At 38.9% G+C, this 144,179-nt stretch overlaps 3 protein-coding genes across 5 annotated transcripts; 2 read left to right on the forward strand and 1 right to left on the reverse strand.

Annotated features, from left to right (window-relative positions):
- The first annotated feature begins 14,724 nt into the window (after positions 1 to 14,724).
- LOC127583055 (protachykinin-1-like) lies at positions 14,725 to 26,471 on the forward strand. Its single transcript, XM_052038776.1, has 6 exons — positions 14,725 to 14,821; positions 14,972 to 15,129; positions 16,476 to 16,578; positions 18,654 to 18,686; positions 23,819 to 23,872; positions 25,572 to 26,471. Exons 2-6 carry the CDS (start codon positions 15,010 to 15,012, stop codon positions 25,622 to 25,624), a joined length of 363 nt encoding a protein of 120 aa, XP_051894736.1. The 5' UTR covers positions 14,725 to 14,821; positions 14,972 to 15,009; the 3' UTR covers positions 25,625 to 26,471.
- A 16,688-nt stretch (positions 26,472 to 43,159) lies between these two features.
- Positions 43,160 to 101,571, reverse strand: kat7b (K(lysine) acetyltransferase 7b). 3 transcript variants are annotated; one of them, XM_052038760.1, is made up of 16 exons: positions 101,413 to 101,561; positions 89,851 to 89,914; positions 81,858 to 82,005; positions 76,241 to 76,417; positions 70,694 to 70,933; positions 68,063 to 68,145; positions 66,671 to 66,760; positions 64,249 to 64,347; positions 61,082 to 61,192; positions 59,723 to 59,914; positions 57,160 to 57,249; positions 55,497 to 55,637; positions 50,631 to 50,724; positions 49,057 to 49,203; positions 46,863 to 46,969; positions 43,160 to 44,906 (listed from the first exon to the last, which is right to left on the reverse strand). In XM_052038760.1, the coding sequence occupies exons 2-16, from the start codon at positions 89,872 to 89,874 to the stop codon at positions 44,805 to 44,807; spliced, it is 1,845 nt and encodes a 614-aa protein (XP_051894720.1). In that variant the 5' UTR covers positions 89,875 to 89,914; positions 101,413 to 101,561; the 3' UTR covers positions 43,160 to 44,804. The 3 variants fall into 3 exon arrangements, with proteins under 3 accessions (XP_051894720.1, XP_051894722.1, XP_051894723.1); XM_052038762.1 differs by lacking the exon at positions 101,413 to 101,561 and adding an exon at positions 100,775 to 100,957; XM_052038763.1 differs by lacking the exon at positions 89,851 to 89,914 and having other exon boundaries at positions 101,413 to 101,571.
- Positions 101,572 to 120,229: 18,658 nt separating this feature from the next.
- Positions 120,230 to 127,851, forward strand: LOC127582833 (glycoprotein-N-acetylgalactosamine 3-beta-galactosyltransferase 1-like). The gene is made up of 2 exons (XM_052038399.1): positions 120,230 to 120,880; positions 127,663 to 127,851. Exons 1-2 carry the CDS (start codon positions 120,272 to 120,274, stop codon positions 127,849 to 127,851), a joined length of 798 nt encoding a protein of 265 aa, XP_051894359.1. The 5' UTR covers positions 120,230 to 120,271.
- Positions 127,852 to 144,179: the final 16,328 nt, after the last annotated feature.

Consider the following 144,179-nt stretch of genomic DNA (forward strand, 5'->3'; position numbering starts at 1 on the left):
AGAGATAAAGGACTTTTGATGCAGGAATAAATGAGAAGGAAGAAGAGAGAAGGGATGGAGAAAGGAGAGAAGAGATATAGGACAGAGAGAAAAATCAGTGAAGATAAGATATCTGTATTAGTCACATGTACATCGAAACACACAGTGAAATATGTCTTTTTGCATAGAGTGTTCTGGGGGCAGCCCGCAAGTGTCACCACACTTCCAGTGCCAACATAGCATGCCTACAACTTCCTAATCCGTACATCTTTGGAATGTGGGAGGAAACTGGAGAACCCAGAGGAAACCCATGCAGAAACGGGGAGAACGTCCAAATTCCTTACAGACAGTGGCCAGAATTGAACCCAGGTCGCTGGCGCTGTAAAGCACTATGCTAACCGTTACACCACCATGCCTATATATTGTCTTTCTGAATGAAACGCAACCCAGTCCAAAGTATGAAGCACCACTGAATTGCTTCCAAAATACATGAAACATTGCAACGAATTTGGGCTCAACAATTTCACACATGCATCGATTTTGAAATGACCAAATTGGTTTATTGATGATGGTTGACCAACAAATATTGTGCAAAACATTATGAAGAATTTACCTGGGATCTTTTATGTCCCCTTGAGTGAAATGGCAAGACCTCAGCTTAACTCTCATCCGAGTGCCAGTAGCTCCAACAGTCCGGCAGTCCCTAGGTATTGCACTTTAATGTCAGTTTGGTTTGTATTCAAGGCACTGGAATGGATTTGATGTGAGCACAAAAGCCACAAAATCAACTGTGATAAAGTATCATTAATTACATTTCTCTGAGCAACAACTTAACATTCAAAGAGCACCACTAAACTGAGCTGTCTTTTCTAATCTAACCATTGCCATTTTTGACATTTTCTTCTCAATGCTTGTCAAAGTTGAGAGAGTTTGATCAAATCAGGCACCAGACCAGTAATTACCTCTCATATTGTAAAACAGCAGCTAACTTTTGATAATCAAGCACTGATCTTTTGTACTTCAGCCCTAATTGTTTTTCTCCATTTATTTGCTTGTTTTTAATTTCTGGAACTTTCATGAGAAGATGCAAGTAAGGTAATTTTTCAAATTAAGGACTTTAAAACATACATATACAGGGTACGTAGTCTATGCACATTGTCCCTCTTTATAAAAAATCCAATTGAAATTAAATACTAGAGCACAATAGCTGTTCCCTTAGCACAGCAGCGCATTGATGCACAGCTCCATCCTATTATCAGTTAATAGATCTTGGATGATGTCTTTATATCTCCAAATATATCTAAAAATCAACTTCCATTATCTCCCTTCTATTACAGTTTACTGCAGGACAAACTTATGCACAAGGTGCTACCTCATTTACCTACCAACACCAGTCACACACTCCCTAATATTAATCAATTCCTTTTCATAGATTCCTCACAGTTGGCTTAAATGCGCTTGTCTTCATTCCTGTGGCTGACATATTATTTTATTTCATGTCAAAGACAAGAGACTGGACGTTCTCCATTATCAGACACTTTTACTTAATTAGCAGGTGGGTGAAGAGACTATGGAATCTTAAAACATGGAAAAAGGACATTCAGCCCATGCTGGTTATAGGAAAAGACCAATTCAATTCATCCCACTGACCTACTATTTCCCCAGAGCTCTGTAAATTATTTTGTTTTCACAGGAATATCCAATTACCTTTTGAAAGTTACTGTTGAACCTAATCCCATCACTATTTCAGGCAGTGCACTTAACACAGTATATAAATAAAATCCCATCTCTTTTTGTTCTGAAGGCAATTACCTTAAATTTTCTACACTGCCAGCAAAAGTCATTTCTCATTACTTACTCAAGCAAGGCCATTCATAATTTTGACCGTTCTTCTCATTCTTCCTCTTAGCCTTCTCTGCTCTGAGAGAAACAACCCCTTCTTCCCCTCTCTTTCCACTTAATCGTCTTCTGTGGTACCCTCATGTTCTACACACTCTCCTCAGTCATGAGGGATAAAGAAGCTTGAACTAGGAATTAGAATGTACCACAGTGAAGTTGTCACATTAGGCAATCAGTCCAAAAATCACTGTAAGTTACCTCCATAGATACAGCACTCAGGGAAATCTGCACCATGGTCAGATTATACAGGTTCATTCTGGGACTCAACAAATTGTCAACTTAATAATTTCTTTAAGTTATAAAATGTTGCACAACATTTTCATGACTTCATAAGGCAACAAAATATACCCACAATGCTTAAACAGAATTTCAGGAAATCCTCTACCTCACTGACAATCAACACAGGCACACCTCAAGGATGCGTGCTTAGCCCACTGATCTACTCTCTCTACATTCATGACTGTGTAGCTAAGCACAGCTCAAACACCATCTATAAGTTCGCTGATGACACCACTGTTGTTGGTAGAATCTCAGATGGCAACGAGGAGGCGTACATGAGTGAGATAGGTCGGCTGGCTGAGTGGTGTCGCAACAACAATCTCAACGTCAGCAAGACCAAGGAATTGATCGTGGACTTCAGGAAGGGAAAGTTGGGAGAACACACACCAGTCCTCTTTGAGGGGTCAGTGGTGGAAAGGGTGAGTAACTTCAAGTTCCTGGGTGTCAACATCTCAGAGGATCTATCCTGGGCCCAACACATTAATGCAATCACGAAGAAGGCACGCAAGCAGCTCTACTTCGTTAGGAGTTTGAGGAGATTTGGTATGTCCTCAAAGATTCTTACAAATTTCTATTGATGTACGATGGAGAACATTCTGATTGGTTCCATCATGGCCTGGTATGGAGGCTCCAATGCACAGGATTGCAAGAGGCTGCAGGGGATTAGAGACTCAGCCAGTTCCATCATGGGCACAACATTTGCCACCATCAAACAGGTCTACAGCGAAACAGGTCTACAGCGGATGCCATCTCCCTGGCCCTACACTCAGCTCCGGAGCATCTGGACAGTAAAGATACGTTAGACTATTGCTTATTGACTACGGCTCTGCCTTCAATACAATAACTCCAAGCAAGCTTGTCACCAAACTCCAAGACCTAGGACTCAACATCTCCCTCTGTAACTGGATCCTTGACTTTCTAACAAACAAACCGCAATCAGTGAGGATAGGCAGCAATACCTCCAGCACGATTATTCTCAACACTGGTGCCCCACAAGGCTGTGTCCTCAGCCCTCTACTCTATTCCCTATACACTCATGACTGTGTGGCCAGATTCTGCTCTAGCTCCATCTGCAAGTTTGCACATGACACCACCGTTGTAGGCAATATCTCAAACAGCGATGAGTCGGAGTACAGGAAGGAGATAGAGAGCTTAGTGGAATGGTGTCATGACAACAACCTTTCCCTCAATGTCAACAAAACTAAGGAGCTGGTCATTGACTTCAGGAAAGGGGGCAGTGTACATGCACCTGTCTACATCAATGGTGCTGAGGTCGAGAGGGTTGACAGCTTCTGGGAGTGAACATCATCAACAGCCTGTCCTGGTCAAATCACGTAGATGCCATGGCCAAGAAAGCTCACCAGTGCCTCTACTTCCTCAGGAGGCTAAGAAATTTGGTTTGTCCCCTTTGACTCTCACCAACTTTTACCGATGCACCATAGACAGCATCCTATCTGGATGTATCACGGCTTGGTACAGCAACTGCTCTGCCCAAGACCACGAGAAGCTGCAGAGAGTTGTGGAAACAGCCCAGCGCATCATGGACACCAGCCTCCCCTCCTTGACCTCTGTCTTTACCTTTCGTTGTCTTGGTGTAGCAACCAGCATAATCAAAGACCCCACCCACCCGGGACATTCTCTCTTCTCTTCTCTTCCATTGGGTAGAAGATACAGGAGCCTAAGGGCATGTACCACTAGACTTAAAGACAGCTTCTGCCCCACTGTGATAAGACTATTGAACGGTTCCCTTATACAATGAGATGGACTATGAATTCACGATCTACCTTGCTGTGACCTTGCACCTTATTGCACTGCACTTTCTCTGTAGCTGTGACACTTTACTCTGTACTGTTATTGTTTTTACCTGTACTACCTCAATGCACTCTGTACTAACTCAATGTAACTGCACTGTGTAATGAATTGACCTGTACAATTGGTTTGTAAGACAAGCTTTTCACCGTACCTCAGTACAAGTGACAATAATAAACCAATACCAAAACCAATACCAATCAAGGACATCTTCAAGAGATGGTGCAGCATTAAAATGAGGCCTTTTTTACATCCTTGGGGGGAATCTTATTTTAAATCTCACAGCAAGAAAAATGTATTCATTCAGGGCTTAATTACATTGTTGTTTAAAGGGACACAAGAGACTGCAGATGCTGGAATCTGGAGCAAAAAAACAATCTTTTAGAGGAACTCAGCTGGTCGAGCAGCATCTGTGGGGACAGAGGGATAGTTGACGGTTCAGGTCGTCACCCTACATCAGTTCCTCCAATGGCTTGTTTTTTGTTTTATTTGGGAGCTGATTGTACATAAATTAGTTGCTGCGCTATGAAAGTGGGAACACTTTAAAAGTACTTCATTAGCTAAAAATCATCTTGAAATCACAAAATACACTATAAAACTAAAGTCTTTCTTTCTTGGTTTCAACCACAAATATGTCCAGTAATGTCCAGAAGGATAGAAATTCCTTACCTGACAGGTAACTAATCTCACCAAAGTTTGCAAGAGGATTACGACAGTTGTTCTGCCTCAACTCTGGGGACATGAGAAATCCACTATAATGTCTACTCATTGCTATTCATATTTTATCAACCTGCCAGGATAGCCAGTCGACAGACAGGATAGGGTTTAGCTATAATGCATTCCATGGATAATATGCCGTTAATGTAAACTTATACAATAAAGCACAAACATCTGTGTAAAGCTACAAAAAGCTGCTTGACATCTACAGGACTTTCGCCCAGCACATTTTTACATTGAGGAGAAATAGAGATGATTCCATTTAGGATTCAAGAAAGGCAAACCTTGCTTTTTTTCCACTGAGACTAAAGGAGGAACGGGGATTTGGAATCCATGAACACAATTTATTGAAAGCTCGTGCATAGCCACAAAAGGTTATCTAAATAGTTAATAGAAAGCTGGCCTTTATCTCAACAGGTTAGAACTCAAAATTGAGAAGTTGTCCTTCAGTTGTTCAGAACTTTGATCAACTCTCAGCCGACACACTGTATTCAATTTTGGGCATCACACAACAGAAAATATGTAATGGCCTTGGGGCAAAGATTCAGGGGAATACCAGAGATTAGGAAGTTAAATTATTACTGGAATTGTTTCTCCCAGAGAAGAATAGTGGTGTTGGGGAGCGAGGAATCTAATTGAGGTAGCTAATATTGCATGGAATAGGGAGACTATTGTCACTGGCAGGAGAATCTGGAATAAGCATAACGGCAAGTAGTCAGTATGATCTCGTTGCAGCATTCACTTCTCAAAGTTAGAAGTTAGTTAGGGATATCACAGTGTACAACCCTTAGCTTCCCTCCTTCTTTGTATTGCTTTTCATGATTTATCATGAATCAATAACACATGCACAATAAACTAATACAATGCAGAAAAATCATTCTCATTTTTGACAGTATTTTAAAATTCTTCTGCCATGCCCATGTGAGTTCTCCCCAATTCTTGAAACCTTGCACCTATTGTAAAAGGGAATAAAGCTTAACTTGAAGCAGATTTAACTTGCAGTGGGGTGCAACGAGCATTATTATTTGGAATTATCAAAGTCTTGCATCTACTCTAAATAACATTTTAACCTTCAAAGATTTGGAGGTCGTTTGCTCTTGGAACCTTAATTCCATTTGACAACTGATCCTTATGTCAAACCAGCCATTTCCAGTGTGATGCCTTTTACAAACTGTCCAAAACACCCAAAGCTGGTTTACTTCTGAAGTATCGTCGTGGTTGCAATGAACTGCAGTAAATAAGAAATGTGCCAGCTCATTTGTGCACAAATCAGCTTCCACAAATAGCAGTGTGAGAATGACCAGATAATTTAGAGCTATTAATTGAAAAGATAAACATTAGCCAATGCATGAAGAACTAACTCCCCTCCTCTTTGAAATAGTGCCATAAGAATCTTTAAATTCCAGTCAAGATGTCCAGACAGGGCCTCAGTTTAACATCTTATATGAAAACCCTTCCTAGGGCGCAGCAGTCCTTCAGTACCACACTGGATTGTCGGCCCAAACTGTTGTGCTCAAGCCTTTGGGACTGGGCTTGAACCTGCCATATTCCGACTCAAAGACAACAGCACTGACAAATGAGCTATAAGTTACTGCCTGGTGGCTCAAGCTGATAACTAATGTAACTGAGTGATAGTTTGTGGGTTTATTGATGAAAAGTGGCTCATGTGGTCAATTTTGGAGAAATCACATTTCTACCCCTTGATACAATTCTAGATTTGATTTATGGTGCCTTCCTCAAAGAATATTTTTGCCCAGATACATTAGCCAGGATACACACAACAGTAAAAAAAAGCTTGTCGGTGAATCTGTTCATGACTCAAACACCAGAAGAAATTAGTTCAAGCTCTGCTATTACATAACTATTTCATATATTTATAAAATATTTTTTCAGTATTCATTAATAAATGTCCTGTTCCACACAGTTTTATTGTGTGCGGACTCTTGGTGTGGATATTGTTTGAGGGAGAGCACTGTTTAGAATCCAGGTAGTTCCCTTATCAAGGCATGTAATGAAGCTACATAATCTATAACATTACTGCATAACTTTCCACAATGTTTAGTTCAAAAGCACACAGCAAAAGCAAATCGCATTACAAATATATTTTGATAGCAAAACTAGATTGCTTTTAGAAAGAATTACTTTCCAAAACATTATAAAAGCCCCATGTGTTTCTGTTTCTAATATCATTAAATCTAATTTCATTGCCTTCATCTCTTTTGTTTGTCCTTTTTCCTAACACTTGGTTCTAATTTAAAATAAACTGGGCTACATTGACCAAAGTCCAATCTTGCAAATCATATTAAATGATCCCTTTCATTGGAAATACTACCAGACTGATTTCCTTGATAGAAGTTGTGGTTGGAGATCATTCATTACCTGACCAACAGAAAGGTTCCAGGTGGGAGCTATCAACCAAATTATCCAGATATGGCCTAATTATTACCTCATTACTTTAAAAAAAGAGAAACATCAGCTAAATAATCGTATTGATTAATATTAATGCAATCACAACAATGAATGTGAAAACTCTTCCATCAGAAAGAATTGTCGGTCACATAAATACTGTACAATATACTATTCCTTTCATTCTGGCTCCCTAAAAAAAATACATTCTGCTGGATACAACCATGTCCTGTCATATTAGGTAACATTCCTTGTTTTTAAACATAATGGATCCATTAAACATTAAAATTTATCTTGTTTTGTTCTAACATTGTTTCCAGATCATTATTTCAGGGAATTCATTTGTGGATACTAATTGTCAGTGAAAGTAATACGTTATCATTTTACATTTTAAAACTGAGGTTGAATCTAGCCCATCCAGTATAAAATCTTCACTATTTTCTGCAAGAGTCCCACAGGAAATAAGTCTAAATAGATTAATATATTAGATTGAGTGATGAATCATTATTATATACTGTACACTTGTACAGAAGTGCTCACCAGACTTAAAGGGGTCAATGGAAGATCAGTATGCAATTAAGAAATTCACGTCGGTAGACCAGGACAGACTCTGCAATGGTGCGGTTATGACACATAGGTGGAGAAATCACTAAGTGTCCTCAATTTTACTGAGTGAAAAAAATTGCAAATAATAAATCATATCATAGAGTAGTGTGTTGTTGTTGAATGTGGAATGGTGTATATTGAACTGACGATGAATAATATGGGACCTTACAATGCAATATAGTTTGAAACCTCACTTACATTAGTTTTTTTCTGGCATCTTTCATCATTCACAGCCCCACTATTTCTTGACAATTTTCAGACCACTTAAGGTTAATTTAGATAATATCAGAAAATTATAACATTATATGCACCAAGACATTAATTTCAGTACATTTCCGGGTAATATTTTTATATAGACTCCTCTTGTTTACTGGGTGTTCTCATGTTTTTGATATCTTTTCACCCATTAATATTTTCACTAGAGCAGTTCTCCTCAAGACATTTGTTATCAACTCACTAAATCTGGATTTCTGCCCAGGCTACCAACAACTTCTTACCAGTTTTGTGAGAGAGAAGCATTTAAGAAACAGTTCCATAAGATTCTAAAAGCAGCCTTACTGTAACTTTAACTTTGCAATGATGGTATGTGATAGAAATGAAAATAATTCATTGACATGTGCTAGATTAGGGTTTCCCAGTGCTGTTTCTTTATCCAACATTTGATACCAGTACATACATTATAAGCAGAAGTGTCTCAGCAATGGACAGTGCCAGAGAGACACAAACATTAGAGAAAAGGAATGTACTGTCTTCAGAGATTATGAATGCAAATAATAGCTGGAGCTTTCAAGAATGAGATAGACATATTTTTGTTAAGTATGTCTTTCAAAGGATATGAAGCTCCACCAGTTATATCGAGCTGAGGTACACATCATCAATTATTCAACTGAATGGTAGAGCAGGCATAAGGGGGTGATGTTGTTCTGATGTATGAGAACATAACACTCAATGTGTACAGGCACAGGAATCGTCTACACTGACACTGATCCACCAATAGAGAGGGTTAGTGATTTCAAAGTGTGTAGGTTACCCAAAGGTAATGTCAACTAATGCAACAAGTGCTCTGGAGCTGGCACAAAATGATCATCCCACATGAAACTGTTGAATTCCATATGAATCAGTTCACTCTGCTGAACCTTTGAGGCTGAGTTTCCCCAATACTAACACCAAGCTGATATCAATGCCATGGATGATTTTGCTTCATTTCCAATGGAGCTGAAAATTAATTAGTTTACATATTTATTTCATAATATAGAGTAGCAAATAAAAGATTGTTAAAACACTGTAAAACAGAATTTCATTTGGAGATTTACTAACAAAGGACAGTCTTTCCAGTGCATCTAAGGAAACAGACATTGGTAGCAGCCTCTGGGCTCTGCACAGATCACACGTTGCAGCATTTCTCTTTACGAAAGACAAAGAAAAAGCAGAGGGAGTGACATCTTATTTGGGAATGAATATGCCAATGATGTTTAGTTCAGGAGAGGTAGTGATACCGAAGGTTAAAAATAGATGAAGATATCAGGTAATTTCATTGCATTGAAGGAATTATGATAACAGTTTACTTTTGCATCATCTAGACATATAATGAATGCAAGAAGGTAACTTTAGGAAGGAAAGGTTCATACCTAATGGACAAACTGTAACAACTGATCATTTAATTTACATCTTTGTTCCATAACTAGACTAATAAACTTTTAGTGAATCTCATTTATTAAAATTTCCAAAGTGGAATTATAGTATTGGGCATCAGTTACAATTTTTGACGTAGCTTTTCCCATCTTTAGACCTACATATATAGATAGGGCACTTGAAATACTCTGATATTATCTGCTGCTGTTCATGAGAGTTTCCCGAAGTATTATCTTCACATTTAAATGATGTATCTGTTTGCAACTAGGTTCTTCTGCTCTATGCCACGAGTCACAGTGACGGGAATAGAGAACAGGAACAATCAGCAAGCATTTTTGTGCCTGGAACATTTAAGAATATTTTACGAAGAGGCTCTTTGCCTTCGTTCACCTTCTAGCATCCAGACCATTTTTCTCTCCAGTAATACAATCATAACATACAAAAAAGGTGAAGCCTGAGTTTCATCCTTTAGGAAGTTTATTTCCTTCCAACCTGCTGAGTGCACACGTCTGCAGAAACAGGCAGCGCAGAAACAGGCAGCGCAAAAGCAGAGATCGACCAAAATGGCACTTACTAAAGATCAAAACAGCTACACAATTGGCCCTCGTGTGACTCCTGCTGGCCTGGAGGAGAGCAACTATCAATTATGTACATTTAGTTATGTATATTACCACATTTCCTCCTCCCTGCACGCCAAGCTAATTCAACATTACTTAACAAAATCTTTAGATCATTTTTCTAGTACAGGTCTGACCTCCAACCAGTACATTATCTTTTGCTGTCCACATCAGACACAGTCTTCACAGGCAAGGCGTTCAGGTGTCCAGGTGACACTTAGCCCTGGATTCCTTCAGCATTCATCTCTGACACCAGAAGTTGACCGGGAGCATTTGTGCTTCCATTGTCTTTCCCGGCTTTGAAAACAAAGGATATTCATATGTTCTCCAGGTCAAATCCCAGCTTTGACTCATGGGGAAACCATTTGAGGCACTGTCATCATTCTGTGGAACAAGGATATCAGGGGTTTGTGGTCTGTGTAAGTGGTGAAGTGACAGCCATATACATCCTTTTGAAACCACTGCACTCCAAACAAAATGGGTAAGCCTCCTTTATCTGTGGATATAAACCCTGTTGGTTTTTCCGAACCATTTTCAATCCAGTATAGCACCAGCACTGCATGGGGTGCATCACAAGATAAAATTAACTCTCTGCCTATTGAGCAAAACTGACACATCAACAAACTGCAGAAACTCTTTGGAAAGCATAAAAGCTTCTTCTTAAGCTTCAGCTCACCTCCACTTCAGCATTGGTGCAATGAAGCTAACAGCATTGCCGGACTTTGGAAATAAATTATGATAATAATTCAACAATCCCAGAAATTTTCTTCAGCTCAGTTACATTTTCTGTGGCAGCTGCCATGATAATAACTTTTACCTTCTCTTGAGCTGGGTTTAGTCCTTTAACATCCATGTAGCATCTCAAATATTGTACTTCATTCACCAAGGAAGTACACTCTTTAGATGTAGTCCTGCCTTTTTCATTCCACTCACCACTTCTTCCAGATGCCACATCTCTCAAGGCTGCTGTAAGCATCCAAGTAAGCAGTGACCATGGAAATATGCTGCAGCAGCCCTTCCATAGACCTTTGAAGGAGAGCAGGTGCAGACAAAACTCTGAGGGGATAGCCAGTTATATGTGAACAAGCCCTTGTGAGTATTAACAGTCATAGACTTCTTATATAGATCTGCTAACGTTATTTGTTGGCATGCAAGACTACCAATTGATAATGTTAGTGTATCAACCTCAGAAGTCTGTTGGAAAACTGCTGCCTTCCAGACAACACTGTAAATAAGTCCATTCCAGGAACTGGATACTGCTCCCAGATGAGACTCAATTAACAGTCAGCTTGTAATCTCCGCAATTTCATTTTCCATGTTTCATATTTCCTTACAACATAGGAGGTCACTTCAGCCCACCATGTCAATGTCAGCTCTCAGTGCAATCCCATTCCCTACTAATTTTCCCTGTAACCTATTCTCCCTATACGCCTTACAATTGCTCCCAGATTCTACCACTTACCTACATACCAGGAACAAGTTATAATGGAATTAACCTGCCAATCTGCAAGTCTTTAGGGATGTTAGAGGAAACTGGAGCTTAAATTCAGGTATAATGTTCTCTGACCACTCAGCTACATATTCAGTCTGGTTCATCACTGTAACACTGCAAGTCTAACATTTCTGTCATTCATTTTCAAGACAACAATCAGTGGTTCCACTTTTGATCAGTCAGCCCCTTTTTCATTTAAAAGTTGCAAACACGTCCTCTGTATTACAGTCTTCATTTACTTCCTTTATCTGGTGAGAATGATGGAGACTTCTGAAATGTTGAGTGCACTCCTTTGATTTCTTACTTTCATTTTGTTTGCTCAACATTACTTACTGCTAATTCCTGCAAGTTTTGATGATGTGTTTCTATTTAAACCACAATGTGACACATGTCTTGCCTAAACCATAATTCAGACAGCATATGTTTCCCTCCTCAGTGGTAAAAGAAATGTTTTAACTTTTTAAAATGACATATGGTTTGCTTCAGAGCAGTGTATGTTACCACTTGTCCATCTCACACACTATTACATGAAACAGCCACTTGTAAGTCCTGAATGTTTTTTATTTGCATATTTCACTACTTGGGCAGTTTTCAGTGTGTTATCAAAGCTTAGGATCACTTCTGATAACCATCACCTCCAAATTCAGTTCTCATTAATTCCACACACTGACTTGTCCATTAACACTTGCCATGATTACAGTAACTTCCTCGATTCAGCAACGTTCTCAGTTACTGTTTCATTGGGTTTTCTTAATCATAAATCAGACTTAAACCTTTATATCATGTTGCGTGACTTCTGGTTAAAGTGATTCTTCATCAAATCCAAATTTTTTATTTTGTTTAATTACCTGGTTTCTCCAGGCTCCTCCCTGCATTCATTCTTTGCAAAAAAGAATTTCTCTTTGTTTCCACCTGAGTTTGGGAACAATTTTCCTCATCATCAAAATCTTATATCTCCTTCAGCTATAAGTAGGTGCTCCCACCACACTAATTAGGATTGACCTCTGTTTATTTCCATTGTAGGTGTCATTTGCAGTAAATAAATGCAACAGCATCATAATATTCCACCCCTGTTTGAGACTCAAATGCTGTAACAAGCCTATCCTTGTCATCATTTTCCTTTACTTTTTTTTAAAAGGCAGCCAGCTATCAGGCTTTCTTTCTCTTCCCAAGTTTTTTTTTGTAGCAAAGAATTTCTTTTTGTTTCTACCTGAGTTTGGGAACAATTCTCCTCATCACCAATACTTTATATCTTGATGCACAAAAAAAGTGAAGACTGAGATTCATCTATTAGAAAGTTAATTTATTTTTTTCCAGTCTTGGTTCCAAGCACATGTCTGCAAGCTCAGGCCTTGCAGTGATCAACCAAAATGGTGTCTGTCAATGATTAAAACAATAATACAAGTTAAGCCCCCAAAAATACCTTGACCCCAGCTGGTTTGGAAGAGAACAAGTATCAAGTATATGCATTCAGTTATAAATGTGTTGCTACAAAAATTACAAATACGTAAAAAACAAGCTGCTGGAGGAACTCAACGGGTCAGGTAGCATCTGTGGAGGCAAAGGGATAGTTGAAATTTCTGGTTGAGACCCTGAATCAGGAAACGTTGGTTTAATGCTTCCCGACCTCCCTTCGCTCGTCACTCTCCTCCATAAAAATCTCCTTCCTTTAGAAATCACAGATGTCAAACTTCTGAGTTAGTTGGTTTGAGATCAGAGTTGCTAACTCTGAGTTCAGCCAAGTGCCCATGTAAGACACATCAGCAGCATAATTTAACCTACACGGAGCTCCACAAACTAAGATTCCACCAGATCCATCAACTCACCCCTGTATCCCAAATTACTGGTCCCATTAAAATCAGCTTCATTCATTCATACTAATCAATATTGTCAGTCCCACCACTTTACCCTGAAATCCATTTTATCAGCTCTACCATTTCTCCCCATATCCAAATCAGGACTAACAGTCCCACAAACTCGCCCTGCAATCTATATTTACAGCTCCATCAATTTTCCCTTTTCCGTCCAAATAGAAATCAAGATTTTGATCACTGATCCAAATCAAGATTCCCAGATTATTAACTCAGTCCCACATCCAAAATCGAAACAATGCTGGAAATCTAAAATAAAGCAGAATTACTGGATATACTCAACAGGTCATTCCGCATCTGTGGAGAGAGAAGCAGAGTGCACAAGTCGACAACCCACATTCATATCAAATTAATCAAATCCGGCTGCTTTAACTGAAGAAGTTCCGCCAGCTCACATCCCCAAGCCAGTGAATCAGTTTCCCTCCCAGTAACTTCACTCCGTAATTTTGATAATGAGTCCTTTCTCAGAAGGAAAAAGAACACTCTACATGGTGAGTGAAGGAAAATCTGAAATTTTGGGTATGCATTTCTAAATTTCAGTTAAAGGATCACACCTCCAAAACAAAGCGAATACTAGCCGCATTATTCCATCGGGTTTTCTGATCTGGGATATTCCTCAAAACTGCTGGCCACACAACTTTGCATCTTTTATACTTGTGGTTTTACACACACTCGCTTGTGGGTGGGAAGTGAGTTGTGAACAATGACATATGTTTGTGGGGGGAGATGAAGGGGAAATGGTGGAACGTTTCGTCCCACCGCATGAATAACATTTCTGAAATGGATAAGGGGAAAGCAGCCTTGCCTGGGATAGACGCGCTGGGCCGAACAGCCTGCTTCTTTGCTGTACAACTATCGGGCTCTCGCCAACGAGAAATGTGACCAACACTTATGAGGAAAAGAAAGTTCTTGTTATTGACTCCCTATAAACATTTAAAACTGTAATGGAATTAGAATAGCATAAATTAGAACACGCACTAAGTGCTGAATAACTCAGCAGGTCAGGCAGCATCTATGGTGGGAAATAAACAGTTTCGGGTCGAGACCAGTTAGTTTCGCCGTTTAGATGTTTGATCTGTATCATTAAACTGATCCCTAGTGATATAGCTACAAAAACCTGAGGTGTTTTGTTTTGCTCTGTGTGTAGGAAAGAGTCGGGTTGAGAGTGGGATCCCGGGAGGGTGAGAGGACAAGTCTCCGCTGCAAACAGGCCTCGTGTTCTTAATCCCACCATTCTGTATCTTTGCCAATTCCCCTTTACGCAATGTCTCCATTAATACTGATGTTCTCATGGGACAAGTACAGGTTGTCAGGAGAGAGCGCCGAGTCTCCTAGTTCTCCCCTCCTCCCCCGATAAATTTGATTGCGAAACGACAGGTTGGTGATTCATTTGCTTTCGATAACGGAAAGGAGGGTCTTAGTCATACGGATCACGTTGAGGTTTCCTATAAATGAGTCCTGGGCGCACCGAAGCGTCAGGAAGAAGCCAAAGAGACCGGTGAAACTGACCAGAGGTTGGGAAACTTTTAGTTCTGTGTGATGGGAAGGGCTCTGTCTCTCTCTACCTCTCTCTCTCTCTCTCTCTCTCACTGTGAATTTCTTTTCATTTAAAAGCAAATTGATACCGTCGGTTGAGTTACGTTGTTTCCCTCCTCTACAAATAGGAACTCGGATCTCAAGACCTGCCAGTTCACCCTGGAGAATGGAAAGCGTAAAAGCCATCCTTGTGCTGATCGTGGTGTTTGCACAGGCTTACTGCGACGAGGAGCCGTCGTTGGCCGCGGACGGGGGCTCCTGGAACCTCGACAGCGAGAACTGGCAGGTAACCGGCACCCGTTCACCTCCGACAACGCGCTTAAGGCGCTGTTCTGGTCCGCACCACGCAACTTCCCGACCCCATCGGCGGAACAGTTTGAGAAAGGGGGATGGGGGTTGAGGGGAGGGATGGAATCTGGAAGACCGTAAGGAAAAGTTGCAATTGTAGGGAGAAGGGGAGGCAGGAATGGAGTGGATGATGGACCGGGACCAGCAAGGGCCGGTGAGAAGTTTGTTGGGGCTTGAAAATATGTGAAGAGTAAATCGTGTTCAGTGTGAATTGACTTCAGACTTCATTATGAAGTACAGACTTGCCTCGATAAGCGCATTTCCTTCTCCAGAGATCTGACTTCGGGGTGATCTCCTCGAGTTTTCTTGGACAGTGCTCACTCTGAAGAGAAATTCCAGCAGATATTCCCCGCTGTTGGTTTTGTACACATTCCCCCCACGCTGCACAGCCCACAGCTCTCCAGACTTGGAACCCGACCCGTGCTAAAGGTTCTCTCCCGGACCTACATTTCTCCCCACCACCCCATCTTCATCTCACCCTTTCTCCTCGCTTTTTGGTTGTTCCAGTGTTTATCATTTGAGCTCAGCAGCGAGCCACTGGGTCGCCTGTTGGTGCCTGATTCCACCTTCATTCTCCAGTATCGCAGTCCCGCTCTGGGACCCAAGCGTTTCCCCGTTCACAAGGCGAAAGCTAGGTCCAGTCTCCGCAATGGCAGCTTCACGTCGACCCCAGGGCTGGGATCAGCGAGTTGTGTGGAAAGCGCAGTGCTTCGGACGGAGGGTACTGCGCACTCGTGATCCCAGATGAATGGAGAAGTAACTTCTTCTACCAAACCCTGATTACACCAGACACCGAGCTTGAGAGATGTTGTTGCAGACAGTATAAGGATCGTTTCCAACAGCTGGTGGCCGTGGCGTTACCGCCGGGTTTGAGATCAGGGTTGTCCCACCGTCCTGCCCCACACCGGCGGGGTCAGAATTCCTTGCGCTTTTCATTGATAGTACTCCACTCATTCTTACCGCGTTAGGAATAAATAACCATCAATTCAATATATATAAAGATAAATTGTGAATCTTGAATCAACTAAGTTGTACTTAATTCAACAATTCCCCATTGACTCACTAAGACAAGGAAACTATTTGATTCCACGCTTTATAACGTGATTCGCATGTCTGGTACCTGATACCTGATCTCCCGGCCCTACAATTGTCAACCCATTATTTTTGGCCTCATGTCACCTTTCAAGCATTTACTGCTCCGCTCTGCTCAAATATATGCCGAGAATGTGCTTGATTTAAAACATTAGGGAAAGAAATAACATGCGCTCTTTGTCCTACCTTCAGGATAATTTACCAGAAGACAACAACCTTATCCAACAGTTTGCGCGCCTGGTAAAAAGAGCAAAATTTGATAAATTCTATGGCTTAATGGGGAAACGTTCTTCTGGTAAGAGACTCTATCTGACGTTGTTTATGTTTCCGTCCTTTGGTAAGGAGCTTCATCTATTGTAGAGGGTCCTTATAATTTGTTAATTGACTGCACTTGCCATTGTGAATGTCCCCGAGCTTCGGTTATCCACCATTGACTGTGAGTGCTCCTGTGCTTTCATTAATGATTGTGTTTGCCATTCTTCTGAAAGGCGGTATATCTGCCACATTCTGCACCCACTAAGACCTTTTGCTAACATTGTTCCCATGTTGTACAAGGTCTGAGAAGGTGTGCTTAATATGTCTCATGGTCTGTCTCCATCCCAGTGTCAGAATTGTATCTCTGATCTTTGTTTCGCGGTAAGAGACCATAGAACTGGTTTTCAAAATTGGTGGAATCTTTATAACCTCCATCTTTTGGAATATAAGATTGTGAAGAGTCTATTCCTGGGCCCTACCTCTAAAGACTGAGTGTTATCTTACTCTTGTTACACAAAGGATTGTTGTATTTTTATTCCTTTTAATTCAACTTTCTGACCAACATAAATTATTGCAAAATAATCAAGATAAAATGACTGTAACATTAACTTAATCCTTGCTGAAATTTGGTTGACTTTTTACAGAGCTTCAGCATTTAGTTTAAAAATTTACCACTGTATATTAGCTGACTCCTTCAGTCTTTGACTCTGCTGTTATAGTCAATGATTGTAACTGTTTTTATGTGCTTCAATCTTTCTTGATTAGCACTGTAATATTTTATATACTGTCAGATGTAAATAATTTTCAAACTAAATTTCCAAGATTGACATTAATCTTTCCAATCTTACACTGTTAAAGTGACAGCAATGAATTTACGTTTCTGCTTGAGTGGCTGCCATTAGCATTTAATATAGATTTAATCTCTCACAAAAGTACTCGCTGTTTATCTTTTCCTTTCCACTCACTTAAGTTTGAAGATTGCTCACATCAGTAGGATGCTTTTGATTTATTTCACTCTCATATTTTCTACTCCTATGCTGCACAAAGTACAGGAAAATGTTTATGAAAGTTGTTTCAGGTGATCAGGGTGGTTCTGATAACCTACATAAATGGTGGCAATTATTCACCATGTTGTGGAGGATCTAGCAAGGCATTCACCCACACCTACAGCCTCACCCACACCTACACCCACACCCACACCCACACACCCCCACACACAATATAGAGCTCAACTTTTAAAAAAACACAAACTGATTTAACATCATCTGAAATATATTCATTCTATGCTGCTTTGAACAGTTTGCTATTTTTGTTATAGATGTCTTTCAAATCAATCTGAGCAATATTAAGAAAAAAAAACAGGAAGTTCTCAACCAGTCGGATATATCTATGGTGAAAAAAACAACTGGTTATTTTTTCAGATTGATGACTTTTTGCCAGAACTGTTCTGTTGAAAAGTCATCGACCTGAAATATTAACTCTCTTTTCTAGTTAAATATATTCAAAAAGGATACCACATTCAGATCAATTCCTGCTTGATTCTCTTATGTTAAAATAAAATTAATAACTTTAAATTGGAGAAATGATCATTGCACAAAAGGAAATCAAAGTAAAGATTTTCTGTGTTCATCCCACTCAAAAAGATATCACTTTTTGGGTTCAAACGTGTATGTATTCTTATTTGCAAAGCCTAAGAGATTAATAGGAGAAAGAATGGATAAAACTAGGCAAAACTCTACAAACCCTTGAATTCACAATCAGGTTTGCTAAGGTTACACTTGGCCCAGGAATGTCTCCGGTTTAGCTTCCTTGTCTGTTTTTTCTGAAAAGTGTTTGCGGATCTCACTGTAAGATGCACCTGTGGGTGACTGACCAAAGTATGATTATACTTGGCTTTGATTCCCTCCACTGTTGAATATCCTACTGGCACTTATTGTTCTTTCTCCTGTCTAAACCCACAGATCAATTACGAGAAAGCTACTGGTACCTTTGAAACCATGTTAATGTGTTACTATCTTTAACAGAGAGGGAAATAAAGTTATGAGATAGTCTACAACAATTAAGATTGATAGTCATTCAGATTTTTTTGTATGTAATGCACATTTCTTTTTACAGGCCCAACACAAGCTGGTATCGTTGGACGTAAAAGTAAGTCCATTGTTGAGGTATATGTTCTTTCGTCAAATTAGTCAGAAGGAATTAATTAATTACTTAATTAGTCAAGGAATGCATTTAAGTAAGAAAGAAAAAAGAACACAGGAAAGATCCTTGGAGATATCCAGAGTGAATGGAATGGAGAAGGGAAGCCATTGATTGAAGTGTCTTGGTGCAATCAGAGAGCTAAGAGTGGAACTGAGCAAGGACTGTCCCACTGAGAAGGATAATGGGTGAGATGTGTTAAAGGTCACAGATGGATTCAGGAATACAAGGTGGAATTATGCACCACAGTCACATTTGCTAAGAAGAGTGTCCATAGCTCTGATTGGTCTATTTCAGCTCTCTGGGGAGACTCAAGCAAAGATTTACGAAAAAAGATAGGCCTGGAACTCAGGAGGTAACAAAATGACCAAAAAGTTTGAAGGGGAAAGAGAGGCTGGAGCAATGTGCTTGTTTGGTCAGGATGGGATCAATAATGACAATTTTGAAAGGATTATAGACTGCAGTTGGAGAGAGGGAACCATTCGTAATTTCAACATACTAACCAATATTTAATAAAGCTTAAATAATATCAGTTTGATTTTATAATGTACGATGACATTACCACTTCGGAAAAGCAATAACATTACTTCAGTACATATTGTTGGCAAAATAAATACTTCTACAGTTTGTACCCAGTTGAAATAAAGCCCAGCCAATTGTAATGCAAAGTTTCTTCAGTGCTGGCCTGATGAAATGCTGCAGGTTTTTCAATGAAATAGCCTTCCTCATAGTCGTACCGCACAGAAATGGGTCCTTCAGCCCATCACGTGCATGCTGACCTTTTTGCCCATCTATACAAATCCCATTTGTCTCCACTATATCTGTATCCATCGATGCCTTGCCTATTTAAGTGTCTCTAAATGTCTCTTAAACATCATGATTGTATCTGACTCCACCACCTCCTCTGGCAGTGAGTTCCAGATATCAACCACTCTCTGTGTAAAAGATCCTGCTTTTTAATCATCTAACTCCCCAAACTTACTTTGCAGGACCTCATGCCTCTTTCTATCTATGTCATTAGTACCGAAATGTACAATGATCTCTGACTGCTCTCCCTCTCCCTTCAGAATGTTCTGTACCCAATCCGAAATAGGCCTGACCCTGGCACGAGGGAAGCCACATACCGATTTGGAGTCTCACTCTTGGCCATAGAAGTGCCTGTCTCTTCGTCTCAGTAACAAATCCCCTTCCAAGGCTACTTTGGACACTACTTCCATCACTGTTCTATCAAACCTCTGTATAAAACTGAAATCTCTTAAGCCTCTCCCCATATTTCTTAAGTGATGATTTTAATTTCTTCCATTTAATTCTTTCCGTCTAGAATCACTGACCAGTGAAGGAGTTTTGTCCTAGTCATCTCATCAAAGCCTTCATAATATCTTTGCAGCTCTCTTATTCTACACTCTCATGAGTAAAGCTGCACATCCCTCATGTTACCTTAGAAGACTTCGCTGCATGGCCTTCCCACTCATTCATAAACTAGGATACCTAATGCAAGGAAGGATATTCTCTATGCAGACTTACCAGTGGCTTAAACATTACCGCTGCTTGTGTGCTCTGTTTTATTTTGATTAAACAGGGAAGTGGGGAGAATGTGTCAGAAATTCAGTTTTGGTTAAAAGTATCGGTTGACTGATGCACTCCTCTCCCAATTTTTGTTCCAGTTAAACTGTTGCTAAGTCATCCCAGGATTCCATGCATTTTCTTTTAGCAATTTTAACAACACTTCTTTCTACTTTAAAATCTTCGCTTATCTGTATTTTATATACAGATCAGCCAAAATACATGCTTTTACTTAACATTCGAGATGGTTGTTGAGGAAATATTCTGAATATAAATTCTGTGCAATATTCTTACTTATTGTAATTGTTATTAACTCACCTAGCAATTTTATTTTTTTATCAAGTCAACCTGCAGTTGTCTCAACTTTTAGAGTCAGTTTACGTCATTTCCACTCTCCAGCTGCAGCCTAAAGCTGGTTAGAACATAGAACACAGAACAGTACAGCACAGTACAGGCCCTTCAGCCCACGATGTTGTGCCAACCTATATAAACCTTATCCCCATTCAATCTACCCCCCTTTCTACCTCAACTCCCAATAGCTAAGGATTTCATTGGAGTAGTGATGCTAATAGGTCTCAAAGATCAAGTCTCAGACAGCCAGGGTGGTCACACCAGGGTTATCTCAATGGTCTGTTAAGGAAGACCCTTAAAAGTGACTGCATTGCTTGTGCATTAGAAAAGAATGAAGCAAATAGATTGGATCCCAATTACAGATGATTAAACATATTAAAATTCATAGCTGATGAAGACGAGAATAAACTATTTGACATGCGCTAATAGAGCAAACCATAAGGGATTAAAAAGGAGAGTGAGTTCTATATGGAATGATGGTTCTGCTAAGCTGAATGATATCCTCTCATTGCATGTAGTCTCAACTGTGGGTCAATATGAGCAACTGTTCAAGGTCTGTGGACATGTCTTTTGGAGATTGGTGCATAGCACTGCATATTGAAGTTATAATGTGATGTGCATGGGAATGTCAAGGCATGGCTCCACATCTCTGGCTCTATCTGGTGAGTTCCTGGTTTTAAAGAGGAAACACCAGTGCTCCCAGTTTGGTCTCAAATATTTTAGAATACTTGAATATGGAACAGTGTTGGGAGAAATATGTTGCTAGTTTGTGTTTTCATCTGTGAAACCAAAGTTGGTTCGCACAATGAATTGTAAGGACAGTAGTTAATTGGTATTGGTTTATAATTGTCACATGTACTGAGATACAGTGAAAAACTTTTGTTTGTGTGCCGTCCAGGCAGATTGTGCCATACATATGTACACAGGTTCTAAGAAGAAAACAGAATGCAGAATATAGTGTAGCAGCTACAGAGAAAGTGCAGTGCAGGTAAAAACAAAGAAAGTGCAAGGGCCATGATGAGGTAGACTGGGAGATCAAGAATTCAAATTTTAACATTTTTTCATATCTAAGGCCTATGATAAATAACAATCCATGGTTTGGCATTAATTAGTAATAACATTTAGGGAAAGCTGTAGGAATTCCAGATGGAACAATGCTGGATATCAGGCTGGATACTCAGGTTTGGATAAGGTGTTGTAAAAGGACACTGCAAACTCCATTTTGCATCTACATATGCTTCATGATGTTGACACTAGATGCTTAAAGTGGGAATGCATCAGTGATTAAGAATACGAAAGAAACCCACAAGCATCTGAACCTGGCATTCAGTGACTGATGCTATTGTCATTTCACTTACATGCATCACTTGTGCATGCATCTGGAATTTACTGCTGCAAAAGAATATTTTATAAATGATATAAATTTATAAAGACTGTTTTCAAATAGAAAATGTGTTAAGCAAATTTTAGCATTTAACAAAACATTTGTTTAAATTATCCTGTTTCAATTTCCATTAAACTTGAAAAGATTTTGTATTGAGAAATGTGAATTTTTGAGGTACAAATGTAGTGTATTAACTGGCATATACTGTATATAAAATACAACAATCAGTGACGATTAAGCAGTGTGAACTTCCTTTATGGTGTATTTCTCTTACTGTTGCCAACAGCCCTGTTTTTTTGAGTACTGTAGTCAGATACATGGCACAGCACAGCACTAACAACTTGTTTAATACATTTCTGGCATGTGGACACCATTGCAATACCAGTGTTTATTGTCCTTCCCGGATTAATCCAGACTAAGGAGTTAGTTCAGAGTCTACCATATTGGTGGGTCTGAGTCACATATCAGCCGGAGATGCAGGAATGGCAGATTTCCTTCCCTGAAAGATGGAAGCAGATGGATATTTTATATGTCTCCTGTAGTTTGTGTTTGTGGTTGCTTTGTTTAAATTCTAGATTTTTAAAATTTAGTTAATGGGATTTAAATCCCCTTCGTACCTTGGAGGGTTATAAACTTTTGTCTGTGGATCAGTGGTCCAGAAATCTAGCCTAGTAACTTAACCACTCTGCTACCTAAAGAGCTGTTTTAACCTTTCATTATGGAGGTAGCAGTCTCAGGGCAACAATTTAAATCCTGTTTCTCATGGCAGCAAGTAATGCCATTTCCCTATACATTTGTTTCTCAGGCATTAGGAAACATTCCAAGTTTGAAAATAATCATATGAGTCACACTTGGAATTGTCTTTCTGTTGCTACAAATGTTGTGGAATTCCCCCTTGTACTGTTTGCAACTGGAGCCAGTCCTGCAACAGATCATCTTCTACCTGGAGCAATCCAGTAATATAAAAACACCTTTAATTGCCTTCCCTTTTTAATATTAGTGGAGAGAAAATTTGTGCTAAAAGCATAGGGGTTTTATTGCATACAAGCAATCATAGTATAATTACATTTCAGCCAAACCTTTAGTGTTCTGAAAATAAGTAGCTATCAATCTTACATTGCTAATGCATGACGTACATCGTTTGATTGCTAATCTCTTCACTTTTTCCCCCCAAGGACCTACTGTGCATTTACTTTCACATTGAAATATTTATTAGCTCTGTTTTTGTGAACAGAATGCAGTAAACAACAAAGACACATTCACTGTAAAGAACTCTCCTCAATGCTAAATGCCTGTAAGTTATGTATTTTAGATTGTAAATCAGGTTTTACAGCAATGCAATGCCTATTTGGAAGAATAAATTCCATCATGGGCATCAGAACATGCCTTTCAAGGGGTTTGCAAAAGTTTATAAACAGGTGTGGGTGAGGTTCCAAAGAAAAAAACATCAAAGCAACAAAAATGGAATGAATGTTGCAACCCAGATTTTCTACCAGTAGTACAGAATTGAAGGTTATCTTGAATATTTCACAGGAAATGAGTGGGTCAGAAACTCCAGCAGAGCTGCAGTGGGGGCTACTTCTCCGAAATTGGGAGAAGAAGCATGGCTGAGACAAAGCACTCCTCAGCATTAGTAATCCTAACGTCAACGAACTGAAGAAGAAAGTAACATGTAATGGTTGACTCTTTCACTAGGTGTGCTATGCTAATTAAAAGGCAATGAGGAGATGCTGATGTGTCTTTAATTTCCATTTTTGATCATTTTCCCTATTTTTAAATGTAGGACAAAAGGGAGAGATGTTTGTTGGACTTATGGGACGTCGGTCTTCAAGTGCTGGTATGTCACTCACTCTCTGAATTTGTTGTGCTCCTTCTACCTCCCCTCTCTTGGTGTTGGTACACAGCTCAAATCAACTTGAATTTATCATCTTCAGTCAAATCCAGTTCCTGCAGATTTTTAACTTCAGAGGTAGTCTGATAAATTAATTTAAGCATTTGCATTTACATGAATTATAGCACTTTAATCAGAATTTTGGCTCATTTTTGTGGTCCATTAAAAGAGCAGTGCACATAAAGCATTTTTTACATTGAAGGTCAGTAGAAAATTTACCATGTACAGGTAAAGAACAGGCCAGTCAGACAGTGTCTTCTCTACAGTATGGTCCCACTACATGCCTGAACTTGATAACAATAAGTCTAGCTCACTACTCCTGGCAACCAGTTGTATTAATCAATTTCTTTATCCTTCAAACTCTTTGAATAGGATTGACAATGGCACCTTAATGTTACCTTCCTTTTATGTTGCAGATAGCACTGACTAAATTGCGACAATCCATAAGACCATAAGATATAGGAGCAGAATAAGGCCATTTGGCCCATCAAGTCTGTTCCACCATTCAATCATAGCTGTTTTTTGTCTTTTTTCAACCCCATTCTGCCACCTTCTCCCTGTATCCCTTAACCCCCTTAACAATCAAGAATCTATCAATCTCTGTCTTAAATACACCCATTGACTTGGCCTCCACAGCCCTCCATGGCAACAAATTCCACAGATTCACCACTCTCTGGTGAAGAAATTCTTCTTCAACTTAGTTCTAAAGGGATGTCCCTTTATTCTGAGGCTGTGCCGTCAGATCCTAGACTCCCCTGCTAATAGAAACGTCCTCTCCATGTCCACTCTATCAAGGCCTTTTAATATTCAGTAAGTTTCAACGAGATCCCCCCTCATCTTTCTGAACTCCATTGAGTACAGGCCCAGAGCCATCAACCGCTCCTCATACATTAATCCAAACAACAAAAATTCTTAGAATTGACAACATAGGAGAATTAATAAAGTTTGCTTTTATTCTGGTTCAATCTGCTTTATTGGAATCATGGCAAAACACTAAGTTGAGAAGCAAACACTTATGAAAAGAGTTAGTTACAACAGAAGAGGAAGCAAGCAGTCTGGGTAGAGCACCTGATACACCGACAGAGTCTCAGAGAAGCTTTCCATATTGCACCAGAATGGTGCACCTGCATTTATCACAACAAATATTCCTAAGCCCCTCTGATAGGTACTGTTACTCATTGCCACATAGGCTGATGCCAGTTCAGAACTAGGTTCTCCAAACCCATTTCGGAAAATGGATTCTTCTCTCCATCAACATGGTCAGGATTTGAAACTGCAGAGGTGAAAGGCCAGCATGTAAGTCATTATTGCTGGCTTGTAGAGAAGAGCAATGGAGATTTCATCCAATTTAATGGCCACCTCAATTCTAGCTAACTTATCTAAGTAAAATTAACTTAGATTGGCTGCAAATGTCCATGACATGCCCTACCAGCAAGAGGAAATATAACAGCTGTTGTCATGAGGTAGGCGTAGAAGAAATGCTAAGGAATAAAAAAGGGTTTGGAAATGAAAATGATATTTTATTTCTGAGAGAGACTTGCAATTGAAGGATATGACTGAAGATGATATACTAGCAAATCTGCTGAAACACCAGAAGATCTGGTGATACAATGTTAATGCAAGGAAACTTTCTGCTGTTTTTCAGAGACACCATCTGAGTGGGAAAAAACTCAGCACCATGGAAGAAGGCGCAAATAATATAGTGCAAATGCAAAACTACAGGAATGCCCTCTATACCATGCCATCAGGAAGGGCATCGTTTTTGGCTAAAAAGCCAGTAACTCAAAATTTGTGTTTAAGTTTCTCGGAATTTACCAACCATCAAGGCTGATGCAAAACCTCCACTTAAACAATTCTCCTTGTGTAATTTGTCAAAGTTGTTAGGTATTTTAGTATCCTTATGTGAATCTTTTCAGTTAAAGTTCACAAAGACGCAGGAACCCAAATCAAACCATAATTATGATTCTCAGTAATATATAATGCCTCAGATATTGCACAGGGTCTGCGTCCTATAGAATTGGACAACAAATGTACTTACTAATATATTTTTGAAACTTGAATTCAAAAAAATGCTGATGATCTGAAGTCATAATAGTGGGTTGGAAGTGGATCCGGCTCTGTGGTATAAGTGTACTGTTAATTTCATGGTTTTAATTCAGTTAGATTTAAAGTTAAAATTCTTAACATTAGGACTCATATTTAAATGCCATTTGTTTAAAACAGAGCTTTGACAATAGTTACACATTTATCAATAGTCAGCTGTAGTAAGAAAGAATAAAAGTTCAAGTAACATTAATGTAAAATAGTTTTTTTACAATCACTTTTAAAAACCCATAGATCAAATAGGTACATAGTGTGTACTTATCAAGATCCAGACATGTGAGGTTTGGTATTCATTCAATTGGCTATTATTAAGTTAAACAGCAAACAAAAGAATGCATTGAGTCAACAGTTTTATGATCTGTGATGTACCAACATTTTTACTTGTAGGAAACAGCAGCAGCAGTCCACATTACCAACAAAAATATTTATTTTCCGTGTCTGATTTAAACTGATGATTCATTATATGTCTGTTCTATTGGATCAATAAAATATGCATCTTGTAAAGTGTAAAGCTGGTTTATTCTAATCTCTTCCTAATGTAACATCATCAGTGGGATTTATGCAGTCAACAGCACTGTGGTGTGTATGACTGAGAATCGAGAGCATTGTTTAGAAGCAAACCTCGACACATTCCTAGGGTTTTCCTCCCAAAGATGCCGCTGTGCCCACACTTTTCTAATAGCCCAGTGAATGAATATAATGAGTGGCTGAGGTGCACTGACCAAGTTATAAACCCTCTGTTGATTCAATGGATTTCAGCTAATGCTTAAGATGAGATTTCCTTTGAAAATCACTGGATAAGGGATGAAGGAGTAGAGTAGATTGCTGTCCATGAGTGTCCTGGGTGAGTGTGCATTGGCTTGACTAATTTCAAATATCCTACTGAGAATTACCCACAAGGCTAACAAATGAGTAACTGGGCCAGTCACTGGTAGATGGCCAACGGCCACAGGGTCAGGAGTCAATTACTTCAGAACGGGAGGGGGAAAATGGGGAAGAAGAAATCTTGATGCTGGACACAATAGAGCCAACAAATTGTCATGTTGCTTCTTAATAAATAGTTACTTTTTATAGAAACAGAAAACAAAGAATTCAAGAAATGGAAAATATTTTAGAAATAAAATTGTGACCTGCTCCATACCTTTGAAGCTTTTTAGCTAACTTGGACCCAACTGTATAAATCTTAATAAATACGGCCAGGATGTCCAGTACACAAATTGGAGAGTGGATCTGGAGCACAGAGAATGCTCACTCAACATTAGGTGTCAGTAGCAGAAGTCAATCATAGAGTTATACATCATGGAAGCAGGCCCTTCGGCCCACCTTGTCCATGCCAACCAAGATGCTTATCTGAACAAGTAAGATAAGACATAAGTAGAGAAGAAAATACAGCTGACGTGATAATTCTGCAAGGCTTTATTTAAATGTACTGCCCCTACAGATCTAGTTTCAGTTGTCTGGAAAGTTGACTTAATATCCAGGAATAAGCATGAAATCCATGTGCAAATCCTGAAAAGGGGTGATTAATCAAATGAAGGAAAACTAGGCCATTTATATCAGACACATTATGTAGCAGCCCTTTACTTGCGGTCTCCAGTTCATTATTACATCGTCATGAGTGAGGCCTGAGCAAGATACCTACAACCAGATGGAATTAGCGAAGGATGCAGCAATACACTAAAATATTAGTACAACTTATTGCTTATGCAATAGCAAGTCTCATTAAATTAAAATTTGCTTCCATTAGTCAGTAATCAAGATATAATAATAAAAAAATATCATTCACAATATCTGACTGCATCTGGTAAAATACAGAAGACATATCAACAGACCTTACAAGTGAAAATACAAAGTGCGTGCACGCGCGCGCACACACACACACACACACACACACACACACACACAATTAAGGTACATTTTTCCAACTAGTTAGAAGATTATGTAATTATTCACTGGTGCCACTGAATTTTATTATACAGTTAATCACTCAAAACAGCAACTGGACTCTCTTATAAAGAGTTCTTGGCTGACTTTGTTTTTGAGTCTGACTTTGTCTTAAGTGGCTATGATCAGTCTTTGCAACTAGAACAGTTAGTGCACCTCTCCAGGTTCACAGCTTCATATTTTCTCTGCTGCTGTACATTTTAAACTGGAAAATGCTCAAAAAGGTCATACAGAGTGCACAGGGACCATCCTGGTGCGATTGGGTCCAAGTCCAGAAGAAATAGTTATAGTATGCAGTTGATTAGTTAGTTGTAGAAGTATATAAAGTGGCAAATGTTGGCTGATGTGGTTCAAAGAAATACCAAAAGAATTATAAAGTTGTGAATTACAGAAAGAGGCCATTCAGCCCAAATAATTCAATCTACAATGTTCCAACTTTGCCCCTTGCTTTATTGAGATAACCAGTTTCAGCCAGGATATGGGGTTTGGTGTGTGTGTGTGTGTGTGTGTGTGTGTGTGTGTGTGTGTGTGTGTGTGTGTGTGTGTGTGTGTGTGTGTGTGTGTGTGTGTGTGTGTGTGTGTGTGTGTGTGTTTAGGGGGGAGGGTTGGGTGGTGGTGATGAGAGTTGGATAGCAGGGATGAATCACTACTTTCGACTGTTATTGAGGGAGATCTTCTGGCAAAAATGATCATCAGAGAAGGACAAAATCTGATAGCCCACAGTTGATTGGCCTGTTCAGATCCACAGGTCAACTCACATTTACCAGAGATGCAGTGAAGTTACTAAAATCAACCAAAGATTCGCCCACAGTAATTACTGCCTCCAGGAACTGAAGAAGGTAGAACATTTACCTTTTCTCTTTAATTTCCAAAAGGCCACAGATACCCCCATCATACATCAGTTCCTACAGCAGAGAGTGGGCTTGAGATATTAGTCAATCCAGCTGTGTAAGTAGTGCGTGTGGGAATGAAATAGAAAAAAATTAGATAACTCCTGCTGTTCTTTACCCCATTAAGGAATTCTGCATCTCTAGTCAATGACTCTTCTGAGTGCCCAGGACGTGTTTGCAAAGGCAAGAAAGGAATGTATCAACATTGATGGGACTGAAGAGCTTTGCAGGCACTGTGCAGTACAAGGGAGATTGTGTGCACAATCCAGGAATTGATAACATAGTGCAGCTTTCCCTCATGCTTTGAAGGAACCTAAGTTCTGAGGCTGTAGAAGTGATGAGAAGACAAGAGTAGTGTGACAGAGAGAGAAAGAGAGAGAGAGAGAGAGAGAGAAATGGGGTCAGGAAGGCGGGTGAAGTCAGGTATCTAACCTTCTGTGCCTTATGGCTATTCACAAAGTTAACAGTCATAAAATAGAGGCTCCTTATGTTTGAGTTTTGCACTAAGAAGGTTTTAGAAATACCAACACACAGGAGTTACTTGGTAAGGCAGGGGTTTAGCTTGGTTTCAACAGTGGAAAGCAGGTGATGGGAGGATCTGAACATTTTTATTTCCTCACTTATAATACGCCCTCTTGTAACTTCTGAAATCGCATTTGATCACCAAGAATATAAATGAGAAAATATGACTTAGTAACGTTTAAATTATATCAAACTTCTGACGTGTTTGAGAGGGGAGAAAGAAAAGAGAAATGAATGACTGTTTACTCACGCCAGTAGGGAAGGGGGTGCGAAAACAGTGCAAGATCAAAAGAGAAGGCTACAGTGTCTACTGCAAGCAAAATATACACTGCTGGAAGAACTCAGCAGATCGAGCAGCAGCTGTGGAGATAAAGAGGTGGCAGCACTTTGGATCAAGACTCTGCATTAGGACTGAGAGCATAGAGGGAAGATAGCCAGCCTGTAGAAGTGAGAAGGAGGGGTGAGACAGAGACTGGTAGGTGATAGGTGGAAACAGATTGAGGGGAGGGAGGAATTGGCAGATTGAGCCAGGTGGGGAGTTTTGAAGTTTTGAATCAGAGGCTGGTGGAAACATATGAAAAAAAGAATTAAATAGGCAGAGCAGATGGAACCAGGTGGGGGAGGGTGATGATTCAAGGTAACAAGGACAGGAGGAAAATGGAAAAGGTGAACAAAGGGAGAGAGACCCTGGGTGGACCAGTGGGAGGGGGAAAGGAACACTGGGGGAGTGATCTTATTGACCGTCTCCGTTAAGTTCTAAAGTAGCCAGTTGAGCTCTGCCTGTTAATCCAACTGGCATTTCAATCAGCATCTCCCAATTTGCTCAGATCATATAAACTATAAACTTGTTATCACAATTCAGATATTTTGGCTTTAGATGTAATGCTTCCTCTTATACTTTGAAAAGTGTTATACTTCCAGCTTTAATTTCTTGCATTTCTTCTAATAATCCCAGCAATTCTTTCAACAGGGAATCGGATATGAATTTGAGAGAGAATAACTTGCGGTATATGGGGAAAGTTGGGGGAGGGGTGGGAATGGGACTGATGAGAAAGCTCCAATAGGAGTGGGTATACAGTCAATGAGCTAAATGACCTCCACTTATGATTCTATGACTCAAAGTAGTAGGTGAACAGCTTCAACTGACTTGGTTTCACCTTAAGCAATAATTGCATTTCAGAGATATCGGTAACAGACAGCTACTTCTTTCCCTCGGTACAATTTGCTTCAGCATTTAGAACCAGGGCAAGGAGAAAGTTTGTCACTCCCAATTCTTTGGAATTGTCTACCCCAGCGACTGCTCAGTTTAGTACAGACATGACTGTGATTGATTTCCTTTGCCCAAAAGCTATCAAAGAATGAGGGATTGTTCAAGAGACTGGAGTTGAGAACAAGGAATTGCCACCTTCTGCTGAAACAAGCCTCAGATGCTCAATGGCTCCTTTTGTTTTTAAAGAGCTGTCTTCTCTGGTTTTAAAGTGATGGTCATTAGATATTCCTCAGGCTTCACAGGACAACCACAGGATCACTGTTTTATTATTTCAATTTCTTTTTCAGTTTTCCAGTCTCCTAAACCATGTCAGTATATGATCTATCATTCCAAGTTACCTACGTGCGTCTTCTTATGGCAAATCCATTGGACAGGGGAATTGTATGGTATGAAAGACAAAAAGCTCTAGATGCTGGAAATCTGTAATAAAAACAGTCATTGCTGGAAATACTCAGCAAGTCAGCAGCATCTGTGGAGGGAGAAACAAGGTTAACATTTCAGGCATTGACCTTCAACAGATATGGAAAATGAGAAAACAAGTGGATTGTAAAGTTAAAGAGGGGGTATGGCTGGACAGAACAGAAAGAGGCACATTGCTTCAGGTACCATCTAAATTAGTTGACAAATAAGTGCAGTTAGAAAGGGAAGAAAACCAAAGAACTTTCTGAATCTGTGAGAGCACAGCAGCTGCTAAAATTCAGAAAGAAAAACCCAGCAGATCAGGTAGCATCTGTGGAGAGAGAAACTAAATTATTATTACAGCGGTGGATGACCTTACATCAGAACTGGACAAGTCTGAAACAAACAGATAAGGCTGCAATTGTTGCTGAAATTGTTGAATTCAACATTGGGTCCCAAGAGCCACAACATAGCCGGTTGGAAAATGAGCTGCTTTTCCTTGAATTCACACCATGTCATGTGGTGCATCTGGTTCATAGAAATGTAATATTGTCACAGGCAATCTGGTATATGCAGCCTGCCAGCTTACTGTCTCAACATATAAATGTTTAAGAATGTTGCATTGCATCTCCAAGATTCTAACATTCTTCACAATTTGTTGAAACATAATTATTATAACAATTATTGAGGTTGTTTTGAAAGCAAATAAAAACGTCAGACTCTAAATTTCCTTGAATAATGCAAGGAAAAGTATTTTGTAAATAAAGGAACAATCAACAACTATCTGAAAGGAGTTGAATGTTGTGTGCTAATATTAAAATAGCAATTTGTACAAAAGCCTTTCAATTTGATGGAATGCAAACATTCAAAGTCATCACTGATTCCTTAGAGACTCCAGTGTTCTCTATGTTATTCCAGCTGTTGTTTCAATCAAAGTTTCTTATAAATGGACACATTTTATTGCATTCATTAAAAATAAATTAATGATTATATTATTGGGATTAAGAGATAGCCACACAAGAGGCTGAAGTTTCACAACTATCTATCACTCCAACTATCAATCTGTGTCTTCTCCAATAAAGAGGATACCACAACATGAGCACTGAAGACAGAACACTAAATTGGAAGATGTACAAGTGAATTGCTGCTTCACATAGTGTAGGTACCTGGATGATAGGATGAGATGAAATAAAAGCGTAGAGGTGTTGCATCACCTGCAGGCCCATGGATATTGGCTCAGTTTTTCTTTCTCTATTCCCTCTGCCTGACCTGCCGGGCATGTCCTACAGCCCTGTATTCCGCACCTTTGGATTTTCCCTCTCTATCTGCCCTCATCTCAAAGCTTGGGTTTCATTTTTTCCTTTCTTTAACTGGCCCCATTACCCTGTCAACCAGATGACCGCTGAAGCTGATTTCCGTGGCAACCCTGGCCTCAAGCCATCAGATGTATTCCCTTTGCCCTGTCTCTCCCTCCCTCATCTTCTCTGAAACTTAAAACTAGCTTGTTTTCTCTCTTTCTCAGTCCGATGAAGGGTCTTCAACCTGGAACATTAATCACTGCCACAAATGCAGCCTGACCTGCTGAGCAATTCCAGCATTTTCTATTTTTATGATAAACATTGCCAAAATGGGCAAGCCTTTACCTGTTTGTGGACTGGCCATTGCAGTTAGTGCATGCTGCCTGTGGTACTTGTTAAGGAACACACAAAAATGTCAGTCAACTCAGATATATTATCTACATTCTAGACAGATCAGATACAGAATCACTGACATATGTCATGAAATATGTTGTTTTATGGCAGCAGTACAGTGCAAGACAGACATAAAAATTACTATGTTACAAAAATAAATAAATAGTGCAAAAGGAGGAATAATGAGGTATTGTTCATGGGTTCATGGACTGTTCAGAAATCTGATAGCGGAGGGAAAAATGCTGTTCCTGAAACATTGAGTGTGGGTCTTCAGGCTCCTGTACCTCCTCCCTGATGATAGTAACATGAAGAGGGCATGTACCAGGTGGTGAGGATCCTTAATGATGGATGCTGCCTTCTTGAGGGACCGCCTCTTGAAGATGTCCTAGATGGCAGGGAGGGTTGTGCCCATGATGGAGCTGGCTGAGTCTACAATCCTCTACAGCCTCTTTCGATCCTGCACATTGGAGCCTCCATAACAGGCGGTGATGCAACCAGTCAGAATGCTCTCCACCATACATCTGTAGAAATTTGCAAGAGTCTTTGGTGATGTACCAAATCTCCTCAAACTCCTAATGAAGTAGAGCCGCTGGCATGTCTTCTTCATGATTGCATCCATGTGTAGGGCCCAAGAAAGATCCTCTAAGATGTTGATGCCCAGGAACTTGAAGCTGCTCACTCTTTCCACTGCTGACCCCTCAATGAAGACTGATGTGTATTCTCCCAACTTCCCCTTCCTGAAGTCCACAATGAATTCCTCGGCATTGCCGATGTTGAGTGTGAGGTTGTTGTCGCAACACCACTCAACCAATCGATCTATCTCACTCCTGTACACCTCCTCATCGCCAGATCAAAAGATTTTACATTGATAGTTGTAAAATTACTGTCACACTGCATCTCCTCCCCCATCCAAGTCCTCTCATTCAGTGGCACAGAATTAAATATTGTGATTTTTAACATCTGAAGCAGCCACTCTATTTCTGCTTCAATCTACCATTTGTATGTACTGAGGGATAAGGGAAATTTGATCAATTTAGAAAGGAAAATATTTCCATCAGTCAACAGGGCATTCATGGAAATTTGGAGCAACAAGCAATCTACTGGCGGAACTCGGCAGGTCAAGTAGCCAATGTTTCAGGATGAAATTCTGCATTGGGACATTTTGTCGCTCCAGATTCCAGCACCTGCTGTCTCATGTACCCATGGAGATTTTATCACTCAAGAATTTGAAAGAGGAACCATCAGAAGAATGTGTGGAATGACCCAAATGTGTTTTTTAGTCTTTATTTCCATGTTATGTATCATTGTGAATTATATATACATTTGTTTGCTTGTCCATCCAACATGAAATGTTAAATTGCTGCAAGCATTTATACAATTCCGGTCCATGGGGCAGCAAGGTAAAATGAAACATCATTGATTTTTGTCCCAAGTAAAAAAGGTAAAAAAAAAGAAATTTCTTAGTACCTCTTGACACATAACTTGAAACTTTGTCCCTGATCCCTGAAGCTTGCATGCAACTGAAAGGCTATCCTAAATTCAACTTCTCCAACCCTATCAGCCCCAATCAAAAATGTTGAAAGCCTAATCAAATTCCATCTTGTGCACTTGTTGAGTGGCCTTTGATCTAAGGTCAGAAGTTGGGCTTACAAATTTTCTCCAAACTCCCTCCAATAGATCAAGCATGTTCTGGGTCACCCTCTCTAGTCCACTGGACAGTTGCTTCTCCCTGTTCGCTTCAGGCAGACATCTGATCAACAAGAGGTGAATAGAATCAGGCCCGAAATCCAATATAATGACAGTAGGCATTCTAATCTCACCCGCTCAAATCTCACTCAGTGTTATAATCATGTTTATTGTATTCAATTCTTATTTCTACCCATCTCCATTATTAACAAACCTGTGAATTTTTTGTCACTCTATATCCCAGCACACAGATCCAAATTAATCCATGGTATTGACAAGCTTTCTAGGCAATACAGCCCATCCCGGGTAACAAATACGTTCCGTTTTTACAGACGTTGATTTTGTCCATAAGTCGGAAAACACATTAAAAAAAATCACTCAATATGCTGACTATACCTCCACAGTATTGTAATGAATGGTATCAAAAGCACTTAAGACTGATAAGAAAGAACAATTACTAAAAGTGGAGAGAGAGAGGAAACAAGTTCTGCCATTCGTAAGAACAAACTTATTTTCGTACTTCGGACTTCTGAATTTAATAATATTATGGGAGCTCCTTCATATATAGGGGATGTCCATAAGTCAGGCATTCTTAAATGGGGAATGGTATGTAATGGTATTATCTAGGAATAGCATTTTTAAGTTTCATTTACTTCGATTAAACAATTAATGCTGCAAATAGGTGTGCACGGATATATGACGGCCAATGCAAAGACATGGATGCAGGGTGAAAAAGGTTGGGAAGAGATTTGAGCACAGAAGCAAGGATGTCATGCTACGATTATGCAGGGCCTTGCTGAGGCCACATGGAATACTGTGTGAAGTTTTGGTGTCTTTAATTGAGAAAGAATATACTTGGTATAGAGGGAATGCAGCAAAGCTCTAGCAGACTGGTTGGTGGGATGGCAGGATTTCTGTATGAGCAGAGGTTAAGTGAATTGGAATGAAAATCAAATTTAAAAAAAACTGCAGATGCTGGAAATCTGAAACAAAAACAGAAAACGCTGGAAACATTTAGCAGGCAGGTTACATCTGTGGAAAGAGAAGTAGAGTTAACATTTCAGAATTTGTCAGAATTGTGATGAATGGTCTTCAACCTGAAATATTAACTCTTACTTCTCTTTTCACAGATGCTGCCAGTCCTGTTGAGTCTTTCCCATGATCGCTGTTTTTGTTTAAGTCAACCAGATTTGTATTCACAAGAGCTTAGAAGAATTAGAGGGAATCTAATTGAAACAATCCAGTTGAAACTTAACAAAATGTTGACAGAGCTAGATAGACTGGGTGAAAGGAGAATGTTTCTCCTTACTATGCTTCCTAGGGGTCATACACAGCACAGCTCTTAGGAATGAGATGAGGAGTGTCATGAACCAGCAAACAAAAGAAACACACTGAGTCATGATTCAGTGTTAAAAACTACTTTATTAATAACTACTTATGATAATAAGAAAAATAAAAGTAAAAATGTTAGTATGTTAGAAGTAAAAATGTTAAACCTTGAACATTAACCCCAAAAACTAAACTCTTCGTGTGTGTGTGACAAAGTCCCAAACCAAGTCCAGGAATGATTCTTGAAGTTCAGTTCAGCAAGCCATAAGGTGAAACATGAGCAAAGGCTTCTTCAACAACCACTGTTGTCTGAAGATAAGACGTAGGTGTAGAGAACATAGAGAGAGTAATTACGAAATCCAAATGTTCTACGATGGAACCCAAACAACACTTCAGTGTTTACTCGGTAGTGACTTCCTCACCCCAAAAAGCATCCGAATCGTGGTCGTCCACACAAATACCTGTTTCCTTCTACAGGTCAGCAACAAAGTGAACTCCACCGGATTACTTCCAATTTCCATACGTGGATTGCAGTGACAGACACAGTTATTGTTTCTTGTCCATCGATAGAGAAACTAGCAGGCTGGTGTCTCTCTCCCTTTTCTCCTCTCTTTCTCCTCTGACTGACTTCTTCAACAACGTCATTACATCCTTTATCTTCTGTTGACGTAAGCACGCCACACACACACACACTACTAACTCTATCTTAAAGGGACATTCACCAAGTCTGTAACAGAGAAATTTCTTCAGAGTGTAGTGAACCTGTGGAATTCTCTATTACAGAAGATTGTAGAGTCAAGTTGCTGAATATACTTAAGGCATCAAGGAGAATAGAGAGAGAGTAGGAATAAGGTATTGAGATAAAGAATCTTTTTATACAAAGAGCACAGATGTAAAAGTGGGGAAGAAGAGACAAGAGTCTGCAGATGCTGGAATCTGGAGTAAAAATCAAACTGCTGGAGGAAATCAGAGTGAGGTGGCATCTGTGGAGGCAGAGGGATAGTAGATGTCTCTGGTTGAGACTCTGAATCAGGAGTTCTGCTGCAGGGTCTCAACCTGAAACATCTATTTTTTTATATATGTATAAACATATATATAAACATAAGACCTGTGTCTTAAATAGAAAATTATAAACACAATGTTAACTGATCACTTTCCAAAGACAATTCATATCTCAGATGTTCATTTTCCTCCTGGGTCAATATTTAGTTCCCATTGTCGCTTTGCGTACATTTTTAAGCACATAACATTCACTCTAGCAGTCTTTGCTGAATCAGCCATACCTCAGTAACCTCCAACACTGCATCAGTTCCACCTACCTCGTGTGACTTCACTCTCCATTCACCCTGAAATTGGTGACTTTGCCATCGGCAGACTATCCTCCACCAACTCCTCCAGTTTCTCTCCTTTGCTTCCTTCCTTTCAAGACTCACATTAAAACTCAATAATTTAACCAACTTCTTGGTCACCCCTTTTCCTTCTCTGGCTCAGTGTGTATTTTTTGACTAATCCACTGTGGAGTGCTTTGGGATGTTTAAAAGCACTATACATATAAAAAAGTTACTGTCACTGGAAGGACTTCAAGGGGAAACTTCTGCTCACACTCGCTAAACTCCCTTTGCCCTTGAACAGGATCACCACGTTCATGATGTTAAGGTTTTAAGTGTAGATTGGTTCCACTGAAAGCAAAAATCCCTGCACTTTTAAATTCAGCTCTGAACCAGAAGATAATTGCTGTCCTTCACAACTCTAGGCAGCCACAGAAATTTCCTTCAATCAAATATTTCTTTTTGAATAGCTCCACACAAAGCATCTCTCAGAAAATGATACACTGGTGAAAGCTTTCCACAATTTGCAGCATTATACAGCCTTCAACTCTTCATTTGAAAATTCAGCTTCTTTGAAATGTTATCAAAATCGAGAAGTGTTAAACCTATGAATGCATCCAGATAAAATGTGCTAATGAACTTGATAACATCATGCAAGAAAATGATTCAAATCACTGATAAATGTTTTCAAATATAAACAGCAGATATTGAAGCTTCTGCTTAGTGTTGTATCTGCACACAGATCAGGCCCTGGATTTTTTCTCTACATCTAGAAAGACAGATTAAATATTAAGTGTCTAATGGGTCAGTGCATATATTTCAGTTGCTGCGTTTGAGAACGCAAAATATCATGCATGCTAAGTCTTGCACTGTTACCGAATTCAAGGCTCTTCCTTTGCCACTGCAGAGGGTGTAAAGGAAAACAAATAGTGCACGATTCTGGAATGTTGGGAGGGAGTCCCTGGGACAGAGTCCCTGGGACAGGGTGGGGAGAAGGATAGGAGACCAAGGCACATCCACACTAAGGGATAAATTTTAACTATTGTTTATTGACCACAGCTCCTCCTTCAATATTATAATTCAAAGCAAACCCATCTCCAAACTCCTAGACCTGGGACTCAACACCTCCCTTTGCAACTGGATCCTTGACTTCCTGACCAACAGACCACAATCAGTAAGATAGGCAGCAACACCTCCAGCACGATTATCCTCAACACTGGTGCCCCAAGAGGCTGCGTCCTCAGCCCCCTGTTTTACTCCCCATACAACTCATGACTGGGTGGCCAGATTTTGCTCTAACTCCATCTACAAGTTTTCAGATGATACCACCATAGTGGGCCGAATCTCAATCTCAAATAACGATGAGTTAGAGTACAGGAAGGAGATAGAGAGCTTAGTGTCATGGTGTTGTGACAACAACCTTTCCCTCAATATCATCAAAACAAAAGCGCTGCCCATTGACTTCAGGAAAGGGGGTGGGGGGGGTGGTGCACATGCTCCTGTCTACATCAGCAGTGCTGAGGTTGAGAACTTCAAGTTCCTCAGAGTGAACATCACCAATAGCTTGTCCTGGTCCAACCACATAGATGCCAAGAAAGCACACCAGGACCTCCATTTCCTCAGGAGGCTAAGGAAATTTGGCACGTCCCTGTTGACCCTCACTAATTTTTATAGATGCACCATAGAAAGCATCTTGTCCAGATGCATCACAGCTTGGTACAGCAACTGCTCTGCCCAAGACTGGAAGGAATTGCAGAGAGTTGTGGACACAGCTCAATAGATCAAGGAAACCAGCTTCCCCTCCATGGACTGTCTACACTTTTCACTGCCTCAGTAAAGCAGCCAATATAATCAAAGACCCCACCCACCCCAGACATTCTCTCTTCTCCCCCCTCCCATTAGGCAGAAGACACAAAAGCCTGCAATCATGTATCATCAGGCTTGAGGACAGCTTCTATTCTGCATTAGAACACTATTGAATGGTCCCCTAGTACGGTAAGATGGACTCTTGACCTCACAATCTACCTTGTTATGTCTACCTACACTGCACTTTCTCTGTAATTGTAACTTTATTCAGCATTTTGTTATTGTTTTCCCTTGCATCGGGCCCTTTTCCTTTGTTATTTTGAAACTGTAAAAGATGGAAATAAAAAAAGTAATCTTGCTTAAAATATTAAAGAAATGTGTCATCTTTAACTTTATGCCTTTTAGAAATCAGGTCATCTTTTGATCGCTTAGCTATTCAGTGACAGAAATTTTGACCAGGGGTGCCCAAACTTTTGCATGCCACTGTGTGTATGTGTGTATATATATATTGTTCTGACCTCATAAGAACTCCAGTTATTTGAACTATTACACATGCATTTAAAATGATGCAAATCTGCTTACAATATGGGGAATTTAATTTTCAAAAATTGGGCATTCCAGTTCTTGTTTTCATTTACTCTAAGATTCTAAGCATGTTAAAACATTGGTATTGTGGTCATTAGAAAGTAGTAGGTGTGGACTCTAGAAAGGCAACAATTTGGCACTCACAAATTCTAGTTACATCAATGCAAAACCAATGCAAAACCAATCACAGCTCTGATTTTGTGTACAGAAAGAGCTTTCACTCCCCAATTTTTGGCATTCCCTATCGCCATCAGGCCGCACCCCATCCAATTCATTAAGCCTTTTCTGCATCCAAAACCAATATTGAGAGATGCACCTTGTACTTTAAAGGATCTTTGATGCTTGGTGTTGAGTTTGAGATCTGGTCTAACTCACCTCTGGCTTTTCCACTCAGAATCAGCTTAATCAAGACCAGCAACTCACAGCATGGTTATCGAGTTGATTTTTACAAGTTTAAAAGAAAATCAACATACAATTCCTGTTTTCTGCATGCAATGCACAAGCTACATGATTAATGCCACTAGGTTATTTCCTACTAAATTCCTCAAAAGCCTTGAAGAACAGGCAACAGCTCAACTAGTTTAAATGCAGGAAAATGAACAAGGTAATTGTAACAACACTTTGAGCATTGTCCTTTCTGTGCAACAACAGCATGGGGAGAAAAGATATATTTTGGGAAATCTGCTACATTACAGTGAGAACTCTTTCATTAAACAATACTACAGGAAAGTAAAAGTTTGGATGAATTAGGTACACAAATTCATCCTGTATCAACTAGATCTTCAGGAGAGTATTCAATTTGTCACTTCCACTTTCTGCACACCAGTTTTGGTCTCTTACATTGAGTTTCTGAATCACGACAGCAAGTGCACAGTTTAAGATTAGCTTTGGCTATTTCTGATTAACTGAAAAAAATGACCCAACACTTTCACACAAAGCTGTGACAAATGTCATTGCAATTTACAAGCTATGTTTGGTGAACTACAGAATTGAAAGGACAAGATAATGATTTAGCATCATTCAGTACTTTGAAATTGCATATTTATTTAATGCAGCAGTGGTTCATCTTCCATCTCTTATTCTGTACCTTAATGGATGTGAAACCTTTTATGTACTAAATTGATGGGGCAGACTAACTCCTTTTGGGCAACTCCTGTAACCATTAAAGGTCTCAGATCACCTTGGCTAATGGAAAGATCACATGATAATCACAGTTGGGAAAGGTTACTTGGCAAATCTATCCAGAATGACATTATAGTTCTCTATTAAAACATCAACTTGCTCTTAAATGATTTCATTGCTTGCATCTTCACCAAATCCAAGAATTCATTTCATGTGTTAATTGATCTTTGCAAATTTACTTTTAACTAGAAAACAAAGGACTGCAGATGCAGGAATCTGCCTGCTGAGTTCCTCCAGCAACACAGTGGTTTTCAGCTTTACTTTTAGCTAGTTTGAACCTACTATCTGCCATATTCCACCATTAATTTAATTTTCTGGATTTATTTTCCCGATCTATTTGCAATCTTGTACACGTCTATAAATTTACTTTTCAGAAGACTCCATTCAAGATTAGAATCCCAGTTTCTCCAATCCTTCCTCAGAATTCAAAACTCAAAAGCTAGGGATCAGTTTTTGATTCTTCACTCTAACAACAGTGACTAAGGTTTAGCCTCAACATTATAGAAATTGATCTCGATTCCTACTACTTGTAAGCTACTATTTTACCTATAAAGTTCAATATTCTAATTTATAATTGTACTTCTGCATTAGCTAAATAATTTGAAACCCAAGGCTCCTGGGTTTTTCCAATGCCATCCTTCACTATTTCGGTATCACAGAGGTGCATGTTACCCACACTTAGAAATTTTGTCCAGCTTATTCTACAATTCCACTATCTTGTCCAATAATTTCAGTCTCCCCTAATTTATTTTTAATAATGAGAATCTGTTTATTAAATTGTTAAGATCAAATCATAAAAATATAATGGAACTACTGTTCCTCGATACTGAGCCCTCTGCCTGCTTCCAGTTAAATTCAACTCCTGTAATAGGCACCCTATGGTCGATTTATTAACCATATCCATGGTTTACCCAATTGCAAATACCTCTGAATTTAACTAATAACCTAACATGCCTAACTTTATCGAAAGTCTTGAGATTTTTACAATTAAAAATCGTACAGTCATACAGCACGGAAACAGGCCCTTAGGCTCAATGAGTCCATGCCAACCTGTAGATTGTAGTCTTACCAGTTCAAGCAGGGTATGACTTATTCAAAGAAATCAAGGTTGGTGAACCAGTATCATCATCTTGTGAACCAATGTTGACTGGTGCAAATTATCAAATTTAGAACCAATTTTATACAAAATTTATAGCAAGTTAATAGATCAGCATTGACCGAGTAGGGTTCATCACTCCAAACTAATAATTTACTGCTATCCCTACTCCCCAGCAAGTCTACATTGATTACAATCAACACCTCATTTTCCTTTTAACTATTCTTTTGAGTTCTCCGGGAAAGCTGACATTTAAACCTTACGATTTGTTACTTTTGAACTCTGTTTGCCAATAAATACATCTTAATTATATCCATTAATTTTGCAACAAGATGATACATTACCTAGATTTTTCCTTTCTTGTAACCTAATAGAATTGAAACTTCTGTATTTTTACAGGTTTTTGTCACCTCTTTCAATGCCATTAAAAGTTCTTATAGTTCTCACTACTTAATTACTGTTAAAATACTGCAAAATATGACAGTAACAGAACTTATATTGTTCATTTCAGCTCTTTATATCATCTGATCATCCTTAACATTTGCCTGTTTCTAACACAGTATCAATTAGCATTAAGTGTTAATAAACCTGTTTGAGACTGATAAAATATCATGGCTGGACTTCAGGCAAAAGACATATGACTCTTTCACTCTACATTGTACATCCAAGTCTCAAATAAGTTACATCTTGTGAGATTGCATGCAGCAAATCATATTATGGATACCATTTAGCTGTATCCTGATCTATAATTACATATTTTATCAACATCTAGAAGTACAGAAGTTCCAATAACCAAAGGTTTTTGTGACTTTACAGTGACTTGTTGCAATGCCCAGTTCTAGGACTTTAAACAAATCTTCACTTATGCACAAGGAACAACAACACTGAAAGCCAATGTCCTCATCTCTCTGGATAAGCAATTAACAAGTGATCGTGTGTGTAATATTTCCATACACGGTCCTTTGCTCCTCTGGGATTTAACTACTATCTGTGCTTTGTTTAATCTGCTCCTTTATCAAATGTTTTTCCATGACTTTTTCTATGCTTCTTTTCGATGCTATTTCATCTCCTAAGCATTGAATCATGTTACTTAATTCATTATCAAAACCTTAAAAAATTCACATATTTACTGCCACCTTTGTCCACACTAACTTTTGTCATTTCTTTTGTTATCAGAACAAAACTTAGGTCATCAAAGCTTAGGTTTCAAGTTATTTCATTTATGTGACTTGCAAGCTGTTTTAATTTTCAGATTAGTATATGGCAAGTCACTAATGCAGGCATTAAATATTTGAATCAATCTGCTGAAAACCAATAAACTTGGCAACCACATCTAACCTACTAATTCCTTGGGATTCACAGGTTATTTTCATACAGCATCAAAAAAAATCATTAACAACTATTGAAAACACACTGTACAACATGCTTTATTTATAAGCAGGTACAGAAGGCATTACATCACATTTGGTACAACAAGTAATTAAGCAATGTTCCTCAACTCTAACTTTGGCACAGCAATGTCAGCTGACTAATTGCGTACCTTGGTTCAATTCTAAAGGGTGAAACAGGTACCCTTCTATTCAGACTAAACAAGGCTCCATTTACAAAGATGCCAAGCTTTTGTTTAGTGCTAAGTTTAGCGCTAAGTTTAGCTGCCAGTGATATAACTTTTAAAAGAGTGTTAAGACACCACGTGACAACTGTGCGTACTACAATACCAAATACAGCTCCACTCAAAAGTTTATATCTTTAAAAGAGTAAAATGGGCCAGTTTTATAGAAATCTCATGAACCATTCAATACCCTCACCAGCAAAACCAGTTTTTTCTGCAACAATATTTTTCCAATATAAAGCTCCACATATATAACATGCATTCCCTCATTTGGATTGAGATTTGTTTTTACTATTTAAACATTTTAAATTTGCCTATAATATACATATTCAATTAAGGAATTGTAAAGAAGGATGGAGTGCTTATTAAATCTAACCAGTTGTGTTTACTAAGTCAGGACAATGGTATACATTGATACACAGCAGAATGTTATTAACAATAGTCAAACTTCCCATTTTTCATTCCCTCCCACTGATTATGTTAGGATGACCACTCTGATATTACATCAGTTTCCCAAGGGCTTCATAAGAGTTGAATTGAAAAGTTGAGTTAAATTGAATTGAAGTCAAAGAGTTGTGTGTGAGTTTTGAACATAAAATTATGCCTTAAGTTGTGCTTTTTAAAAAAAATGTAATATGGTACAACAAGGTAAATTTTTGGGGAAGTTATGAAGTACATTCCCCATCTTGAATACAAGATTCTACTTTACCACCCATCTCATGAAAAATACACAGAATCTGACAAGTAGCCTCCATACAAATATGAATGGCATTTACAGTACATCAGTTGAAGGTGACTGCCACGCTGATGAAACTAGTAATAGCTTCTCAGGCTGATGAAAGGAGAGAATACTGTGTTCTACCCACCCTGCTGTTTTCCAACCATTCTGAAAAGGTACCAATTCATGAAACCCATTGATTTTTAAAGAGCAATTCGAGCATTTAAAACAAAGGGCAAATTAAGAACAGTGTTACTTAATATTTAAAAAAAATGAAGTGACATATCAAACAAATACTCTCTCGAAAATCCAAACAGGGATTGCACCACTCTTATTTATTCATCTTTGACATATAAAAATCTTTTACCTTCCGGATTAAAGCTGAACATTTCAGAGAAAATTTTAAAAACACCAACGTTTAAACAAACAAAAATGACAGTCTGTGATTGTTTTGATACATTTCAGATTGTACAACTATAAATTTCAAGCCCATTTGTCTCTCCTAACAATACATGTCAAGCTGCATTGTTGGAAATGCTACCACAAACAACAAATGGGATAAAAGCACAATTCTATATTTGCTGGGGTAGTACGCTTTACTATGCCCTCTGCAGGACAAACAGAGGTAAGGCTAAAGACTTGCTATTGGATCTTCTGCTTTGCGTTCACTAGCTGTTACAATGAGGTGCCTTTTGCTGAGATAGAAACAATGACCAACTAAGTTCCTTTTGGTGGTGTCCACTTCAAACAGCTGGAGTCTATGGTTTTGTTTCCATTTGTCCGCTTTGCTTCTTTGGCCAGCCACTCATCTATTAGATCCTAAAGTGAAACAGAAAAAAAGTTGTGTGAAAGCTGAGGTAACAATTATTATAAAGTCAAAAAAATTAACAAATTATTAACAAACTGTAGCATACTGCATCCAAAATTCAGAGTTAACAGAAAGTTCAAAACTATGTCAGGTGTATGCAAAAAAATTATTCTAGCCTAGCAAATCTTGAGCACCCAAACAGGCAAAAATGACTAGGTACTGTTCTCCAATTTGACAAAGTGCTGCCTGGGTCTAAATTCAAGTCTTTGGGTACTACCGAGGAATAAAAAGCCAGCACCAAATAAGGAAAGTGATGAGGGGGAGGGACAGATAGGGACCAAGGAACTGGAGACCGACAGGGTTTTTAGAAGCAAGAGCAGTAGTTTGGGGGTGGGGGGTGATGGGGTGGAAGAAGAATTCTAGATTTACCTCACCAGGGTCCCAATCTAGCACTGTGGCATAAATGTCATTGCTGGTCGCTCCCAGATATGTTAAATCAAAGTTCCCTCAGAAAGCTTCAAAAGGAACAATGCATGAGGAGTAACATTATCACCATTATCACTGACTGATGTTAAAATTGCATCAAGTGCACAAGCATGTCTTATGTCATGAAGTGCCCAGATTTCCAGAGTGATGTCAAATGACCAGGAAATGTTTGTTATCACATTTCATTTTCCAATACTTCAACACTGTAAATAATGTGTAAGGCAATTAAATTCCTAGACATCTATGCTTAACAGCATCGCATTGGGTATTTTAAAAGGAGGTATCAGATTCACACAAAAATTAAGAGCTAGAAATTCAACTGCATTGTTTCAGTATTACACAACTGAAAATTAACTTTATGCAGAATGGAATCTGAAATCAATCATTTTGCATCACTCTGGAAATTCAACTTGGCATTACTGAAGCAATTCAAATAATACGTCATTCATTGCTCAAGGCTTGCTATGGAGCACTGTAGGTAAACTTAGGTCACTGTTTGAGGAACCACCATTGTTGGGGATTCCTGATTCATTTAGATTTTACTAACATAATGCTAGATTGGAAGTGCTATAAAGCAATTCCTCCCACACCACCACCTCCATTTATGGCACTGACCAGTTATCCTGGATGTCACTCCAAACATGAGACCCAGGCTTGAACCCAATCCTTCCCCTTGGTTATACCAGGCACTCACTACCACTTGATGCCCCAGGCACCTTTCTCATACCTCAGACATTCCTGACAGTTGTAGCAGTGGGCAGGCAACCAAAAATGTCATGAACATGCCACTGCAAAGCCCAAGTATTTTACCTGTTTGAAGACTTTTTTTTTGCCTAAGGTTGTGTTGGGCTGGATTCTGATTCAGATTTGAGTTTAACACCATTCTATAACCTGGTCACTTAAGTCAATGCAATACAATATCTTAAGTATCCTCTTTCAGACAAAACTTCAAGTCATGGATCCCATTTAACAATTAAGCAAACCTTAAACAAAACACACTACTTGAAGAAATACAGGGGAGTTCTTCTGATCTTCTGGCCAATGAATACAATGCAGAAAGTACAAGTTCAACAGAAAACCTTTATCTCACTGTTCTTTACAGGAAATTGACTGCTATATTTGCTTACAAATGAACAGATGACTTTTCAAATGTAATCTATTGGTTCTGAATGACTTTGGGACATCTGTGAAATGCACCAAATAAATGTAAGTTCAATCTTTTTCAATAAGCATTTTAACATGAAATATTACTTCATTTGTTTGTCATCAGAGTTTACTCTAAGGAGAAGCAGACAAGAGGTAAGGTGCATTACCAAACTGTAAACCTGTTAACATGCATATGATTTACGTTCAATGAATTTAGTCAGTGCTGTTTTGTCAAAAATATTGGTGATAAATGCCATATTTCGGCATTGCAATTGATACAAAAAGACCAAGAGGTAATTCTAAAATTCATTCTATTATTAGTTTTTTTTAATTACCTGTCGTTTTAAAACCAAATGTTTTCCTTTCCAGTATTTCAGCATCTGTAACGCCTGAAGGGTGCTGACAATATCCACAGGATTGACGGCAGTTTCTTGACTTATTTCTGGAAAAAAAAATTGTTTAGCAATTTGAGTAAACCATTACTGCATTATAAAAGTGGCTACTTGAAGTAACAAATGCCCAACATATAAAGCTTTTACATCACAAAGAGAAAGTATAGATTGCTTGCAAATTCAATGTAGCCTCCTGAAAGAAAATGCTACTCTAATAGCATCTGCCAGCAGCCCTTCCAGATGTTTCATTGTGCTCTGCAATGAAATCAGATTTGGCCTTGACTCAATACTTAAGTTGCCAGGGTAGTTTAATTTGCATTGGATATGTAAATTGAATGCATGATCATTTATATTGGATTGAGTCTTCAAAAGACTATCAGCAAATTTATATTCACTTTGTTGAGAATGCAGTACTATATAACTTAAAGTTCTATTTGCTGAGACAAAAGCAAAATGTTACAGTTATTGGAATCTGGAATAAAACAGAAAACCCTAGAAATACCCAGATCATGCAACATCTATGGAGAGAGAAAAATAGTAAACATTTCAGGTCCAGAAATGTTTTCTGTGTTAAAAGATGCTGCCCACCTTGCTTTATATTTCTAGTACTTTCTGGTTTATATCTATCACTGAAAACTTGTTTCACTAATTTGCAATGAAATATCTATCTTTATCAAATGTATTTTTTTTTAAATGGCCTATTCACATTTTAATGTTTACACATGAACAGAAATAAATTTCCTGAAGCACACAGACAATTCAGCACATCCAATAATAAATATCGACCAAGGCAATAAGACAATTGTAAAGTGACACCCATAAAATTATATATTAATCTTAACACTCAAATTCTTGAGAAATTTCTGTACTTGGTAAATTGCAATACTGATCACCAATTACGATAAACAATTTTCTGATATGCATTACCTAAATTCCTATGCAAGAAGCTTTTTCTGAAAAAAATGGCTGCTACAATACAGTGGAAAAAGAAACATCCTCCCTCATATCACATGAATAGCCAAATCTGTAAAGCATACTAAAAGTTCCCAGAGTACAGAGCCTTGCATATAAGGCTGTATAATTAAGTTTTCTTATAACTACACATTTATCATTTTTGTCAGGGCATCTGTTGTAAAAGCCAGCCATCACGTGGATTATTACACATTAAATTAATTGGGCTTGCCATCTTTGTAAAGCACTGGCAGTTGATAATGTGATAAAATGTCCTAAGATCCTGATTTAGAGAAAATCTTTCCCAATTTAATAAAATTTGGCTTCTGCATTCTGACACTTGGCTTCTCTATTAGAATTAATACTTATCACAAAACCAATAGACAATAATATTTAATAGTATTCTAATAAAATATTGAAATACAATATTGAAAATAATTTTAATAGGCAATTTTCAGTTCTTAGCTTCCAAACACCATTGCTCCAAGGAATCCAAAAATATTTACATGTTGAACCACTTTACTTCTTTCTGTACCACCTTTTAATTCCTTCCAAGCTATAGAAGATCTGCTCTGAATACTTGGCAATGCAATTTCAACTGTCTCCAAGAAAGTTGTAAATATTTTCAGGGAGCATGTTATCAATTATTCTTCCCTGCACTGTTCACCATTCAATGAATAACATAAACCTCAAATAATAAATGAAGGAAACTGGGAAAGAAATCTTATTTTCAGGTAAAGTACATAATGTGCCCGCCACGTACTGTCTATTCGTAAATTGCTAACCTTCCCATGTTGATAAAGTGCCAGTCAGTGAATTATATTTGATCATCAATGCAAATCCAGTTAACTCATGTCAAGTAGGGAACTACAGTTATCTGCAGTGTTGCTGGCCTATGTTTGGATCTAGATAGTGCAGAGAGGATGGGGGCAGCTGTGACATCAAGTACCAAGAATATCATTGTATTTTGTTGGCCTCAACAGAAAGAAAGATCACAACACAACCAGTACATACCCTGAATAATGCATTATGCATAATTAATGGTAAATTTCTATTATAAAAACTGGTCTATTCTGCTCATAATAAACAGCAACCCAAAACAGGAAAATAATTAAATGGTTGCAATGTAAAACAAATGGTCTTGTCTAAAAATAGCACATTAATTAAGTCTAAAGACAATTTTCACCTTTAATAGAAATTTCTTTGCCCTGGAAGTTGTGCAAATAACGTAGTAACACTTCCTTCCAATAGCTGCGGTAGCTGATGAGCCCCAGGTCTGACAGCGGGCGCTCTGGGGAACCAACCTTTTCTTCTACCTTAGACAACAAGTAGCCTTTTCCAAGAAAGAAAAAACAAGGTGAACTACAAGCATGAACTCACTTTACAAAATGTCCGGTACTTTTCAAATTCACATGCAATGTACACGAATAATTATTTGTCACCTCACATTTAAAGAATCAATGTTCTTTAAATGACCACTACTGGCATTAAAAAGTTGTGCATCCTTAAAAACGAATTAATTTTTATTATACATGTAGAAAAAACATTTGTGGAACTTTTGCCAATCCAAGGAGTTAAATGACAGCCTCTGCCAAGAGATGAAACTGAAAAATCTGGTTTTCGTAGAGTTACAACTGACAAAATCATACTTGAAATAAACAAGAGAAAGATTCAGATATTTAATTCATAAAATCAAAGATAATTCTCAGATCACGCAACAGTTTGGAAAGGAGAAAATCAGTCCAGAAAACCTGGCCCTTTATATTTCTGCTAAGCTATAACTAATAACTTGTGCAATGCATTCAAATGCCACAATAAAAAAAGCATTTCCCACTTAACCTGGAGTCAATACATTTTTGTTGGACAAGGGTGGACTCAACCAATACTCACTTCTTTCAAACTCCAAGCCAATTTAATACTGTTCATGAAGCTTCTAATTTTTTTTCCATTCGAAGTTACAGAACTGACAAGTCCACAAATTTTGTCTCAGACATTCTGCAATTAGCTGTTTCCTCACAGTCAACCTTCTCCTTTGTTTCAAATAAAAGGAGAGATTTGCAAATTCTAGAACCAAATTATTTATGAATACAGGAAAATGTACTAATTTTCAAATCTGGTATAAAACTTTAACTATATTCCTCTGAACAAAGTTGACAGGGAAACTATGATCAAAAGTAGTTTATTATAGCATCAGGCATAAACTTTCCGAAGAAGTTCTTCGGAACTACAAAACCAGCAATATTCCATCATCCTGAGGTTGTTTCACACTGCACTATTAATGCAAACATCAAAAGTATTCGATATGCTGAATTCTGAGCAAAAATATGGGAACTACAACAATTCCAGCAATTACACAATTTGCAAGGATGGCAAAATTAGTATATAAAGATTTGTATTTATAAAATGCTTTTCATGATACCAATCCATCTCAAAGAACATTAAAGTCACTGAACAACTTTTGAAGAAATTACAGTAAGCAATTTGCACAGGAAAATCCCCATAAAATAATTCAATAATACTTGCATTATTTATTGGTATATTGGCACAAAGAAAAAAAAAGTAGAAATAAACTGACTCTGCAACTAATTTAGTCCCTACTCCAGAAGAGGATGTGCTCATTGCAGTCACAGAACTAGATAAAATGTCAATTTATATTCAGCTTTTGCATCAAATCAGGCATCTATAATTAGAGCATCATGCATCAGAACCACATTTAGTTAACAGCCCAAATAGTTACTGTCATTATACTTCAATACGTACTGAAGTCAATAAGCATTTTTCCATATCCTTGTCTCATATACTGTGGCATTGTCAAAATGCATGACACATTATAGTTGAGGAATGAGTTCTTCTCCTGAAATGAAAATAAAATCCAACATACATAAATACAAGAGATACTGTTTACTTGCATACCTTCAAAGCTGTATTCCTCTATCTTCAATCTCTTAACGAGAACATATATGAAAACCATCAATTTAATGATTCAACACTATAGTGAAATTGTTTCCTTGCATCAATATCTCTTTCAAATACATGGTATTTTTGAATCTCTCTTTTGACAGGCCAGTAAAGTTGATTAAAGTCCTTGCCTTTTTTTGAAAGCGTATTTCCATAACTATTTTCACACATGGTAAAAACACTACCTCTACCAGTTACTTGTTGTTGTTTCTGGTCATCAAATTCAGCACAAGAATAATTGTGGTCCCAGCTGCCTCCAGTGCAGCAGAACAAGACTTCCAAGAAACAGACTGTAACATGAATTGAAGAAATAACTGCAGCTTACTGGTGAAACAGTGTGAAGGCCCTAAACCAAGGTCAATAAGCTTCACAAAATAAAAAAAACTTGCATTGATATAGTGCCTTTCACATAAAAAATTGATACCATGCACAAGAGGCGGAAAAGCTTAACAATGGAATTCTAGAAAATAAAGCTTGTTTACCGAAAGGGACTTTCCTCAATGATGTGGGCAAAGGGAGTGGGACTTGCTCAGGACCAAAATTAAAAAAGTATATAATTTTAAAATCAAGACAAGACTGAGCCAGAAATTAATATCACTACTCAGCTCCAAATAGTGGTCTCCAAATCCATATCCTGGTGGTGGGGAATATGGCAATATCAGTGTGATTGAAGATCAGGGAAACCTGAAAGTCTCCTGTTGGGGATAATCATAACTTATGGTGGACATGTACAAATAAAGTTCAATGCAAAAAATTTTGAATTGTTATTGCTTGATCAAAGGAATAAGAGAAAATGTATATCAGCAGTCTGAAGGACTCGGTGCATAAATCTTTGGATGTGGCAGTTCACGAGCAGTTGACCTGAGTTTCAAATGCCACACCAAAAAAATCATTTCCCACTTAACCTGGAATCAATATTTTTTATTGGACATAAGGCAATCAATAGTCACTTTTTTAAAATAAATAGATTCTAAGCCAATTTAACACTGTTCATGAAGCTTCTTACTCTTTTTCCACCCAAAGTTACAGAACTGACAAAGCCACAAATGTTGTCCAGGACATTCTGTAATTCGCTGTTTCATCATAATCAACCATCTTCTTCATTTCAAATGAAGGAGAGAACTCAAATTCTAAAATAATTTTTGAATATGACTATTTACTGATTTTCAAATCCAGTATAAAACCTTAAAAATATTCCTCTGAACAAAATTGACACAGAGAAATTGTGATCAAAAGCACTTTATTACAGCATTGAGACATATAATGCAAATGCCAGTAAGTTTTTCTGAACCTGCAGTACAACATAACTTTGTTCCAAGTAAAGCATCCCATGTGAGAAAGGGTTTTCATGAGGTACTGGAATTATAAGGATCAGCTAGATGGATTGACCAAATGAACTGAAGATGTTCACTTGGGCAAGGCAAGCAAGGAGATTTGACAGGGATATTTAAAAATCTCGAAACCTTGAGTTTCAAGTCAATGACCCTTCACCTGATGAAACCTTGATAGGGTAGATGCAGGACCGAAGTTTACCCTGGCTCAAACATCTACAACAAGGGTAATGATCTCAAAATAAGGTATCAGCCATTCAGCACAAGGATGAGAAGAAATGTCTTCACCTAGAGCATGGTGAATCTCTGGAATTCACTAACCAAAATGGCAACGGAGGCTCAGTTGCTTACTATATTCAAGATAGATTGATATTTAGATATTGGGGGAGATCAGGGGATATGGGATCAGTGTAGTGAAGTGATGCAGAGACAAAAGGTCAGCCACGACCTCATAGAATGGAAGAACGGCACAAGGGGTTGAATGGCCTACTCTTGCTACTATTTGTCACATCCTTACTGCATTAATAATCCTAAGAATGCAAGCCCAAATCCCACTACAGCTATATATATATATATATAGCTCCCCTCCTTGGACTCAGTCTTTACCTTTCGTTGTCTTGGTGTAGCAGCCAGCATAATCAAAGACCCCACCCATCCGAGACATTCTCTCTTCTCTCCTCTTCCATTGGGTAGAAGATACAGGTACTTGAGGGCATGTACCACCAGACTTAAGGACAGCTTCTACCCCGCTGTGATAAGACTATTGAACAGTTCCCTTATACAATGAAATGGACTATGACCTCACGACCTACCTTGTTGTGACCTTGCACCTTATTGCACTGCACTTTCTCTGTAGCTGTGACTTTACTTTGTACTGTTACTGTTTTTACCTGTACTACATCAATGCACTTTGTACTAGCTCAATGTAACTGCACTGTGTAATGAATTGACCTGTGCAATCAGTTTGTAAGACAAGCTTTTCACTGTACCTTGGTACAAGTGACAATAATAAACATATATTAAATATATATAATACAATAATGTAACACACACACACACACACACACAGTGGCATGCAAAAGTTTGGACACCCCTGGTCAAAATTTCAGTTACTGTGAATAGCTAAGCGAGTAAAAGATGACCTGATTTCCAAAAGGCATAAAGTTAAAGATGACACATTTCTTTAATATTTTAAGCAAGATTACTTTTTTTTTTATTTCTATCTTTTACAGTTTCAAAATAACAAAAAAAGGAAAAGGGCCCAAAGCAAAAGTTTGGGCACCCTGCATGGTCAGTGCTTAGTAACACTCCCTTTGGCAAGCATAAAGCTACTGGATTGCTGTAAGAATCCAACTGGTTCATTAACATTCAGGAAAGCAAATTTGCATCCTTATCCAGTCTATCCAATAAGTGACTATAATTTCGTAGTGGATGACTTTCAACTACCTTCTAAATCACCTCCAGCAACACTCAGTTACATAAAAAAAGAAACAAGACTACAGTGATTCAAGAAGGCAGTCCAGTATAATTACCTCAGCACAGCAAGGGTTGGGTAATAATGCCACCCTTCCCACTTCTGAGAATGAATTTTTGAAGTAGTCAGATCTTCGAGAGTCCATATTTATTCAAACTGCCACAAAAATATTAAGGGTATCCAAACAAAATCACATTTGTCATAATGACAGAACTGGGATAATCGATGGATGAACACTGATGAGCATAAGGATTTTTTCTGCTCTTTATTCCCTTCTTCAGAAATTTCAAAGCTGGAATAAATCACTATTTTTGTTGTTAGTGAAGACAGAGCAAAACTAATGCACTGGAATCCTTCAGAATACAAAGTCTATACTGGCTTTAGGCATAATTGGTAACATCCATGCTATTATTTCCCAGATGGCTTGAATAACTGTGCAGAATCTATTCATGTGAAATGTTTACTCCATTTGCACAAGGTCTCCTGGGTTAGATGTGCTCTGTATGAGTCCTGGTTATGGATCTGAGATACTGTGAATGCATTGACAAAAAAAAAATCATCTCTGAATGAGCTTGGATAGATTCATGGACCATAAACAAATTAAATTCTCTAAAAGAACCTGAAGCTCAACTGCCCTGTGAGGGTTTGTCAGTTGTTTCAATTGCTTATGAATTCTATGCTAATATTACAAAACCTAAAAACTATTTGAGTATTACAAAATGTTTATATAGACGTCCCCTGGGTAAATACATCTATTATGTTTGGATCTCTCATCTTCCAAATTGCAGATTATTTTTATTATTTATTGTAAAAGCTGGCTAAGATGCAGTGAAGAAACAAAATGAGTTATGAGGCAGTTTAATTTCCTCCATTAATCACCACCTAGCACATTATCTTTTACACATTTACATAAACTAAATACCAGATGATGCTTCAATATTGAAATAATATTAACCTATCCAGTGTGTTCTGTAGCTCAAAATCCACCAACGTTAGCGTATAACCATAAATACTGTGTCAATAACCAAACTTTTAAGTAAAAGGCTGGCAGTCAGTGTCAATGTTAATAGAGCAGATTAAATGACTCCATTAAAATAATGCACAGAAAAAACACATCTTACAAATACTTCCTGGAAGGAAGCATTATGTGGCTCTCCCATTAGATTTTCTTTTATCTCTTAAATATCTCGTTGCTTAAGTTGCTGTGAGTGAGTTCAGAGCAGGGAAAGTGGGATCAGGATGAAATTTAGAGTTAACTGTCTTCCTCCTCAGTCAGTGAGATTTAAAAGACGAGAAAGAATCAGAAATGCAATAAGAGTCAAACATAGAAACAGAAATAAAAAGATAGAGAGAGAGATTTAAAAAAAGGTTAAGAAAAGAAAATATGCACTTCAAAATGAGAAATTTTGGAAGTCTCCAAGAATAATACATATTGGAATGAAATGTAACAGTTTCAATTGTTCCCTTCGGCTAGAAAGATTATGTGGCATCGCTGATGCAGCAACTTTGCAGAGGTCCCACTTTATACAAGTAGTAGTACAACTTTTTGCAGGATATTTCATGTGTTTCAATTTCTTGAAACATATTTCATGACACTACCAATGAAGTAATGCAAATCATCAAGCAATTTGCAACAATTTAAGGTTTACAGGGTGCCTCTGCCTCAACACAAAGATTTGAATGATTTTGTACATTAATAACAACATGGAGATTCAAACTCATCATTGCTTGGCTAACAAATTTCCAGCCCATTATTTGTCCAGTATTTCATCAGCAGTAACTTAATGCCTAAGACTTCAACATTTTCTGCAAACTCATTCAAATTGACAAAATAAAGACACAAAAACCATTAACATCATTTACCTTGGAGAAATATCCAACAAGATGACATCCTGTATTATCAGCTTCTGTCATCACATAAAACAAGAAAGGTTCTACATCATAATATAATGTCTTGTGGTCCAAAAATAGCTTAGCCAGAAGGCATAGGTTCTGGCAGTAGATCTGGAGCAAATAGAAATAGTGAATCATTAAAGCATTCCATTTAAAATTTTTAAAAATGACAGATAAGAAACCACAAATTTCTTCACCGAGAAATAAGTAAATTCACTGAGCAGAAGGTATTGGAGAGGAATTAAAAGCAGGAGATCTCTTCAGTTAAAGGAAATGAAGATAAGTAGAGGGCTCCTACTATTATCAGAACATTCAAAACTTGTAATCTTTCATACTGGACATTGTCCTTGCCCAAATGAGCAGTAAGTAGAGAGAAGAAAACTTTAATTTACCAAACTCTTTATTGGATGGAAAGAAAGATTTAAGGTTCTAACAAGAAGAGAAATACCTATAGACTCATTTACCAGCTACTGATCAAATCAAATTTGCACTCCTGTTTATTCCAAGAAAGATGTTCACCTGTAAAAAAATACTGCAGGTTTTGAAACCATTTTTTCCCCCAAACAATCAAGATCAGAAGGCAAGTTTATGGGCCAAATGAAAAAAGTGATTTTCCTTCATTGCATGTTGTAAAAGCAAAGACAGATTGGGTGACAATTAATTTCTGGTCTGACATGATGAAGATATAAAGCAAAAAAAAAATCAATAGCACTCAGAAGTAAGAATGGGTCTATGATCTATTGAAGATCTATTTCCCTCATTATCAATGAAGGCTGTAAGCTAGGTTTTTTATTCCTGGAGATTTTATTTCTGGCACAGAAAAGCCAAAAGAAGCTCCATCAATTATGTCCCTGGATTGGTCTTGCTAAGGGCTTGCTCTTGTTCTATGACTAAAAAAAACTGTCAGACTGCTATGGAATTCCCCAAAATTCCAAATGAATCATTACTTGTTCCCTAGGTGAGTTAAAGAGTCAAATGAAAAAAAAACTGATTTTCTTTCTTTGGATGACAAGACACAGTAAAGCTGGAAGGTGCATAGTTTACATAGCGAAACCATGATTTGTTAGTAAGTAATAGAATGAAGTCCCCTTATTTGGCATGGTTTGATGAAGTACCACATAATTGGCTCATCAGCAAGGTTAAAGCTTATGGCACAAAAGGAGCAGCAGTAGTAGGATACATAAGAAATTGACTTAGTAACACAGCAACATGGTGAATAGCTATTTTTTGGATTGAAGATAAATAGTGATGCTCCCCAGGAATCTGGTCTGGAAACACTGGTTTTATTGATGTATATTAATCACCAGGATTTGGGCACAATTTCAATTTGCAGTCAGCACAAGGCATATATATCATTGATATATATATATATATATATATATATATATAGACACACACACACACATACATATATATATATATATATATATATATACACACACACACACACATACATATATACACACATATCATTGAAATTGTTCCAAGAAATATACATCAATTTTTAATAGTTTTTGAAATTACTTGGATATTGTAAAATAATTATAATTTTAAATTATAAATGAAAATATCAATATTAACATAATCATCCATTTGCTCAAATTATCATAATTTTATTTAAAGCAAAAAGTACCTTATTTTTCTTCCCATCTACCTCAAATACTGATATATTTCCTTTTCTATAGATTTCATCCCCTGGAGGATGCTTCCATACACATTTTGCCTAGAAGTAATTAAAAAAAAAATGAGCAACTGGGGTTAGACACAGAATAAATAAACATTTCAATTTCACCCCCCCCCACACCCCCAAGAGGAATGTATTAATTTTATATTTTAATACCTTCTGTCTAACATAAAACCAACATGAAATTCTATAAGTTTAGAGATCAGGACTAAAACCTACTTTCAACTAAGTATGGAGAAAATTTGATATTCTGGGTACTTAACTTGCTGGAAATGAAATTAAGTAAATACTTGCAGAATACAATACAAATCACCAAAAGTGTACATTCCTAATTAACCACTATTTATGGATATATTGCACTATACTTTAGATGGATGCATTTAAAAGCAGTAAAATCACCCAGAAAAAGGTTGACCAACTTTAAATATGATATCCTATGGCATGGTTAAAAAATGTATTTCAAGAGTCAAGTATAATATTCTTTTCGCTCTAGGGCAAAAGGTTATGATAGGTAAAAGTCAAGATACTTTAAAAGAATAATATAAAACTCAATTATAGATCATATCAGAGTAATAAGTGCAAGAGCAGCTGGGAGTCAGTTATACAGCACAGAAATGGGCTCTTCAGTCAACAATCAAGCCCCCAAATTGCATTAATTCTATTTAATTCTCCCCACATTTCTATCTAATTTCCCCCAGATTCTACTATTCAGCTACACATTGGAGGCAATTTACAGTGACCAATTAGCATACTAACCTGTACATCACTGAGATGTGGGAGGAAACTTAAGTACCTGGAATTCCACACAGTCACAGGGATAATGTGCAAATTCCACAGACACAGCAGAGGGGTCAGGATTGAACCTGGGTAAATGGAACGGTGAGACAGCAGCTGTACTAGCTGTGCCGCATGATCAAGAACACAAGAAAATAGGAGTAGGCCTCAGGCTCTTCAAGCCTGCCCAATTTGTGTTTTTATTTTATATTAAATTTTTCATGCCTCTTTTCTATGTTTTGCCAATTGTAAACCGTAAGTAATTTCTATATTTCTAAGATGTCAAAATTACAGATGTAGTTGGCAGAAGTGTCAAAACCTCAGCAGGTTAAGATACTCAGGTTAACTTTTTTTTGACCAAGAAGAACAGGGCAGCAGTGGCGCAGCTACAGAGCTGCTGCACCAAAACTCAAGTGACCTAGGTTCAACCTTGACTTCTGGTGCTGTCTGTGTGGAGTTTGCATGTTTTCTCTGCATGGGTTTGACCAAGTGCTCTGGATTCCTCCCACATCCCAAAGACTTACAGAGCGGTAAGTTAATTTGCCACTGTAAATTGCACATAGTGTGTAAGCAAGTTGTAGAATTGTTGGGAACATAGGGAGAATAGGTTACAGGGAAAATTAGTGGGGAACCGGGACTTCTGTTAGTTGGCATGTACTTGATGGCCAAAGAGCTTCCTCTGTCATAAGGAAATAAGAATTTCTGAAGTTTAATAATCAAATAGGCACTGGAACTTTTCAAATTAAAAATCATTCATATCTCACTTGTCGCAGCATTACTTCCTTTGGCAAATTCAGATTACCTTCTTTAGATAGCACCCACATTTCTCAATTGGATTGGAATGTTGTAGGAGATCTGTGCATTCTATGATAGGACAGTTGATTCCAAGCCATTGTAAATGAGATGTTGAAGATAAAGCAATCGGCTTGCACCAAAGTGGGGGCTGATAATATCACTTCCTACCCCACTGACCATAAAAAAGACACTAAGCAAGTCTCAAGTAAGTCACTTAATACTGTTCAATTAAGCACCGCAGTCTGAACAGTTGTGACTAAATGCCTAGAGAGAGACTTGGAGGTCAAGCTTACTCAAAATTTTGTGTTATATACACCAGAAATATTGCCATAATGGGAGAAAAAAAACAGCATTTGTAAAGTGCTTATCTTGTGGGAATGCACTAAGCCAGTCACCAAGCCTGTAGCCCAAGGAGTGGGGCTAAAATAGGTCTCTCAGCTGTTGTTGTCATGTGCTGCCCAAGTCCAAGAAACAGCCTCAATGAAATACCAACCGTATTAGCTGTTTCCAATAGCCAAGTTGAAATAACTTTCAAAAACATTGAGATGTGCATTTTTTTTTTAAAAACTGCACTTTTAAAGACTAACAACTTCTGGAGATAGTACTCAACGTAAGTCGGAAAGTTACACGAAGACAGAATATTATTAAAAATATAACTACCATATTACATAAATCAGCCATCACCTTTAGTTGCATGTGATTTATGCTAGGTTGTAACAAAAGAAAAGCCAACAACGTCTTTGAATAAAAATAATTTCTGAATTGCTGACAGAAATATATTCAGTTTCATTCAGATTTTATTTTCATGTACTTTTCTTTTTACACCTGCTGCAGAACTCCCAAGTCACCAACAAATTACTCTACCTAATTATTAATCACTTGATGAATTTTGAATTAAATCTGAGCCAATTCAACACTTCATTTTTGCCACCAAATTACTTACCATATGCCTCCGAAGGATGGTCTGACTTTTCATGTACTTAAGACAGAACTCACACATGTATAGCCTCCCTAGACGAGCATATTCTTCAGGATATGGAGAATGGTACCAGGTATCCAGTTCATATCGACCAAACACAATGGTCTTAATCATGTTACTGCCTTCTGTAATTTGCCCCTGCAACCTCAACTTCTCCTACAGGATAGAGAGATAATTGAAGCTGTGTAATAACATTCAAGCAGTCAGAGTGACCTTCAACATTGGTCTCACATTTTATTTGAATAGGAACAAAAACTAATGCCAATTACATTTATTCATTATATAGCAGCAAACATTATTAATATGCTACATTTTACCTCCCACGTGGATATATTTCAATTTCAGCCTTGTTTTTAAGGACTAAAGAAAAGTGCTCAACCAACTAAATACAGACTAATCCATATTATTGGATCAAATACAATTGTTTAGCCCAGAAACAAAGAAAACAACTGTTCACATTTGTTTTTTCATTAATGAATGGTTCACGAATGCTGCCATCCAGTGTTGGTATCAAGCTCTCAGGCTGAAAACATGGAGACTGGACCCTAAATGCAACTGTGTATTTCACTTTTATCATCACGAACCTTTTTTGATTCTGAGCATCATTAATTTAGGGCCAACCTGTGTCATATTATGGGCACCCATAGTTGCCAGGAACTGAGCAGAACAGCTTAAGCTTAGTTTACAAAATGTGTTGATGACACTCAACATATTCAGATGCAAATCATAGACCCAAAAGGTGAAAGAACACCTGCTTTTGCAATCATGCTCTGAAATTTCCGAGAATAAACGTCAACATCCGTGATGCTTCTGCATAAACTGCAAGTGCTAATGACGAGGTCCAAGTTGTTACAAACATTAACAGTCTGAGGAACTTCAATAGGCATTCAATCTTCAACCAAGACCACACCAAGAATTTTTGTATAATTCAAACAATTTTTTTTTACATCAGCAGCAAAATAAATCTAAGATACTCTTACGCAATTGTTTTGCTGTGAACTCTTCTCCACCCCAACACTCAGAGATCACTAGAAATAATAATCAATGTTTTTTCTGGAATAACTCTTAAATTTAAAAGATTTTTGAAAACTGAGGTCTGAAAAAATCAGAATTGGCTTAAATTAGTTCCTTTTTTTTGCATTTAAGAATAAATTTAAGCATCACAGACTGCGAAATTGAAGTACTGAAAAGCTGTGGAATATATAAATATCTTCTACTATGATATTTCAAATGCACAGTTCTACAAGTCATTTTTATTTCTACTGCAATCCTACTTCAATAGGCCATAGATAAAGTGCAAAATAAACTTAAATCACATCATACCAGATCCTCTGAGGCACGTGCTTGAGCTTTACGGAATAATTCCAAGTCAAAATCAGATGTAAGATTGTCCAAAAGGGGCTCTCTTGTATTTCCATGCAACTGTCGGTGCTCCTGCAGAATTAAAAACCTTGCAAATATTACATGGGCATAACTAACAGCCACTACACCAAATCAGGTATACTATTAGAGGTAATAGAGGTAATAATAACCTAATACTGAAATTAGACAAATGTTTCTACAAAGTAGCAAACAATCACGAAAGTATGTTCTACAATTAAGGTAGTTGAATTAACATGCAACTTTGCCATTATTTTTTATTTTTTGCATGGAAACAAGAAAGCTGCAACCTTTGTTAGGCATGGGTACTAAGATATATGGAAACAAGCCATTTGGGGTGAATGACTTACTCACGTTCCCCTTCAATAAATATATCAAAAGACTAAAACAAAATCATGTGACTGAAGTCCATTTATAAAAACATTCCAAAACATTTACTGTAATGTCACTGTCATCAGAATGAGCATCATCAACTATAAGCCTCAAATTTAGGACAACATACCAACTACAAATACATTAAGGTCTTCTTCACTTTTTCAAAGCTCTTTACTATCTGCAAACAGAATGCTGTCAATATGACAGAAAAAACAAATCACCTAGGGGCTTTACCCTATTAAGGAGTTTGCGTCACTATTTTGCCAGCCAAGTTATGCATCAACTCTTTCACAATCCTCCCTCCCAAACCAAGGGCAATTTTGATTCATACCTTTAGATTCTTCAAACTGCAGAAGACAATACAGAGAAATAAGATGAAAACTGATTATACTTGCCCCGACCAGAAAGTTCTATATTTGAAAATTGATTGATCGGTGATTTTTGTCCCCCCTTGATGGGATTAGCGCAAGTGAAAAGTAAAAGTGGCAGGTAACAACCATTTCTAACAATAGATAGCCATCCACCCTCCTTAATTTGAATAACACAATTGCCGAGTCTGCCACTGATGGTCACCATAGACCAGAAGGTAAACTCAATTACCCACCTCAATAAAAGTAAAGACTAGGTATTCTGCAATGGATAGATTCTAACTTTATGCATTTTAAACACTGCAAGATAATTTATTTAGTTAATTCAGAAGCATTAAAGAACACAGCATAGGACATTAAGAAAAACACAAACATTAAAAATTGGGAGCAGGAATTGGGAATTCAGCCTTTAGAGCCTGTCCTGCCATTCAATATGATCATGGCCGATCATTTAGCCCAATACCACATTCCCACTCTCTCGCCATAAACCCTTGATCATTTTGTATTGAGAAATTTATCCATCTCCCTTCTCAAATATATTCAGTCACCTGATCTCAACTCTGTGATAGAAATTTCTCCTCACCTCAGTCCTCAATCTTCTGCCCTGTAACCTGAGACTATGCCCCTTGTTTTGGGCTCCCCATTCTGGGGAACGGTTCTTCTTACACCCAGTTCGTCTAGCTCTATCAAAACTTTGTAAATTTCAATTAGATTCCCCTCTTGTTCTTCCAAAGTTAAGTAAATACAAACTTTGTTGACCTAATCTCTCCTCATACGGGAGCCCCACAAACTCAGCGTTCTGTCTGATGAAGCTTCACTACACTCTCTTCTTAGCAAGTATATCCTTTCTTAGGAGATGGCAGAGGCAGATACAATTACGTTTAAAAGGCAATTGGACAGGGATTAAGATAGGAAAGGCATCGAGGGATACAGGACTAATGCAGGCAACTGGGATTAGTGTAGATAGGCATGACAGTCGGCTTGGACCAGCTGGGCTGACAGAGCCTGTTTCTGTGCTGTACGATTCTATGATTTCTATGACACAGAAGGAGAAATAGATCATGCAGATCAAGTAGTGAGAAATACAAAAGACAGACAAAGGGATTCTGCAAGCATATAAAAATCCTTCAAGTTGATGTACATGCGCTTGTCTAACAAGAGTGAAATCTGGGAGGAAGGTCAAGGCTAGAAGGGCAATTCAAAGAGTGCCACTAAATACTCTTATGTCAATTGTGATTTCATAAAAACAGAGATGTCCAGGCACAGGCTGTTCCCTGGTGCTGTAGCCTAGGCTGCTTTCTGGTGCACATGCCCAGGCTGGCTCCTGTCAGCCTGTGTAAGAGAACTGACTCTGCAAGTCTCCAGAAGAAAACTGCCCAATTCCTGGATAGGTCAGAGATCAGGAGAATCAAAATTTATTCTCAGTTGTTTGCGCAAAAAATGTAATTCAGGAGTGGCTGCACAATTGATTTAGCATCCGAAATTCAATTCTATTGCAGTAAACAGAGCAGATTAGCACAGGCTACATGGTATGCTGGACTAATTTTGTTCTGTCCCAAACCTACAATCGTAGTATCTCCCACCCCACTGACTTGCCAACTACACGTGACTGATGATCACAGCTTTCCATTCCACAGTAAATATCCAGAAGCCATTCCTTGCCCCAACCCCTCTGCTTACCAACCTGATCCACAATTCTCCTTCCCTACCACTCCCCCATCAATGGTTCCAATACCCTCCCAAAGAACTCATCTGATTTCCTGAAGTCTTACACATTACACCTTACTGACTTTTGTAAAGGAAAAGCCAGGAAACAAATATTCATTGGCCTATTCAAAGCAACTGTACTTATTTCATAATAAATCTCCACGACAAAACAGTAAGTAGTTTCCTATATACGAGCAGAAAAACATAAAACTAATGGCCCTGTGAATGATCCAAGGACCTGCAGATTATCAAAAGATTAATATATATTACTTCAAACAAATGTGTGTAATGCCTGTGTATCCCCCTCTACCTCAACTGCATTTTGAATAATTTGCTGGGTGAGGTGAAAAACCATCTTAAAACAGGACAATAAAGAGAGAAAAAACCCCCCGAAGCCATACACAACCAAATCAAAATTAGTCCAGATCACTCTGAGTATGGTTAATGTTACGCAGTACCTAACTTTTGCATATAATGATCTCAACCACACAAGAAACATGCCCAGGTCTCATAGGTAGAAATAAATGAGACACTGCAGCACTGAGGGAGGGTCTCAAACTAAAACATTGACTTTTCCTTTGCCTCCACGTGCAGCCTAACCCTCTGAGACCCTCCAGCAACTTGGTTTTTGCTGTAGAAGCTTGGCATAATAAATCTTACCATGTATTTTTCTTTTTGCTCTTTGGTCAATCCCGAATTCCGTTTCTTCCTAAGTTCTGCCACCTTTTCCTTGTATCTCAATTGTTTCTCTGTTGGAGCCTGTAGACAAGCAGCAAGTTTGAGAATAATATGTATCTAGCACCAACACAAGGTGAAATCCAATTTCTATACGCCATATATAAATGGATGTATAAAAGATACAGCCAAGGAAATTTAACAACAAACCTTACGGATTAAAATAAAAATTGTTAAATGATACTTATTTATTTTAGCTGCATTCAAACTAGAGTCTATTGAAAATTGAATCCTGACAAATAAAGTATGCTGAAAATAAAACACTTTGCAATATAAATCAAAATATCCCTGCTCTTCTTCAAATAATGGAATTTTACATCCACACGAGATAGCACTGATGGAAACCAAATCAGCCATGATCATACTGAATGGTGGGGCAGGCTTGAGGGGCCTGGCCAACTCATGCTCCAATTTTGTGTGTTCTAGTTTATTGCTGCTCCCTCCAGTGGCAGGTATCCAGAATTATTACAAATAAGCACAAAAACACCATCACAATCAAATAAAGAATTCTTTTTCCAGTCCCAAAGTAGAATTTTTAACCCAATTTGAATGCTGATCTCTCTACCACTCATTAAATGTAAATTTTCTTCTTATGAACTCCCCCTCTACTTTAACTTGCACTCTTTTTCAACTCCTTACTAATTAACTCATCAACTGAGCTCCTTCCACGTGCCTTTAGATTTAAAATATCTGTCAAATCATTAGGCTTTTTGCTCCTTCTGATTAAATCTGATATACTAAAAACATTACGTGATTGCAATGTTCCATTAGTATTGCATTTGTAATTAATGTCACAATGTTAGTACTAGATTATGCAGTGTTATTGTGATCAGTTCCATTCTGCATTGAAACTTCATGCAGGTTTCAGTTTGACTTATCAAAAATTACTCAACTCTGATGTATCCTTTGTCCCTACTAATATGTCAATTTTACAGACAATAGAGAAACTTCCATGGAGACATCACAGTTCTGCTCTCTAGGTCCCAATCATCCCAATTTTGTCCAGATTAAGTTATGCACAAATTTACTTTACCTCTGTACCAGTCTAGGTAACAATGTAGATTCCAGACTTTACAGTAACAGAGCTGTGCAACCAAATTTGAACTTTTTTTTTACAAGTGATAGATCCAGATACAGCAGAGACACAGGGTCAATCCTTCTGCTTGTCTTTCAAGAGGAACTGCTTTAATCATACCTTGAAACACTAAGGAATCACTATACGTACATTACTATCTGTACTTTGCAATTCTTTCTCACGTGTACAGCAATGTACAATCGTCAGCTGCTTCCCAGCCAGCAGAGATCAATCAGCTTTTCATCCCAACTGCTAATCCCATCCCCTTGAAACACTTCCCTTTCAAAACAATCAAGTACACTGCACCCATCCTCTACTGCCAGTATTCCATCTGCAAGTTCCCCCCACAGGCATATTACCTTTCTCTCCAACTCTTTCCATAAACTTTTGCATTTCTACTTCAATTTCTAGTTCAATCTCAACCAAACCTAATTTTCAATCATAACATTATTTTCTCATTTTCAATCCCATGGTCTGCAATTTACAAATTCCTAATCAGAAGCACCCCTAACTCATCAGATGCATATCACCTCAGCAAAACCTTCCACCCTATATAAATATGGAACACCAATCTCCATATTAGCAGTACTTCCCAACACCCGGCTAGGCCATACTGCCCATCAGCCAGTATTAACTTTCCATTCCTCTACACCTGCCCAACACCCCTTCCTCATCTCAACACACAGTGAATGGATTTTCCATTAAGAACATCTCTTTGCCTTTACTTCCATAGTTATTTAACTCTTCCCTTTTCACTCCATCATCGCTCCATTTCTTCACCATTTTTTCTATCCACGTACATTTGCTTCCTGCAACTCTGCCCTTGACCTCCTCGCTGTCCTTCCTCACCCAAGCTTTATGTTCTCTCCTGGATGTCCAACCTCATCCATCTTTAACTCGAATTGCTTCCAAATACTTCCTCCCCTTCACTCTTCACTCTTTCCTCCTTGTGGAGATGTGCGGAGGAATGACCAACTGGGGATAGGAGTTTTGTTTTCTTAAGAATATTAGTGAACCAGTTAGGTTTTCACATAATCCAACAGCTTCAGTTATACTTAACCTATATTTACTTTCCGATTACAGAGGTCCAGTTTGGATCGGAATAAACATATTCTGCATTATTATTCCAAGATTCCATATTATTCAGTAACACTAAAAGTGATTTTATTTATCTCAACCTGTTTGTAGAATCATGATATAACCAAATATGTTGCCATATTTACTTGCATAAAAGTAATTTGTCTACCTGTACTGATCATAATGAAAACTCGCCTGATGTCTGGTTGCATGTCTGTTATTTTCATCTTGTCTCTGTGATAATGCTCTGTCGTCAATCTGCCTTTCACGTTGCTGAGCTCTAACCTACAAAGGAGAATCAACACCAGAACATAAACAATTAGATAAACATTGAATTTATTAAACAGCCTGATTCAAACTTTACAGGCACAATCTACTCCACTATTTACTGAAGTTCAGCAAAACATTTATTGGATATAGACACAATTAATAAAGAAGTGGGGCTACATACCTTCTCTATGATCGCAAATATACCCACTGATCCAGACCATACCTAACACACTTCAACTTCTCCAAACTCTTATTTCCAATCTTCCAGTCAACTTTCCTTACCCATGCTTTATTCTCTGTCCCATCTCTTCTTTGTGATTTAATTTTAACTATTTACTCCCCTGCAAACACCTACTCCCCTTCTCCTTCCACGCTTCTCTCTTTCTGGAGATGTTTGGAGGGATGACCAACTAAGAATAAAGGGGAGAAATACAATATTGAATCTACACTTCCTATTAATCTTCTGCAGCCAGATTAAAAGGTACAATGGCCAACGTTCAAATATGAAATGAGATCAAACTACTATGAAGAGTCTTCAATAACTAAAGGAAAATCACTGATGCACACATTTATTTGGATTTCATGTACCACACAACAGTCAGTCGAAACCAACAAACTTCTGTTTTGTTTCTCCAAATGGTCTATCAGTAAATTCTTGGCCCCCCACGTAAGAATCCTAAAATCCTTGTGTTGGCAGTAGTTTCCTAGTTCTGAGAAGATGGGAATTCAAATAAGGCTGGTGTGGTTTCTACCACTGACTCAAACTAACACTTTGAATAGGCTGGACAGTTCATGTTCTTGAAGCAAACCAAGAGCAGCAACTAGATATTCTTATTTAAATATATTTATTTAAAAATTATCAACTGCAAAAGACCCAGCAATCACAGTTTTGTTAATAAGTTATTGTAATGTGCAGCTTGAAGAACTGGAGAAGGAGCTCTCAAATCATTAGCACAATGCATTTGCAATACTAGCCACTGCATATTTCATTGAATTTAAATATTATGCACAATACGTTTAAGAATGAAGTCCATTCCCTAAAAGACAAAAAAAAAAGAAATGCACCTGTTCAAAACTTTCACTCGGTGACAAAGAACTCACAAGAACATCAGTTTTGACATTAAATTTTACTAGACTGCTTAAAATCCAGTAGTTTTAAAAGAATTGTGTCAGCCACTAAGCCAGATCATAAGACAAATCAGAAACAGAGGAATAAGAAGTGGCATCACCCCTTCGTCACCTACCAAGAAGTAGTTTTTTTAATCTTTCAGCAGAATTCTTATCTGGATACATTTCACAATATAAAATCTACATTACCTTACATTCATCTGCAGATAGATTATGGTACAATGGACAGCCAGATATGGAGAAGTGCCTTTCATGCTTTCCAGTCAAATGGCCTATATTTAACCAGATGAGCAAAATGATAACCACATATAAGAATGCACTTCAAAATACATTTTAACCCACATATTCAGATCTTAAATTCACCTACAAATGAAAAAGTGTTAATGTCTTCCTATTAAAATTACAATGAACACCAGACAGTTATATAATCAGGAATGTTCTCAGTGTCAGATTACACTAGTGTAACATTCTCTTCCAAAACAGAAAAGAGAATGATTTTCCCCCTTTGTTTATTGTTTGTGAACTTTCAGCATCACACACTTATCCAAATATTAAAAAAAAGCAACTGGCTACAAGATTTGAGCACGTAATCTGGACTGACACTTCCAGCTCATGCAAAGTTGAAGATGAGATCTTTGGGAGCAATATCTAACGAAGTTCCATCTGCCTCTTGAAACGGTTGTAAAAAAAAAGTCCTATGATTATACTTGAAATGCAAAAGTAGTTCTTATTGCGTACTCTCTCAACCTCCCATGAAAAGAAATTACTTCATCACGTATTGCTTTTCCACTTATGAGACACAGTCAAATTGCTTGTGACATTTGACTACAACAGTAATTATACTGCAAAGGTAATTATTTGTTACAAAATAATTCAGGGTACCTCAAGGATTTGAATATGTTATATTCATAAACAGAATTATTCCTAATCTAGAATATAATTTTGAGGAAAATTAAAGTCACCACATTCAGTTCTTCCCAGATTATATTTTGGAGAACATCCTGTATGGGTTTGTTCCAAAGTTACATTACTTTGCAAATATAATTAACTCTACAGAAACCGACATCTAACAGAAGCTAATGAGAAATGAAAACTTAGCTGAGGTTCCACTAGGTGTCAGTATAGACATTAGTACAGATTCCATACTATAGAACTCAAGCAGAAAGGAAGAGAAAATTTTCATTAAATACATGTATCCATTTCAAACACATCATTCATTGCCATTAGTCACACTAAATATATCACCAAATACAACTTCAGGCTTAATGCACTGTTTTAAAGATAAACAAGTCTAAATATTTTTACTACATAAAATATTTGCATATCTTATCATGGGCAAATCTGTGGAAAAATAAACTAAAAGGCAAATTAATCACATTCACTCATATCTCTGATTGTTGCTGTCAGAAAACCCAGAGGAGTTCCTCAGTGCGCTATATTTGAGGGAATAATTTAAAGTGGGCTGGTGAAAACAGGAAGGGGAATGGAAGTAATCAACAGAACTTTTTAATTAAACAAAGCAATGTATTCTTGGCCAGGCCGATGGTGGCAAGAAAAAGAACTCTGCAGTGACAGAAGGGGCCTTAAAAACACGCTGTGAGTATAAGTGCACAAGCACTTAAATTGACTGAATCAAATTTCCTTGTTGAATATTCCAACAGTGATCTTACCTCACAAATTGAATGACTGAGATTAACAGTCCAGGAAGGTCCCTGCTACGAGATGAATCTCTGCAATACGAGTAACTATAGCTAAGCTGAAACAATTGGCCACAGGGTCCATGGACAGGAAAATGAAGAAATAAGTACTGGGCATGACTTCTACCCACTAGTTTGTTATCCACATTGGAAATATTCAAATAGGAATATCAGATGAGGCAGAATCAAAATAAACAAATGATCAAGCCATACATAAAAGGTCCATTCCCAAAGTATCAGCGAATCACACCTACCAATAGATAACACCATCATAAGAGAGGAAAAGTAGAGAATATGGGGTAGGGAAGTACTATTGGAAACCAGAGTTATCCAGCATGGAAACAGACCCTTTGGCCCACCAAATCCGAGCCAACCACCAACTACCGCTAATCCCATTTTTATTCTCCCCACATAGGTAAAATATGAATCCAGGAAAGATTTTAATCAATGTATGTTATGACAGCTTGGCCCTGGATAAAAATGTACACTTATAACATCAAGAATGTATCCTCACCTTGCAACCCATCATCCTTTATTTGAAATAAGTAGGAAACGGGTGACACATCAAAAATATTCAGCTATCACCCTCTCAAAGACCGTATGAAAAATGGGTGCATGACACTTATACTTAACCAATATTCACTTTCAAGGCTAGAATTTACAAACAGTAGTAGATTTATTTGGATTAAGCAGTGATATGTTTCAACATTTTGACATGGATAACAAACGTACATTCTATAAATATCACGTAGGACAATTGGAAGAGAAAGCAAAGCCCAAATCTCTGCTGCATGATTCCAAGAGTGGGGTAGGAAACATAAGAGAGTGGATGCTAAGATTTCACAACTATCCTTGCTAGAGTGTGAAAAAAAGTCAATTTGAATTAGTTATTCATCTAAGTGACAAACATTTGTGAACAAGCTACATGCCTGCTGCTCAGCAAAAATCTGAAAAGTTGTGAATGAAGTTTAAAATAGGAGCAGATAAACCTTTCATAGATAGACAACAGAAGGCCTTGTCCACCAACTAAACATCTGTAACCCAGTTGTTCATTTCATAGGGTTTTCAGTCTGATGAATTGATAATATTCTTCACACTCAGCAGACAATGAAAGATGTCTTACCTAAAGAATTACAGCCTGGAGTAGGACACTTCATATTGAAATTATAACTCTCATGAAAACGTCGGCGCTTCGGCCTGTGTGAAAGGTCACTTCCAGAGTCTTTCATAGAAGCATCTTTTGCTATGCTTTCATCATGCGATGCATTTGGACTGGAAATATCAATATCAGACTCAGATGATGGAGCATTTCCTGTAGGAGTACGTGGGGGAGATTCATCGTGGTCAACTGCAGTTTTGGTATCTAAAAATAGGCAGTTTTAAAAAGCACAAATTAACAAGAAGTCTCTAACATTTTTACACATCCAACTTTTAGAAGCACTCATGTAAATAACTGGGCTAATAATCAATATAAATCTTTAAATTTTGGTTTCAGAAACATACGTCAGGGTTTTAAGACATTTCTGAGACTGAAAAGTATAAAGGGGAATAAAAGGCAACATGAAGGTAATACTCTGCTTGGCATTTAAAAGCTCCTAAAAAGGAGATACTGAGACAGGCAAGTAGTTCCACGATTTGACGTCTTCAGAAAAAATGAAAGCAGGAGAACAATGTACTCATTTTGTTTTTGAAAGAGAAGCAGTAGGGAGGAAAAAAAAGTCAGACCAAAAGTTTTGCAGTTTGGAAGGAACATGAAAGGAAAAAAAAAATCAAGGATCACTAACTATTACAATAAAGGAGTGAGAAAGAAAGAAAAGTTTCAATCAGCTTAGATACTTTTTAGCTTGTGCCCATCATTTTAGCAACGCTTTCTGCTTGCAAACTGTGTAGCTTTATGAAAATTCCTGGAATACAACATTCCTAGTTCAGAGAATTTCATTCAAGTCTTAGGGAAGATTTCAGTACAGTAAAACTAAGAATTGAAAACAAAAGTATTTGGAGAGAGGAAACCAAAGTTTTGGCAAGTGCTGGCTAAATTTGAGACACAAAATGGCCTGAAATTATAACAGAATTTTAAAAGATTCTGCACATGGAACCTGCACTAATTTGGTGCAAGGCTCCCTGTAAGTAAAATTCTATCAAGTACAGGAAGTCCCCAACTTACGAACGCCTGACACCTTCGTGGTCGGTTTGTAAGCGGGCCCAGCCCCCAATCCTACCACGGCGGCGGGACACCTTCTTTGGCCCAACCCCGGGCCAAGTGCATATGTGCGGCCACGATCCCCGACCCAAGTGCGCATGCGCGGACACTGTTCTGAGTTGCATATAAAATCGGGTCACGAACAGTCTCAAAAACGGAACTCGTTCGTAACCCGGGGACTTCCTGTATAACACCCAAGGCACTAAACACAATGGAATAGAATTACTGGAAGGAATGAGAAAATTTTCATGAAGGCATTTCCTTCTGCTATTTCAAATAGTGGTCATGTACAAAACAAACAAGTGACCAAACTGGGTTTGGGATAAGAAGCCCAAGGAAATTTTGGGAAGGGGGGGGCATTATGAGTGCAATCATCAGCACTGAATGCTTCAGTGGCCTTGGTAAGATCAGGCAATCAGACCCCCTTTAAATAACACCACAGCAGGTCTCAATCCTCCAGTTAAGACCTGCCTCAAGCTACAATACGGACACCATTCATGGATCCTGGCTGTGTAGTAATTTTGTGCCGTGCACACTGTTTGAAGTGATTTCCTAATGTCCCATGGCCTCCCTCCATATGCACACCATACACCCCAAGAACCCTCAGGTTAGTAATTGGGTCTTTGACAAAAATATTAACTTGCACCACTTATAACCAGTGCACCATGAAACAGGATCTTTATTGTCTGGCACACAAACACATTGCAATAAACCTGTGCCTTTGAAGAAGTAAAATAAGAATTCTCTTGCCATATTAAAAAGAATTAGTCATTCATCAATAAGACTGAGAGGTCTCATCACTGGGAGTAGTGATGACATATCATTTGAAAAACATTTAATCAATTTAAAATATAATTGTTGCCATATGGTGGATCAAGCTGAAAGATGTATGAAAGAGGAACAATGAGAAAGTCATCAGTTTATGCAAAAGCTGGAATGTTTGTTTCTTCCCACAGGTTGGCATAAGCAAATTTTTCAAGAGAGATTCAACGTTCCACAGGACAGAAGTAGGTTAGGACAATGATATGGAAATTGCAAGAGGTTCAGAAATTCAGTGAATGAAGAATTCAACAGTCTGACAGATAAAACTTGTTATTTGTCACAACAATCCCCAAAATATTTCTGTACAAAACAGTACACAGAACTAAATCAGAAAACAAACAATCTCTCCTGGCATTCAGGTGATAATTACATTTTAAAGGGCATTATCAATATACTGCTGAATGAAGAGTTTTCTGCTAGGTTCAAATTCTATCAGGATGATACTTCACTGTGTCCTGGACAATCACGAACAATGAATTTGTGTAGATTTATTTCTATTTGATTTTCTCAATTTTAAGTTCCATGATCATCTATTCAGTCTTCTTGTTTTAGCATTAACATATCTTTTATCTATGCTTTTGATCATAAGAAAAATTGTTTTATCAGGTTAATTGAATGGTTTAATACAGCATTAAGGACAGATAACTGATCCAACTTATAGGCATGCTTCAAGCAAGAAGTTTTTTTTTGCACAAAAACCAAACTGCTGAAGGAACTCAGTGGGTCGAGCAGCGTCTGTGGAGGCAAAAGGATGGGCAACATTTCAAGTCGAGACCCTGCGTCAGGTCTGAGAGTAAAAGGAAAGATGGCCAGTATAAAGAGGCGGGGTGAGGCAGAAGCTGGAGTGCGATAGGTGGATCCAGGTGAGGAGGGTTGATGGGCAGATGGAGCCAGATGGGGGATGACAAAGTGGAGGTAGCAGCAGAGTCTGGGAGGTGACTGGTGGAGACAACCAAGAGCTGAAGATTATGGAATCTGATACAAAGTAAGGTGATGAGTGAAACCAAATAAGGGAGAGATACTGGGCAGATGGGGACAATGGTGGGGGTGGGGGGGCGGTGGAAGGAGAAGGAATTGTGTAGGTAGAGTGCGTGGGTGATAAGTAAATGGATCCAGGTAGGGGAGGGACATTGGAAAGAAGGGGGTGAGCAAGAGTATCAGGGTGGATCAGAAGGAGAGAGAAAGAGACAGAGGGGACGCAGGTTACCTGAAATTGGAGAATTCAGTATTCATGCCATTGGGTTGTAGATTTCCCAGGAGGAATATGTAGTGCTGTTCCCCTAGTTTGCATTTGGCCTCACCCTGGCAGTGGAGGAGGCTGAGGACAGATCGGACAGTGTGGGAATGGGAAAGGGAGTTGACATGGTTTGCAACCAGGAGCTCAAAATGACCACTGCAGACAGAGCGCAGGTATGCAGCAAAGTGGTTGCCCCGTCTGCGCTTGGTCTCGCCGATGTGAAGCCAGCCACATTGAGAGCACCCAATGCAATAGAAAAGGCTGGAGAAGGTGCGCACGAATCTCTGCCTCACCTGGAACAACTGATTAAGCCTTTGGATGGTGGTGAGGGAGGAGATGTAGGGTGCTGCACCTCCAACACTTGCAGTGGTAAGCACCTGGAGATGGATGGGTGGGGAGGGATGAACAAATCAGAGAGTCACAGACAGAATGTACCCTGCGGAAACCAGAAAAGGGTTGTGAGGGGAAGATGTGACTGGTGGCAGGAATCACGTTGCAGCTGGAGGAAATGACAAAGAAATGATGGAATTGCTGCACCAGTGGCTTAATTAATGCATGCCAATTAGGAAAACTACAGCACTAATATAGCTTTTTCCAAATAAATGTGATATGGACAAATATGGTTACCATGACACACTGAACCTTTTGTGCGCAATGAAAGCACAAGGTAGATGTCAGCTGTGGGCAGAACAATAAACTATATAAACAAGCTTCAATGAAAGCACAAAAGAACAAAGCATTTCCTTTACAAGGATGGTGACTCTTAAGATAAATTCTCAGCTCTCAGATAAGCCAAGTGAAACCAATTCTCTGAAAAAGTAGGATCTGAATTTGTTGGCAACCAAATAGATGGAATCTTTTCCTATTGAAATTACAGTACAAAAAGAAGCTATTCCTCTCACTGTATTGCCTTGTTTAAAAAAAGGCAGGACATTTTACAGTGAGCCTGGATCAAGATTAAACTATTTCAATCCACCTACGATAGGAGCAGAACACTGAGAAACAAATCAGAAAGAGGTACAATGGGCCTACATAAAAAAAAATTTCAGAAATATTTATTATTTTTACCTGCAATTCAAAAATTATATCCTTGATATGCATTCAAAATAAAAGCATTTACTTTTAAAAATGTACAAATCATGTAATATGCTGGAATTGAAAAGAAGCCCTTTTAGTTTCTCCTTACCCAACCTCCCCAATCTGGTAAAAATAACCATCACAATAGAACTTTAATATATGCATTTTTTCTCATTAACAAATGAAGAGAATCAATTTTGCTTTAACAATATGGTCTTGCTTATGATCGTTGTGTCGGACAAGCTTGCTGTTAGGAAGGAGGAAATATTTGAAAGTGGTTACATCAAATTAAATCAGATGCCAGCACACAATTCAAGAAAAATTATGGAAATGAAAAATTAAAAATGAAATGGCACTTGTCTAAAATACACTTGCATTTATATTTGAAGTGCTAAAATGTGGTTGTTTATCATTACCACTAAAACACATACCAAAAAAAACCAAAAAAAAACACAAAACCAGTCAAAATCCATTGTGAAACAACATCAGAGTGAATTATACTCTGAAACAAGGGCAAAAATAGAACTTAACATGATCCCTTGCAGGAGCTCAGTCAACACAGCAATCAGATAAGAAGGCAGCCCTTAAAAGGAACACTCTGCAACATCATGAACTCTGTCTTCCATGGAAAGGACAGAGGCTTAAGGGAGGAAGGAGATAGCTCCCATGTACACTCAAACAAATATGCCAGTCCTGGTCAATGAGATACATGCCAAAAGAAAAGTCCCATGTGTCAGGAGGGGTAGTGGTGATGAAAGCAAGAGACCCAAAGGGCCAGCAAAAGAGGAAAATGGCAGCAGCTGGCTACAGTAGTCTCCTCTAGCAGCAAGAACCCCTGCAAAAGGGAGCAATGCAAGAAAAATATTCACCTGCTCACAAGTGATGTGCACAGGTTTACATCCGAGGAGTGGAGACCGCCCATAGAACAAAAAAAAAGCATTTTATGTTGCGGTCTGAGATACCACCCATCAGAAAATATAGAAATGATTAGCAAGCCATTTAAATACTTGAAGCAGGTACTAATTCATTTATTCATCCATTTTTTCATGTATGTCAGTGAAGGTATATCTGCAAAGCAGAATGTGAAGAATATGTTTGTCAATTGGACTCCTCCCTTCCTCCCACCTGATTACTAGTTTGCAATGTTCATGGTAACACAAGCAGTTATGGGTAAAAGTGAATACTGTGTGGTTAGCACCTAAAAGCAAGCACTTTGTAACAATCTCAAGACTATTGCTTGCTATTTGAGTTTTTTTTTATTACAAAGGAACTCTGTGTAAAGTTAACTTTTCCACTCAAATATTGAACACATGAGATGGCATCGCTGATTTTACCTTTGTCTGAAAACTCAACTGGATGTTCCGTTTCTGATCCGGAGGAGCGAGTCTGTCGCAGAGGGTATTTCTTCGGTGTAACTGGAGTTGTCTGTTGTTGGCTACGTGTCACCCTCCTTGTGGTGTAAGCAGGTTCATCCGAGGCATACGACGGTATCTGGCGTACTGGACTGGAATCTGTCAGAAGTTTGAGGCAAAAATCAGATCAACAACATTTTAGACTTGGAGTAATAAAGTACAACCAGCCCTTATAAATTTAATTAATAAACTGAAACACCCACAAGAGCCTAACAGACCAATAGAGCTACCTGAAATTAAAATCAGATCTACCAATTTGAAACAAAAATAACTGTAGGAACTCAGTTCAGTGGATCACACTGGCACCCCACAAATCTACCAATGTGAAAGTAGGTTCAAAGTACAAAATATTGGGTGACTGAGCTAATGCAGACTAGAACACTGAAGAAAATGCTTAAGTTCTCCCTACTTAATTCAGCAAACAATTGCCATGCTATACACAACTTTGAAATCCAGATTATTCTAACAGGATTTGGGGATATCTTTGAAGTGAAGGTCAAGCATTTGCTTCTTGTTATTATACACTTTATTTCAAAGTAATATAGTACCTGGTTTCAGCTTTTGTTACAATATTTAATCATTCAAAGCATTTGTTTTTAAATGACCATTCCCCAAACTACTAGTACAGTTTGTACCCAACCTACTCCTAATACCTCAGCTTTGACAATCTGCTACTTGCTTTCCCCAAAGATACCTGCATTTCACTCTCTTTGTGGATAATGTCAGCATCCACAAATGTATTCTTTTCGGGCCAGTTCAAAAACTTTGTCACTCTTAAAATAGATTTATCTTCAAGAACATTGGAACAAAGTTCTTCAACGTACACCTAAACCGCCACTGGCACTTCAGAGAATTATTTACAGAAATACACATTAACAACGTATGGTAGGATTTCTTTCTATGGAAAAGTGCACATATCAATCCCATCACTTGTTAACAATAGCCACAAGTTATTCCGTGTTTCAATTTGAATCTGGTAAAGAATGATTTGCTTCATTCTGATTATGTCTCCCTCTGAAGTACTTCACCCAATGAAATGTTTCAGAGCACTTAATGTTAAGTTCATTAGCTTCTTCTAACAATTGGAGAGAGTCCAATTTCAATGGGATGAGCACAAATCTGAAATCCATCTGCCTGAAATCAAAGCCATCAAGCAACGCTGAATAATGGGAGGCCTTTAAAGTAGACATGTTTCAGCTAGTCTAGCTGCATATCAATGATGGAGCTGGGGAGAGAAATTAAAGCCATACATCCATGAATGACCAAAAATATGGTGAATAAAACAGAGCAGAAAAAAGTGCACATGACAATGTTAGGTTGTTGATACAAATGAGAACTAAGCTGATGAGAGAAATTCAGAAGTAGTAAAAAAAAAAGCATGAGTGGAGAGCATGAGAAAAGACTAGCAGCATAGATAAAGGGAATCCCAAGGATATTCCACAGGTACATGAACAGGAAGAGACTTGTAACTCAACCATGCCATCTAAATGAGTACTTTACATCAGCATTCACAAAGAAAGAATTTGGTGCTGGAGTTTCAGCAAAGGAAGATATAACTGAGATTGGAGTGAGCTAAAAATTCAAGAGGCTGTAGTAGAGAGATCTGTTGATAAATCACCTGATCTAGATGGGATGCATTCTAGATCACGAAACGAAGAGCCCTAGGCTATTATCTTCCAAAAAGCGATAGATTCAAGGATGGTGCCTGTGCACTCAAACTGCTAACATTACACTCTTGACCAAAAATAGGTGAAGGAATAAAACCATTAACTATGAACCAGTTAATGGGAATGTAGCTGATGTGTTTATATATGAACTTCCAAAAGGTATTTGATAAGATGTCACATAATAGGCTTGTCATCAAGACTGAAGACATTGGAATGCAAGGAGCCCTGGCTGCGTGGACAAAAATAAAAATGGCTATGTAACAGAAAATAGGGAGCAGTAACGATAGGCTGTTTTCTCAGACTGGAGAGAAATATACGATTGAATTTCCAAATGATTGGTACTTGGACCACTGCTTTTCTTAATACATATTAGGGTGTACAGGACACAATTTCCAAATTTGCAGATGACACAAAACCTGAAGGCATAGTGAAATGTGTGGTGGACAGTAGCAGACTTCAACAAGATAGATAGGCTGGTGGGATGGTGGACAGATGGAAGATGAAATATAATGTTTAGAAATGTGAAATGTTACATTTTGGTCAGAAGAATAAGAGACCATGTAAAGCAGAGGACACAACTCTAAAGTGATACGTGGACAAAGATCCGGGAATTATATGCATAGTTCTTTAAAAGTGGCAGGGCACATTGAGAAAGTGGTAAAAACGTACAGGATCCTGAGTTTTATAAATAGAGACAAAGACACAAGCTACTTTATAAAATACTTGTTCATCCATCTCTCGAGTATTGTATCCAATTCCACATACCACACTTTAGGACGGGTGTGAAGGCTTTGGAGAAAATGCAGATGAGATATGCCAAAAATGATACTGAAGAATAGGGACTTTAGTTATGTGGACAGACTGGAGAAGTTCGGATTATTCTCCTTGGAACAGAGGGAGTTGAGAGAGATGATTGTGATATTTAAAATCATTAAAAGTATGGATACAGTAAACTGTACTTGTGCACAATAGGGTCAAGAATTTAGGGTGCAGAATGAAAGTGATCTGCAAAAGAACCAAAAGGAAACATGGAGGATGTTTTTTTGTTTAAAACAGTGAGTGGTTATGGTCTGGATTGCACTGCCAGTGGCAGTAGTGGAGCAGATGCAACTGTTGCATTCAGAGGTAGAAAGGAAACAATTTGCAGCACCATGAGGAGAGGGTATAGGAATGGGATTCACTGGATTGTTCATCCATGGAGCAGGTATACATTTGGTGGGATGAATGACTTCCTTCCACATAACCATCATCAACTAATCTGTATCAGTAATCACATGCAAACTATAACACAAGGAATGGCCACATAAAACTTCTTTTACTAATGTAACTGATGTTGGTTGCTTGTTCTAAAAGCCCATCCAAAACACCCTTCAAAAAAAAGAATCAAGAATGAAAGCCAGTTTATTTTGGAAACAGTGGCATGTTTTAAACTAGTGGTTGTATGATAAGTCCTGTTTCCCAGGTGATCAATGCAAATTGACTCTAAAGACATAAAAATTAAAATCAGCCAACTCCAGTGTCACACAGCATGACTATTACAATTCACAATGATGATTAAACAGTTGAACAATTTTAAAGATTTTTTCTTTCTTTGAACAAACCTTTCCTCTCTCATTTTCCCATTAAATAACATCTAGTGTGATGCTTTTAGGGAAACTGGGCAATCCAAGTCCTGTAGCAAAACTACATATAGCATATGGTGATGCAAGGAATGGATAATACAAATAAAAGCTTGTAAGATACCATGACCTCATTATTGTAGAAAGGAGGGTAAACAGTGCAAGGGTGAAATTAAAAAGGAAATTGGTAAAGAAAAACAAAGTGCATGAAAAATTACTGGCAAGTAAAAATCAAGAAAAAGTTATTTTATGAACAGATGAAGGCAGAAGGATAGCAGTTGCATGCCAACAGTGTACATGGGACTGATGACAGCCCAAAACTGGGCAGACCCAGAAGAGTTTACTAAACTATTGGGATTACTTGAAAATTAGTATCAGATCTACCATCTACGGTTCTAAAATGCTCTGCACCCGTCTTCACAAGCAGGACATTAAAGCTTGCTAGTTAAGGTGTGTGCAATATTAGATATGATCAATAAAAAGAGAGAGAAGCTACTAAGCATTTTTTAAAAATATATAAGTTAGGCCTGAATAAGATTGTAACCCAGGCTGTTAAGAGAAGCATTGGAAGAAAACCGGAAGCACCGACCATCATTTTCCAAACTACTTTAACGATACAGTAATAGTCATAGAAAGACGCATAGAAAGATTTATATAAAACTATGAGTAGCATAGATAGGGTAGATGGTCTTTTTCCCAGGGTGGAAATGTAAACCATGACCTCTGGTATTTGAAAGTGAGAGGGGGAAAGTTTAAAGGAGATTTGCAAGGAAACAAAACTTTTGTTTCACATGGAGAGCAGTAGGTGCCTGGAACACATTGCCATGGGAGGTAGTAGAGGAAACAAAAACAATAGCAAAGTTTAAGACACATTTAGACAGGCATGTGAACAGATGGGAAATGGAGGGATAAAGAACATGTGCAGACAGATGTGCAGTTTAAACTGGTATCATGGTCAGCACAGACATAGTGGGCCAAAGGGCCTGCTCCTGTGGTGCACTATTCTATTATCTATGACAGAATATGGAAACAAGCCCGTCAGCCCACCAAGACCATACCATCAACCACCCATTTACAGTAATCCTACATTAATGCCTTTTTTAAAAAAAATATTGTCCCTACATCATCAATTCTTTCCAGATTCTACCACCACCTACACACAAGGGGCAATGTACAGTGGTCAATTAATCTACCAACTAGCAGATCTGTGAGATGTGGGAGGAAACTGAAGCACTTCAAGGAAACCAAAGCAGTCACAGGGAGACTATGCAAACAGCATACAGACAGCAGTCAAAAATATCAGGATTGAACCTGGGTATCTGGCGCTGAGCAGCAACCCTATTAGCTGTGTCACTGTTCCACCCTATATGTATGTGGCTGGAGGATTGGAAAACCATTACCAATGGATCATTGTTTAAAAGAATGAAGTTGACTGAACAACGACAGGTTAGTCAGCCTAACACTGGTGATAGGAAAATTACTGAAAGTTCTAAGAGACAATACATGTCATCATTTGGAAAGATAGAGAATAATCACACGTGGTCAGCAGAGGTTTGTTATCCGAGACAGGTAGTGTCTGCCAACAACTATATTTTTTGAGAATGATAACAATAATGGTTAATGAGAGTAGTACATTTAGAAGAGCATACATTTGACACTGTTCCATTGCCAGAAGTAATCCAAAATTCGTAAGCTGGATCCAAAATTAGTAATGAGATGTAATGTGCTTGTAAAGGGGTAGAGGGGATAGTGGCGGACAGTAGCAATGTTCAGGCACTTGCTTTTCAAAGATGTACATCAATGATTTATATGAATATAGGAGTCATGAATAATAATCATAAATCATGCAGATTGAAAAAATATTTATGAACTAGTTAGATCAGCAGAAAAGTGGCAAATTGAATTCAATCCAGAGGCCTGGAATGGTCAAATAGGAAGAATTTATCCCCCTTAGTTAATAACTAGGAGCTATTGATTTAAAGCAGTTGGTGGTAGGATTAGAGAGCAGTTGAGAAATAAATATTTTGAAGCAAAAGGTGGTAGAGGCATGGAATCTATTTCTTGAAAAGATACCGGAGGCAGAACCACTCATATTTAAGGTGCATGGATGAGCACTTTTTGAAATCTGCCTCAGATTGAGAACTAAAAACTGAATACTCCTTTTTAGCCGGCATGGAAATGGTGGCTATCTGGCTTTTCCCTCTACAGTGAATTAACTCTTACTTAATTTTCCTCAATATTTTGCAGAAATACCTTGAGAACTCTGGCTATTCCGTAATGAAGACCTGGTTAATCTGGTAGATCTGCGTGGCTGTCCATCACTCTCAGAGCTATCTGTATGATCCAGATCAGCAGAAAAGTCTGAATCTTCTGTGCCGTCAGAGCTGCTGCCTGCCTGACGCTGAAACAGAATACATAATAGATTAACTATTAAAACCCCCAAAATACACCATTAAAATACATTAAATTCTCAGGAGTAATAGTTAACTATCGAAAAGGTAAAAAGTTTGGCAGGATCAATTAATATTCTTTTTAAATGAAATTTGGTACAACTAAGATGGTGTGCAAGTCTTTTAGCTTTGTTGGCCCAAAGTGCAATCCAGCATAAAATATTCAAATAAAATTTTCACCTGTTTTTAAAAAGTCCAACATTAAATCAATTTAGCATCTTAAATCACTTCTTCATAGTAACTACTAGACAGCATAAAACAGTCCATAATTTGACACATATTGGCAAATCTAAAGCCCAAACAAATGATAAATTCTATAGTTTACTGTTGTAAAACAGGGAATGCCCTACTGTGAATTCAAAGACAAGCTGTTGTAGTAGTGGAAATTTAGCTTCATTGTACATTTAACCAATGCTACACCCAACTCTGGAAATCTTGATGTTTACACTGAAAACAAAAATAGAACAATCTTCTGTTTATTAGTACTGACATCCTCCATTTGGCGAAGGCAACACATGCCCATCAGTAAATTTGCCTCCTCATCTTCCGGACTTCTCCACAATTTTTGACACAGTTGAACACATCTGTTTCCTCCCAACAGCTCTCCTCCCAATATAGCTCAGTGCAAGTGAACTCGCTCAATTTTGCTTTTAACTGTTCAACTGTAAAATATCCAATGCTTCCCATTCCCTAGCCCATTAACTTGACCCCCCAAGAGATCTATCCATGTCCACCACTGGCATGCAACTGCACTGCTTTATTACCTTTCTTGACCCATTAACTAATTATTGAACAATTGTCAATTATAATTGACTGATTATATAATTTTATGTAAACTATACAAAAAGATATTATTGACCAATAATCTGACATTGACCCTTGAAATAGATACAATTTCCTTCAATTAAACAGACTCCCCTACCCCAGCAGCTCTTCAACACCTGGAACCACACAATGAAGAATTCTAAGGTTCTAATTTATTATCAGGAGATCTCCCAGGATGTTGAATGCCAGAGAACTTGGTGTTTAGAATGTTGTCAAATTACATCAGAGCACATATCATGAAAAGAAATTCAGTGTACAAAATATTAAGAGGAACAGATAGAGTGGACAGCCAGTGGCTCTTTCCCAGGGCACCAATGCTCAATACAAGAGGGCATGGCTTTAAAGTAATGGGTGGGAAGTTCAAGGGAGATATCAGAGGAAGGTTTTTTTACCCAGAGAGTGGTTGGGGCATGGAATGCGCTGCCTGGGGCAGTGGTGGAGGCAGGTACATTGGTCAAATTCAAGAGATTACTAGATAAGCATATGGAGGAATTTAAAATAGGGGGAGATGTAGGAGGAAGGAGTTAGATATTCTTAGACGAGGTTTAAAGGTCAGCACAACATTGTGGGCCAAAGGGCCTGTATTGTGCTGTACTGTTCTATGATTCTATTAGCAAGACCAAAGTCATCACCTTCATTTCACACCACTACTAATTCTATCCCAACTCCAGGCACTGTTTCAAATTTGCAATTATGAACATTTCAGGATGATTTCCATGTCAGTCCATGAAGAGTTGACATTGTTCCCTGTGCAAGACTCCTTTTGATACTCCTGAGGAACCATTATTTAATATCCCCAGGGCAACTACTGATGGATTGCAGTCCCTCAAGGCAAATCCCATGTTTACCTTTGAAACTTTACACAGCCGACTCTTTTATGGTTCCTGAACACTCCTCCCAACCTAATCCTGAAGCCCAGGTCCACAGTGGAAGCTCTAATCTCCATAACAACCTCCAAATCCCATCTGCCCTGATCTTACTTACAGATAACCCCTACATTGCTTGCAGATATCCAGCCCTCACTTGCCGCATATCCTGGCAACATACCCTGGGACAACCCAACCCCTGCCAACTTAGCTTGCTCGTCTACCTAACCCAGGCTCCAATCCTCTGCCCTCAGCCCTCCCCTGTACAGACTCACTCCTGCATGACATATCTTCTTTTACAATAAACAGTGCAGAAACCTATCCCACTTAAGCATTTTATCATGTATGATTTTGCATAAATTTTGAAATATGTCTTCATAAAACTACCAAAAATTAACAAAGGCTGCCCAAAAAAACTATTTTTGGCATAATTTGTCATCTGCCAAAAATTAACCACTAACTTTTGCAATCATTTTTTACATAAGCTTTAAAAGAGATCAATTTTATGATAGAATAAAACATCTATTTTCTTGAATTCTTTTACAATTTGAATTTATAAGGGATGACCAATACTCTTAACAATATGCGTGCACCAGGAGATACTGGCTGAGGTATTCCTATCACTGCCCAAGTCGTGACTGCTCATTTTAATTATAAATTTGGAAACTGTGGGTCATTATGTGAAGAACAACTTTAAATGATATCAAGAATGATAAGTGGGAAACTACTGTACCATAAAATATTTACTTCTAGAATGCTTCAAAACAACTTGAGAATGAGGTCCAACTTTGAAATACCAACAAAAAATGAAGATGGCTCTCTTGTTTCCCCAGTGGCTGAGGAAGCAGTTATTACATTTAGGCCCAAAAGGCCATTGGACAAGGGGTGGGGGAATAAAGGAAAAGGGGTGTGGAAAAATGGCCAATACTCCTCTAACAACTTTTGTTGAAAGCCCATGCAAATGATTATCGTGAAATCACTTGATCATTATCCATCCATTGTTAAATAGCCTAATTACAACAATGAGCCACACAGGTGAATAATGACAGCAGGTATCAAGAGGAACTCAGCAGCACCAGATCAAGAGGCCAGCAAGGAGAATAGATCAATAAACAAATTAAAAAGGGAGAAAACTATCATGAGAAATAATGCTTTCTCTGTTTGTAAAATTCCCAGATTATGTGTTCTTGAAAAGTCCCAGAAATCTTGGTAAATTAGCCACTCAATGCATCTAAACATTGCAGAGCACCAATCTATACAGCCAGTAATAAAATGTTGACCTACTGGCCAGAACGATAGACTATTATGAAAAGATGAAAATTTAAAGTACATAGCTCAGGAAACAAGGGAAATATTCAAGCTCAGTGACAAAATGGAAAAGGGGCACAGAGTCAATTATTGGTGGTAGGAAAAGAACTATGGAAGCAGTTTGGAATTTGGCAACTGATACCAAGAGATATGCTTTCACACTGTGATCAACATATGGAACAGACTTCCATGGAGAGCACTGGAAAATGAAAATCTGACATCACGTAAAAAGCAACCAGACACCAACCTGAGCAGATTTTAGCATCCTTCTTGAGGTTCAAATTAAGGTGGGTAAAATAACCCTCTTCATAAAGAATTATTCCATAGTCTTTGTGACTGTTTAGCAGAGTATATTTCCCGTTTATCAATCAAGAGAATCAATGGGCTGCAGAGGAGTTTCTTTATTCCACACAATCATACTTTTCCCACAATCATCCATAAAATGGTTAGGGTAGGTCCAGGTAAGAAGCAATAAAATTATTCAATACTGGAACATGTTATCCTACAGATCTGTTTAATTTCCAAAACAGTGTAATCAAGACCACAACACAGAACATTAACTTTTTTCCCCCCATCAGTAAAGAGTTCTGGTTTCCAAAATTATTTTTATTAAAGTCAGTAATTTCAAACAACCCTGCATGCACATGCATTTAAACTAGTATGGGAAAAAAAATCAGTATTTGCAGATCTGCATGAAATATTAAGCAAATTCAATGTTTTGCACAGGTCACTCATCTTTCTTTTTCCCCACCCACCAACCCAACTAAATAACACATTACTTTCTATTGTTAACATACAAGGATTACATAGAGGCAACATAAATCAACTGACCAAAGAAAAAGAATCAGGATAAAAGCTGACAGGTTTAACAAGATAAGGGCAGAAAAAAAACTACTCAGAAGATAGTCAATCATGTATCCTTATGAGAAGAGATACCCTCAAATAGACATCTCTAACATTTTAAAGTCCTGCAAAATCTCATGTTTTTTTTTAAATCATGCAATACTACAATCACCAGAATATACTGTTTCCTAACTTAAGACGCCACTCTCAGCAGTCTGCTTTGAAGTGATTGCACTCGATACAATTGTCTGCCTCTTTCTCAGTTCATTCTAGGTCAATAAGAAAAGAGTTTGTAAAGCTGTTTTACTTTTCACTTTTCTTCAAGCGATATGCACAAGCTGTTCTTCTGTTAGGATGAAGTTGTAATAACTAGAGCACAATTGAGATTAGAAGCTGAGACAGCTCATAAAATTGCAAGAATTAAAACAGAAACTTATGAATCGGAGCATGAAATTAGAAAGAGACACAGATAAATATATGCATGCACAATACTGTGTAGATACATTTAAATAGAGTTAAGCGCAAGGTTATCTCTATGATGAGATGGACTCTTGACCTCACAAACTACCTTGTTATGACCTTGCATGTTATTGTTTACTTGCACTGCACTTCCCTGTAGCTGTGACACTTTACTCTGTATTCAGTTATTGTTTTTACCCTGTACTACCTCAATGCACTGTGTAATGAATTGATCTGTACGAACAGTATGCAAGACAAGAACAGTATGCAGTTGTACCTTTTTTTTTAGAAAGGATAAAAAGGCTAAGAACATCTGATAAAAAGCTAGGGTCAGTGCAAATCCAAGGCGATTTGGGGGTTCATTTAAACAGCTTGCTAAGTTGATTGAGACAAAAATCAAAAAAGCCAACAGTCCAACTAGTGGGCAAAAATATAAAAAAGGGAGGAAGTTTTACTTTGCTACCTGACAATTTCCCTGTTCCGCATCTGGAGAAGTTCATAATTTTTTGGGCACTACAGTACAAAAGGGATACATTGACATTGAGTACAACATGGAGGAACTTGGATGTTAATGGTTGTCTAAGGGTTTCAGGAGATTAAAAACTAGAATTGATGAGGATTTCAGAATTTTTCAAAGAATTGATAGTATAAAAGAAGAAAATTTCCAAGTGGGCATTAGAAGATGGTCCAAATCAGAGAAAGAATTAGTAGGAAAACAGTCTCACAAACTGTGATTAAGCTTAATCACTCCCTCATAAAAAGCAATAGATGGTTGTTTGTTGCACCATTTTAATTTACAAATCCATAAAGTGTTGCCAAAGAGTGTAATTTTTTTTAAACAAATTAGATAGATGGACTGCTGTTTGTTTTTTGCATTTATGTAATGCTTTCACACCCTTTTCAGAATGCCCCAAAAATGTGCTACAGTCAATTAAGTACTTTTGAAGCAGAACAAAATATGACACAAATAATTTGATAATTACCAAATAATGTTTGCCCTATTATATAAAATGAGAAATAAGTATCACCCAATATTCAGAGGATAATAATGCAATAGGATCTTTCACTTCCACCCAAGAGAATCTGAGGCCTTAGTTTATTGTCTCATTAAAAAGACAATATCTTCAGCAGTGCAACACTCCCTCAGCACTATACTGAAATGTCAGATGTTCAAGTCCCCAGCATGGACTTGAACCAATAATGACTGAATTAGAGGCGAGAGTGCTGACACTTAAATCGTCGAGCTGAATGGCAGAATAAGTTTGAGGTGAATAGTTTATTCCTGTTCCAGGAAATGGAATTAGGAGGGGCAAACAGAAGAATAAAGTTAAATAAAACTGGAAGTGTAAACAAAAGAGCAAGGTAAAAGAATAGAATAAAAATACATAAAAATATTAAATAAGAAAACTATCTAGTAGAGAAAAACATGGGAAGAGTAAAAATAGGGTAAGAAATATATAAATGGGAAAGATTCTGTAGTTTAAAACTGTTTTAAGGAGCAATGAACAAAAATATCTAACACACCATTTGAGCAAAATGACTGCAACTGCCCTCTCACTGCTTATTGCCATCCCCACAATAATACTTACATCATCTCCACAACACAAACCAACACACAAACTTTCCAAAAGCAAAATATTGCAGATGTGAGCAATCTAAAGCAAGGAAAATTCTAGCAAAAACGTGAGGCAGCAACTGAGGAAAAAGAAATAGAGCTAACATTTCAGGTCAATGACATGAAATTTTAACCCCATTTCTCTCACCACATTTGCTGCCCGATTTGCTTGATATTTCCAGCATTACTGTTAATTTTAATTTTCCTTCCATTAAGATCACATCCCAACAGACTCTATGCCAAAAAATGACTACATTCCACTTTGTAAGCAGGTTATAAATTTTAGTCCATTATAATTATGGATGAAGTAACATATCCACTATGTTCCTTTTCCTGCCTCTTCCTGATATTATACATTGCGCTTTGTGTATTTTTTGCATTAACTTATCATAAAGACATGCTAACTTTGCAACATGCCCACGAGACTCGCTTAGAAGACTCAGGATTTCACATCACTTTGCAACATGCTCATAACGGCCAAATCTCTTTTTTATCCTCTCTCCATTAAGTGTAGCTTGCTGCTCTTAAACCAGGGGTATGTTTTTAAACAAGGCAATATTTCTGGTGTGCAACTTCTACTGTAAACCTTAACTCTAACATTTTCTAATATTGATAGCAACATCCTGCTAAACAAATCAAAACTGGTTCAAAATAAACAAATACAGAAGTTTAGAAAGTTTTGTACAGAAGGTAGCTGATATAACCACAGTAAAATTTAGATGGAGAAATGAAATATAGACAAATAGATAAAAACCAAAAGCTTTAAAATTTGTTCAAACGTTCAAAACAGAAATGTCACCCAAGTCTATTTTAGATTCATGAAGGAAGCACAGTGGGAAATTACACGTTACACCTCTGTTTAAAAAGAGAGGGTTAAACCGAGTAACAATAGCCCTGACAACCCTACGTCTCTGGCGAGAAAACTTCACAAGCTCATAATCTGACAGAAAAGTAAGGTAAATTGACGAAGCTGATAATAAAGGATATGAAATCTTGCATTTTAAAAATGATGGCTCCGAGTTCAAATGAAGCAACACTAAACCCAAGTCAAAAAACTGGTTACAGCTCAGCTAAACAATTTAGAGAGAATGCCATAGCCTCAAAAAGGATGCAGAAATTTGCTTGAATGGCATCAGGGATTAAAAGTTTTAAATATGTAGAGACTAGAGCAGCCATATTGCTCTTTTCGCAGCAAACAGAAAAAAAACACAAGGAGAAATTTAGTGAGATGTTCAAGATTATGAAGGGTTTTAATTAAGTCGATTGAAAGAAATTGTCCATGGCAGGACAAGGGAAAAACAAAGATTTTAAAATGATTTTGCAACTTTCAAAAGGGAACCGTACATATAGTCGAAAAACAAAAAAAAACGCAGAGCAATGGGAAAGAGCATGGGTGTGAACTAACTGAATAGTTCTTTCAAAGGGTTGATAAGAGACATGATGGGATTATGGACTTCTGTGCTTGTGCTCCAAAATTCAATGGTTCCGTGGATCTAAATGCAGATGCTCTCAACACCAAAATATTATACCGTAAGTGCACTTGCTTATAGAATTTGATCTGGAGCACAAATGTAAATGTAACTTTGGAAAACAAAACACTTGCATAAAGAATTTACACCATTAATTTTCAATCCAAAGATATTTAGTCTGATATTCAAACAGACTGACACAATCCCAAACCAAAGTAGACACTTTGCAATCTCTTTTGGCGTTTATTTTACCCTGACAATTTAAGAATAAACATTGTTAAAAGTAATTTTACTAACAGTCCTGCTTCCAAATTACCATTTTAAAAACATGAAATTTCATTCTCTTACTACTGTATTCTTAACCCTACTTCCCCCTTCCCCAAACATATAGATAGACACAATTGTCCATACCTGCCTCCTTCGATCACTGTCCATTTACTCACTAGGCTTCCACTTCACCTTGTTAGGATGCTTCCTGAGGGAACACAATCGGCATGGTATGACTGCAACAGTGAAAACATGCCCCATACATGGTTCCTAACTCTGCATGAACATATAAACTAGAGGAGTAGACGTAGGGTTATTTGATAGCAGTGATGATGAGAACAGCATTTTCAACTAGGCTACTAACTAGATGAGGGAAAACTACTGGCCATATTTTAACACTTAATTCAAGACTATTAGATATCAGGACACAATTCTTTTCCCAGTAAATAAGAGACCTCTGGAATAGGCTCTAGGGCAATGAAACAGCATTTCATCAAATTCCTTCAAGCAAGCACTAATCCAGTTTCTGGCTGAAAAAGAGATCATTTTCAGGACCAGAGTAATTGCCAAAGACAATTTCACTTTCATAAGTCCATGTTAACTCTGCCCAATTATTTTTGCTATTTTCTTCTTAAGTAATTTACAAGATATGGACATCACTCACCACCTATTGCTCTTTCTTCGGTGTCCTATTAGAATCTAATATTAGCAATGTGATAATTTTCATTATTAATGCAAAGTTACAAGCTAAAACTAAATAAGAAACTTGTCAATTAAATTAAGATTCTCACATAGAAACTCATACACAAGAAATGGTATTGTATGAATCACAAAAGAATTAATTGATTCCATAATACAACTGATTTTAGTGCTTTGGCACAACATCTAAATATGTATTTATAAAATGAATTCACTTAATTCCAGTAAGATGGACCCAAATTCCGCAGATAAACCCAACCTTGCAAAAATGAATTTAAACCAAAGGGAAGGTTGCATGGATTTTTTGACTTTGATGTAATCCTTCATTAATATTTGGTGTGAAATATGATTTAAGTTATCGGAATATGAATATTGGTTAATTACATTTATACATCAACAGGCAACAAAATAGTTCTGTATAAATTTCTGAACAATGGATAACTCCAAGTATTGTTAGTATTAATCAGTCAACAGGAAGCTCAAATCCCCAAGGGGTTTTGTGGCAGGACTATCATGAGAATTTGTGGTAGCAATTAAATGAATATGGAACACCGAGACATCTGTTTGGTTAACTTCAGAGATAAATCAATGAAATTTCCCTAAAGTTAAAGGCCTCCAACATACTTATAAAGGTTTGATAAACGAATAGTGGTTCCTGGTAACTGAGATTAGACAAATAGCCGTAACCTTGAAATCACTGTAACTTTGAAGTACAGTGCATGGATAAACAAAACCAAAACACAGGAATAACTGATTCTGAAAACTTCAGCAAAAATCCTTTGGATTACCAAAAAAATATGAAAAAAAAGTACACTCTTGCAAGAATTACCATGCAATAACTGATGACCTTAAGACTTTATAAATGACATTTTTAACACTTCAGTGTTGTACATTTCGGCAGCAAGTTCCATATATGTAGCATCTCTAAAGTAGCAAACAACTGAAGGCACTTTACAAGAATGTTAGCAAATAAAAAAAGATGCCCCATGAAATAAGATGTACAGAGGTTGACCTAAATTTTGTTAAAAGTTGTATCGTGAAGAAGGAAATTGCTGAGCTCTGGGATTGGCAGCTGAAGGAAGGTGTTGCTGCCAAGTGTGAAGTGATTAAATGCAAAGATAAGGAAGGATACAAACTTAAAGCTAGAGCATATATCTTAGAGGGATACAAGCCACAGAGGTAATAGAGAATTTTAAAATTACGCCATTACTTAACCAGGAACTTACGTAAATCAGTAAGCACAGAGGTAATAGACAAAACAGAACTTAATGAAAATCTGGAGCAATTTTGTATCTCCTTCAATTTGGTTTACAGACAGTTTAACAGGGAATGCAAGCCAGTGACATACTGATGAAATCCGGAGGTAACAAAGGCATGGATGAAGGCTTCAGTAGCAAATGAGTTTACGTACAGTCCCACCTAGCTCAATGACAGTGAAGAGGTGCTGGAAGAGTTTGAAAAGGAATAAATTAATATCACAATAAAATAAAGCAAATGACCTCCTGCTGTACAATGATTAGATAAAAGTATAGCACAATCCAACTGAAATATTCTGTCAATTTAAAATTGACAAAAATCCTTCGTTTCTCCTCAGACGAGAGGATTTCTAGAACAGCTGCAGTAATGGCTATTTTTATCATTAAAACTCACCTAAACATTTTATAACTACATCTACAACACCTTTAACACCAGAAGCATAATACTGATACAAGACTACAACATTCTCATATGCACATATCAGCAATGTGGGAATCGTGTCTATGGGCATGAAGATAATAATAACCACTCCTCCTACCCCTTATATGATATTATTTATACAGTCAGGTCTCCCTACATCAGTCTCATTACTTCAGCACTCCGTCTCTTTCCAAATGAAAGCCATTCTATTACCAAAAGTGTTGAACTTAAGAGTACATTACAATTTTATTATTGCTACATGGCCAGTCCTCATATTTCTAAGTTAGTCCCATCACAAAGCAGGTCTCTCTCGTGCTAGGATTATTGATTTTTTAAAAATCAAAAACACTGCTTTCTTCAGTCTTACGTGGATCCTACACTACAAATAATTTTAAAGTTGGAAGCCACATGAATCCTTTGGTTGGAAGGTTGTGCTATGCAATCAGAGGCTTCTAAATGTGCAGAATGCAATATTTTAACGCAAACATACAGATTGTTTGGGAGAAAAGCTGGTAAAACTTAACATTTAGTAAAATATTTACTATATTTTACTACAGAAACTCTTGTTCCCGTGGTCATCTTCACTCACATCCATGTATTTGTCAAATGTGCCTTTATTTCATTCATAAATATGACAGTTGCTTATGTCCAATTTACTTGGCGTACATACATTCCAAAATTATTCTACTTAGAACAAGACCAAGACTATGGATGCTTTTTTTTTGCAGTAATGTTTGCTGTTACATATAAAATATCCAGCACATTACCTCCAGATTATTGAGTACAGACTCACTTTGGGAAACTTGTGAAAGCAGGTGAATAAGCATAACAAGTAAAATTGCAACAGCTGTGAATACTTCAGAAAAATAGGAATCTCAATCTTTAAAATTTGAGCTCAGTATTTATCTAAAGGAAAAGATAACATGTGAATTGTCACCAATTTCAGAGATTATATGCAATGTGAACATCATTACTGTACTCTACAACTATGTTCAGCTTTAACACCAATAAACCAAACTTATGTAATGCAGACAACTGAACAGGAACTTTAAAGCTAAATGTAAGACTTACAAGCATTGTTGGAATAATGGTGAAGCGAAACATGCAGATCTTTATTTTGTGTACAGCCTTCCTTTCTAAACACTGTGATTTAGATGTTACATTTAGGAAAAGATACATTTCCTTTGATAGTTATCAATGCAATCTGTGATTCAGAAACAGCTCGACATGCCTGTTCTTCTAGAAGTAGCATCTCTCTACCAATGCACTAATTTGTTCATATAAAGTACAAAACTAATCCAATTGCATTAGAATCACAATCTCAATTTTTACAACCAGGTGGCCTTGTGTGAAGAACAATGCTGTTACCTTCACCACATATGAACTAACACTTGCATGCTTTCTATAAGTAAAGAAGTGGAGATGGGGGTATATGGAACAGCAGTGATGAACCATTTACACTCTCTTGAGCTTGCTCTTTCATTCAGTGAGATCACAGCCAATGTGTGATCTAAATCTGTAAACCTGTCTTTGCCCGACATACCTTAATAGATTAATGCTGAAAAATCTAAGTTTAAATCAACAGATGACCTACAATAAAATTTTCATTTGTGAAAGAGATAGCCAAATTTCTACCATTTTGCGAAAGGGTTTCCAATTTTGGTTCTAGACTACATTCCAGCACTATCTTAGAGACAGTCTTATGAACATTAAATAACGTCAAGGAAGGAGACATTGTGGAACTTTAAAATTTCTGAAGTTTCAGGATTGGAAGAAAAGTTCAAAACCTCATCATCATTAGAAGAAACAAACCATGTAATCGAAATAAAGCTAGTGCTGGGAGGACCAGAGAATGGACACATGATGCACAGATTGGGGGAAGGGCTTGGGAAATCAGAGACAGGAGAAGCAAATGTGAAAAGCAACTTGAAAGTGTACACTGGAGAGTTTTCAAGTTGATACCCCCAAATAAGGCAAATGGCACTACAGAGTCGACTAGTTTGTGAACAGTAGAAGTGAAGGACAACAAAGAGACAAATGGAAAATTCCGGCAACATGCTAATAATAGCAGTGATCCAAGTTCCAGCAGCAAGTGCAAGAACAGTAGGATGAATGTAGTTATGTTAAGATGTGAAAGAAAGTATTTTCAATAATTGAGAAGTAAGGAAGGAAGGTCTGCTTGAAGTACATTGACATCCATCCTTCATGGAATTGTTAAACACATTATCTAGAGCATATATGTCCAGGATCAGCATGCTGTGATTAACAAAAACTCAGAAGCAAAGCAAACAGGAAAAATAGTCTCAACAATCATTCAGGTAAAAAGAAGAAAGGGCAGTTTCAGATGAATATTGAATCTTACAAACATATGTTGAAAGTGAGGATGATTGAGCAAATAAAAAGGTACAAGAAATGAATAGTCAGCAATATTCTAAACTTTGCATCCTTCAGCATTAACAAGGGAAGACAGAAACAACAAACCCTTGAGTAGTCCATATGGAAATAATGGCATTGCTATCAAAGGGACAGATGTCCCTTAAGGGATAACTCTAGACATAAAATACCAGAGACCAGAGCAAAACAAAAACAAATGAGGCAGCAACTGTGATAAATAGAGATAAACACTGCAGAGGTAGCAGCATATTGAACAGGCTTGCTTTGTGCCCAACTTCATGAAGGATTACAATGCAGGTTCCACTACTGTCACATCACTTACTATGTAAAAAGGATGGAGCCAACTGACAGGAATACAACTCTATAGTAACTTAGTACAGTGGTCCTCAAACTGGACTCCACAGGCTGTCAAAGATATGTGGTACAGTTTACATCAACAAACTTGTAACAAGATCTGGGCACATGACGAACAAAAAGAAAAATCAGAATATGAAATTGCAGGCAAGTACAGAATTTACTGTCCATCTCCAATTGCCCTTGAGAAGATGGTGGTGAGCTGCCTTCTTGACACTCAGCAGTTCTGGGAAAAGTAATCCCACGGTGCACTTCAGTCAACAGTTCAGAACTGTGACCCAGCAATGATCAACAACCAGAGATACATTTCCAAGTCAGGATGGTATGCAATTTGGAAAGAAACCTGCAGGCTGTAGTGTTCCCATGCACCTGTAACTCTCGTCTTTCTTGTTGGTGGATGCTGCAGGTTTGGGAGGTGCTGGTGGAGTACCTAGGTGAGCAACTGCAGTTTTTTTTATTGTAGATAGTTCATAATGCTACCATTGTACACCAGAACCAGAGAGAATGAACGTTTAGGGTAGTTGATGGGAATACAGATCAAACTGGCTGCTTTCTCCTGAGGGGTAGTGAGCTTCTGGACAGTTATTAGTGCTACACTCATCCATGCATATGGAGAGTGTTCTATCAGGCCCCTGATTTGTGCATTGTAGATGGTGGAAAGGCAGTGAGGTGCCAGGACGCAAGTCACTCACTGCGGGATACCCAGCCTCTCACCTGCTCTTGTAGCAACTGGCTGCTCCAATCAATTTTCTGGTCAATGGTTACTCCCAGGCCATTGTTGGAGGACTTAATGACGGGAATGTCATTGAATGTTGAGAATGTGCGGCTGGACACACTTTCTCCCTCCCTCTCATTCAAATTTCAGCAAACATCACCACTTTTAGCTTTATGATGGAAGGAAGATCATTAATGAAGAACTGAAGATGGCTGGGCCAAGGAACTCTTGCAGTTATGTCCCAAAGCTAGGTTATGGTTGTTGAAGGTCAATCAAGTATCTTCCTATGGCTGAACAATTATTGATCATTCATAGCCCCATCACATTGACAGGGGAATATGACTGAAAATGACACTATACTAATATTCAAGGAAGATTTAATCCAATCGCCAACAGGAATGTATAATTCATGTCTCTAAGCTGACATGCTGCAGGGTTTGTGCTATTTTCACCAAAAGCTATAAATGAAAGTTGTAGGCTGCAGTTATTCCTCCAATTTCCATCTGCTAGGCAAAGGTAAGCTTGCTGAATGTTGATGTAATTACATGTATAAATACGCTGTGCGATGGTGAATAGAATCCAGAAATGCCCACACCAATTTCCTGATGGGCAGGACTTCCTCCAGAAATGGATACCACTGCATTAAAATGGATGTGCTAAATAAATTGCATGTGTAATTTGTGCATTAGAAGTCCAATTTCTAGCCTGTTTGCAGCCTTCAAGAAGCCACTTAAATTAAACTGTTTTAGGTACAAGGACTCAAATACATAATAGAGTGTAAATATTTTCAGTTTCCTGAATTCAGTGCACTTATGTTCAGTAATGAGAAAGTGGTTTTGTATTTTTTTTAAATTATCTTCAATTATTTATAATTGGGTTATTAACAGTGAGGAGAAACTGATAAAAATGCTTTCAATTTAAAACCATCTTGATAAACTCATCTGCAACTTTAATAAAAAAAATCAAACTGCACCAAATGTAAATACATCACAGAATCAGTCCAGATTTTTATAAATTGCATTTTAAAATGCTGCCCAATAAAATTGCTTCAAAAGGGTCCAAGTGGTACTTTAAGAAAAAAAACACACCAACAAAACTGTTGCAATTTGTAGCATAATATGGCCAGATCATCCAAACTACCCAAAGCAGAAATTCTTATCCAACATGCCAAACTACTGCAAAGCAGCAATCAACTGTCCACTGCATCAGTCATACCCTATCTTGAGGCTGGTGTCTGGTGATCAAAGCACACATTCAAGTTCAAGAAGCACAAAGGTGCTCAGACCTGAAATATATACACAAGGCCTGGAGAAACCACCAAGTCAGATCATCAAATCATTTCAGAGTTCCTCTGTCAAGTCTTCCATCCCCATAAACATTGACTTATCCACAATTCTACTGCCAGCACCAAAGTCCTGCCTCACCAAATCTTTGCAGACTTGCAAGCATTCACCAACACCTTAAACATAAACTTACTTATGTTTAAATATCTTCACAGCATTACCATTCCTTACTTTTGCAATGCAGAAGGTATAGCCTCAATTTAAGGTTATCTGGCCCTGGCCTTCAGTTTAACCATCCCACCTTCATCCCACCATTGACATGCATCTTTCACTTATTCTCATCTATACGTTCTGGAATTCAAAGTAAAAAAAATCATCTGCCCCCATCCTTTTGAATTAAAGCCCACCACTATGACCTTCCTTTAGTTCCCTTCTTTGCATCAGATTACATCTAAGAATGACGTGCTGCTTTAAAACACAATGCATAATAGCATGTTGTTGATAATGAAAGGAGGAATCAAAGTATTGTATAAATCTCAAAAATATTAGAAAGATAACATATGATTTGTATTAGGTAAATTTAAGATAATGATTCAAATTAAAGTGAAAGGGTAGGTCAGGTTTAAAGTTGGTGCATCTCCTAAAATCAAGAAATTTTCACCAGGAGAGAAATTCTATGTAGTTGCCACATGGAGATAGAGTTTAAGAAAAACATGAAAAGAGAATACATTTCTTGTAAAATGAATTTCCACATTCATTTCTAAATATCTTAATCTAATATATTGTACACAGGAAATAATGGGATGAGATAGTAGACAGCACAAGGGCAAGAGAGGAATCAAGGAGTACAAGGACTGATAGTGAATTGTAACTTTAGGAGCAAGATAATGTTGTTAAGAGTGTGGGACGAGAGCCTGATTTTAGGGATAACCAATTACATATTCTTTATTTCAGAGAACTGGCATTACAGGTAGCCATTAGCTTGTCACTTTGTTTTGCTTTGATCAGTCCAATGTCTGGCAAACACTATACAAATTACACTGTTTGAAAGTTTTCAAAGATACTAACAAAGAAAGAAAAATTTTGTTCCTGACTTTAACAGCATCCTCTTATAGCTCAAGACTGTAACATTACTCAACCTTGTCAAAGTGTCTTTCAACAACACATCCTCTAACTTTTAAGCGATTCATAAACCTCAGAACCTACTTCAGTCAAAACAATTTCTGTTCTTATCTTTAACACCATCTAATTTTGGGCTGGAACTTTCACAACGTTGTTTGCAAGTGAAAAACATTACTCCATAAACACAGTGAAAGTATAACCATACTCTTCTCCCAATCGTCCATGTAGTTCAGTAAATTCAGCCATCTTGGAATGACAATCAAACCGCGTGTACAACTTTTTACAGACCACATTACCTAATTCAGATACAGGCTCCACAGGCTGATAAATAAAATCAAATTTTAGCTCTATCCTGAAACAGGTAGCACCAAAAAATCTAAGATTTGCAGTATTATCCTCTAACAAAAGTTACAGCTGTAACTGTGACCCATCGCATTCCAAGTCAAACAGTGATGCATTCCAAAGCAACATATCACACCCAAATTGATAAGGCTTCCAAACAAGAACCAAAGTTACAACATATGAATGACATTACATGCACAGAGGATGAATTCCACACCAATGCCAATGATAGCTGTTTACTAACAAGAGAATGCTAGGGGTCTAGAAACTATGGTCAAGAGACTGGCAGAAGTAGAAATCTTCATCACTTTTTAAACAGTACTTAGATGAATTGCTGAAGAGCCCTGACATGCAGGGCTATGAACCTGGTGCTGGAAACTGGGAATAAATTGTGTAGTTCTTCTTTGTTAAATAGTATCAACAATTCCATGAAGCCATTGTTGATTCCTTCTTCCCAGCATACTGAACACCTGGAAAACCAAGGTCCTTCACTAATCAACCCCCACTGTCCATGAAGTGACACATGATCCCATATTCTGGGATCTACCTCTCAGTGAGCACATACATTGATGAGAGAATCCATCATCGCCTCCATCACCTTTGACTGTCTGTAGAAGAGCATACGAAGATCAAGACCTCAACCCAGCACCAGAGAGAAGCATTGATTCCCACCCTTAGATAGATACAGTTCAAAGATATGAACAACTTACAAAAAGCACCATTATCAATGCCATTGCAAAATCTTTCAAGGCTACTGGCAGTATAGGCCACCCAACGTCAGTATTCTCCATCCACTGCATAAAGGTTCTAATCAAGTTCAATCAGCTCTGATGGACAAACGATATTTATCAGATAATATAAATAAAGACATCAGATTGCCAAAACAAGTTCTCTTCTAAGATCCAATGTAACAAGTGATTCCCAAAAGGGAAAATGCTTCAATAACATTCTCAAAGCCTCCTTAAAAGCAGCGAAGAGCTTGGTTGATTCAAGGAATCCTTGGTCCTACACTGCTCAAACTGACAGTGAATAAAAAAGGTATGAAGCACCACAAGTCTCTCTGACAGGAATACATAGAGGCAAAGCACTAACAGCTGAAGGAGTGTACCACAATTCATATAACTCACCTGTCCCAATCACAGCAGTCTACCAATTACAGATAACATTGGTAACCTCAGAAGCATAGTGGAAAGTAAGCCATCTTCTAATCTCAGCAACACCCAAGTACAAAAGGCTGTCAGATATTTACTGTATAGAGAAGTTCACTCCACTAACTCCAAGAACTGACTGTTACACCTATGCCTCCATCAGAAAACTGAACATGGCAAAGGCCTGATGTATCAGATGCTATCTCCCAGCAATCTTAACCTCAAAGAAGACCGTTACCAGCTTTCATTCATCAGGCAAGGCATTTTTTAGTACTTACTTCAAGGAGGAAAAACACTTTATGAAAATTCTTAGCAGCATAACTCAGAGCAAAATGCTAAAATAGAATGCCACACATATCCATTGCAGTACTTAGAAAGTGTTGCATTGTCAGAGATGCATTCTTTCATGTGGCTTCCTTTGCTTTCTCAATTAGATGCAAAAATTTATGACACTTTTTTCTAACCAGTTAATTCTCATTTTCAAACCAATATTTATTTCTCAGTCAATTTCACAATCAACAGATTAGTTCATCATTGCTCTTTGTGGGAGCTTGCAATGCATAAACTGGCTATACTGCTCCTTTCATTACAGTGAGGATTGCACTTCACAAATGCTCAATTGGGTGCACAAAACACCTCCGAACATCCCGAAGATGCGAAATGCACTACTTAAATGCAAGTTTATTTTAAATCCACCTGACCACAGGTGAACAAACACCACATCTTTAAACAAAAATGAACTAGAATGGTGAGTTAGAAATATGACATTCATTACAAATTTGGAGCCTAAAGATGATGAGCCATAACCAGGCTCGTCAAGGGCAAGATTGTAATAAAAAATAAAATATGGTTGACACCAAAGATGAGAAGCGAGCAGAAAATTATACAATCGCCGTGTTTGCAAGAAAAGTCAGTGGAGATAATGGCCTGAAACTCATTTTTGCTTATTTGTTTCACGTTGTCAAGAACTTTACATTTTAAATGGAACTGGGTATATGCAGAATCACAAAATGTACTACACTGTTTATACGAATGTACAAAATGTCAACCAACGGGCTTTAAAGCTACAGTGTCTTCCACGATGCCTAAAAATGTAAAAGAGAAAGAATACTACTCAAAAGAATTCTGGAATTAGTTGTAGAGACGTATCCACTGATTGCCTACGTACAACTATATTGAACTACACATGGGGCAACATTGATAACAAAGGTAAATCACATCAAAAGTTCATGGTCACGAAATTGAGACTCAATTGCATCAAACAAAAAGTCCAATGCACCGGATATTAAAATGACTCGAAACCTGGATCCTTGTTTTAAATTGCAAATTATTACCGGAAATGTGTCCCTATCGCTGACAGCCTTGCTCCAAGGTTATGAGCTTATGTCGACTACATGCACCAACTGCAGTTTCACGTCTGCTGCACGCAACAACATCTCGCAATTATCACGCAATGCCATTCGCTTTGCGTTGCTGGGATTTGGGAGCTGCTTGGTGCACTGCTCGGCCCGCCCCAGCCCCCACTACTCAGCAGCTGCCACTAGGTTTTTTTTTGCACGAACCGCTTCCATTCTCCAGCAAAACCCGAGGGCGGAACCAACAACCATCCCCCTGAACCAATCAGGTGGCGGATTGGGCGCTGAGCGACAGGCGCCCCGCCAATCGGAGGAGAGAAGGGGCGGGACAGACGGCAGCGGCATATTCGCGGGCCCCGGGCGCAAAGGCAGCGGCTTCTGGTGCTTCCCGCGGGCCGAGGGGCTACCAGGCCCGGGGACCGCGCTGTCCCGCCGGCGGGCGGCTGGCCGGCGCGGCGGCGGCGCTGGGGGACGGGGGGTCCGGAGGTCGATGAGGCGCGAAGCCGGGGGTGGGGGGGGTGGGTGGTGAGCGGGGGAAACGCAGCGATCGGGACGGCGGGGGGAGCCCATCGGCGGGGCGGCGGTGTGTGGGGCGCGGTGGCCTCCGCGACGCCCACCTTCCTGCGCGGCATCCTTCGCCGCCGCCGCCTCCCGCTCCGACTCCCGCTCCGGCCCCGGCTCCGACTCACACACTCGGCCGCCACTCGTGCCGTTGACCGTTGTTGTTTTCTGCCACTTCCGGCACACAACCGGAAACCAACCGCCCTGCTCCTCCGGGCGATACAGACCCAGTGTCCTCTCTGAGCGTTTGGTTCCTGTTTCACGGCCAGGGGACGGAACAAACGGTGTGGAGTCACATTACTGTTGCAGACATCCAATTTACAAATTAAACTGTACTTCTTTCATTTAGTTTTCCCATACATTGTAATCCATTATATATTAAAGGAGCAACCTTGAATCCTGCAGGGGAGAATGCTGTTCGTCTGATGGTTTTGCTTTTGATCATGAACTTCCAATTTGTACATTATAATCACACATTTTCACTTATAGAACAGATTAAACATGTGCCACTTATTAAGTTACAGCCATTCACCATAAATAAAGTCTATATTATACCAAATGTGCAGGGTACCAGTATCAATTGTTTGTTTGAATGAGGTTGCAAATCATTTCACAACTAATGACTCAAATTTCTTTAAAATACCATGTACTGCTATGACTCAGCTTACAGAATCTTTGAATTTTTCACACTAGTGGAGTCATTTGCCCAACCATTGCCTCTGGTGACTCCAAAAACTATATTTTCAGTCTAGCCTTTGAGAGGTTCCTTCATTTCACATAAACTCTCTCCCTTTGTTCTTTTGGTCAATAGTTTAAATACATGCTCTGTAGTTACCAGTTCTGTGATGTGCAATAACAGAATCAAATACAATGACAGAATATGAATTGCAATCCATAATTTAGCCCATTTATAATTCACGAAGGTCAACTTATTCTTTATTGTGTTGGGTTAAATCATTTTTATCAGTGTTTTGTTGATTGTACTCTGTTTTTATTCAGTTTCCAATGAAAACAAAGCATGTGGGATACATGCCTTCATTAGCCAGACATAGAATATTAAAACAGAGAGGTTATGGTACAACTTTATAAAACATTGGTTGGGGCACAACTGGAGTACTGCAGTTTCTGGTCACTGCACTTTGGGAAGGATCGGATTGTAATGGGGAGGGTGAAGTGGAGGTTCATCAGGGTGTTGCTCGAGCTGAAGCATTTCAGTTATGGAGGAAAGACTGGATAGGCTGAGTTTGTTTTCCTTGGAGCGGAGGATGCTGAGAGGGAACCTGATAAAGGTATACAAAATTACGAGGAGCATACATGGAGTGGATAGTAATGAACTTTTCCCCCCCATTGTGGAAGTGTCAAAAACTGGAGGGCATAGGTTTAGGATAGGGTTAAGAGGTTTAGAGGAGACAGGAATTTTTTTCCCCTTCAGAGGGTGGTTGGAATCTGGCATGCACTGCCTGAGGTGGAAGCAGAGACTCTTAAACAAGAAATAACTCACCTAGGGATAGAAGGCCACTGCCAAGTGCTGGTTAATGTAGGGATCAGTTAACTGTGTATATAGCATGCTGCTTCAACCATTTAGTATGAATGTCTCCTGCATTGTGGCTTCATCATTTGGTCACCTTATTTTTATATTTGCCAGGTACTCCTCCTGGCACCGTCTTTTACATTTGTCATTGATCCAGGATTGGTCCTCTGGTGTGATTATATGGGCAGTACAAGTGAAATGCCGGGCCATATTGTTACCAATAGTTGTGAAGTAAAGATCTTGGGTTCTGAATCCACAGCACCCTATAAATACACAGATTTGGATGAGAATCTATAAATATTCTGAGTTAACACTTGTAAAGCATCATAGCATGATGAAACATGCCCTCAGAAATGTGAAGACATCACTTCACCATCACAATGTGGTAATCACTCCTCCCAGTACTATCTTGGATGCAAGCATTGGTGACAGGTAGATTGGTGAAAGGGAGATCCAAAAGGTTTTTCCCTCATTTGTTCTCTCCACCTACTGCAGGCCTCATCTGCTAAGTGTGTCCTTCAGGCCTCAACCAGTCAGTCAAAGCACAACTTGTAACACAAGGAACAGAAGCAAGAGTAGGCCATTAAGATAAGATACCTTTATTAGTCACATGTACATCAAAACACACAGTGAGATGCATCTTTTTGTGTAGAGTTTTCCTGGGGGCAACCCGCAAGTGTCACCACACTTCCAGCGCCAACATAGCATGCCCACAACTCCCTAACCCGTATGTCTTTGGAATGTAGGAGGAAACCGGAGCACCCAGAGAAAACCCATGCAGACACAGGGAGAACGTACAAACTCCTTACAAGACAACAGCGGGAATTGAACCCGGGTCGCTGGCGCTGTAATAGTGCTGCGCTAACCGCTACATTACTGTGCCTGCCCTATCATTTATCACATTATTACATTTATCACGTCCACTCCACTATTCAATAAAGTCACAGTTGAACTTTTACCTCAGAGCTACCTTCCTGTACAAACCCCACATCCCTCAATCCCCTTAATGTCTAAAAATCTACCGAGGCACTCTTTGTGAAAGGCTTTGACGCCCTCCATTCCGTGATCTTGCCGTTGTCAGTGCTTCTGCGAAGTGTTGTTTAACATGCAGGAGCACTGATTCACCAGATAAGGGAGGACAGTAAGTGATAATTAACAGGAGAGGGGATTTCCTTGGGAATGTTTGACCTGACACTATGAGACCTCTCTGGGTTCAGAACCAAGGTTAAGGACTCCCAGGGCCACTCCCACACAACTGTATACCAATCAGCTGCCCACCTCCACTCAGTGTATCCTGCCAGTGCAAACAGACATTGGAGGCTGCCGATGGAAGAGTCTGTGATTATGACCATGTCAGGCTGTTTCTTACCATGCGTGTTGGGCAATTCTCCCAATTTTAGCAGGTTTCCAAATGGTAATGAGGAGCAGGAGGACCCTTCAGGGTAAGTGGGCTGTGCCTCTGTCCTTTCAGATTCCAATACCATGGCCGGGTTACATCCAGTTTTACTTTTTTGTAATATTTAGTTATCATATTTGAAACAATTTTGTGACTTGCTAGCCTAGATTAGAATCAACCACATTGCTGCAGGTCTGAAGTTCCAGAAAGCTAGTCAGGTTATTGACAAAATATTTCCTGACGAGCATGTAAATCAGAGATGTTTTTATGATAATCTAGAAGTTCCATCATCACTAAAATTGGTAACAGCTTTGAATCCAGGTTTATTTAATTAATTAAATTTAGATTCCCTCAGTTGGAATTTAATCTTGTGATTTTTGATGATTATACAATATACTCCTTTATTCCAGGTCTAAATAGCAGTGATCTATCTGTATGTCAGCATGAATCAGATTTATAAAAGGCTAACTATTACCTTCCTCTCCAAAATTAATATCTAATGCAAATAACCTTGGTTCTAAGAGGAGTTATAGAATCGTACAGCATGGAAACAGGCCCTTTGGCGCACTGAGTCTACACTGACCATCAGTCACCCACCTACACCAATCCCATTTTATTCTCCCCTCATTCCCATCAACTCCAAGCTTCCATCACTCATCTACAAGCTAAAGGCAAGTTACAATGGCCAATTAACTTTCCAACCCACAAATCTTTACGATATGGGAGGAAACGTGAGCACCTGGAGGAAGCCCACTGGGTTGCAGGGAGAATGACAGACTTCACCAAAGATCAGGATTGGACTTGGGTCTCTGGCACTGCAAGGAAACAGCTCCACTGCCTGTGCCATTATGCTACCCCTAACTCATTACCAATGGGACCCATTTTCATCTCAGTAACTTTTCCTATTTCTGTTGCACTGTAACTCATCATGAAATCCTTGTTCATATCTTTGTTATGGCTAGGCTGGACTATTTCACTGGTCTCCTGCCAGGTCTCACATCTGCCACACTCCAAGTTTGAAATACAAAACTCAGTTTCCCATATTCCAATTCCCTTTCACCACGTGCTCCCTCCATGGATTGGCTCACAGTCCAAGCATGGATTGAATCATTAAAAGGTACTATGTAAATGCAAGTTGTTGCTAATTGTGGTGTTTCAGGGAAAATACTGTGCAATTATTTAATAGTCATGATAAATTAGAACACGAGAAGATCTTTGTTCATTTGTACCTACCTTTTGATTGTAAAAGGACAGATTGAAATGACAGATCATAGGAAGACAGAATATTTTCAATGCTTTGGAATAAGGATATCATCAATTTGACAGTTTTATTTGCTTTAAATAGAATAATGATAGACCCCAAATATTTGTCCAGAGTTTCTCCTCCCCCTCACCCCAGAAGAATTATAATTTCTTGAAATATTCCAGTATCTAAATTGAGACTGGTATAACAAATTGGTGTTTAGATGCCCTCTGCTGGTTCATTTAAATTAATGCAGACTAACTTTTGTGAACGTGGGCCAACATGTTGTAACTAAAAGAAAGAGACTTACTGTCAAAGTGCAAATCCAAAGCAATCAATTTGAAATGGTTTTCGTGAAATTCCAACTGGAATTCAGGATTGCAATGATAAACTTTGGTTGCAAGTGAGCTACCATCATCTTAACAAGAAAAAACTAATACTGGCATAAAAGCCAACAAAAGCAGAATTTTATTTAAAGCAGCACCAAACCATATATGGACACTATCTTTTCACCCCCCCCCCCCATCCCCACCCCCGGGTCCAATCTCTTCCCACCTACGTCTGTGACACATCACACACTCTCCAACTCTTCCATATCTACGCAGCCATACATGCACAATCTGCTTTCACCTTGATGGAAAGTAGTTCTACAACTCACAAAAACTCAGACTTTACACCACCGTAAGTCCCCCCTAAAACCCAACTCATATTGGTCTGGTTTCCATGAGTACAATGCAACTCATATTTGTGGCTGCATTCTTACTGCTGATTCTGCTTTGATACCACGGTTTCATCAATGCAAGTGTGAAAGTGAAAATTAGACAGCTTCCAAGCATACAAAAGTTAATTTTACACATTACACTTGGATGAACACATGTAACATTGGTTTCTGATGTGCATTCTCTCATAACAAAGTAAATACACTGGATTTTTAATTTATTTTCCAACTATCTTGTCTTTACTAAGGCAAGAATTGATTTTTCTTTGCACTCAAGGTGGTACAGAGCCAAGGTGAAATTTCCCCATTTCCTACCACCACCAGTATATACCTCTTCTTTTAAAAAAAGACAGAACACCAAAATCAACATTACACTGGATTTTCAATTCTCAAAGTCAACAAATATAACCAGTCTTATCTTGTACACAATCTAGGTTTGTTTAAACCTTAAAACTGATTTAGAATTGATAATCAGATACTTACAGCCATCAAAAACAAAATCCATCACTATTCTGTATTTAAAATAATTGATGGCAGGTGGACAGTAAAAATGGTTCCAATTCAAGTTTATTGTTTAAAATCTGCTTTTCCAACCTAGACTTTCAAACCCTATGGGGACCCTTTTTGAATTATTTTCAAAATCTCTGATTTGGGGACTAAAACGCAGATATTGGCTGACACGATTACATTTTTTAAGGTTTTTCCTTGCTGTTTCTTCTATCTAACAGCTTCAGGTTTTGGTAGTGGGGGTAGATTTTCTTTGTAATAAAATATTTCAATTTTTTTCTTCCTTTATTAACTAATTACTATACATGATTATTGATTTAGAGTATTGTAATCCTAAGTATGATTTAACACAATGTATTCAGTAGTATTTTTCTCTTTCTTGATGCATGTACTCTGTATTTTTTGCATGGATTTAATAAAAATATTGTAAAGAAAATCTGCTTTGATAAAGTATCAACTAAATATGCAATGAAGATTAAAGGAAAAGTTTGATCAATGATAAACTGCATTTCAGTCCAAAACTGTTGCACATAAAATATTCATACAACACTTGCAAACCTTATCCCCTGCTGCTATTAATCATGAAGTCACACAGCACAGAAACATATCCTTCCACCCACCAAGTCCTCTCTAACAAACACTTACACCAATCCCATTTTATTCACCCCACATTGGAGGAGAATTGATGTCAGATTTTATCCCTCATCTACACACTAAGAGCCATTTACTGCAGCCAATTAACCTACCAAGCTGGACACCTTTGAAGTGTGTGAGGAAACCAAAACACCTGGAGGAGACCTATGTAATCAGAAGGAGAACATGCATATGCCACACAGACAGCATCAGAGGTCAGGATTCAAGCTGGACCATTGAAGCTGTGAAGCAGCCATATTTTGCAAGCTGCTCTAATATACCACTCAACCATGTAACTGCAACTACACTTTTATCACTGCTTATTATTGCCAATTTCTGTGTAACCACTCACCCTTCAGAAAAATTAGGGTGATAAACAGGTAATTATGTTTGATAGTCTAACATATGCTATAATTAGAGAAAGAGTCACTGAGCACTTTGAGAAATTTGAATTGATAAGAGATAATCACCATAGATTTGGGATGGGTGGTTAATGTGATAGGCAGAAGAATGTTTATGGATGGGATGTATTCTTTGAACAGGAGATTAACTAGGCAGGAGAAGAAAGAATGCATGAATAGTCAACATGTATTTGCATTGGAAGAAAGTAGTTAATGATGACTCCAAACAGCTGGGCTGAGGCCTCAACCATTCAACATATACTGTATGTTAATAAGTCAAACAACTTAAATCAGAGCTGTACATCCATGTTTGCCAATGGCCCAAAATTTTGTGATCTTGTAATTAAGGTGGATGGGTGCAATGAATTGATAGACTGTAAGCGTTTTCACTATAGTAAGTCTGATCAGTCATTTTGAACCAACAAAGGTGAGAAGCTAATGTTTTAAATGGCAAAAAGCTAGAGAACTGAAGTGATTTAAGAGGCCATGTATATGAATGAATTAAATGTTGTGGTCATGTTCAAAAAATATTAAAATGGCTCATAGAATGAGAGTCTTCATATGTATAAAGCTAGAATATAAAAGTAGGGGGTGGGAGAGATTATGCAATTCTTTGTATTATCTGGAGCACTGCAAAATGAGAAGAAGATAATGACCTTGAAAGAAGTACAGCCACAATATATTGGTTTATTTCTGCTCAAAAATAATTACATTATGAAGAGAGACTACACAAACTATGCTTCTGTTGCCTAGAATATAACCTACTGGATTTTTTGGGGGTATTTTTGGATTTTAGCATTGATGGGTTTAAGAATTTTTTTCTGTTGGAGTGAAAGTCAAGGTAAAGGAAACTTAATCTTAAACCTGAGGTAAGGCCAATCAAGAGCCATTTTGAAAATATCCTTTCTGAACACCAAACCATTGGGATTTCCAAACAATTGATAGCAAATTATTAGAGTTTTACTCTACTTATTCCATTTTATGTTTTAACTGTAATGATGCAGTTGCAGGCTTTAGTCACTGGAGTGAGTTTCTGAAAGCTCTCCACAAATATCTTATATAAAAACTAAGCATCTTATATCATCAATTGAAAGTGTTTTATATAAAAGACAACGTACTGGAAATAGATTGCAAGGTCTATGCCTAACACATCATCCACAAAACATAATAATGTAGAAAAATTTCTCAAACGTATGCTGCTACAATACCTTGCGTCACAGAGGCACATGTTGTCAATGCATAATTACATGATAGGTACATTTTCCTAAAGGAGGAAATATTTGCAACTGTCTTCATCTATAAGTACAGAGTGGGTGATCCATCCTGACCTCCGCTCGATGTCCCCACAGTTATCGAAGCCACTCTTAGCCAATTTAATTAAGTTCATGCAATATTAAAAAAAGGTTCAGCCTTCAAAAGTAGCCAAGCCTTCAACTAAGCTGTTTCAATATATCAATCACCCAACAATGAGCAGCATTACTCAGCTATGTTGCACTCACATGCAAACCAAATACAGTTCATTCAATTACTGGCCCATCAGTCTACTCCTGGTCATCAGCAAGTTCATGGAAGGTCCCACTGACAATACTATTAAGTGGCACTTCCCAATAACCAGCTCACTGATGATCAGTTATAATGTTATCAGGATCACTCAACGTCGTAAGTCATTACAGTGTTTGTCCAACATAGACAAAAATTATGAATTCTGGAGGTGAGATGAGATGAAGTTGGCCAAAGCTGATTTCAAAGAGTCCAAGAAAAATTGATATCAATTGAAATAAAGGGAAAATCTCTCTTTTGACTGGTGTCATACTGAACACAAGATGCTGGTCTATGATGTGTATATCCAACCCATTCAATCCAACTGTCTCAACCCAGTATTTACGTTCCTCACTAACATTCTTCCAGTCATCGTCATCAAATGCCATTAATACAGCCATCCATTCCTTTCTTATTTACTTAGTTTCCCTATATGCATCCATGCTATTGACCTTAACAACTCTGGTGGCAGTGAGTTTCGGTTCTATTAATCCTTAGGTAAGACATTTTCCTTACATTCGCCGACGCATTTATTGGTGACTATCCAAAATTAAAAACCATAGTTCTGGGCTCCCAGCAAGTGGAAAATCCTCTCCATGTCTACTCTATCAATTTTATCAAAATCTTAAAGTATTTTGTTAGGTAAAGAGTCATAGACTGCTCTAATAGCATCCTTGTGCATTTTCTTTACACTTTCCAAAGTGTTGGTGTGTCCTTTTTATAATAAGGAGACCAATACTAGGAGTACGATCGAACCAAGAATATTCAAACTCTATTCCTCTGGAAATGAACCCTTGTTAGCCTGTCGTAGATTTTAATGTGCACCTCTGTGGGCTGCTGCCTCTACTGCCTCTACACTATTTCAACGCTTATTCCTCAGGAGAACATGGCCAGACTTATTCTTCCCACCAAACTTTTCCAGTCTAAACCCTTCTATCCAGCGACCCCGCCTCACACCATGCTGTCTCAGTTTTGCATTTCCCAGTTCGTTTCTGATGCTCCCAAATATAGTTTTCTCAAAGTGCTGTATAGTTATGTTAAAAGGTGAGAATGTGTAATTCAAAAACGAGAGCAGAATCCATCAGCCGTAGCCCTACAAGTGCTTAAGTGCTGCTTCACCTTGAAGCCTCGCCTAGTGCGCCTTCACAAGCCACCCCGCCTCCGGGAGAAAAGATAAGGACTTGCGTGACTCAGATGTCATTTATAAATTTCCCGACAGCTGTGTGGATCTGTTTAAAAATTGGACAACCCCATCGCAGGTAGATGTTAAGTTCTCCTGATGTTGCAAGAACCCGAAGACCCCCTTTCGGAATTTTAAGCGGTAACAGGTACGAAGAAGGAGATGCTCAGTAATTAATCAAATGACATTAAGCAGCGGCTTCGATGGGAAACGCGTTTAGTTCAGGCTGGAGGTCGTGAATAAAACTATGGAAATAAGACAACGGACTCGTGTGAGAAAACCTGGGGGCAGGGGGTCGACTCATTGAAACTGGGCAGATTAATTTAGCTGACATGTTTTCTGCTGAAGATATTTTAATTCTGTTTCCACTAATAGAAGGAAATATTAATACTTTCTCAAGGGAAATTGAAAAGATTTTGGGGATCAGGGTGTTGCTGACGGTTTATTGCCCCTGAGAAGGTAGGGTGTGCTGTTGTCTTGAACAAATGCAGTCCTTCTGATGAAGGTACTCCTGTTCTCGGGTACAGAGTCCTTGGATTTGGACTCCATGACAGTGAATATATTTCCAATTCAGGATGGCGTGTAACTTGGAGGGGAATCTGCAGGTGCCTGTCATCCTTGTTCTTGGTGGTAGAGTTGGTGGGTTCAAAAGGTGCTGTCAGAGTAGCCTAGGCAAGTAACTTCAGTGTCTTTGGTTGATGGCACACACTGCAGTAGAGGGATTGAAAAGTTACACTGGTGGATGGGGTGCCAATCAAGTAGACTGGTTTCTTGTGGATGGTGTCAAGCTTCTTGAATGTTGTTGGAGCTACACTACAACAGGCAACCCAGGCAAGTGGAGAATATTCTGCCCCACTCGATTGTGCCTTGAAGATAGTGAAAAGTTCCGCCAGCGGGTGAGTGACCTGCCACAGGCTACACAGCCTGTCACCTGCCCTCATAGCCATAGGGTTTATGTGGCTGTTTGAGTTGTGTTTCTGGTCACTGATGACCCCATGGAGGTTGATAGTGGGGGATCCAGCAATGATAATGCCATTGAATGTCGTGGGTAGGTGATGAGTCCCTCTAATTGGAGATAGGTTTAGCACTTCCATCACATGAATATTATTTACCATTTATCAGCCCATGTCTAAAAATTGCCTAGGTCTTGCTGTATGTGGGTGTGTTGCAATGATCAGGTGACATTTAAGAATTTGTAAGACAATCTGAAAGGAGATAAAATGGCCTGGAATTTGTAATGAAGGTAAAATAATGGGTGTGCACAAGTACTAAATAAGATAAGACTACCACAGAGTGAAATTGAGTGTTGAGTTTTTCACACATCTATAAGTTTACAGAGAAATTCCGAAGTCAGTGTACTCTTGCGAGCTGCAATGTTTGTATATTTTCATGTCATATTGCATATTTTCCAACAACAGAAAAAGGCCATTTGGCCCATTGAGTCTTTGCCAACACTTAGAACATTCCCATCAATCCTATTCCCCCACTTATTTCGCTGCAACCTAATCTCTTCCACATGCCCATCAACTGCTCTCTGATTGTCCCAACTATACTAGGGGTAATTTACACAATTCATTTAACCTACCAACATGCACGTGTTTGGGAAATTAGAGGAAACCAGAGCAGCCAGCAGAAAACCCTTGTGGTCTCCACTTACAGTGAGAACCTGCAAACTCCACATAGAATCACCAGACGTAAGGATTGAACATGGGTCACTGGAGCTTGAGGCAGAAGCACCACCTGCTGTCCCACTGTTTCACTCAGAAAGTAAGAGCATCATTGGGGGTTTGAGCATGTGACTTCTTGCATCTTAATCAAATGCAATAACCCAAAACAAAAGTCCCTACCTTGAGACCAAAGAGCCTATTCTGGCACAATTCAGTTGCAATCACTTCAACTGGCATAAACTTTTGCTTTTTAGGAATTAATTTTGCAGTAAAATGCCCTGAAAAATGTATCCTCAGGCTTATGATGTCTGAATGAGTTTTTAGTGGCACTCTAAGCCATGACTACAACTTTGTAAACTCTCTGGCACCAAAACTTTTATTTTATATATGTGGATTGTAGTTTCCTTTATATCTTTTGAAAAGTAATGTTTCAGTTAATACTTTAGTCATATGTGTATATTTCAATCTTTATTTAGCTCTCTGATGTTTCAAAAGTTAATTAAAGTATTGTTTCCTCATCTGCTGAAAAATTCCTTGATGTGTTTGGTTGCTCAGGTGCCTTGATGTTGTCATAGCTACAGGGCACCAGGGATTGTCCATCATCTCTTGCCTGACTGCAGCAGACTTTGGAATAAGTTCACGCTACAGAGTTTGTTAGATCTTGTATTGAATCTTTATCATGGTCAGCGGAAGCAATGGCACTTTGCACCTTGCAACAAATTCTGGGCCTTAGAGGACCAAATCTGGCCTGTTGTAGGAGGTGTAACACCTGTCCCTACACCTCCTCCCTCACCACCACAGGGGACCTAAACCGCCCTTCTAGGCGAGTCAGAGATTCACATGCACCTCCAACCTTGTTTATTTCATTTGGTGCTCTCTACATCAGTGAGACCTAGTGCAGACTGGGCAACCACTTTGCCGAGCACCTGCACTCCGTTCGCCATGGCCATATGGAGCTCCCAGTTGCCAGTCATTTTAATTCCCCTCCCCATTCCCACACCGACCTGTCTGTCCTCAGCCTCCTCCACTGCCAGGGTGATGCCAAATGCAAACAAAAGGAACAGCACCATATATTCTGCCTGGGTAGTCGACAACCCGATGGCATGAACATTGAATTCTCCATTTTCAGGTAACTTGTTCCGCCTCTGTCCCTTTTCTCTATCCTTCTGGTCTACCCAGTTCCTCCTACACCCAAACATACCTCCCCCAGCCCCCAATCACCCTGTTTCTTTCCCCTCCTCCACCTACTCCACACACATGCACACACACACGCACACGCACGCACGCACGCACACCTCCACTGAGTCCCCTCCCCCCAGTGTTTCCATCTGCCCACCCCACCCCTTCCAGTGCATACATGGAATTTTTGGGAATTTTTTTTAGACAAAATTGATGATGCTGTTAAGAATGTGCTTATTATAAAACAATGAGAATACAGGAGTGAAAGAAAGCTGCTCTAATTGAAATCATAAAAAGCAAAATGTGTTCTGTTTTACAAAATTGTACAACATTGTAGGGATAAGTTTAATCCTAAACCATCAGGTAGAAGATACAGGAGCCTGAAAGCACGTACCACCAGACTTAAGGGCGGCTTCTACCCCACTGTGATAAGACTGTTAAACAGATCCCTTATACAATGAGATGGGCTATGACCTCACGATCTACCTTGTTGTGACCTCGCACCTTATTGCACTGCACTTTCTCTGTAGCTGTGACACTTTACTCTGTACTGTTTTTGTTTTTACCTGTACTACCTCAATGCACTCTGTACTAACTCAATGTAACTGCACCGTGTAATGAATTGACCTGTACGATCGGTTTGTAAGACAAGCTTTTCACTGTACCTCAGTACAAGTGACAATAATAAACCGATACCAATACATTTGGCATCAGGAATCAGAAGTCAGGTGAGCCACTGACTGAGAATATTGTCTCATTGCAGGGCCTGTTTCACTGCTGCACCTTTTGTATCTTTTTGAACCACATGTTGTGTGACATTTAGTGGTTTAATTGATGAGCAAATTCAATCAACGTTATTAATCACACAGAACCTCACACCTGATTTCGCATGCAAAAATTTGCAAGGTCCACAAAGATAGCATCAAAGAATGCTAAAGAATTTCAGGCAATGCAAGGTACAAATATGATAGCAGTTTATTGTCATAGAGCAGGAGCAGTTCTGTTCCAAGACAGAATATGAAGTACATGGATAAGACTGGCATGAGTTGCTGTACAGATCTAACTGAAGTCATCCATTGCATTTCTATCAATTAAACAAGCATTAACCATCATAAAAAAAGGACAGATATATCCTTTGCATACTAGTCCAAAGCCAAGATGGTTCGTTAAAGCAATTCCAATTGTGTGATTTCTTTACAGAGGGGAAATTTTCACAGAAGAATGCTACTGATAGCAGGTCCACAGTGTTGAAGTCAATGAGAACAATGGAGAGTTGGACATTTTCCAGAAAGAATGGGACCTTCCTAGACTAGTTCTGTCACATGTTCCAAATTAAATGTGATGCAGATGGTTTGTCAAAACTACTAGATGAGAATTCAGATATCGCAACTGAAAGTGCAATCTTGAAATTGAAAATAATAGAAGATAATTTTCTCGTTACAGCATCAGAGATAACTCAGACACAAAAATTCTGTGAAGTAATTTAAAATATGTTCTTCTTAAACAAATATGTGAAGAATATTCTCATTCAAATCATACCTTCCATTTCCTCAGGCACTTGACAATAACTGCTCTCCCTTCTCAGGTACATTTCTAAATTTCCATAAAATCTATACTGAAACTTCAGTGCAGTTCTGAGAAAGTGCTGTCGGTTGGGGGAGATCTAGATAAGATACTTAATTCAACTATCTCAAAGAACAGGGAACTTCTTCAGTGTCATTGCCCAGGCAATGATATAACTCACTGTGGTAACCAGTTTCCTGCATGCGGATAGTTTAATTTCTTTGCAAATCCAGTTGTGACATCTCCAATTGAAAGGTTATAGCAAACATGACTAGAAAATAAATATGTTCACTTACATCCTTTCTTTAGAATGTGGGGATTGCTGGCAAAACCACCGGCATCACATTTAATTTGGAACATGTGACAGAACTAGCCTGGGAGGGTCCCATTCTTCTTGAAAGGTGTCAGACTCTCCATTGTTCTTATCATTTGTAGGGTGGCCATTTCAGAGAACATTTAAGAGACAATCATATTGCAGTAAGTCTGGAATCACAGGAAGGCCAGACCAAGTAAGGATAGCAGATTTCCTCCATTTGAGGACATTCGTGGATCAGAGGGGTTTTAGTCTTGTGGTCATCCCCTACCAAGATGAGCTTTTTTTTCTTGTTTTAACTCTCAATTATTAATTACATTTATATTCCATGGCTGACATGGTAGAACTTGAACTTGGGTCTCTGGATTGTTTGTCCAGATCTTTGACATTGTGAATGTTCTCTTACAGGTGTTAATCAGTTGTGCCTAGTGACTCAGGGTACATTCACAGTGAAAGCAGAAAGATACCTGCATTCAGTTCTGGTATGAGCCAGGACAAAGACTTAACCCCCATTTGAGATCTAGAAGCAGATTACCTGTTCATTTTCATTGTGACTTCTGAAACTGTTACAAAATGTACTCAACCACTTGTAAACTGGCTAAATGATTTTGCCTAAATGGAACATAATTTTTTTGGAAAAGGAAAAAATGTAGCTATAGGAGCTTACACTGGTATAAACCATCTAAACAGAACATAATTTCTGAAACAGGAATTTTGAGGTGTAGACAAAGCGTTAGTGTCAGGCTCAGGTAGTGCAGTGGCAAGGATACAACTCATTGTATTAACAATTTGGTATTTGTATTCAGTTTACTTTTTTTTTGCCAACCAAGGAATCGCCCCTCCAACTCTCCAATCAAAAGGTTATCACAAATAAGATTAAAAATAAATTTGTTTGCCTAAGTACCAACAGTCATTGTGAATGTTCTGTGACAAATTGTGTTAATCATTTGTGAATATCCATCTGTGCCTAGTGATTCAAGGAGAAAGCAGAAAGGGATAATTAGCAAGGAGCTAAAAACTGAAAGAACAAGAGGTGAAGAGGAGAACATTGTTTGCTCTTTTCTAATTGTGAAAGACAATTCTCATTATCACATTCATTTTCTAACCCAAAAACAAATGCAGATCAGAAACAGCACTGAAATAAAGAAAAGCTTGCCATGGAGTAAAGAATCAAGAAGCCGTTCAAAGAAGACCAGGAAAAAGATTTGTCTGTTGCAAGACATAAAGAAAAGGAAATCAGGGGGAGCAGAAAGAGCAGGAAATTAAGACTATTTATAAGGTCGGCAAAATGCTTAAAACCTGATGTAAGTGGAATGGCAATAATGAGGTTTGAAATATTCAGACATGGATGCCACAGATAGAAATGGCATTGATCTAATACAGACCAGATTGTGTGATTCTTAAGCAACAAGCAATCATCTGGAAGAATTCAGTTGGTCAAGCAGCACCTGTGGGGTGGGGGGTGGGGGGGGGGCGGGTGGTTGGGGAGGGGAGGGAAGAATTGTCGACGTTTCAGGCCAAAACTTTGCATCAGTCCTGATGCAGGGTTTCAACCCAAAACGTCAACAAATCCTTCCCCCCCCCCCCCCCCCACCAGTGCTGCTCAGCCCGCTGAGTTCCTCCAGCAGATGGTTTGCAGCTCCAGATTCCAGCGTCTGCAGTCGTTTGTGTTTCCTATGTGATTGTTACCATTAAGCAAGCTGAAGCTGCAATAATGATTGGTTTCCTCCACCATTAAATATTTCGCCCCAGACTGGAAAGTAGTATTACAACAACAACTTGTGAATGTATTGTACCCTTAATAAAGTAAAATGTTCCAGTGGGCTTAACAGGAATCTTATCAAACAAAATTTGATATCAAGCCACATTAGACAATATTAGGAACAGGATAAAAGAGATTTTAAGGAACATTTTAATGGAGTTGTTGAGAGCCTTGAAGGTAAATTCTCAGACTCTTGAGTTAATTACCCAGAGTGTTAGAAACTTTAGATTAGTTTCAATGGTCTGAGAGTGGGGAAGTGCAAAGAATCTGGTGAGAAATCCCCTCCTCACTGCCATCTAGTGTACAATGCTGGAAGGTATGCTAGTCTCCAGTGAGGACTGAATCAGCCCTGACTGATAATTTCCAAGGTTAATTAGATCTCCAATAATGCTTGTTTAATATCAGGCAGGAGGCATGTCAGTGACATGTTTTATTTGCTCAATCAGGTATTTTAAAATTCAATAAAAGTGGCCACAAACCTAATTTCACAATTTTGGAATCAAGCTAGCGATCTGATTTGATCACAGCCAAGCCAGGATGTATGGAACAGTTTACAGAAGGTAAACTTGGGTTTTGCAATAGTTACAATGGAGCCCTAACCTGATGAGATGATACCTTCCTTTGAATGTTTCCAATATCAGCCGTGACATGGTGCTGTCACTGACTCTCTCCTAACATTGAATAGCAATCAAAGTAGATAAACATGCATGTGTAAAACTCTTGTTGGTGGCCATTCTCTAACATCAACCCCTCAGTTAATTTGTTGATATTACATTGTATTGCACAGGTAACTTGTCCAATATGGGCAAATATTACCATGAATTTATATTCAAAAGAAATTTAATTTAAATATATTTGAAAGTACATTTTTTCTTTATTTTTCCTTCCAGCCCCAGCCTTGCTAATAATAAAGCCTTGCTCTTTGAGTTTTAAGTTGAATTACAGCTCCTAAAAAGCTAACAGTTAAATCTACAATTTTGTCCTTGAACAAGTCATGTTGAAATCTATTTTGCATACGAGTAGATAAAGTAGGTGTCCTGAGGAGATTAAATGCAGTTTAATTCATGGTCTTTCTCAAATTAAACAGTGATTTGTTTTTGTCATTCTCAGAACACGATGGCAGTTCCAAGATCCATGAGCTCCTTTATCAAATACATCATTGGAATTGTGATAGGAATTTTCATTTGCTCTTATTTCATTAACACGGCCAAATTACATATTCAAGGCAACACGCAAAGTAATCACAATCGTTACAGCTTCCATTATTACAGGTTGCATGGAAAAGGAGTGATGAATTATAGTTCAAGTAAGTAACTAATCTCTTATGTGTCACTGAAATTGATAAGTAATGTTTTAGCTGATCATTTCACTGCCATTAGTTAACAAAGCTGCTGCAGTTCAAATTTTATTTAATTTCTTTGTACCTTGAGCACTTACCTTCCCAAATTCTAAAGTCCTCCTTGAATTAGTGAATCATAGGTTGATTATAGTCAAAAGGAGGCCATTTGGCCCATCAAATCTATGCCAGCTGGGAGACTATGGAACTACTGATGCCTTTTCTGGTTGAATCTAGTTAATGCTGGATATCTAGTTATCATCATTTACTTCCTCCCTTGTCTAGCAACCTCGCAGGACTTGCTGAGCTAGCCAAAGAAAAAAAGACTGACTCTGAATAAGGAAAATCTCTGTGCTTATTCTCAGTGTTCCAGTTTAGAAATCACATCCCACAGCACAATATAAAGTATTTTACATTTGGATAACCCTGAGTCACTACTGATCCCCAGCTGGCCCACTCATTTCAATTTCAAAAGGAGAATAAAGCAGCTCAACAGTGAGATCTATCTCACCTGGCATATTTATTTGCATATCCCAATTCATTACGCCATCAAAATTTACGATGGATGAGTTAGCAACTAAGCCAGTTAGTTTGCTCTAATGAAATAATGGTCAAGAAGTTTATGGCCAGGGTCTGTGAGGATTGCGTTCACAACCATGGTGACAAAAGAGAAACTGTAGAAACGGAAGAGAAAAAGAGACAGAATTGGGAGAGACGCAGAGATGGGACAGAAAGGAGGTGAGAGAGATTCAGCGAATTGTGGTGGGGCTTTGCCAACCCTTCTTTCTCTATCTCTCCCTCCCTCCCTCTCTCCCACTCCTATCCCTACCATCCCTCTCTCTCCTACTTTTTCCATCTCATCTCCCAACCCCTTCCCTCACCCAAGTCTCTACCTCTTTCTATCTCTTTTTGTCCATCCTTTCCCCAATCTATTCCCATCTCCATTTTTGCCTCATGTTCTTTCCATCTTTTCCTTCCCCTATGCCTCCCCAAACTCAGACCCAATTGGAACCCATATGGAACCAGTATTCTTGCTTTGCAGCTCCTCTCCCCTTGCAATATCTCACCCAGAATAAATATACTTCTTGTGTAAGTTTAGCAGTGAGTGGTGACCAAGCTAACTGATAATGGGCCAGTGGAAAGGTGAAGGAAATCAGGATTGAAAGACTTGAGGATCGTGGGACCAGAGGAGGTTACAGAAACAGGAGCAAGCAGACAGCAGGGACTGAAAATTGTTAAGTTTAAATTATATTAGTCTAGATTTTAAGGTGCAACATTTTCCCTTTAACCATTTAAAACTAAAAGCCAAATGTCTTCCTCTGGACTATTTAAAATATTACTCTTGTATTGTTGTTTAATGCAATTAAAACAATTAACATGCTTTCTTTCCCCAAATGCATTATTACTCAAGATTACATTCTAATATTGTAAAGTTATAGTGTTAAATATGTCAATAAACACAGCAATTAGTGGATATTTTAATGCATATTTTAGTCTTATTGTTGTATTTCAAATATTGCTTTGTGAAACAGCTGAATTTCTCCAGGTTTGGACGTAAGGTTTAAGCATTTGAAGGCTTTGAATAGGTTGGGCTCAAAAAAGAGATTAACCTAAAAATGTGTAAATGAGTATTAAAAGGCTGCTGATATCCAAGGTCAACGCACACGTGCGTTTTGAATTAATGTGCTATTACTGCAAACTCTAGAAATCCTCACTGTCCTATACTGGTTTTGCCCACATGATAATAGTTGGTCATCACTGAATTTCCAGCATTAGCAGTACTTTGCTTTTCAAATGACACTTGAAACAGATTTACACCATGACAAAGAAGCACTGTTGTCAGGTTGGATCCAGTGACGGTGTTGCAATGTGTTTTTATTGTTGGCAGAGAGAAACCACTCCGTAGCGGATGATTTGAACAAGAAGGTGCGTATCCTTTGCTGGGTGATGACAACACCTGCTAACCTGGGAATAAAAGCGAAGCATGTCAAAGCCACCTGGGGCAAGCGCTGTAACATTTTGCTGTTCATGAGCTCAGAAAGCAACCCGGATTTCCCTGCAATCGGACTGGAAACCAAAGAGGGCAGAAATCAGCTGTACTGGAAAACCATTAAAGCCTTCCATTATGTGCACCAACACCACGTCAACGAGGCCGATTGGTTTCTGAAGGCTGATGATGACACCTACGTCATCATCGAAAATCTCAGATTCCTGCTTTCAAAGTACAACCCCGATGAGCCCGTGTACATGGGCAGGCATTTTAAGATGTATAACAAACAGGGCTACATGAGTGGAGGATCTGGTTACGTTTTGAGCAAGGAAGCATTGAAAAGATATGTGGCAGCCTTCAAAGATAACACCTGTCGTCATACTTCCTCTGTTGAGGATGTGGCACTGGGAAAATGTATGGAAATACTCGGAACTGCACCTGGAGACTCCAGAGATAACCACTTAAGAGAGACATTTTTGCCTGTTTCACTGAGGAATCTTTTGGTAAAAGGTCGTTATGGCAAAGACTTCTGGCTCTGGAAGTTCACCAATTACACAGCTAAAGACGTAAGTCCATTACTTCTCATATGCAATCAATGATAGAATGCATTTTGTATGGCACCCTTTAATGGAGTAAAACATCAAGCTTAATGAGGACAAAGGACCCATTTAGGGGAGCTGTGGCTGTGATCTATCAGACCTTGGTGTCCATCTGGTGTTTAAACAGCTGGGGGGATGAAGGGAGTATGTGTGTGGACACACACACGCACACACACACACACACACACACATTATATGTACACACACACACACACACTCACACACACACACACACACATGATATGTACACACACACACACCACACACACACACACATGATATGTACACACACACACACCACACACACACACATGATATGTACACACACACACCACACACACACACACATGATATGTACACACACACACCACACACACACACACACACACACATGATATGTACACACACACACACACACACACACACACATGATATGTACACACACACACCACACACACACACACACACACCACACACACACACACACACATGATATGTACACACACACACCACACACACACACACACATGATATGTACACACACACACCACACACACACACACACACACACACACACACACACACACACACACACACACACACACACACACACACACACATCATAGTGACCTCAGAGTCCCTGTAATTTTCCTAAGTTAGGTCAAATAGATAGGTTAGGAGAGTGCAGGTCAAACCTTGAGAGGTGCCAGGTATAAATCACACCCCAGCCCTCTCTGTTCTCACCAGGGGCTCATCATGAATCAACCAAGAATGTGGAATAATAGCAGAAAATTCTGGAAACACTTAGGAGGTCAGGCAAGAGAAACAGAGTTAATGTTTCAGGTCAAAGATCGTTGAAAAGAATTGGGAAAGAGAGAAAACAAGTTAGTTTTAAGTTGCAGAGTGGTTGATGAAGGATTGTTTGTACAAAGGGAATATCTCTGGGGGTGGGAACAAGGTTGCCAAGTAGTAACCTTCTGATAAAGTCATCTGATTGATGGAATTGTAGCGGCTAGCTACACACTATGAAATGAAGACACAGGGTCGCTGGTTTCAAAATCAGAGGTCAAATGCAGACCCGGGGCGCAGTGCGCCTTTAATAGCTGAAAACTTCCCGCGCTACAGTTCCCGCGCTGACGTCACGCGCGGGTCACCTGACCTTCCCGCGCGCGGGCTTTCCCAGCCCAACGCTGGGGAAGAAGGAGGGCCCCGCGCCATCTTGGATCGGGGCCTCTGACGACGTCGCGATGTCGGGTTTGAATGCCGGTGCGGTGAGTCGCTACAGAATAATAAATGCAGTTGGAGAGAGAGAAAACAAACAAAGGGAACACAGAAAAGCTGCTAAATGCAGGTCAGACCCTGTAGGAAATGCCCAGACAATCAGACAGTGTCAGTGGAGAGAGAGAAAAACTTAGTTAAATTTACAAGTGGATGACCTATAGCAGAAATGGCCAGTTCTGATATGAACAGAGAATGCAAGTTACCTGAAATTGTTGAATTCGATATCAAGTCCTGAAGGCTACAAAGTGCCCAGAAGAAAGACGAGATGATGTTCCTCAAAGCTTTGACTGAGCCTCGTTGGAACAGTGCAGGAAGCCACGGACAGATAGGCCACTGCAGTAGTGAAATGGAGAATTAAAGTGACAAGAAACTGGATGCTCAGAGTCATCCCTGCCGACTGAACAAAAGTTCTTTGCAAAATGGTCACCCAATTGGCATTCGGGTGTCTGCTTTTCAGTTATTTCAGATTTCCAGCATCTGCAGCTTTTTTTGATTTTCAACTAGGCTTATGGCCCTCACTTAACTTTTATTTCCTGACCCAGAAACTGCACTCATTTATCACACCCATGACATTGCTCTGGGGGAGATCAACAAGCAGAATACAAAGCCAAGATAGAATATGGAATCCCAGTGACCTCTGTAAATTGTCAAAAGCTATCCCATCACAAAAAAAGCTGGAGGAACTCAGCAGGTCAGGCAGCATCTGGTCCAGATGAAGGGGCTCGACCCGAATCGTCAACTGTACATTTCCCTCCATAGATGCTGCCTGACCCGCTGAGCTTCTCCAGCTTTTTTGGTGTGTTGCTCTGGATTCCAGCACCTGCAGTCTCTTGTGTCTCCAAAAACTATCCCATGCCTGCAATTTCTAATGGAGGTGGGAGACATGTAAGTAGCACAAGGGAAATATTCAGATAGAATGAGGTGGGACCTCGCTCCTCTGACTCTTGTTTTTTTTTGTGACCTTCTGCTGGAAGTGAGTACTTGATGTGGGGGGGGGGGTCCCCTCCTGTGGTAACATGATGGGGAAATGGGCTGACTGATCCACATCCTGGCCGATTGTGGGTGCTCTTTAAATATTGGTTACCCCGTGACAATTTTGGATTGTGAACTTTGAAACCCTCCTTTTCACATTCCCTGATTGGCTTGGCAAAGTGCGACAGTGAAATTCTCCCCCAACCTAGCTAACCAGTTACACTCGAACAGGATGAGTTCCCACCCAAAATATTTCTGTTGGCCTGAGCCCAACGTTTTGAACTGGGTTGGGGATGTGGGCAGCCAGGAAGACCACTCCATTCCAGATTCATAACCACTCACCAGGAATTTCTGGCAGCCTCTCCTCTGAACCATCAAAGCAGCTGGCTTGACCTTGTTTATGGAAAGCGCTTCACTCCCATGGGAAGCAGCCAGCTCTTTGATTGATCTGGCATGGGAGTCTAACCTTGGGTTGCTGCAGAGTGCAGAATGCAGAGAGAGAGAGAGACACACACACACACAAACGTGGTTGTTAAGCTTATCAGTTATGATAATCAGTTGAAAGGCCAGACACTGGCTGATACTATGATGTAAAAGCCAGTTTCTAGGGTATTTCTGCAACTGGGGCCTGCAGTTGTTAGCAGAGTCCTGTGAATATACCAATCATACCTGTCAGAGACAAAGAAAGCATTTGTTTCTCAATGACATTGCAAAGGCAATAAATTGAATGACACTAAATCAATATAAGTGAATCCAGCACAAACTTTCATCCAACATTCCAATGTTGAAATGATAACGAGTTAAATGGCTGTGGATTTGTTTATCTGCTGGATGCATTAAAAACAATTTGCATTGTGATACCTGGCAATATCTGTACAGGCTTTTAAAATAGCCCGTTCATGCAAAGAATCCTCCTTCAGTTTAGTTATGCCCAGCACTGGGTGTTAACAGGAAATTACATCAAGCTCAGAGGGGTTATCACAGAACAAGGTTACAATTTGAATGCCCCACAAGATTTTTGAGGAATCTTTGCAGACAGTGATTAAAGTACAGCACTCACTTTAAATGGATTATCCCAGACTCCAAATGGACTATCCATCAGCATATATAATGATCAGAAATTTAGCTGTAATGTGGCTCCGATATTTAGTGTTGGTGGGTGCTTGGGTCAGTGGTTTATCTGATGGACGGCAGAGCTGACCGTGACAATATTTTTTGAAGAAGACACTGATATATTTTTAAGTGAAGGACCATGGCCGTACCTGCATGTGTGCTGTGAGGTTAATGATACCATCCAAATAGGCCAATCAGATGCTCAAATTTTCTGCTTCGTTGCCATTCCAAAACCTGTGGGAAACAAATGGTTAAAGTTACACGGCAAGAAACTGGTGAAAGATGAGAAGAATACAACGTCATTAATACCACACCATTCATGACAGCAAGGTGTCCAAAGTAATTAGCAGCCAATTATAGGGCAGCACAGGAACAGGCCTTTCAGCCCATGATATCTGTGCTGACCGTGATGCCAAATTAAACTGATCCCATCTGTCTGCACACGATCCGTGTCCCTCTTTTCCCTGCATGTTCATGTGCCTGTCTAAATGCCTCTTAAACTTTACTTTCAAATCTGTTCCAGCACTACTACCCCTGGCAGCACATTCCAGACACCTACCACTCTTTGCCCCACACATCTCCTTTAAACCTTCCTCCTCTCGCCTTAAAGCTCTGCCCTCTTAAACACTTCTGAAGCTTCGTCACTATTGTAATGTGGGAAATAGAACACTGTTTTTTTATGCACAGCAAGATCCCACAAAGACTACGAATTAATCACCAGACAATCCACTTCAGTGATATCGGTTGAGTAATGAATATGCACCAAGGCTCAGCAGCCCCTTGTTCCTCTTTGCAGTGTTGCCAGAGATCCTTTGCTTTCACCAGAGAGCGTGGCAGGATCTTTGTTCCATGCTTTATTTTAGTCAGAGCATCGCTGACTGAGAGGGTTCTCACTCAGGACATTGGAAATGCCCAACAGACCAGGCAGCATCTGTGGAAAGATTTAAAATTTCAGGTCAATGGAAGGGGGGGGGGGGAGTCTAATGGAGAAACAAGTAAAAAATCCATTCAGCAAACATGATCTTGAAAAAGTATCGAACTTGATAGCCTATAAAAAATCAAAATCGACGGAATTAATATCGTTCAGCAGAGTTAGTTTGCCGCAGGAGGAGTAAAACTATCTTCCTATCTGCACAAAACAATATGTTGGGTGACACAATGTCTACAATTTTTCATGAGAAAGGTCCATGTTGATTTTATTGTAAAAACTAATAAAAACCTTTAAATTTAAAAACAAACTTATCTGCATTCTTTTATCAGAACATAACAGTGTTTTACCTGTGGCATGACCCTCATAAGAAGCAGTTACACTTTATTTCCATAATCATTGATCAGCTTTTGGTTCAACAAGTAACCAGGTGTTTGTTGTGTATCTTGTAATTTCATGAGTTTACAGCCTTTGGACTCATTTGACAGCAGATGGCAAACAAAGAGTTGTCAGCAGAGCAAATGTTAGGCATTGAAGGATGAATTTGTGAGTAATGTTTTGGGCTGATTATGTTGTTGTGACCCTGGAATGAGAATGGTACCTGGTTACTAAGCAGGTGTAGTGAGAGGCATTGTTGCTTCTTATCAATTTATTTCCTTGAGGCTTTATTCCTACTGCAGAAACTTACCATATGTTTCACATATAAAACTTATCGTGTAAGTCATATATTTCATCAATAATCAAAAACAACTGCACAAGTAGCAGCTGTCGCAGTTTACAACTGATCCATTCCAATGAAAGGATCCAAGGTTCAATAACTGGGCTGTGCCACGAAGGTGAACTGTGCATCATTTGAATAAAGAACTAAAATTGCTGCTGCCTGCCGTGGTGGGTGCACCATCTTTTCTTAGACAGATATTGTCATGGCTGCCACATTAGTGCAAGAACCATTTTGACAAGGAATGTCCTCCATTTAAGCTCTGGCTTCTACAGAGTTATCTGATCTCAGACAGACCAGTGGTGTAGGTCATGATGTTTGAACCCAGCGAGGATAAGTTTTCAACTTCTTTTGAATTCCAAAATAAACTTTATTCATCATGAAAAACAAACTATATACAATAATAAAACAGTGCAAACCTTTACATTTGTGTACGGATCAATCGTTAGTGTTACCTTTTTATAACAAACCACAGCACCGATGCCACTTGTGTGGCTCCCTGGTGTGATACCCCAATCCCATATTTACAATATTTAAGGGGCTTCCTCGCCTGACCCCGCCCCTCCCTCTCCAGTGGCAGAAGAACCCTAAATTGTAATCCTTCCTCACCGAGCCCTTGCGTTGGCTGCGCCCAGCTTCAGTGCGTCCCTCAGCACGTACTCCTGCAGCCTGGAATGTTCCAGTCGGCAGCATTCCCCTACGGACATCTCGCAGTGCTGGGAGACCAACAAGTTTCAAGCAGACCAAAGGGTGTCTTTCACCGAGTTGATGACCTTCTTGTTCAGACAATGGAAGTTAGATGTCTGCAATAGAAATCTCCATTGAAAGAACAGGAAGTTCCCTTGATATCCTGACCAACACTTTTCCCTTGTGATGAAAACAAAATCGTGATCAATGAACTTTGTTCCATTTGAAAAAAACAAAATAAATAATTCAGTTATTCATTAATTAAATGCAGTGAGACCTGTACTTCAAGGTAATTCTTTGTAGATAAAGAGTATTAAGATTTTTCTGATGGATAAGTGCAAATCTTTTTACCCCAGATCTACCAATACATGAAGATAATGAAGATTATTGGAATGACAGGAGTGTGGGAGAGGAATGGCTGGAATCTGGAAGTCATGTGATGACTCCTTTGAGTAAATTTCCAATCAGGGATGACAGGCCTAATGGAATATGTAGGGACTGAGAGCGAAGGATGTATAAAGTATGGGTGATCTGATGTCATTTAATTATCTCCAAACTGATTTAAAATTAATTATAAAATGATAAAGAGCTGTGCCCTACACAACAGTGTAATATATAAACTCGATGGGGAAAAAGTCCAAGGTTGCTCAAGGCTTTCACTGTTTCTAGTCATGGGGAATTAAATTTTGAGATGGATTAGCTTATCTTTGAGGGAAATGTTGTGCCAGGAATTTACTAAAACCTGATATATATGTGATATTAAAGCCTGAATGAGAACTCTTTAATACTGTCTAACTCATGCCATTGTAATGCATCAATTCAAGATGAGGATCCCACCTACCTCGCACCTCAACACCAGAAATGGTAGTTGTTTGGTTGGGATTCAGAACGATGTTTCAAAGCTCAGAATTTCTTAATTTCTGCTTTGGAGAAAGAAGATCTTTGTATCTGTGTAAACATGATAGATGTGATGTGCATGGTTTAGAAGGTTGTGTTAAGGTTGTTTTTCTAGATTTTTGGTGATGACTGACAGCTTCCTTTATTTCCCAGGGACCTGAGTGCTGCTCTGACTTGGCAATTTCCTTTCACTACATAAATCCCGAGTTCATGCACATTCTGGAGTTTTATATTTACCATCTGCGTGCTGTGGGTTACAAATACAGAAAAATTACTTATTTCCCAGACCCACCCAAAGCATTAGAACTGCCCAAGGAAGGGAAGAGCAAGTGGGGAAGATAAAATGAAGACAAACTACACAGGAAGCATGCATTTCCATCTTCACTGAACAAATGTCCAAATAAGGGAGTTGTACCATTTTTACATATAACTTGTGACAACATTTACCTAATGTCTTTAATATAGTCAAACATTTCAAGGTGCTTCTTGAGACATCTGTTGAATAAAACTTGACATCAAACCACGTGAGGAGAAATTTGCCAAACATTTGGTTAAAGAATAAGCTTATGAAGAACATCTTGAAGGAAAAGAATGACATGCGTAAGTTTAGGAAGGAAATTCCACAGCTTGAAGCTTTGGCCGTTGAATGTACACTTATCAACAGTAGAGGAATTCAAACCAATATTGCACGAGGCAGATGATCTCAATTTTGTATCAATGCGAGTCATTCAGATGGCTTAATTTCAATTGGGACAATGACCATCAAAAGACTTCTCTCAGGCAGAGAATCGATCAACCAATGTCAAAACTCTACTGTTCAGGAGCTGTTTCATCTGGCAAAGGGTCAAAGTCCATAACTACAATTTTGCTGGTGCAACCACTCTCCCCGTCACTTTTGAAGATCTTGGAGCTTCTTCAATGAAAGACGTCGGGCAAATTCGGGTTCAGGCTGAAATAGCATCTGACTGTATCACTAAAGTGCAGCAGATTACTTCCCTTGCTACTGAATGTTTCAATACTTGCAGGGAGTCTCATGGGTGTGGTCAGTAATTGTAAGGATCACTCGAAGGTGGCGGAGTAGAAACACAGAATGGATTTATATTTGCATGGAGTCATTCAGAATGAGGCAATCTTTGTAACAGGTCAGTCTTCTCAGGGGTCCCAGTCAGAGAGGCATGATATTTACTGGGTGTAATTGAAAATAATATGATTGAAATTTACATTCTCATATACTTTCTGACAACTTTGGTGGAGACCATTTGACCCATTAGATCCATGCCAGCTCTTACAGCAATCCCCTCAGTTCCATTCCCTCATTTATCTCCCTGTAACCCATTCCCTTTCATGTCAACTCCAGCCTGATTCTCCTGTCATCTACCTGCACAGGAGGTGACCTAACATAGCCATTTAACCTCCCAGCAGGAGAAGAAAATGGAGCACCCAGGAGAAATCACAAGGAGAATGTGCAAACTCCACACAGACAGTGCCCAAGGCCAGGATCGAACCTGGGTTGCTGGACCTGGGCAGCACTACTGTGCTGCACTCAAATGATCAGTATTTTGAAGAGGTTCTGCAGTATGTCAAAGAATAAAAATAAGGCATCTGTGCCCATAAAAGGCTATTTAGCCAGTTAAATTAAAATACCCAGCCTAATCCCACCTTCCAGTGGTAAATCCATTGCCCTGAAGACCACAGATCTTCAAGTACATATCCAACTACTTTCTAAATATGTTGCAAGTTTCTGCCTCTACTATTCTTTCAGGCAATGAGCTCGAGACCTCCACTTTCCACTAGGTAAAAAGAAAATGTATTCATCTCCTCTTTAATCCTTCTACTCATTACTTTAAATTCATGCCACCTGGTTTTGTTTCAATCTTCCAAGGGTAATAGGTCCTTCCTACTTACTCCAGCTAGGCCACCTCTGTTCCAAAGTAAATAGCCCCAGCCTGACCAATCTTTGCACGTAATCAGAATTTTTGCAGGCCTGGCCATGTAGTGTGAAAGGTCATTGCTGTCGTGTGACTGTGACAACACTGACCCCTCTGCCTGGGATGACACCATTGAGCACATGGCCGACAGTGACACCACTGTCAATCAAGGTCTGGCTCCACCATCCCATTAGTACATACCTTGACCAAATACCTGTTGTACCTGGCCATGGCCCATTGGACATTTTTGGATCACCTAGGCTGGCTCCACCCAGCTCTCTGGCACTATAAAAAGTGCTACATGTGCTGGTTTGTTCTCTCTTTCTCTCTCTCTCGCCCTCGCCCTCGCTCCACCCCCACCCCCACCCCAAGGATGTTGAGGTAAGCTGTGCACTACTTCAGGGTAGATAGTTAAAGATCCCAGGGAGTGTTAGAGCCAATGTTTGTCCAGATTCAAGGTGTTCAGACATTGTATTGTTTATTCCTTGATCATTTGTAACCAGTTCATTGTGTGTGTGTGTGTGTGTGTGTGTGTGTGTGTGTGTGTGTGTGCATCTCACCCCTACTGTGATTCCTCCCATGTCTCGCGATCACATCTGTGTGTGTGTGTGTGTGTGTGTGTGTGTGCGTGCACGCGCGCAAGTGTGCATCTGCTCCAATCCATTCTGTCCCTGCGTTTGTCTTTGTAAATAAATTTTCCCTTTTTAAAATACAAAGACTTGTGTCTGAAGCCCTCTGCCTTTAAGACCCGAAAGAACCTTTTCTTACAATAGGCCACAACCCTTCTGTTCCCTCTCCAGTGCAATAGCAACTTTCCTGTAAGTATTGAAGTTGGAAGGGAAATTGTTGCTGTGGTGGGGGAAAATCCAAAGACAAAATATATAATTTTTTAATTAATCAAAATGGGGGATAAAAGCAAACAGAAACCATTCCAGATGGTAGCATCTACGCATTCAAATATTTAACAAATAGAAAAATACTGGAATACCTCAATTAACTATCAATTAACTGAATTACTGTGACCTTTATCTCCATTTCATGATGTTAGAGCAACTTAATTCAAGATAAATGATAGTGTGCGTGCATTGAGTCTGTGAGTGAGTGCAACATGCATTAGTTAATAAAGATTCAAATTGGGTGATAGCCAGCTTTGTGCAATTGTTAAATGTTTATCCAGTTGAAATACTTGAGGTCTGTCTTTTGGTTATGTCAATCCTTGAGGCAGAGGCAAATGATCTAGCTGACGTAAAATTGTGTATCTGTGTTCCCAATTAAACATGTTGACAAAAAATTATTTTACATCATCTTTTGAGCCTGCTGTCTTCTCTATTACCCAGTGGTACTCTGGTACCTCTTATGTGGAGAAAGTCATTGCCATTCTGGGAATGGACTGGAATACGTGAAAAGAATGCAACAAAAGGTTTCATAAAATCCCTTGTTCACTTGCCTGAAAAATTGTTATTCTGAAGAGTTCAAATCTTAGAATTCTCTCCCATCTCCATAAACAGCAGAACCTTCCCTTCTGTCTCAATGGTTTTGACACTTATTGGTATGCAACCTCTAAGCTGTTCACAGATGCCCAATGTCCATTATTTAATCATTGAAGAATGAGGCATCTCAATAGGGCAGAGTCCCATACGTACAGACGCTTACAAAGGCACATGCCTCACTCATGTTTACGCTCTCGGACTAATACGTACACTCATACTCACATTCATGTGTACATTCACACTCCCATACATAAACACATGCACACAGTCATAGCCACTCACTCATGTATATACACTGAAACACACAAACGTACATACACATCATCACTAACTCACATACATGCATGCACACTCCCATACATAAACACATGCACACAGTCATAGCCACTCACTCATGTATATACACTGAAACACACAAACGTACATACACATCATCACTAACTCACATACATGCATGCACACATTCTGTCAAACACACACATACATACAGACTTGGGTACACTTGAACAGGATTTACAGAAGGCATCGAGCAACAGGAATCCTGTCTGCTTTTTGTTTTCTTCCCTAGGCTGGGCAGGCCACACAACTAAAATTAAACTCCTTACACATCTTTTGCTCCAAGTTCTTCAGCAATGATATTTCACTAGTCACAACTGGTATTTGGCAAAAAGCAATGGGAAAAAACACAACTGCTTCAATTATGTTTATTCTGGAACCATCACTGCCAGCATTTTTAACTTGTTTCACAAGCGCTCAACTCCTGACACTCAGCAATGCATGATCTGACCCAGCGATCCCTGCCCCCTGACAGAAAGTCTTTCATGATTCATCTCTACAACTCTGTCAAAAATGCTTGAAGGTTGCTGCTTGTTTACTTGTGGTATGAACACAACTTCCTGAAGACTGTAAACAAACACAGACACACAATTCTGCAACTTGTTCTAAAATGGGACAGTTTTAAAAATAAGTCAAGTGAGAGTCCTGCAGTTGAAAGCAAACATCTAGAGCAAACTGGTTGTGTGCTTGAAAGGATTAGCAGGGCTGACTCTACAAATACGAAGATTAACTAAATGGAATTGAAGGATTGCAATTTTAAAAATAGTAAGTAGAAATTTGAGGTGAATTTCGATTGTGGGAGATAAATTGTCCCTTCAAGTGCCTACTTTCAGAATGGAAAATAGTGGCAAATAAAACTGCTTAGGAGACAGAAGTTCTGACATGTATCTGTGTAACAGGCATCACCCTCTTGGTAAAGGAACATACCCGGCTGGCTGTCTAAAGCAGAAATGCAAGCACAAATGTGGGGCCCAATGACTCTGTTAGTTTACCTCCTTGAAACTAGTCAATGAAACCAATATTGGGGCCTAATCTGTGCAGATTTTTAACCAACCTGAGTAGACTCTGCCAATAAAAAAATAAGTGATTTGAATAAAAAACAGGAGTGGAACCAGAGTAAATGGATGTGATGCCCTGACTTCACAGCTCTCCCAAAAGCGGTCACTCCACTCCTCTGGACAAGGGAAAGGAAGGGGATATATTGCCACAGAATTCCTGCATTATAACTGCTTCCTTTCCTAGCTCTTGATGAGGTCAAACCAAAACAAACTTTAGAAAATACATGACGTAAGCTCCACGTACATTCTGGACCCATGGACTGTGGCTGTGAATCAGAGAGGAGGGGTTTTTATTTGAAGGCACAGTTGTTTGAAATTCCCAAAGAGTGAGGAGAATTTTCCCAAACTTGACTTAATAGGAAATGCTTCAACAAAGAAAACAAATGACACTTTGTTCTCACTTTAATAAAAAGCATGCATGATATTTTACTAAGACTGGGTGTGAATGACTTCCCTATAATTGCACAGTTGTGTCCATTCATAGGGAGATGGTAGAAGTCTGGTTAAATTTCTAGATTAGTATCCAGAGGTGTGGAATGGAGATTTGAGGATATGTGTTCAAAACCACCTTCAGCAGCTGGGAATTCATACTTAAGTAAAATCTGGAATTTAAAAAATCACTACTGAAACCACCATTTGTTGTAAAAACCCATCTGGTTCAACGAACAAAATCTGCTGTCCTTACCAATCTGGTCTCCAAATCCACAACTTTGTGGTTGACTCTTAACCACTCTCTAGAATTGCTGATGCATACAGGGGGCATTTAGGAACAGCTGGTAAATTCTGGCCTTGTCAGAGATGTCCGTATCCCATGATCAAAATTCAATGATCTCGGCTGGAGACTTGGGTTGGTGAAGTAATGTTCAAATATCTATTTTCTTTATCAGTATCTTCTTGTTTTGAAAGGTGTTTTAGATCTCTTGGTAGAACACAGAAACAACATTCCTCATTACCCAATTAGTTAGGCTTGTCCTTCTAAATATTCCTCAGATTACCACAGTGAATGGCAGCAATATTAGTGAAGCATAGCCATCATTTGAACTTCATGGTTTAGTTTGTGTCTGACAAAACTGTTGCATTTTTTTCATTTGTTTTATTGTCTTGTAAGATTAATGGAATTAAAAATATTATTGTTATTTTGACATTTTGTGAAATTCCTATTTCACCACTGTGATTACGAGTTCTTCAGCACAACAAAACATACATCATCTTAGCTATTTCTGGCATACTACCACAACGTCAAAGGAGAAAAGGTTCATAAGAATAACAGTAATGAAAAAGCAAAACAACTGCAGATTCTGGAAATCTGAAATAAAAGAAAGGAAACACTCAGCAGGTCAGGCAGCATCTGTGGAGAGAGAAAGAGTTAACATTTCAGCTTGGTGAATTTTAACCAGAACTGATTCCAACATTTTCCATCATTTCCAGCACTACATCCAGTATCTTGTTTTTATAATGGTAAGAGTATTTTAACAACAGTGTCTAATTTATGAGACAATAGTTTTACTATTAGTTCAGATGAATTCTTGCTCATTCCTTTCTTCTCGTGTATCATTTTTATGTTTTCAAGTTTATCTGCAGTTAGTTTGCCTTGTGGGTAAACATCATGGTTGATGGTTGAATGTGTTGTGCAGTTTAAATATCAGTAGTTCCCATTGCTCCCACTTGGTGGAGCACAATACCATACAGTGGATGAGACAACTTCATGCATCCAGTATCTCCAGACTCCAGCAGTCCCTTGGGTCTCAACCTCATGCATCTGCTTCCTTCTGGTGGAATATGGAATAGCTGGTTTTCCTCACTGTCCTACTCTGAGGGAAAGAAAACAGAGGAACATGATTGGAGACACAAGAGACCACAGATGTTGGAATCTGGGGGAACAAACAATCTGCTGGAAGAACTCAGTGGGTTGAGCAGCATCTGCATCAGGCTCTTGAGAATTCCTCTCCCCCCACAGATGCTGCTCGACCTGCTGAGTTTCTCCAGCAAACTGTTTACTGTTGCAAAAGAACATAATTGATCAGAGAGAAAAAAAGTCTCAAAGGGAATTTGTGACAGTCTCCTCTTTTACTCTTAACATTTTCACACCAACTTTTATTTATGAAGCTCCTTCCAAATGAGTTAAATCCTCAAAAGATCAACCCCAATGGCTATTGCTGCTCCCACAGCCTCCCCTTCAGATCTCCTTCATATAGCCCACCCTTTGTAACCTGCTTCAGCTCTAGAAGGGAGTTTGGCCTAGAAACTGTCTACACTTCTCACTGCCTCAGTAAAGCAGCCAACATAATCAAAGGCCCCACCCATCTCAGGCATTCTCTCTTCTCCCTCCTCCTATTGGGTAGAAGATACAAAAGCCTGAAAGCACATACCACCAGGCTCAAGGACAGCTTCTATCCCGCTGTTATAAGAATACTGAATTGTCCCCTAGTACAATAAGATAGATTCTTGACCTCATCATGTCTTTGCACCTTATTGTCTGCCTGCACAGCACTTTCTCTGTAACTGTAACACTTTATTCTGTATTCTGTTATTGTTTTCCCTTGTACTACCTCAATACGCTGTTGTGATGAAATGATCTGCAAAACCAAGTCTTTCACTATACCTCAGTACACATGACAATAACAAACCAATTTACCAAAACTTGATTTCATTACTCTATTTATTCCCAAGCTACATGACTGAAAGCAGTGTTTTGCCTAAAGGAAAGGTGATGAATTGTTCCACATCACCGTGGAAATTCAACTGGGCACTTCCTAAAGTGAGCCACACCTGAAAGTCTGAAGCAATTTGTGATTGGAGGTCCCTCAGTGAGGTCGATCGCTGTGCCGTGCTACTTCTGGAGTGTTACCAGGGAAATCTAACCATGCTACTCCTGGGTTCAACAGCCATTCCTGGAACAAGTATGCTTACAACACACGTTCTGGACTGGGACCCCACCAAGTCCTATAACTTATCTTTGCTTCTACAATTTCACCCCCCCTCCCCCCCCCCAACCATAGTACAGGCCTGTCCCACCTGCTGATCTCACGCTCACCCAAGTCCATGAATTCCTCATTGCTAGCTCCTCAAACCACCAATCTCCAAGTGCACTTGTAATCCAGCAAGGCCCTGACTGAACCTCTGATGCAGCACCCAGTGGCCATTCCAGCCCCAAATGAGTTTCTGATTGCTGCCCCCCCTCTTTCCCAGACCCTAGACCTGGATATCAGATGCTACCAAGGTTTGCAGTGGTGGGCCCAAGTCTAAAGCACAAAATGGTAGCTGTGCACAGCGGACATTCTACACTGCATCTTCTAGCCTAGTGTTCATTCAATTCTGGGTGTCCACCCATCCTTGGTTTCTGTTGCTCTAGCACCAAAGCCCATGTTCTCACCAGCCAGAGTCCTGAGCTCTGGAATTTCTTTCACCAAGGGTGACACAAGGAATTTATTTTAGCTGCAGGAAGTGGTTAGGATCTGAGTGCATTGCCAGGGGCTTGGGGTTTATTCTCACTGAGATAGAAACCTTCAGGAATGAAAAAGAAACATCAATTAGTTCCCTTTTCTGGAAACTCTTATTTGAATTTGTAGCAGGTGGTACTGGGTTTATCTCATCAGATAACCTGCAGAGCTTGAACTGGACGTTTAAAAGAAAAAGTGCTTGAACCATTACATTGACCTTTGTATTTGTCTTTTGAACTTCCAATTAACACCAAGCACGTGAGGATGGGGAGTAGGGAAAGGGGTTGGGGCAGGAAGGGTAGTTGAGACTGAGACCATTTCATGTCTTGAGGGAAAAGGAAGCAGAAACCAAAGGGAAAAGAACAGGGCAGCCAGACTGGCTTCAGACTTTCCAGGATGAACGATGGCTAAGAATGAACTCTTTTGGCAACTCCTATGACTCTTAGTTTTAAGTCACACAGCAAAATACAAATATGCATCTGATCACAAGAATATGTTACCAGTAGTCATCCTGGCATCCAGCACAGGTATGCATGGGGTATTTGGGACAGCGCAGCAGAGTGATCTACAAATGTTCTGGAGGTATTTGGCAGAGGTGTCAATATCTGGTGGCTCAATATGTTGGCTTGGGATCCTCAATATTTTCTGATGATGGGTCTCAGTCTAAAATGTTTCCCATCTTTTCCCTATTCCAATAAAATCAAATGATCAAAGAGGACCTCAGGGAGTTTGGAAGTAGAGATATAAGATGTAAAACTTTAACTCTTCTGACTTTTTTCCTTCAGTAGACTTGGGGAAAGCCAGGAGGAGAGGGTTTCACTAATCTCATTGGTGCTATTAGATCTCATATCTCATCTCTTTGTGATGAGATATTGCCGAAAAAGGAATGGGAACAATCTCACAGGATATCAATACATATGCATTGAACTCATAGAGGATCCTCTCATTTATAAGACAACAAAGCAAGTTCCATCACATGAAGACCCACCGTCAGTTAGGATTTGGAACAATACCGAGAGGCATAATCACTATGCATACAATTTGAATCCACTTGCTCTTGTAATGTGTAGAGCTTCTATATGTCTACCTTTATCAAATGCAGGCTCGATTGAATGGGTTATTTATCTTCTTCCCTTGGACACACCATTATTTCATTGGTGCAGTTGGACATTATAATGTTGACAATACCATTTTAAGTGCTGATTAGTTGGCTTGCCCTTCATTTCCTGGACCTTAAGCTGTGGTTCATATAATGACCTGATGGAAACCCCACCACAGTCGGTGCAGAATTCAGTAAATAAATTGGATATCAACAAATTTTTATGTTCAGTAAACCAAATGGGTGCAACTTGCATATCAGGATGATCATTGTAATGAATCACCCAGCGTAAAAATTGCAGCAGCTACTCTTGAGATACTTTTACGTTGTAAGCGATCTTGCTTATGCAACCAGGTCTGTGAGAACAGATCTTGCCAGAAAATCCACCAGATTTCACCCATCGTCGGTGAGGTGAACAGGTTGCTGTGTTTCACATTGACTGTCAATTAAGGAACTCCCAAAAGTTCATGAAACTGGAAAATTTATCTTTAAAAAGGTAAATTGTGAGGGTGCTTCTTGGTCACATTGTTGCTTCCTGATGGTGGCTCGCAGCTACTTCCTCAGTTCCATTAGGTACAATGGGAAGCAAGTTACGGTCTAAAGGAACTCTTTCCATGCTAGTCACCACAGTAGAGAGGGCAGCCATCGAACTGAGAGAAGGGGAACAAGTATCCTTAATGTGTGGTCACACCTCTCATGATCATCTCCCCTGACTGGATCATGTGTCACAATTGGTTTCACCACCCTACAACCAATGAAATCATTATTCAAGCAGCACTCGTTGTGTGATTGTGCTAGGCATGGTCCTGAAAGTCTGCAATTAGCACTATGAGATCCAGCAAAGTGTGAGAAGTATGCATGGGACTGAAAACTCAGGCAAATGAAGAAAGCAATACATGGATTTCCCAGTTGGGACCCTTTAATTCACGTCTCCAGACTTACTGTGGGGTTGGCTCCTTTTACTGGAAATTCAGACAAAGGTCATAGACTGCATATTATTTCTCCAGTTTCTGTCAGCAAGACAGAGATAAACGTCACATATGTTGACAATGACAGGTGTTCAAATGGTGCCTAAGAAACATCAGAGGTGCCCAGATGTGCTCTGTCCAATTTCCTAATGGAAGGGGCATCCACTGAAAATTGGCGCAATTGCATTAAAAGTCATGCAAAATTGTTTTTATGTGCAATTTCTAGGCAAATTTATTTGAATGTTGCTGGACTTAGTGAGTCTGATTAGATGAGACCACTGCTTGCTGAACAAGGGGGGCAAACATGACTGTCCTACAATAAACAGGTAATGTTTCCTGATTAGAACTTTTTCCATTACTTGCCCAAATGATCTGAGCTTGATCTGAGCTCCAAATTGTCCCCAGCATGTTGCAAAGGGCCAGACCAGAAACTTGCCAAATTTGGGGCTGAATTTCATAGGTATCAGAGGTTCTTTTAACATAAATGCCTCCGCTACGATCTCGGTTATCAGGAACCAAAATTGGAAGAATTGGTTGAGGCAGGTACAATAACAACTTTTAAAGGACATTTGGACAGGTATATGGATAGGAAAGGTTTAGAAGGATATGAGTAAAATGAGGGCAAATAGAACTAGCTTGGATGGGCATTTTGGTCGGTTGGGCTGAAGGGCCTTTCCATGCTGTATGATGATGACTCTATAACCTCAAAGAAAAGGGTGGCACTGCCCTTCAATAGCTCCAGGATGCTCACATTGAGTTCTCTGCTGGGAATTTTCCACTATTTCAGCTGCTGTGTAGAAGAACAGGAAGATTAACTCATGAATGGAAAGTATTCTTCACCAGAGCTGCTCTTCACGTCCCTGCTAGTCCCTGTAATAGGAGACCTACAAGGACATGAACACATTTCCATCAGCAAGGACCATGGGTTGAGAATGAACCTGCAGCTGAATTATGTAGCGTGCTTGATTCAAGGACGTAACTGAGTTCCTCCAGAGGAATAACACTGTCATTAACTGGCAAGGTCATAACTGCCTTAACCTTTTTTCTTTGAAATTGTGCTAGACTTTCACAGGAGACATCATTGTCAGCCGATCAGTTAGCCTTGGATGTGTCAAGACTGGTTGCTCAAACAAGCAATATCACTTCCTTCCTTATGACCAACGGACAGCTGCAAGACCGAGTCTGTGCAGTTTTATACGGTGACAGGATGCCTGAAGCTCCTGGGAGTTATAGATTGCACTGGGCGATTCTGTACAGTCCATTGCACAATGTCACTGTCTGCATGAATGAGAAATATTTCTACTTTCTCAATGGTCTGGTCTCTACTCACCTCCCCGATACTTTTCTCATGACACCACTTACCACCTGTGGCTCTGTGGTCCCAGTCAAGCCAAAGTCACGGCTGCTGTGCCCGACTTACATGGCAGAGTGGGTCCCAACTGGTGGCCTGGCCTCAGCTGATGGGTCCTGAGGTCACATCTCTGGAACTCCCTCGTGGCTCGCTCACTGCTGTCAAAGGCCTTTGGACTATTGTTCAGTGTCTCTGGTAATCACAGGCATTCATAAATAGTTCAAATGGATGTGAATGATTTGAAAAACCAAAATTATATTTTTTTGTATAAATAGCTTAACCTACTAACCTTACCTAATAACAACATTTAAAAAAAAACATTTGGATAAGTACATGGATAGGAGGAGTTTAGAGAGATATGGGCTAAACGCAGGCAAATGGGACTGGATTGGTGAACACCATGGTTGACATGGACATGTTGAGGTGAGGGGCTTGTTTCCATGCTGTATTACTCAATAACTCTATGAGGAATTAATTAAAATCATTCAGATAAAGTAAATGAAATAAACAAAACAAACCACTTATATGTACTTATTTTCAGAGTCAAGGTCAGTGATCTGCTGAAATCAATGGGTTTACACCCCCTGCACTGACCATCCCTCCATAAATATGAGGGTCCAGAGATGAACTGCGTCCAGCACCTCAGTCAGCCAAGTGGAGGGTCAGGTGTGTCAGCATCTGATGTCCAGCTCGTCTCTGACTGCTGTGTTCCAAAGCACAGATGCAGAAGTCAGAGAAGAGCTAACCCACGAGAAATATGCCTCTATTGCTCCAGAGGTGAGTGTGTTTCATCCCAATGCTTGCGGCCTTTAAAATGGATTACACAAGTTAGCTCCCACGTAGCTAAACTCGAATAATCTGATATCCAATTGTTTGGAAATCCCAGTGGATCAACACCTGGCTCACTCATTAGTGTGGATGTGAGCTGTGGACTCTGAGTGCGAGTAGGGTGTGTGGTCAGGTTGGGGTTGGGAACACCGGATGTCAGGATAGTGGGTAGTTTTGTGTCTGAGCCAGGTCCAGAGTACTTTTATGTTTTATTGTGTTTTGACGAGCTGAAACATTCAAGCTGAGACTTACCAGGTTCTATTTCCCACTCTCCCTTTAAATTCACCAGGGCTCCTGTTCCCTTTACACTCATCAGGTTCACTGAAAAATTTATTATACAACTTCATAACAGATAAAAAAGGTGAAATAAACATATGTCGGGGTATTAATAGGAGTCACATCCAAGAGTCTGCAAAATCTGTCCAGCACCATCAAAGGTACCAGATTAGTGGAATTTTACATATTTAAGTGACATTGATTGAGGGTTAAATGTTAGCCAGCAATTACAGGATTGACCTCGCTCTTCTTCCAATTGTGCCAAGGAAAATTTTGCATCCATTTGAAGAGATAGACAAAAGTTAGGTTTAACAATCGAAACAAGAGTTGTCACCTCCCCCTCAGATCTGCTTTGCACTGTTGGTTGGATTATGTGCCTACAGGTGGCTGTATTTCAGAAAGATAAATGGAAATGTAAATATACACATATTGGGAGGCTTCACCCAAGGGGCAAAGTCCATACAATGAAAGTACAGGACCTTTTAACAAAAGCAGTGTAATAAGAGAGTTGTGTTCTCTGGAGATGCTTCAACAGATGTATGTGTGATGGTGTAAGATTATCTATGAGGTTCATTAGTGACTCCAGTTGCTTCACCCATGGTTGTGAATATGGCAGCAGCTGTTAATTTCTTGGTGGCTAGGTTGTTTGATACGCACAGTAATGTGAGACAAAGCACTGCAGGTGGGTGAATTCCATCAATCCCGAAGGAGAGAGAAACACCAGGAATTATATCCAGTTAGCCTGGCATTGATTGTCAGGAAAATGCTGGAATCCATTAATAAGGAAGTGATACAGACAACCTAGAAAAGCATGTCATGATTAGGAAGGGTTAATGTGTCTTTTTGAAAAAGAAGGTAATTGTGTTTTTAAAATTTACCAGAGTTCTTTGAAGTTTTAACTAACAGGCTAAATAAAGGGGAGCCAGTAGATGTAGCATATATGGAGTTCCAAGAAACACTCAATAAAGTGCAATGCAAAAGGTTATTGCATATTAAGCACCCATGGGGATTTTATTAGCAGGTAGAGAAGGTTGATTAACAAGAAGTAAACACAGGGTAGAATTAAATAGTCAAATTTTAGGTTAGCAAACTGTATCTATTGGGGTGATGCAACATTCATTGCTGTGGTCTTAGGTACTTACAAGCCATACTAATGACACAGATGAAGGGGTGTTGGAATGTATGTAAGTTTTCTTGGTGTGTACTAACGTGAGAAAGTAAGCTGTGAAGAGGATACGAAGAATCTGAAAAGGGATGTGGACAGATAAAGCGAATAGGCAATACGGTGGCAGATGTCATATTAGATTGGGAAATATGATGTTATCCATTTTGGTAGGAAGAATAGAAAAACAGTTTATTATTAAAATAGTAACTTAGGTGTTGCTGTTCATTGAGGTTTGGGAATCCTTGTCCAAGAAATGGAGAAAGTTATTTTTGCAAGTATAGCAAGTAATTTGGAAGGCAAATGAAATGTTGATTTTCATTGCAAATGGAATATGGTAAAAGAGTAAGGAAATCTTGGTGCAACTGAACAGAGCTCCAGTGAAACCACAATTTTGGTCTTATTTAAGCATTTCCTTACACAAGTGGTGACACACTGAAGGTTCATTAGATTGATTCCTTGTATGAGGGAACTACCTTATGAGGAACAATAGAGCAGAACATGCCTAAAGTTGCTGGAGTTTAGACGGATAAGGGTGATTTCATCACAATATAAAGTCCTAAGGGGTTTTCACAGGGCAGTGCTGAAAGAATATTTGCTCCGGTGGGATATCTGGAACAAGGGACTATATTTTCAGAATAAGGGGTCAGCCATTTAACGCTAAGATGGGGAGGAATTTCTTCACACTCACTGCTGTGAATCTTCTAAAATCTACTCCAGGGAGATGTGAATGCAGAATCACTGAGTGTTCTTAAGGCTCAAATTAATGGATTTTTGGACTTCCAGGAATTCAAGTATTATGAAGGTAAGAAATTGGAACTGAGGTCAACAATCAGAGTAGCCATGATCTTAATGAATGGCAGAGATGGTGCAGGGAACTTACTCCTACTCCAGTTGTTCCCGTAAAGAGGGAGCCATGCAGTAAGGGAATGAAAACAAGGAAATGGAGCAGCAGGACTAGCCTTGAAATTATGATCCTTTTGACTACAGATCCTAGCTAGAAATCTATACACATTTCAAAGAAAGACTGCAGAAGTTGAGAAAATTTCTCCATCAGTGGGCTGCAGAGCATTGGAGGCTGCAACAATTCTCAATCGTGTTCAATACCTACACTATCCTTTCCCAATGTTTCCTGGTGCGTGCATTTGATGGATGAATCCCGGTGAGAATGACTGCTTCCCCTCTTTCCTCTGCCTCTTCCATACTGTTACCTGCCTATATGAATTATGTCTCCCAGCCCTGTGTGCTATTATCAACATCTTTACAAGTAAAGATCTTTACTGTTGGCTTCGTTACAGTCTGGTGATTCAAAAGCATTTTATATACAGTCAGTACAGGTACTAAATATTGGTTGTGACTATTTAGTGTGCATACAGCTAATGATATTTCAAGATGCTGTATTTAATGAATTGTAACATTCCTGTCTGGGCAGAGAGTGAAGAAATTTACTGCCACATAACAGTTCTGGTGAATCTCCGATGCTCTGCTTTCTGGCATTACAATGTCCATTCCACTGACTCCAGTGCCTTCATCATCCACCATTTTCCAATCTCCCCAGTGGCATCAATGTCTTCTGCATTCAAAGCCCCACACCATGGAATTTCCTTCTTAAATCCCGTTGCCTTTCCACCTTCCTTATCTCTGTCATAGCTTTCATTAAATTCCATTTTTTGATCAAACCATTGATCATGGATCCTTATATTTTTGGCATGGAATCCATATTCTTGTATCTCTATGGCCTCTTGGGAGCTTTTTAAACATGGTGCTATATAAATGCATGTTTTTCTGAAGTCTTTTTAACACTCACAGGGTTAAATGATGCAAAATTCCATGAGGCAGTGAAAGAAAAGTAAAATCTTTTCATCTCTCAACAGTTCAAAAACACCAACAATTACAGTGGACTCAGTAATCGTGAGTAGGATTTTTTATTCTAACTCATCCAATACATCAGAAGAAATTTGGCTTTTATTGTCATTGCCTCTCAAAAAGGTACTTCAAATATGATTTGAATCTATCAAGTTTTTCATCTCAGCAAGGGCAGCATTCTTCTTTTAATGTTGGTCTTTGATTTTAACTGCATAAACACTTTCTTGCCTGTAAAGAAAGGAAGGCTGATGGGATAAAACATGTTGATAACCTAATTCATGCTCCAGGCAGTTTTTGTAGCTTTCATAATGAAGGAAGTGTATAAAGACTGGATTAATCTTTTGTACAAGGAAGCCCACACAGTCAGCCTTACCTGCTCTGGGATCTAGAATTTAGACCTCAACGCCTGGAATTCTTGTCATTTCAATCTGTTAACAAAACAGCAACTCCCAAGTCTTGTTGAATCACTTGTGTGATTCTGTATAATTATTACACAAGGACTTTGAAATCATATATATTTCATCTGGTCACTACTTTGTAATATTAGAAATGCAAGCTATAAATTTCTAAGTGAACAGCTAACAGAAACCAGCTCATGGTATGTGGTGTGCTCTGCCAGCTTATCAACTGAATTTTTGTGGGTTGAGGGAAGTGTGTTGAACTTGGCCACAGAGTAGCTGATGTAAAAGCTGTTGATCAGAGTAAAGGTGCAACACCCAGAAACAGAACTGGATCTTTGCCACCAAGAAACTGAAAAGTGCTTAGATCCAAGGATTCTGCCATTTAAGGCTAAACTTAGAATTTCTTTTTCTAGATTTGTCATGAATTGATGCAGCCGTAAAATTTCCTTTTAATTAGTATCAGTTTC

This window comes from Pristis pectinata, chromosome 25, assembly GCF_009764475.1.
Source record: "Pristis pectinata isolate sPriPec2 chromosome 25, sPriPec2.1.pri, whole genome shotgun sequence".
Lineage (NCBI taxonomy): Eukaryota > Metazoa > Chordata > Chondrichthyes > Rhinopristiformes > Pristidae > Pristis > Pristis pectinata.

Excerpts from the sequence above, each read along its gene's own strand:
- LOC127583055 (XM_052038776.1), top strand. The coding sequence starts at position 15,010 with ATGGAAAGCGTAAAAGCCATCCTTGTGCTGATCGTGGTGTTTGCACAG. Across the intron at positions 16,579-18,653 it reads AATGGGGAAACGTTCTTCTG|GCCCAACACAAGCTGGTATC; the intron begins GTAAGAGACTCT and ends TTCTTTTTACAG. Across the intron at positions 23,873-25,571 it reads ACGTCGGTCTTCAAGTGCTG|AGACACCATCTGAGTGGGAA; the intron begins GTATGTCACTCA and ends GCTGTTTTTCAG.
- kat7b (XM_052038760.1), bottom strand. The coding sequence starts at position 89,874 with ATGGACAGTGATCGAAGGAGGCAG. Across the intron at positions 70,934-76,240 it reads AGTTGAGTTTTCAGACAAAG|ATACCAAAACTGCAGTTGAC; the intron begins GTAAAATCAGCG and ends GCCTATTTTTAG. Across the intron at positions 50,725-55,496 it reads TTGTTGGATATTTCTCCAAG|GAGAAGAACTCATTCCTCAA; the intron begins GTAAATGATGTT and ends TTTTCATTTCAG.
- LOC127582833 (XM_052038399.1), top strand. The coding sequence starts at position 120,272 with ATGACAACACCTGCTAACCTGGGAATAAAAGCGAAGCATGTCAAAGCC. Across the intron at positions 120,881-127,662 it reads CCAATTACACAGCTAAAGAC|GGACCTGAGTGCTGCTCTGA; the intron begins GTAAGTCCATTA and ends TTTATTTCCCAG.